This window comes from Oryctolagus cuniculus, chromosome 7 (genome assembly GCF_964237555.1).
Source record: "Oryctolagus cuniculus chromosome 7, mOryCun1.1, whole genome shotgun sequence".
NCBI classification, from domain to species: Eukaryota; Metazoa; Chordata; class Mammalia; order Lagomorpha; family Leporidae; genus Oryctolagus; species Oryctolagus cuniculus.
This window is the reverse complement of record NC_091438.1, coordinates 140,995,474-141,130,164: the sequence shown is the minus strand read 5'-3', so window position 1 is coordinate 141,130,164 and position 134,691 is coordinate 140,995,474. Positions and strand designations below refer to the sequence as shown.

Here is a 134,691-nt window from a genome sequence, read left to right as displayed (position 1 = left end):
GGCCCCACCACGTGGCTCCGCCGCCGCTGCCGCCAACGGGAGGGAGGGAGAGGTGGGTGGGGCGGGGCGGCCGCGGGAAGGGAAGGGAGGGGAGAGGGAAAGGTGGGGGAGGGTGGAAGAGAGGCCGGGCGCGACAAGAGAGAGTGCGGGCTTGGGGGCTGGCAGCCCTGAGCCCAATGCGGACTTGGCCGCTGGCTCGCTGTGTGACCTTGGACAAATCGCGTCACCTCTCTGGGCGTCCGTTTTCTCTTGAACAAAGTGAAGAAACAATACCCTTTTCCGTGTTGATGTGAAAAGGAAATGCGCTCCAGTGAGTAAAACGTGTAGCCCTTGTCTCCTGGAGACAGCTGGAGCACTGCTGGCACCCTGGGTCTGGCCAGGGGTTTCCACGTTTTCCTCTAGTGGCATGTGGGTGCCCAGCCTCCCTGCTGAATGCCCAGCCACGTTTTCTTCCCCACCTCTTTCCTTTTACTGGTGCGAATTGTCCCTGACTGCCTACCTACACCTTCCTGGGGGCCCGGGAGCCAGAGACGAGGGCTGCAGCTCTGTCTCAGATCCCACAGCCCAGGGCCCCGCTAGGCGCCCAAGCACTTGTCAGAGACGGGTGGTGGCCAGGTCTGCCCTGGGCGTGGCCAGCTCCCAACCCGGTTGCCTGGAGGGGGGAGTGGGCCACGGAGGGGGAGCAGAAGACTGCCTTCTCCAAACACCAGGCAGACCCCAGCCCCGCTCCTCCTCATCATCCCTGCCTGCTCCTCACTTCCTCTGATGACCTGGACTACTAGCGTCACCCCAGTGGGGAGCCCACGCCCCGCCTGCCCACCCAGCCTCCCTGTCCCACCTGCTGTCTTTAGCTGCCCTAAGCCCTGCTTTCCATCGAGGGGCTGTCCTGAAAACAATGAAACAACTGAAGTTCTGATGAGTGACGCTGAGAATAAGGGGGAGGTGATGTAGGCCCAAGGTCAGAGGGGACGCCTCCTCCAAGCGGTGGCCTTGATGCTGGGGGACAACAGGAGGGGAGGGGAGAGGCCGGGAGTTGAGAGAGTGGTCTGCAGGGGACACAGGCTGTTCCTTCTTCTGTCCGCTCTTGATTCAGAAGGCAGTACAGATGCGGAGGACAAGCCCACAGTTCTGGACCCACACAGCCTGGGTCCCAGGCCCAGCGCTGTCCCTTGCTTGCTGCTTGCATCACAGGCTCTCAAGTGCATCAATGTCTTCTCCCAGGACTGGCTACAGAATGTGTGGGGCTCAGTGCAAGATGAACATGCGTGGCTCCTGGTTAAGAAGTTAACATGGCAGGCAGGTGGCGCAGTGCTTGGGCGCCCGTTTGCCACGCCTGCATCTCAGAGTGCCCGCGTTCGAGTCCCGATGCCTCCGCTCCCGATTCCAGCTTCCTGCTGGTGGCTGAAGTGCTTGGGTCCCCACTGCTCCCATGGAGGGCCTCAATTGAGTTCCAGGCTCCTGATACTAACCTGGCCCTGTCCTGGCTGTTGTGGGCATTTGGGGAGTGAACCAGAAGATGGAAAAAAAAATCTCTGTTTCTCTGTCTCTCCACTAAGAAGTGAAAATAAATAAATAAATTTTTTTTAAAAAAAAAGAGGGTGACACAGCAGAACACAAAAGCGAGCACGGGGACAGCCCCATGGGACTGCGGGGCCACACGGGCCCATTTTTGCTTGCAGATAAGAGTGGGAACTTGCCCGTGCGGTGTTCGGGGAGTCACAGCTGTGTCCAGCCAGGTTCTGTGACTAGACAGGCGTCCAGCCTCCGTGACGCCGCGCGGCCGAGCAGCAGATGCGCCTTCTACTGGGAAGAGGGTCTGTTGCTTCATCAGACCCTCCAGAGCGGGCTGCCCACAGAATAAGAACCGCCCCCACGAAGTGGGGGGATCCCCACGAGGGGGGCCGGATGCAGCTGTTCTCTGACAGGTCCTCCTCCAGCTGGAGTCACTGCCAGTTCCCTTCGCGGGGCTAACACGCAGTTCTGTGATAGGAATGCTAGCCACCCTTTAGGAGTGCTTGGTCTGAGCCAGGAACTCGACACACATTATCTCATTTAATCTTTCCAGGAACAGTGGGTTCCCTGGGGCCCTGGCCAGCCCTGCCAGCTCCTGACTCTCCCATTTTGCCTGTGACACCCTGTTCCAAGGCCCGGGACCAGGGATGGCCTGTCTGACCTCAGCAGCACTGACCTCTATCCCCGAGTCCTTCCCAGGGACTGGGTCCTGGCCTGGATGAATCCGTGCACACACCAGGCTGTCTCACATTTCCATGCTTTAGGGCTACAATGTGTCTGCCATCCACGTTCTTAGCCTAGTGTCACTTCCTCCAGGAAGCCTTCCTTGACGCTGTGGGGGAGGTGCACTCCTGTTAGCTCACTCTCAGGCACTCTGGTGTAGCCTCTCCTAGGATCTGCTGTATCTGTGATTTGTCTCTGCTTCCCTCAACAGACTGTGAGCTTAATGAGGACAGTGACTGTGTCGCTAGAGCCCACAGGGCTTGGCTGGTGGTAGGAATCAGGAAATGTGTGGTGAACATATGAATGATGACACACTGACCACACTGACCACTCCCTTCTTTGCCCGGCATCCCTCGTACCCTCTTTATCGCCTGGAAGTCAGGATTCCAAGAGAAGAGGCATCTGGATTGCAGGAACAGATAGAATTACCTTTGGCAAGACATCGGGGTAGGGGCTAGGAGCCGGGGCTGGCATCAGGAGAGACGCGCAGCAGTCACCATGAGGGATGACTGAGCCCCGGGCCAGGGCAAGGCCGGGGGCCGAGGAGGCAGGATTCAGGAATAAAGGACAGCGGTGATTCAGAACGGACCCACGCTTCCTGCGTGACGAGGCAGAGCCACGGTCAGCCCTGGAGAGAGGCCAGGCGGGTCCTGCAGAAGCAGTGAGCTCCGTGGGGCACTGCCCTGCCCCAAGGCTGCTCAGCGTCTGACTCTCCCGCCATCAGGCCCTCTGCAGGCTGAAACACTGGAGATTTCCACAAAGTTCTCTCCTAAGAGAGCAGAATGTTGCACCTGATAGTTTCCCCCTCTTTCCAATTAGAGGACTGAACGCGCTGGCTAATCATAGCTTCTCGGATGTTTGCTGACACCAACCAATTCTTCACGTGAGCTGAGTGTCCAGCAATCCAATTCGGTTCTGACGCCAACTACTGGGAATCAGTGTAGACCCCCAGGTTAAGGGGTCAGTCCCACAAAACTGCCCCTACTCATTTTTTTAAGATTTTATTTATTTATTTGAGAGGTAGAGTTACAGACAGAGAGAGGGAGGTCTTTCATCTGCTGATTCACTCCCCAAATGTCCGCAATGGCCGGGGCTGGGCTAATCCAAAGCCACAAGCCAAGAGCCAGGAGCTTCTTCTGGGTCTCCCACATGAGTGCAGGGGCCCAAGCACTTCGGCCATCTTCCACTGCTTTCCCAGGCCATAGCAGAGAGCTGGGTTGGAAGTGGGGCAGCCGGGACTAGAACCAGGGCCCATATGGATGCTGGTGCCGCAGGCGGAGGCTTAGCCCACTACACCGTAACTCTGGCCCTGCCCTACTTCTGATGCCACCCCTACTCCTGTCTAACGGCTCTAACTTGGAGGTCCCACAACCCACTTCTCATATTTATTTTAAGATTTTACTTATTTACCCACTTGAAAGACAGAACATTGGGTGGGGGAGATGGAGAGCGACAAAGAGAGAGATTGATCTTCCATCTGTTGTTGGTTCACTCCCGAAATGCCTACAAAAGCAGGTCTGGGCCAGGCTGAAGCCAGGAGTCAGGAGCCAGGAACTCCATCAGAGTCTCCCATGTGGATAGCACGAGCCCAGGAACTTGGGGCATCTTCTGCTGCCTGCCCAGGTGCAATAGCAGGGAGCTGGATCAGAAGTGCAACAGCGGAGACTTGAACTGGTGCTTGATATAGGAGGCCAGCATCGCAGGCAGCGGCTCAACCCATGTGCCTCAATGCTGGTCTGATAATTTGCTAGAATGGCTCACAGAACTCAGCAAGATCCTTTACTTACTCTTTGTGGTCTATTTTATAGAGGATACAAATGAGCCACCAGAAGAAGAGCTACATGGGGTGTGGTGCAGAGGGCTCCAGGCCCAGGAGTTTCTGTCCAGTGCAGTTGGAGTCTGCCACTCTCCCTGCCTGCAGATGCCTCCAGCGACCTGAACATTCTTTAAATCTCATTTGCCAAGAGTTTTCAGAGGGGCCGGTGTTGTGGCACAGAGGATTAAGCTGCTGTCTGATATGCCAGCATCCCATATGGGTGTCAGTTCCTGTCCTGGCTGCTCTACTTCTGGTCCAGCTCCCTGCTAATAGCCTGGGAAAAGCAGTGAAAGATAGCCCAAGTGCTTGGAACCCTGCTGCCCACATGGGAGACTCGGATGGAATTCCAGGCTCCCGGCTTCTGCCTAGCCCAGCCCTGGCCGTTGTGACAATTTGGGGAGTGAACCAGTAGATGGAAGATCTTTCTCTCTCTCTCTGTAGCTCTGCCTTTCAAATAAATAAATAATCTTTTTAAAAAGGAAACTTAAATTCTCAAAAATATAAAAAGAGAGTTTTCAAAGAGCTCAATCCCCAGGCCATCCCCCACCCCACCCCCGACACCCTAGAGGTCCACAGATAGGCTGAAAGTGACCAGGCCCACGATGAGGTTATTGAAGGGAAATTCCAAGGTTTTAGGAGTGCTATTCCAGGAACCAGAGGCATAGACAAAATGTGTTTTTGTATTATACCACAATAGCTGAGATACACACACACACACACACACGGGAGGGAGGGAGGAAAGGAGGGAGAGGAAGAAAAAGAGAGAAAAATCTTGGATTCATCGGTTCACTCCCCAGATATCTGCAACAGGTGGGGCTAGGGCAGGCCAATGTCAGGAGCCAGGAATGCCATCTGGGTCTCCCACATTGGTGGCTGGAACCCAAGTACTTGGGCCATTTTCTGCTGCCTCCCAGGCACCTTAGCAGGAAGCTGAATTGGAAGTGGAGAAGGGACTTGAATATGGAATGCAGGCATCCCAAGCAGGGGCTTAACCCACTGGACCACAATGCCTGCCCTATGTCCACTCTTAGCTGAGAAAGCTGATGTTCAAAGAGATAAAATTGCTTGCCCAGGGTCACACAACCTGGAAGCAACAGTCAGGATTTGAACCCAGGCAGAACTACCGTACCTGTACCATTTCTCATGGTTTTCAAGCTTTTCTTTTGTAGCAGTAGCCACAGATCCTGTTCCTCAAAAAGAAGCATGCATTTCTGAATCAACTGGTCTGGTGGTGCGGGGAAGAGGAGGGAGAGAAAGGAAGAATTGGAAGGATGGAGAGGCTGAGTGCATTATCTGAGCCCCACGGCCGCCTGGGGGCAGAGCTGGGGGCAAGATCGCCAGATCACTTCTGTTCCACTGCTGAGCCAGGCGTTGAGCTGGGAGCTTGAGAGCCAAAGACGAACAGGACAGGTGCCCCTGAGGAACTCTGGGGTAAAGGCTGGGGTTAGCGCTCTGGCCAACAGTAGGGCATTGTCTACCTCTTCTTTAAAATAATGAACTGGGGCTGGTGCTGTGGCACAGTGGGGTAAGTCGTTGCCCGCAACATTGACATCCCATATTGGAGTGCTAGGTCAAGCCCTGGCTGCTCTGCTTCCGATCCAGCTCCCTGCTAATGCACCTGAGAAAGCGACTGAGGGTGGCCCACGTGGGTGGGCCCCTGCCACCCATGTGGGAGACCCAGATGGAGCTGCAGATTCCTGGCTTCCACCTGGTCCAGCCCTGGCCATTGTGGTTATTTGAGGAGTGAACCAGCGGATGGAAGATCTCTCTATCTCTCCCTTGCTCTCTCTAATTCTGCCTTTCAAATAAATTAAATCTTAAAAAAGTAAATAATTAACTGAAACTCAGAGAGAAACAGAGAGATATCTCCTATCTGCTGGTTCACTTCCCAAATGCCCTCAACAGGCAGGGCTGGGCGGGGCCAAAGCCAGGAGTCCAGAACGTCATGTGTCTCCCATGGGAATGGCGGAGACCTGACCCCCTGAGCCATCACCTGCTGCCTCCCAGGCTCAGCACTATCAGGAGAGGGCCCCCGAGTGAGAATCGATGGCTGTGTCCCTCCCTGCCTCACCCCTCATTTCCTTCAACCCGGTAGCTTCCTTCCTCCCTGGCCCCTGAAGTATCCTGAGCTCAAGGTTCTGTGGCCTACTGGAGCGGCAGAACACACCAAATGATAGCAACAGACAACACAGAGAGCTGCAATAGCACCCAGGAGGGATAGATGCAAAAGTGGGAAAGAGTGGGTAGCTTCGCCTGGGGCTGGGTCATGAGGCAGAATTTCCGAGAAGAGACAATACCTGAAATAAGAGTTACCAGATAGGCCGGCACCGCGGCTTACTAGGCTAAATCCTCCACCTTGTGGCGCCAGCATACCAGGTTCTAGTCCCGGTCGGGGCACCAGATTCTGTCCCAGTTGCCCCTCTTCCAGGCCAGCTCTCTGCTGTGGCCAGGGAGTGCAGTGGAGGATGGCCCAAGTGCTTGGGCCCTGCACCCCATGGGAGACCAGGAAAAGCACCTGGCTCCTGGCTTCGGATCAGCGCGGTGCGCCGGCCGCAGCACGCCGGCCGTGGTGCCCATTGGAGGGTGAACCAACGGCAAAAGGAAGACCTTTATCTGTCTCTCTCTCACTGTCCACTCTGCCTGTCAAAAAATAAAAATAAAAAATAAAGACAGAGAGAGAGAGAGAGAGAAGGAAGAGGTAGGTAGGAAGGAAAGGATCTCAGGCCAAGAGCAAATCTTAAAAGAGGGGAAAAGACCTCTGATAAGAAAGAGCGGATGGGGGCTAGAACCCGGTGTGTGCAGAGGGCAGAGATGAAGTCAGGGCACGCGGCAAAGCCGATGGAAGAGCGATGCTGCTTGTCCCGGCTCCGTGGTCTGGAGTCTTGAGCCTGGAATCTGCCAAGAGCCACGGGATCTCCGGCAGCCCCTGGAGGCCACTTGGGCGTTCAGTCCTGGCAGCCCTGGGGCTAGCTGAGCTGGGGACACCGCTAGATGGCAAGAGGCCCTCTCCAAGCAGCACCACAGTGCCTGTGGCCTTCATTACCCTGCACTGAGCTTGCCTAGGGGCCAACAGGGGACAGAAAGACAGATGGACTCAGCTCAGGCCCACCCTCTACAGGTCCCCAGTGCTCCCTGTGGCTTCGCAGCCCTTGTCATTTTCCATAAGTCTTCACCAGATGTCCCTTCTCAGCAAACAGTTCAGAGAATCCGGATTGCCTTCTTAGAGCTGGAGACGAACCTCATCTTAAAATCACAGGACAGGAGCAGGCGCTGTGGCACAGTGGTTAGGTTGTTGCTTGGGAGGCCCACCTCCCATATCTGAGTGCTTGGTTCGAGTCCTGGCTTTCTTTCTTTTTTAACATTTTATTTGGGACCAGCATCGTGGCACAGAAGGTTAATCCTCTGCCTGCGGCACCAGCATCCCATATGGGAGCCAGTTCTAGTCTTGGCTGCTCCACTTCCGATCCAGCTCTCTGCTATGGCCTAGGAAAGCAGTAGAGGATGGCCCAGGTGCTTGGGCCCCTGCAGGCACAGGGAGACCAGGAAAAAGCACCTGGCTCCTGGCTTCATATGGACACGGCTCTGGCATTTGAAGCCATTTGGAGAGTAAATCAACAGAAGGAAGACCTTTCTCTCTGCCTCTCCCTCTCACTGTCTGTGACTCTACCTTTCAAATAAATAAATTTTAAAAAAATCTAAAAAAAAAAAAGCATTTTATTTGTTGGGGCTGCTGTTGTGGCACAAAGGGTTAAGCTGCAGCCTGCACTGCCCACATCCAGCATTCATAAGGAATTCCAGTTCCGGCCGCTCCACTCCCATCCAGCTCCCTGCTACTGTACCTGGGAAAGCAGTGCAGGGTGACCCAAGTGCTTGGGCTCATGTACTCTTATGGGAGACCCAGATGAGTCCTGGGCTCCTGGCTTTGGCCTGGCTCAGACCTGGCTGTCACAGCCGTTTGGGGAATGAACCAGCAGATGGAAAATCTTCCCCTCTCTTCCTCCCCCTCTCTCTGTAAAGGCAGAGTGACATGGGAGGGGGCAGAGGCAGGGCCATCTTCTGCTGCCTTCCCAGGCACATTAGCAAGCCGGGACTCTAACTGTTGCTTCAACATTAGATGCCAGACCCCTGGTTCCACTTCTGGTCCGGCTTCCTGCTAACCTGAAACCTAGGAGACAGCAGATGATGGTCCAGGTACTTGGGTCCCTGCCACCCACCTGAGAGACCCAGATTGAGTTCTGGATTCCTAGCCTCGGCCTGGCTCAGCCCTGGTTGTTGTGGGCAACAGGGGAGTGAACCAGGAGATGGTAGGCTTCTTTCTTTCTCTATCTCTCTGCCTTCCAAATAAATCAAAATACATATATTTTTTTTAAAAAATACTGATAAAAAGAAATAAATACAAGAGAAACTCAATAAAGATAATAACATTAAAAAATCCTAGAGTAGCTGCAAAGGACCGTGGAGAACGTCTAAGGGACTGAGTCCCGCCTCTTCGTGTACAGCCACATGCATGGCATGAGGGCCTCACACCGCCCAATTCCAGCACAAGCTCTGGGGTGGGACCTGGAAATGCATACACTCTTAATACAGTCCCCAGCATTTTCACTAATCGTTACCACTGAAGACACAGGATCCACATGGTACATCTTCCCTGAGTGTCAGCTGTACTTGGTGCTCAATCATTTAAAACATTTATTAAGGGGCCGGCGCTGTGGCACAGTGGGTTAACGCCCTGGCCTGAAGTGTCGGCAACCCATATGGGCACCGGTTCTAGTCCCGGCTGCTCCTCTTCCGATCCAGCTCTCTGCTATGGCCTGGGAAAGCAATGGAAGATGGCCCAAGTCCTTGGGTCCCTGCACCCACATGGGAGACCCAGAAGAAGCTCATGGCTTTGGATCGGTATAGCTCTGGCCATTGCGGCCATCTGGGGAGTGAACCATCCAATGGAAGACTTCTCTCTCTGTCTACCTCTCTCTCTGTCTTTCAAATAAATAAAATAAATCTTAAAAAAATTTATTAATATAAAACAAACACATCTGTATTGTGAAGCAGCAGCAAACCCACCTACATTTAAACAGTTAACTTTAGGTGCCGGCACTGTGGTGCAGTGGGTTAAGCCGCAGCCTGCAGTGCCAGCACCCCACATGGGTGCCAGTTCAAGTTCCAGGGCTGCTCTGCTTCCAGTCCAGCTCCCTATTAACACACCTGGGAAAGCAGCAGAAGATGGCACGAGTCCTTGAGTCCCTGCACGCACATGGGAGACCCGGAAGAAGCCCCTGGCTCCTGGCTTCGGCCTGGCCCATTTCTGGCTGCTGTGGCCATTTGCGGGAGTGAACCAGTGAATGGAAGAGCTCTCTCTGTCCTTCTATCTCTTCCTCTCCTTCACCTCTCTCTCTCTCTCTCTCTTCTTCTCCCTCTGTAACTCTGCCTTTCAAATCATTTTTTAAAAAGGGTGTGGGGACTGTTCTAGACTAAGGGACATTAAAGAGACAGAATGGCCAAATGTATGAAACTCGATCGGTTCCAGATGGAAAAATAGCTATAAAAGACCTTCTTGGCAAATTCAAGTAGGATCATTAGATGGCATCATGGACTTGCTGTTCATGTTCTTAGGTGTGATGATGGCATGGTAGTTCGAAGGAAGGTGTTTTTATGAAATATTGGCTGGAATATTTAGGAGCATTTGCCAGGGGGCTGGCGCTGTGGCATAGTGGTTTAGGCTGCCGCCTGCAGCACTAGCATCCCATATGGGCTCCGGTTCCAGTTCCAGGGCTCTGCTTCTGATTCTGCTCTGTGCTTATGCGCCTGGGAAAACATCGGAGGATGGCCCAAGTGCTTGGACCCTTGAACCCATATGAAAGACCTGGAAGAAGCTCCTGGCTCCTGGCTTCGGCCTGGCCCAGCTCCAGCTATTTGGGGAGTAAACCAAGAGGATGAAAGATCTCTGTCTCTCCTTCTTTCTATAACTGCCTTTCAAATAAAAGAAATAAATCTTTATATATAAAACAAGAGTGTTTGCAAGTCAGAATTACGATGCCCACATCGTTCTTTCAGTGTCATTGGAAGTTGTATATGTATGCATGTATGAATGTGAGAAAAGTTAACTGACTTACTGAATCAGGTGGAATACAGATGTGCATCCTCTGTATAAGTCCTTTATCTGCTGATTCACTCCCCAAACAGCTGGGCCCATCCGAAGTTGAGAGCCATGAGTTTCTTCTGGGTCTTCCACACATGTGCAGGGGCCCAAGGACTTGGACCATTTTCCACTGTTTTCCCAGACCAAAGCTGAGAGCTGGATCAGAAGTGGAGCAGCAGCGTTTTAATCTTCCACTTTTTATATCTGACAAAAAGCTAAAAAAATTATTTCTATTTATTTGAAGAGAGAGAGAGAGAGCGTGCACCACTAGTTCATTTCCCCAGGCCTGCAACAGCTGGGATTGGGCCACGCTGAAGCCTGGAGCCAGGGACTCCATTCAGGTCCCTGCCATCCACATGGCAGGGACCCAAGCACTTCGTCATCCGTCTGTTGCCTCCAGGGGTGCACATTCCTAGGAAGCTGGGATCCAGAACACTGCTTGGACTGGCATCCAATAGGGGACATGAGTGTCCCAAGTGACATTTTAAGTGCTCTGCCAAATGTCTAGCCTAAAAACTTTCGAAATAAAAAGTTAGGGAGGAAATCATTCAAAGTAAGATTTCAAGATTAACTGTAGGATTCTTTCCTTCTACCCCAAGTTCAATGTCCTATTCCATCAATGACACCTACAGGGAAGTGTTAGAAAGCCTGATCTTTGGGGCTGGCACCATGGTTCACTTGGTTAATCCTCAGCCTGTGGCACCGGCATCCCATATGGGCACAGGTTCTAGTCCCAGTTGTTCCTCTTCCAGTCCAGCTCTCTGCTATGGCCTGGGAAAGCAGCAGAAAATGGCCCAAGTGCTTGGGCCCCTGCATCCGCAAGGGAGACAGGGGAGAAACTCCTGGATCCTGGAATTGGATCGGCGCAGCTCCAGCCATTGCAGCCATTTGGGAAGTGAACCAACGGAAGGAAGACCTTTCTCTCTGTCTCTTCCTCTCACTGTCTGTAACTCTACCTCTCAAATAAATAAATAAAATCTTAAAAATAAAAAAAAAAAACCTGATCTTTGCTTTCTTCTGCACCATTCTGCCTTGTTCCCCAGCCTGAGAGCCCCTCAAAGGAGGCTATGACGTCATCATCTGCACTCTTAGAGCTCAGCACACAGCCTGCCAGAGGGGTGACTCACAAATGCCTCGTGGATGAGCAAAAACGACCTTGCCAGGCACATGACCTTACACCAACTCCAGCTCTTGTCAGTTTCCCCTTCTGTAAACTGGGGTTGGACTTAGACGACCTAAGGCCCTGCAAGGTGCTTCCCACCTCCAGCCCTCAGGAGGCTGTACCTGGGGCTTTGAAGAGAAGTCGGGGCCTTTGTTTACATAAAGCCCCACAGTCCCACCAGGCAGAGGTGACCACAGTGGGGCAGCCGCTGCACTCTGGCCACATTCCCAAATTTGAGCTCAGCCAGGGCCTTTGGGAGAAGTGTTCTCCAGCTCACACAGAGCAGGTGGCTTCCTTGAGAGCCTAACGGGGTCACAGGGGAAGTCCACTTGGCTTTAAGCTGCCCTCTGGGCTATAGTCAAGGCCACGGCTAACACCAGTGCTCTCAACCTTGATTGCACATTGGGAAAAGCTACGGAAGATTTAAAAACTATTAATGCTCACCCCAGAGATGCTGATTTAATTGGCCTGGGCTCCAAACCTGAGCATCTGGATTCTTAAAGGATTAGAAGGCTCCGTAGGTGACTCTAACATGCATTTAAAGTTAAAAACCACCAAGGCCTGTCTTGCTGTGATGGGGTAAGAGACACAGGTGAGGGGCCGGTGCAGTGGTGCAGGGGGTTAAAGCCCTGGCCTGAAGTGCCAGCATCCTATATGGGCACTGGTTCTAGTCCCGGCTGCTCCACTTCTGGTCCAGCTCTCTGCTATGGCCTGGGAAAGCAGTGGAGGATGGCCCAAGTCCTTGGGCTCCTGCACCCATGTGGGAGACCCGGAAGCTCCTGGCTCCTGGCTTCAGATCGGCACAGCTCTGGCCATTGCAGCCATCTGGGGAGTGAACCAGCGGATGGAGGACCTCTGTCTCTACCTCTCTCTGTAACTCTGTCTTTCAAATACATAAAAAATAAATCTTATTTTTTAAAAAAAAGAGATCCAGGGGAGTTTATACTCTATCTTGGACAATTATCAGCTCGATCAGCTGTTTTTTTTTTTAAACGTTCAATGGGGCTTGGGGCCACCACCTGCAACACCAATATCCCCTGTGGGTGCCAGTTTGAGTCTCAGCTGCTCTACTTCTGACCCAGCTCTCAGCTACTGAGCCTGAGGAAACAGCAGACGATGGCCCAAGCACTTAGGCCCCTGTACTATGTGGGAGACCCAGATGAATCTCCTGGCACCTGGTTTTGACCTGACACAGCCCTGCCCATTGCAGCCATTTGAGAGTGAACCAGCAAGTGGAAGATCTTTCTGTCTCCTCTCTCTGTAACATAGGCTTTCAAATAAATAAATAGATAAACCTTTTTAAAAATGTTCATTTGGGGCCGGTGGTGTGGCATAGCGGGTAAAGCCGTCGCCTGCAGTGCCGGCATCCCATATGGGCACTAGTTCGAGACCCGACTGCTCCACTTCCAATCCAGCTCTCTGCTATGGCCTGGGAAAGCAGTAGAAGATGGTCCAAGTCCTTGGGCCGCTGCACCCGCATGGAGACCTGGAAGAAGCTCCTGGCTCCTGGCTTCAGATCGGCATAGCTCAGGCCATTGTGGCCAATTGGTGAGTGAATCAGCAGATGGAAGACCTCTCTCTCTACCTCTGCCTCTGTAACTCTGCCTTTCAAGTAAAATTTCTACTGCCATTTTCTACTGCTTTCCCAGGTGCATTAGCAGGGAGCTGGATTGAAAGTGGAGCAGCTGGGGCTGGCGCCGTGGCTCAATAGGCTAATCCTCTGCCTAGTGGCGCTGGCACACCGGGTTCTAGTCCCAGTCGGGGCACCGGATTCTGTCCCGGTTGCCCCTCTTCCAGGCCAGCTCTCTGCTGTGGCCCGGGAGTGCAGTAGAGGATGGCCCAAGTGCTTGGGCCCTGCACCCCATGGGAGACCAGGAGAAGCACCTGGCTCCTGGCTTCGGATCAGCGCGATGCGCTGGCCGCGGCGGCCATTGGAGGGTGAACCAACGGCGAAAGGAAGACCTTTCTCTCTGTCTCTCTCTCTCACTGTCCACTCTGCCTGTCAAAAAAAAAAAAAAAAGGTGGAGCAGTTGGGACTCAAATCAGCGCCCATATATGATGCTGGCAACTGCAGGTGGAGGCTTTATCCGCTATGCCACATTGCTACCCTCCCCCCCCCCCACCAGTGGTTTCTTAACCAGTATGCCAAAGGCTTGCCCCAGGATAGTTGTCAGTGATGACAACTCTCACGCCTGTGAAACAGCGGTTCTCAGACTTGCTAAAACGGATTGCTGAGCACAGCCCTGCCCCAGAGTTGCTGACTCTGGAAGGCTCTAGAATCTGCAATTCTGGTAAGTTCTCAGGTGATGCTGACGCTGCCGGCCTAGCGACCACGCTCGATCATCCTCACTCTAGAGCAGGGCCCCCCACTGCGCAGCTGGTTCTTTGAGCACATCGCATCTCTTGCCATCGAGTGCTGGCAGCATCCCTCTGATTTCTCGGCACGAACGTCCAGGTGGACGCAGGTGCACAGGTTGAGAGCCCCTGCTCTAGAGGAGCAGAGTCAAGTGAGGAAAGGAGTGGAAGCCGAGCTTCAGCTGAATCCAGATGCTCAGGTCTCGAGCCCGGACCAAAGGGGAGTTTGGTACGGTCCAGGGCTTGATGTGGGGAGACTGGGTGTCCAGCAGAACTCTCAGAGAAGGCCCGTCATGGTCTTGGGCTCAGACACAACTGGCCAGCGGACAGGCTCAGAATTCAGATTTGGCTTCATTTGGTCCCATTGGAACAGGGGCTGTCATCTTTCAGTTTGGCCCTCCCTTGGTCATGGGACATCAACTGTCAAGCCCAGAGTCCGTTAGAAAGAGCAATCTTGCCCTACCCCAAATGGCCTGACAGCCTTTCCCGAAGGGTGAACTGCCAGCAGCCCTAACTGCTCAGCGCTCTTTCCCTACCCGCGCTGCAGGCTCTAGGTTTGTCCGCGGGAAGCAAATACTCCGTAGTTTAGGTGAGAAGCAGCAGCTCTCACGAGAGCCTTAACCTGTCCTCTCCAGCCGTTTGGACCCAGCCTCTGAGTATTATTCTTGTCTTTTTAAACATGTATTTAGTTATTTTCTTGAAGGGAGAGACAAAAAGAAAGAAAAGAGATCTTGCACCTGCTGGTTTACTCCCTTAATGGCCAAATGGCCAGCGCTGGGCTAGGCAGAAGCAGGAGCCTGAACTCCATTCTGACCTCCCATGGCCGGGGCCGGGGCCCAAGGACTTGGCCATCTTCTGCTCCTTTCCAAGTTGCCTCAGCAGGGAGCTGGATTGGAATTGGAGCAGCCAGGATTCGAACCAGCGCTCTGATATGGGTTCCCGACATTGCAAGCAGTGGCTTAGCCTATATGCAGCAATACTGGCCACAATTTTTGTCTTCAAAACCAGCAACTATTTATGTTCACTTGGAATAGAAGAAGGTCTGGGGACCTGCAAGACTCCTCGTTGCATAACCAGGCCTATGAAGGTCTCGGGGGAGTAGCTTCTCTCACTTGGAAATGGGTCAGCCGTCCTTGCACAGCTAGGGGAGGAAGGTAAGGGAAGACAGCACCAACTTATGCTTTGATGGGTCAGTTTGTAAATAAACTGTTCAGGGCATTCGGACTAGATGGGATTAGGGCTACAGGCTGAGAGGAAAAACAATTATAACAAGGAGGCCAAGTGGAAACATGACCTGAAAATACACCTCCCTGACCATTCAGCCCACAAAAGCCATCCAGTGAAAATGAAATCTGGCTCTTTAAGTGCCAATGATATTAAGTGCTGGAGAGTGTGGAAGTCATAAAGAGAAATTAACTGAAAACCAGAGATGCCATTACTCATTCGGGAGCGCTCTCTCTCTCCCAAAGTGAAACTACAGTATGAACCCTCTGGGGATGTTTTAGTCTCAAATCTCTCTTCCCAGGGCTGAGGCTTCTAATCTTTTCAAATTCCAAGTGGTGCCATTTCTCAACGGCCCCTACCCAGTCTCTTGAAGGCGGCACTTGGGAGGCCTGAAGAGGCTGTAAGAGGGAAGTCCCTGCCATCTCCAGGGCCTCAGCTCTTCCCTGTCATTGCCAACTTCCCAAGGGATTGGTAGGCTCTTAAAAGCGCAGGGCCAGGGTTCAAGCCTTGTAGTTTTACCCCAAGTCAAGGAAGGTGAGGGCAGGCAGAAGTACTGTACTTGGGCAATCACCTGGGATAGGGTTGGAGCTTTTGTGCTGTCTTTAGCCAAGTCTTTCCTGCTTACGGGCAAAACCATACGTGTGGTAACTGCTCAGGCCGAAACCTGAGTCAGCTCTCTCTGGAGGTCTTACCGTGCGAGACCTGCAGTTAAAAAGACCAGTTCTTACTGAAGCTCCCAAATGTATTTGAGCATGGATCATTATACCCCGAAGTAGCTAACAACCTATGTGGGAGAGGGTTCTTTCGAACACACTTCAGGAAACCTCAGCCTGTAGGTCCAATACATGAAGCACAGGCGTGAATCCTGTGGCTTTACCCTTTGTGGCTCCCCCTCTCCAATCATTGAAGTTCTTCCGATTTCTGAAACGTGTGCCTGCTGTTTTCTTGGAACACACAGGTTTTTTGTCTACTCCGCAAGACCTACTCATTCTCCATGTCCCCATCTAAGCATAATCACATAATCTGTGAAACTTCAACTCTCCCAGGCACAATAAATCGCTTCCTCCTGCGTTTCCAGTGCACTTTATTCAAACTTCACTCACTGTATTAAAAGTAATTGGTTCCCAAGCTTTACCATCCCGCTGGTTCCTTTGTTAATGAGTTAAATAAATCTTTGGCATGTGCACTTAAAAAAAAAAAAAAAAAGTAATTCATTTGAGATGATCTTTTCTACCAGTCCTGTCCTTGGCAACAGCTCTCACGCCTGCCACACAATAAGGGTTGGAGTGTTTGTTGATGTCCCAAACTCAGGGAAACAGCCTCTAACTTATGAAGGTACAAAGGGCTCTTTTAAGATGAATACAACAGCTAGGGTTGGGCCCGGTCAAAGCCAGGAGCCAGGAACTCATCCTAGTCTCCCATGTGGGTGGCAGGGGCCCAAGCACCTGGGCCATCTGCTGATTTCCAAGGCGCATTAGCAGGGAGCTGGACGGGAAGAGGGGCAGCCAGGACTTGAACTGGCACTCTGATGTGGGATATCTGTATAGCTAGGAGCAACTTAACTCAGGCCACAGCACTGGCCCTTCAAAAAAAATTTTTTTGCATCAAAATAAACTCACCTTTTGTTTTAATTTTCTATTTAGTTTCTGAAGAACCCTTATAGATGATTCAGGTGAGTTGAAAGTATAAAACCAAACATGCTCAGAACAGGTTGGAACCGTGAAGACCTCTTTGTTCTTTTTTTTTTTTTTTTACAGGCAGAGTGGACAGAGAGAGACAGAGAGAAAGGTCTTCCTTTGCTGTTGGTTCACCCTCCAATGGCTGCTGCGGCCGGCGTACCACGCTGATCCGATGGCAGGAGCCAGGGACTTCTCCTGATTTCCCATATGGGTGCAGGGCCCAAGCACCTGGGCCATCCTCCACTGCACTCCCTGGCCACAGCAGAGAGCTGGCCTGGAAGAGGGGCAACTGGGACAGAATCCGGCGCCCCGACTGGGACTAGAACCCGGTGTGCCAGCGCCGCAAGGCGGAGGATTAGCCTAGTGAGCCGCGGCGCCGGCCAAGACCTCTTTGTTCTAACAGTAGACACAGAAAAAACATTCTACTTCCTTGTGACAGATGGGATTCATAATTTCTGTCTGTGTGCTTGGCAGTTACCTAGGCATCCAGGAGACAGTAACCTATTTAAGTGGTAGAAGGCACCTAGTAGCATATTTTTCCTTTTTTGGCAGAGAGAGATCCATCCCCACCCCTTTTAAAAGTTTGAGGGGCAATAGCAGAGTGTTCTCATATTGGCTCACTCCTCATACTGGGAGCCCAGAATTCAGCTGAGGTCTCCTACAGTGGTGGCAGAAACCCAATCACACAAACCATCATTACTGCCTCCCAGAGTCCACCAATAGGGAACTGGGGTCAAGAGCAGAGCTGGGCACTGAACTCATGCACCAACTAGACACAGGTCTCCCAACCAGCGCCCTGTCAAGTCAAACACCTGACTCAACAGCATTTCTCTTAACGTACTTGTGAGTGTAATAAAAGACATATAATAAAACCAATTTCATGTCATGGCCAAGTTCCATCCATTAATTTTTTTTTTTTTTGACAGGCAGAGTGGACAGTGAGAGAGAGAGACAGAGAGAAAGGTCTTCTTTTGACGTTGGTTCACCCTCCAATGGCCGCCGCGGCCAGCGCGCTGCGGCCGGTGCACTGCGCTGATCCGAAGCCAGGAGCCAGGTGCTTCTCCATGCGTGTGCAAGGCCCAAGGACCTGGGCCATCCTCCACTGCACTCCTGGGCCATAGCAGAGAGCTGGCCTGGAAGAGGGGCAACCGGGACAGAATCTGGCACCCTGACCGGGACTAGAACCCGGTGTGCTGGCGCTGCAAGGCGGAGGATTAGCCTATTGAGCCATGGTGCCGGCATTAATTTTCCATAAGTTGATTTTTTAAAAAAAGATTTATTTGAAAGGCAGAGTTAAAGACAGAGACAGAGAATCTTCCATCTTCTGGTTTACTCCCCAAATGGCCACAATGGCCAGGCCGAAGCCAGGAACCTGGAACTGCATCCAGGTCTCCCATGTGGGTAGAGGCTGAAACACTTGGGCCACCTTCCACCGCTTTCCCAGGCACATTAGCAGGCAGCTGGATCAGAAGTGGGACATTCATGTATGATGCCCACATTGTAGGTGGCAGCTGGCTCCCCACGAGTTGCTTTTTTTGTAGCATTCTGGCCAAGGTAATTTAATATACCCACTTTAAGAAATCTGAGCATAGGGCATCAAATAAATATTATCTTTGGCAGAAAAGTGCTTGTCAAGAGAAGCGTTGAAAAGACCTTGCCCGTTAAAAGATTGTGTGCAATCAAGAATCACGTTCTTTCACCTCTCTTCAGTGTTCTGCTTCCAGTAGGAAAAAAATATTTGTTACTAATAAATCATTATTCTGGGGCCAGAGCTGTGGTGAAGGTTAAGCCTCTGGCTTTAGTGCCGGCATCTGATATGGGCACTGGTTAGAGTCCTAGTTGCTCCACTTCCGATCCAACTCCCTGCTGATGTGCCTGGGAAAGCAGTGGAAAATGGCCCAGGTTTTTGGGCCCCGGCCCCCACGTGGGAGATCTGGATGAAGCTCCTGGCTCCTGGCTCCGGTCTGGCCCAGCTCCAGCCATTGCGGTCATTTGAGGAGTGAATCAGTGGATGAAGATCTCTATTTCTGCCTTTCAAATAAATAAAACTTTAAAACTAACTAACTATTCTCTGCTTGTCATTTTCAGGGGAGTAAACCTAGAAACACAGAAAAGCGGGACATCCTCAGTAAACAGCTTCTCCGAAGTTCAAATGGATTATATCCCATGGCCACACCACACTTTGCTCTGAAGACTCAGACAGCAATAAAGGCAATCCACATGGCTCTTGTAAAAAAGGCATCTATTTGGCTTTTAATACAAAATGACTCAGAGAAACACAGGAAGCAAATATCACACACGCCAGTTACTGAATTAAGACAAAACAAAACCCAATCAACAAATTTCAGTCACATTCCCTGTCTTCAGCCTGGATTAGAAAACAGGAAACTACAAACCAATCAATATTTGTCCCTTTGAAGAGATATTATTTAAAATATAAAAAAAGAGTGAAAAACAAACAAGAAAACCAGTCCCTGAAATCTGGCAGATGGTCTGGAGGCCACAAGGAGCCTCCTCAACCATCCTGGTGACATGGGACACAGTGGCTGCTGGAGGATGGCCACTGCTCCCTGCTTCTTGCTAGTAATGGTCATCCGGGGGCGGTGCCGGCCTGGGCACAACGTGGTGCCGCTCACGCAGACGGAGGACAAGCAGCCTCGGTGTCTTCCGCTCCGCATCTTCACTGGATCTCCCCCATGTACAGTCTCTTGTCACTGGATGCCGACAGAACTAAGGTAAAAGGAACAGAGAAGATAACTGGAAATTATGAAGGCTCAAGCAGACCTGGTGCTCAAGGGCTCTTGTGTCGAGAGTCAATTCTGGGACAGAAGAGCAATTGGATTCAGCTTGAACTCCCCTCCTACACAGCACCCACAGGAAACTGTAGCCTGGTTTTCAGTCCAAGTCTTCTGAAAATCATGAGGATGACAGTGCTGTGGGAAATATATTATCAGGCTCTAAGTCCTGATGCCCCTTGTCAGTCAGCCCCAGGAGAAAGAGCTCCCCAATCACACTGTAAGAGAGGAACTGCTGTCAGTTGTTTTGTAAATGTGCTTCTGCTTGTTATAATGAATATTTACACCCTCACTTGGGACACTTACCTTCTTAAATTCAAGGCTCATTGTTCCATTTAGATAGCCAATAAAATTTAAGTTGCAACTTATGTCTAAATCTTAAGAAATATTATTTTTTTCATCCAAATATACCACTGAGGCATAGACTTTAAGAAAATGCAAAAATCTGGAAATAAAAGGACTGGATCGATTTGAGATCAACAAAATGGAACATTGCTCTTACCCTCACCACTTAAGACAAAATGGCGAGCCTGTCACTGATACCCATGAAGACTGCGTGAAATGCCTATAAGCAGCTTTCCACTTCCACCTCTGTACTCCTGAGGCCCCTCTGTGGGAGACTGCCTCAGGACCCCTTCCCAGTTTTTAGGACAGACTTACTGATGGGCTCGTCGGGATGGAAAGCCACTTCATTGATGGAGCCAGCATGGCCAGGCAGCTTATACAGTATTCTCCTGCTCGTGGTATCCCACACATACACAAACCTGCAAGGGATCATAAACAGCAAGGATAACGTTTCCCAGAGTGAGGAGTACACACGGCCTTTTTATTTTTATTTTTTAAAGATTCATTCATTTATTTACTGGAAAATTCATTATTTATTTGAGAGACAGACAGAGACTGATCTTCCATACGCTAGTTCACTCCCCAAATACCTGCCACAACTGGTGGTAGGGGGAAGTCCAGGCCAAAGTCAGGAGCCAGGAATTCCATCTGAGTTCCTATGTGGGTAGCAGGAACCCAAGTACTTGGGCCATCATGCCCTGCATTCCCAGTAACTGGACTGGAAGTGGAGCAGCTGGGGCTTGAACTCCAATATGGGATGTGGGTGATTCAGGTCGGGGCTTAACCTGTTGTGCCACAATGTCAAACTCAAAGGCATGGCTTTTTAAGGGACACTTGAGCAAAAACTATTAATTTGCCCCATATTTACTTAACTGTGTTTTAGTCTTTTGAAACTAGGAATACAGAGTTTATAAGACATGGACCTTGAGCAACTGAGCAGAAAAACAAGAATAGTTAAAAATATAAGCATCATTGGTATGTCTAAACATACACATCTGAAATGGCAAAGACCATGGAGAGGAAAAAGAAACAGGTATTCTCGCAGACCCCACACAAAAACCTACTTCAAAGAGTATCTAGTGTAATTGGCTATAGTTCATCTCATAATCATCCAGGAACGTGTTAAACTCATTAGCCCAACTCATGGCATGCTGAGAATCTAGATTATACCTACAGCTAATTTCTTAGTATTGTATTCAAATTCTAGTACTGTATTTAAACAGAGCCCAGAGAAGGTACAGGAAGCCTTTACAATATACAAATAACCCAGTCACTTGCAGTGAATTCATAGGCAGAAAGAATACTGAATTCTAGGGATATTCTAGAATGGGAAGAGGCCAACCAAAATCAGCTAAACTCATTTTTTTTTTTTTTTTTGACAGGAAGAGTTAGACAGTGAGCAGTGAGAGAGAGACAGAGAGGAGAAAGGTCTTCCTTTTTCCGTTGGCTCACCCCCGCAAGTGGCCGCTATGGCCAGCGTGTTGTGGCCAGGGTGCTGCGGCGATCCGGAGCCAGGAGCCAGGCGTCTCCTCCTGGTCTCCCATGCGGGTGCAGGGCCCAAGGACTTGGGCCATCCTCCACTGCACTCCTGGGCCACAGCAGAGAGCTGGACTGGAAGAGGGGCAACTGGGACAGAACCGGCGCCCCAACCAGGACTAGAACCTGGGGTGCTGGAGCTGCAGGCGGAGGATTAGCCTGTTGAGCTGCAGCGCTGGCCCTAAACTCCTCATTTTATAGACAAGAAAACTAGGGTACAGTGACTTTTCAGATATGACATAGTTCATCAGTGGTAGAGTTAAAAAAAAAAAACTTCGTATGACTTTGAAATTTGCCTGAGTCATTTTAGCTAAAGGGTAAAAGTTAACACTTCCATGTGACTATGCCAAAGTATTCTACTGGTAAAGTAAGAGAGGTGGTAGGGGTGGGTTTTGGCTCAGCAGTTTAGTCACTCTTTGACCACCTGGAATGTCCGCATCCCACATTGAAGTGCCTGGGTTCGAGTTTTGGTTCTGTTCTCCATTCCAGATTCCTGCTAAAATGTACCCAGGGAGGCAGCAGATGATGGCTCAAGTCGTTGGCTCCCTGCCTCCCACGTGGGAGACCTGGATTGGGTTTGAGTCTCCTGGCTTCAGCTTGGCCCAACCTTGGGTGTTGTAGACATCTGGGGAATGAACCAGCATATGGAAGCTCTGTCTTTTAAATATGATAAATAAGTTTAAAAATTAAAAGGAGTGGTCATTTTCATGCAGCTATTAAAGTTTTTATGGAACTGGTATTGTGGCACAGCAGGTTAAGTTGTTGCTTGGAATGCTGCCATTCTATATCAATGCTGGTTCAAGGCCTCCATTTCTCCATTTCTTGTCGAGCTCCACTAATGTGCCTGGGAAAGCAACAGATGATGGCTCAAGTACTTGGGCCCTTGCTACCTATGTAGGAGACCCAGATGGAGTTCTGGCTTCAGCCTTGCCAGCCCTGGCTGTTGTGGTCATTTGGGGAGTGAACCATCAGATGGAAACTCTTTTTGTCTCTCCCTTTCTCTCTGTAACTCTTTCAAATAAACAAACAAATCTTCAAAAAATTATTTACATATTTATTCAATCAATAGCTCACCACTACACAATTATAAAATGGTGAGTTCTTACCCAAAATAACAATTTTGGTCCATATGCAAAAACTTTTTTTTAAGGCAGAGAGAGAACAAGAGAGCAAATGAGAAAATGAGCTCTGGAGTCCCAAGGACCTGACTCATGTCTCCGTGCAGCTACTTACTAAGTAACCTTAGACGTTACTATCTCCAAGATTCTTTCCTTAATAAAAATCATGTAGAAAATATCAATCTCATAGCTTTGGTGAGAAAAATAAGGTCATTTATGTAAAGTTTCTAGCACAGAGAATTAATGATAGCTATTGTTATTGTTAGGACATTTATATCAAAACAGAATCACATTAAGTCCATAGGCTCAATCAATCCTTCTTGGTCAAGACTGGACAACTTTTCCATAATCCTTGATAGGACTGTCAAGAGTTTCGAGTGTGAACAAGGAGATGATGTCTGAGTGGAAAGGAGAAATGTGCCAAATCCAGGCCAAGCTGAACAGCAGGTTTCTGAGGAGGAGAGGCAGGCTTCCCTGGCACTTCAGACTGCAGAACCCCAGATCTCCAAGCCCTCACCCTTGATGGATGTGACTTAGATGCTAAATTTAGAGGGGTTCCTTCTCCTCTCTTTACTTTGGTTGGCAACATTCAGCAGGAACTAGGGTCCTTACACAGCAGAACTGCTTGCTGAGTTGGGGCTAAGCGGTGAGGCAGCCTGTGAAACCTGGCCAGCCCAGCAGGGGGACAGAGTGGGGCAGGCATTCCTCAGACCAGAGTCATGCTTCCACACCTAAGTTTAAAGAAGTCGGGGAGGGACAAAGGCAAGAGGGGAAACTGCAAATCAGAAATCGTCAACTTCAGAAACAAACTGTTTTCAGAAAAAAAAAATGCTTATGTGAATATAATTTAAATAATTACATAGGAAAGATACACTATTTCTGCTGAAAATTATATGAAATACTTCAATGAATGCAAGTCTGTTTCTTAAGGTCTTCTGTTATTTGACAACTGAAAATCCCTTCAGCTTCCCTCTTCAAGGCAGCTCTCTAACCACCCGGACTGAAACCATCAATTTGGCAGAGCTTCACGTGGACTCTGTCTTCTCCCAGAAAATACCTGAATACTGTCTGGAAGAATAAAGGGGTGGGGGTTTTCTGAAATTTTCAAGTATGTTTAGCATATTTGCAAACAAGACAGAGGCAGACCACAGCAAAGCCTCTCTGTGGCAGTGCTAGGGCCCCAAAAGGCAGAAAGCCCTGGAGCATTCCAAAGGCCCTGGCTAGCTCAAGAAAGGCAGGAAGAGAATATCTAAAGAAGACAAGAATGGGTTTAAAAGGGTAAAGACATGTCTTAATGGGAGCCGAACCCACAATCCTCCATCAAAAGGTCTTATCATTCTTTTTACCACCTACAAGTGTGGCCCATCAATGTTGGCATTTAGACATCCCTGTTCAACCTGATTCCCTCCCAAGTAAGGGTCACTAAAGACAAACCAAATACAGCAGCGTCTGACAGATTCTCATTGTTTCTCATTCAGCATGTGATGCCTGAGTCAGTTTAAAATCACATTTAAGAAAACTCCAGTCTATTAATTCCGCAGATGACTGGAAAATGCCCAGAATCTGACCAGCAGCCATGAGCGAGGAATTTATTCCTGTAATATCCACTAAGTGCTTAGGATAGCTTAAGCAGTGGGGCTGGTGCTGTGGCACAGATTAATCCTCCACCTGTGGCGCCAGCTGCTCCTCTTCTGATCCACCTCTCTGCTGTGGTCTGGGAAAGCAATAGAAGATGGCCCAAGTGCTTGTGCCCCTGTACCCATGAGGGAGACCTGGAAGAAGCCCCTGGTTCCTGGCTTTGGATTGGCCCAGATCCGGTTGTTGCAGCCATTTGGGGAGTGAACCAGCGGATGGAAGACCTCTCTCTCTCTCCCTCTTACTGTCTGTAACTCTTTCTCTCAATTAAACAAATAAAATAAATTTGAAGAACAGCTCAAGCACTATTAAACACTGCCCTGGGTTCACAGAAATGACTGAGACCTACAGGTGTCCAGTATGTTGGACTCTAAGATGTAATTAATATAAATAAAGATTTGGTGTATGAAGTGTGACTACACCAAAGAGTAATTACTTATGCCTAAGAGGTAAGGGAGAGAGAAGGCTAGGGAAAGTTATAGATGTAACACAGAGGTGGTTTACTAGAGATGAGAGTTTGGATAATAGAGAAGAGGGGCTATGAGAAGCTGGCAGCGAGGATGCAGAAGGAAGTTAGCATAAGGAGAGTTCCCCGAGTGAAGCACTTGTGTGATGGCGGGGGATGTGTATTTGAATGAACTGAGCATGGCAGAAGATCAGACGAGGGAGACTAATTATGAGTCTGAATTTTACTTTGATGGTAAAGGGAATCCAATAGAATCAAAGAAATTGTTGATCCAGTAGGTCTAAAATGTTTTAAAAGAGGACAGACATGATGCTTGGCCAACATGGTTTTTAAAATCCCCTTTTCTGCATACAGTTCCCATCTCTGAGTACGCTATACCTCTGCTTCAGCTCTGAATACGCACCTCATGTATTAAACATGAGAAGACCTGCAAGCTACATCGTTCTTCACCTCACACACAGTGACCCTTACCTGTCAGCTGAGCCAGCTGCTATTTTGCTTCCATCAGGTGACCAAGAACATCTCAGAAGATTCTGTAATGATCAATAAACAGGAATCTACTAGATAGTCATGTACCAAACTTCTCTTTGCTAGATTAGAGAATCACTGAGACTAAATTTCTGAGGTAGTTTTATTCTCTCTACAAAAATGATCAGCAATTATACTCTGTGGTCCAAAACAGTACACTTTATTTTATATCACATAAAAATTAACTGTAGAAAATGCTTAATCAATTGCTAATTAGATTGGATCTGGCAATAAAATTTTGTTCTGCTCACAAATGGAGATGTTCCTTATCCTGATCCTCATTAAAAATTGTTTTTGGTTTACCTTGAAGAAAAATTAAAAAAAATCCAACCCAACAGATTTCATTTATAAAACTAAAGTAAATCTCAATGAGCTCTCAAAAGAAAAATCATCTCTACAAACAAATTAAATGTGAGGAAAAGCTGGTTTCAACATACCTGATCTCAGAATTGGAAGGTCTGAGAAAATTTTCTGGCTCTCAGAATCCAGGCCATGGAGCTTAGAGAGGGACACTCTCTCAAGGCTCTAACAGATGGTCACTGGGAGGCTGAGGGAGACCATCTGGGTAATAGTCATGGAGCCTGGATCTCATATGAAGTATTGATCTGTGAGAGTTATAAGTCTAAGGAATTATAAGGAACACAAGTCTAAGGGTGGAATTATTAAGTTTAAGGGTGGGGCCGGTGCTGTGGTGTAGCAGGCAAAGCCACTGCCTGTAATGACAGCATCACACACGTGCACTGGTTCAAGTACTGGCTGCTCCACTTCCAATCCAGCTCTCTACTATGGCCTGGGAAAGTGGCAGAGAGAGGCCCAAGTCCTTGGGCCCCTGCAACTGTGTGGGAGACCCAGAAGAAGCTTCTGGCTCCTAGCTTTGGACTGGCCCAGCTCCAGCCATTGCAGCCATTTGGGGAGTGAACCAGTGGGCGGGAAGACCGCTCTCTCTGCCTCTCTGTAACTTTCAAACAAATAAATACATCTTACCAAAAAAAAAAAAAAAAAAAAAAAAAAAAAAAAAAAGCCCAAAAGTGGACTACACTGAAAAGTCCTCACAACCTTCTACACCTCGCCTCTATGTGTTTCACTGCCAGCAAGATGTCCTCTGCTGAAGAACATTACTGGAACACAGCCGACTCTGAGCAGAGCTACTCCTCTCTGTATTTAGTATCACCTGAAATGTTTCTTAGAACCAAATGGACAATAAAACTGTTTTGTCATGCAGAACTCACCTTTTCAAAGTTGTGCACGTTTCCTTGAAATATCTTCACACACCTCTCTTTGGGGGCAAAAGGCCGGACGTCCCAGACCCGCACTACGAAACAAATCCAAACCACAAAACAACTGTCAGCCAGAGGACTCCTGAGAACCCACTGGGACAGTTTCATGCCAGTGACAGATGTGTTTCCTGACTGGAGAAGTTCCAACAGGAGGCGTGCTACCTGTTAAGGCTTTTTTCCTTTTGTAGGGGAATCAATGTATCCAAGTCCCATTAGCTGGGGTTAAGGACACAGAGGAAAGACAACAGGATAGGAAAGAGAAATGCTACATCTTTTTAAAAAGATTTATTTATTTAAAAGGCAGAGTGAAGGAGACAGAAGAGATCTATCTGCTGGTTAACTGCCCAAATGGCTGCAATGACCAATGCTGTGTCAGGCCAAAGACAGGAACCTGGGACTTTATCTGAGTCTCCTCCATGGGTAGCAGAGGTCCAAGTACCTGGACCATCTCCCCAGCTTTCCCAAGCACATCAGTAAGAAGCTGGATTGGAAGTAGAGAAGCTGAGACTTGAACCTGAGCTCTGATATAGGATCCTGGAATTAAAGGCAGAGGCTTAATGTACTGCACCACGGTGCTGGCCTATTTGTCTTTTCTTAGAAGCCCATTTTAAGGTTCAAATAAGACAATAAGGTTCTAAGAATTGGAGGTAATAAACAGAAAATTTCTTAATCATAATAAGAAAGTAAAGATGTTGATGCAATGAATTTGAGTACCCATGGAGTGTCTGGTACTCTTCTTTTAAACATTTTTTTTTACTTACTGTGATTTATTTGAAATGAGGGGGAGAGAGAGAGAGAGAGAGAGGGAGAGGGAGAGGGCGAGGGCGAGGGCGAATCTTTCATCTATAGGTTTACTCCCTAAATGCTCCCAACAGAGGGGGCCCAGCCAAGCAAAAGACAGAAGCCTGAACTCAATCAAGGTCTCCCACGAGGGTGGCAGGGACCAAACCACTGGAAGCATGACCTGCTGGCTCCCAGGGCATGCATCTAGCAGGAGGCTAGAATTCGCAGCCAGGATGTGAACTCAGGTACCCTGATAAGGAATGCAGGCATCCCAAGTGGTGTCTTAATCACTGGGCCGAATGTCCATTCCCAGGTACTGTTTTTGATAAGAAATGCCAGTGAATGCATTTTAGTTCCTGATAAGCCTGTGAATTTCTGTATCGGGGCATTTCCAAACTCTCCCAATATTAACTATGCAAGAACACTGCATAAAGTTCATGAAAAAATGGAATTAAAAGATAGTGCTTGGGCTTCTGCCACCCATGTGGGAGGCCAGGATGAAGTTTCTGGCTCCTGGCTCTGGTCTGGCCCAGCCCTGGCTATTGAGGTCATTTGGGAAGTGAAGCAGTGGATAGAAGATCTCTCCCTCCCTTTCTCTGTGTTGCTTTGCCTTTCAAATAAACAAAGAAGGAAAAAAACCTTAATAATAACAAATAGAGAATGGGCAAGAATATGTGTTTGTATAAATCTAGAACACTGAGATGTTTTAATGAGGACCTCTTCTCACTTCAGTATTATTAGGGAGGGAAGATACATTGGCAGAAAACACAATAGGTCTATTGATCCCCCAAGTTTGGTACTCTCTGAAAATGCTTGTGAAATGCCTTGAATGGACCACTGGATTCTCATCTTCCATATTAACTAATCACTAGAGTTTCTTGTAACCTGCATGGATTCACTGTGTATCAAGCTGAAATGGACCTTAAAAAGGCAAGTCTGGTCCTATAATTTCATCATTGTAGAAACTGATGCTCAGAGAGGAGAAACATTGTGTGCAAGTTACTATTCAGGGACTAGATGGCAGATCGGGGCCCAGAGTCCCAGATTCTTGACCATATAGTCTGTAATTTTTCCCTTTACAGTGTCTTCTCCTAACTGCCTAGTAGAATACGAGAGCCGTTCTTGACTTGTTCCTTGGACTCTTCCTTCATCCCAGTACACATTTCTAGCACTCAATGTTACTTTATTCACAGTGACAATGATTGGGCATTGGGAGAGCTTTCCTCTGCAAAGTTACCTGTATTGTCCATTGCATTGGACAAGAGATAAGAGCCTTCAGAACTTAAACTTAACCCAGTCACTGAATCTGCATGGCCTCTCATGGTGTAGGTTAGCTTGTTTTGGCGTAGGTCCCAGACCTGCAAAAACAAAAAGGTGCTCCTAGAAATCAAGCTGAAAAATAGTAAAGAAACATTATTACGCAAGAGTCAATGGCCTGGGAAATCTGGCTCTGGGCCACATATTACTTTACCACAAAATATAGGATTTCTGTTAAAAAGAAAAGAACTTGCATTTTCCTAAAAAAGTCAAAGTTACTATGTTTGCTTAAATGTCATATACTAAGATAAAGTTTAACAACAACAAAATTTATAGAGGTTCTTCAAGAAGTATTTTAAAAATTTATTTGGAAAGCACAGAAAGAGAGAGAGAGGCCAAAAGAGATATTCTATCTGCTTCTTCAGTCCCCAATTGCCTGCTAGGGCTAGGCTAGGACCCTCCATCAGGGTCTCCCATGAGGGTGGCAGGAACCCAAGGATTTTGGTTATCAGCTGTTGATTCTCAGGGGGGCATATCTGCAGGAAGTTAACAGTCAAGTAGAGCTGGGACTCAAACCCAGGTACTCTGAGAACCGGATGCGAGCACACCTAGTGATGTCTTAACCACTATGCAATGTACACCCCATGGAAGTTATTTCCAGATCACAACAAAATGTACTGGGCATTAGTGAAAAAATTAAATGTCATTTAAAACATTTAAACTGTGATTATCAGCCACCAGTTAATAGTGGCATAGCGGTTAAGACGCTTCCTGGGACTCATCTGATGTAGAAGTGCCTGGTTAGTGTCACGGCTCCCCTGTTTCAGATCCAGTTTCCTGCTAATGAGTGGCCTGAGAAGCAGCAGATGATGGTTTACGTACTTTGGTCCTTGCCACCTATGTGGGAGACTTAGTTTGAGTTCTGGGATCCTGGCTTTGGTCTGGCACAGCCTTGGTTGTTATGGCTATCTGGGGAGTGAATCAGCAGATGGAAAATCTTTTTCTGTCTCTTTCAAACAAAATTAAATCACATAAAAATTAAGAAATAAAAGGGAACTATCAGAACTACATAAAAACAAGTAACATTGTAATTTGAAAGCATCGCCATTACATGTAACAAAACAATATACAAAAACAGATGCTTAATTTTTATTTAACGTTATAATATGTACGCACATGCGCACGCACACACACATATAACATACATACAAACACATATAAATACAGTTTGGAAAAGTGTATTTACTTTAAAAAAATGCAGACTCACTATTGCCTGTATAGGCAAGGTAAGATAAACTGTTTAACTGGAAATAATCTAAATGTCAAATATAAAAACAGATGGTTTATTAAATTATAGTTCACAAGCACACTGGAGAGTTCTCTTACAGGAGACAGGATGGCATAGTGGAAACAATGGAGATTCAGGGTCAGAAGGAACTGGAGTTTATTGGGCCACTAAATCTTTCTAAGCCTGTTTGGGAAAACAGAGATTATAGTATCTACTTCTTTCGACTGCTGTAAAGATGTACAAATGAGAGTGCTCAGCATAGGACTGGCACATGGCAGGACTGCAATAATTGGTAGCTATTATTAAGCAGTTCCTAAAAAAAAAATCTCTGGAGCCTGAATGTAAAAATATTTACATAATAAGATATTAAGCAAAAAGGAAAATACAAAGCACTATATTTACATTTACTGCAACTATATAAAATAAATATTAAGACCGACAGAAATAGTCTGGATGTCACATGGAAAAAGAACAGCAATTGTGTTAAGGTCAATGGTTTTATACAAAATTTCTTCCAAATTTTATTTAACATTGCTATGTAGTCTTCATAGGAGAATAAAATTCTTGCTATTCCTTATAGCAAAGCACCTTCCCTCATTCAGAAATGAGTTAGGTATTGTACACTAGAGCAATACACAAGTCCACTTTCTCCATCAATAACTCATTCATGTGTGGAGCCGAACATACTTTATATACATTCATTTTGTGTCAGAATGTTTGCTGCCTCAGTAACCAGGAAAGCTTGAAATGGCTGACATTTTGTTCAAGCCACTATTCCTCCCTTTAGGGCAGGCACTGCCAAAGCCTTTAGCTTAGTAACAACCAGGAGAGAATGCACTATGCAACCTCTCACAGCACTTGTGTGCTATTTCCAGACTTTCCTCCTTGAGGCCTGCACAACTTGTTTGTGTAGGGTCAAAATATTTCCAAAGTTTGCCATGGAAAAGAGTATGGTACTAATCTAAGGAAACATGTTTGCAAACCTCCTAATCAGTCATTCATAGAACATTTGGGTATACATTAGTGGTAAATACTGCTGTAGGTGAAAAACAGAGTCCCTGCTCCACAGGAGCGTACAGTCGAGCAGGAAACACAGGCATGCAAACAAGTGAGAGAGGCTGCACCAGCAGCAGTGGAAGAGAGCAAAGAGGGACTGCCTGCCTCCCTTGTGGAACAGGGATGAGAGCAAGAAAAGGAAGCTTCCGGAGAGAATAAAGCACCTGAGCAGGAGCTGCACTACAGAAGACATACACAGTCGAGGGTATTTCCAGGTGAAGGTAATGTGCAAAAGTAGAGCCAAAATGGCAAAACTGCTGGACTGTAGGGAATTAGGCACAGAGAGCAGCTCACAAGATTTGTTTGTTTATTTTGGAAGGCACAGTTAGAGAGGCAGAGAGAGATAAAGAGAGAGAGTCTTCCATAAGCTGGTTCACTCCCCAAATGGTCACAATGGCTGGAGCTGCGCCAATCCAAAGCCAGGAGCCTGGAGCTTCTTTCAGGTCTCCCACGCAGGTGCAGGCGCCCAAGGACTTGGGTCATCTTCTGCTGCTTTCCTAGGCCATAGCAGAGAGCTGGATTGGAAGTGGAACAGCCAGGACCGGAGCCTGTATGGGATGCCGGCACTGCAGGCAGAGGCTTTACCAGCTATACCACAGCGCCAGCCCCTTCACGAAACATTCTGAAATCCTGGCTTGGTATCATTTCATAGGGGAACCAAAGGATTCAGAGTAGGGGAATGAGTTAGTCAGATTTGCATTCTGGAAAGATGCTTCTGAGCAAGATAATTCAAAGGATGAGAACAGAGCATAGGAAATCAGTGAAGACCTGCACTAGCCCTAAACCACTAGTTAACAAAAATTATCAAATAGCCGGTGCTCCTCTTCCAGGCCAGCTCTCTGCTGTGGCCCGGGAAGGCAGTGGAGGATGGCCCAAGTGCTTGGGCCCTGCACCCCATGGGAGACCAGGATAAGTATCTGGCTCCTGCCATCGGATCAGGGTGGTGCACCGGCCGCAGCGGCCATTGGAGGGTGAACCAACGGCAAAGGAAGACCTTCTCTCTGTCTCTCTCACTGTCCACTCTTCCTGTCAAAAAAAAAAAAAAAAAAAAAATCAAATAAACTACTACCCTGACCAGAGCTCAGGATGATAACATCAAAGGACAGCCAAACCTTCAAGCCCTCAAACATACCATCTTCTTTCTCATTTTTCTGACTCCTCGATCTTGTTACCAGGAAGAAAGTCCCAGGAGACTGTCAGGAACAGCATATTTGCTCACAAATATAAACAGAATTCATTCACCTCAGATTCTAAAAGGAGTTCCCATGCCCTGTTTGTTCCTCCTGTCTTCGAATAGCCAGTGCTATTTGAGAAGTAAACAAAAAATAGGCTCTTTGATGAGCAGCTCCAAATGCAATAGGGCAGTATAGTGATTTGCCAAGTGCTCAAGACAGGAAAGCCTGTAAATGCTTTATACTTGTTAACTGACACGGGCAACAAGACAGAGTGGAACGATTATTAGTCCTCTGGAGATACAGCTTTGATCCTGGCTCTACCACTGACTGATCAACAATGTAGTCTCAGCTAATTCAGTAAACCTCTTACAGGTTTTACTTTACTATCTATAAAATAAGATTAATGGACTAGATGTTTAAGGTCCCTTTCATGTCTGACATTCTGTAAGTCCATTTCTGATTCAAAAGGAGCCTCTCTTTTGTATATCTAAATAAATTCAGGAGGGCCTGAGGACAATGAAGAGTACCTTCTGGGGGCAGGTGTCTGGCCTAGTGGTTGAGGTACCTATTAGGATGCCTGTGTCCCACACAGGAGTATGTGGGTTTAGTCCCTGACTGCAGCTCTTGATTCTAGTCTCCTGCTAATCTGGACTTGGGAAGGCAGTGTTGATAACTTCAATAATTGGGTGGCTATTCACGTGGGAGATCTGGATTGAGTTACTGGCTTTGCTGCCCTAACTCCTTTTATTTATTTATTTTTTTTGACAGGCAGAGTTAGACAGTGAGAGAGAGAGAAAGGTCTTCCTTTACCGTTGGTTCACCCTCCAAATGGCTGCCACGGCTGGCACGCTGCACCCATTCAAAGCCAGGAGCCAGGTGCTTCCTCCTGGTCTCCCATGCGGGTACAGGGCCCAAGCACTTGGGCCATCCTCCACTGCCTTCCCGGGCCACAGCAGAGAGCTGGACTGGAAGAGGAGCAACCAGGACAGAATCCGGCGCCCCAACTGGGACTAGAACCCAGGGTGCCGGCGCCGCAGGCAGAGGATTAGCCATGTGAGCCGTGGGGCCGATCTGCTCCCCCAACTCTTAACAGCTCCCAGTTGTGGGCATATGAGTGAGCCACCAGAAGGGGGCCCTCTCTTTCTATTTGTATATTTGCCTCTCAAAAACCAACTAAACAACAAACTGTTCCTCTGTATTCAGGGACAATTTAATCTCCTAAAGCACAGTATTATTTTTTTTAAGATTTATTTTCTTTATTTAAAAGACGGTGTTAACAGAGAAAGGCAGAGACAGAGAGTGGTTTTCCATCTGCTGGTTGACTTCCCAAATGGTTGCAACAGCCACAGCTAGGTCAATCCAAAGCTAAGAGCCAGAAGCTTCCTCTGGGCCTTCCATGTGGGTGCAGGGGCCCAAGCACTTGGGCCATCCTCTGCTGCCGTTCCATGCGATGGATGGGAAGTGGAGCAGCTGGGACACAAGCTGGCACCCATATGGAATGCTGCTGTTGTAGACTGGGACTTTAACCGCTGCACCACAGCGCCAGCCCCTAAGCAGAATGTTTTTACATAGGGTTAAAAGACTATTTTCTTTTTTAAGATTTTTATTTATTTATTTGACAGAATTACAGACAATGAGAGAGAGAGAGAGACAAAGAAAGGTCTTCCCTCCATTGGTTCATTACCCAAATGGGCGCAACAGATGGAGACGTGCCGATCCGAAGCCAGGAGCCAGGTGCCTCCTCTAGGTCTCCCATGTGGATGCAGGGGCCCAAGCATCCGGGCTACCCTCCACTGCCTTCCCAGGCCACAGCAGAGAGCTGGACTAAAAGAGGAGCAATCTGAACTAGAACCAGTGCTCACATGGGATGCCGGTGCTGCCATGGAGGATTAACCCAGTGTGCCACGGCACTGGCCCCTAGAAGACTATCTTCTAATAAAATTCTAAAATTGCCTCATATCTCTCCAGCAAATTTTTTAGTTATACAGTAGCGAAAATGAAGACAAACACCTACAGGAACCTGGTTTCAAACACTGTACTAATTGATACTGCCCTACAGAAAACAATCTGGCAATCTGTATCCAAAACATGAAATATCCTGGTATTTGTTAACACATTAATTATCATCTAGGAACCTAAAAAAACAAAACAAAACAAAACAAAACAAAACAAAAAAAACAAAAACAAAACAAAAAAACAACAGAAAACTAATTCATGGAAACACATATTCATAGGAGCATAATTTCTTAAAAATAATTTATTTTTTGGGGCCAGCACTATGGCATAGTGGGTAAAGCTGCTGCCTGCAGTACCAGCATCCCGTATGGGTGCCAGTTCGAGTTCTGGCTGTTCTACTTCCAATCCAGCTCTCTGCTACGCCCTGGGAAAGCGGTAGAAAGATGGCCCAAGTCCTTGGGCCCCTGCACCCACATGGAAGATCTGGAGGAGGCTCCTGGCTCCTGACTTTGGATCAGTGCGGTTCTGGCTGTTGTAGACAATTGCGGAGTGAACCAGTGGATGGAAAACCTCTCTTTCTGTGTAATTCTGACTTTCAAATAAAATAAATATTTTTAAAAAATTTTATATTTTGAGGGGCAAGCACTGTGGCATGGTGGGAAAGGACGCCGCCTGCAGTGCCCACGTCCCATATGGGCACCGGTTCCAGTACCGGCTACTCTACTTCTGATCCAGCTCTCTGCTATAGCCTGGAAAGCAACAGAGGATGGCTCAAGTTCTTAGGCCCCTGCACCCATGTGGGAGAACTGGAGGAAGCTCTCGGCTCCTGGCTTTGGATGGGACCAGCTCTGGCTGCTGTGGCCATTTGGGGAGTGAATCAGCAGATGGAAGACTTCTTTCTCTCTTTCTGCCTCTGCCTCTCTGCAACTCTGCCTTTCAAATAAATAAATATATTTTTAAAGATAAATAAAAAAGACTTATTTATTTACTTGAAAGGCAGAGTTACACAGAGAGAGAAGAGACAGAGAGAGAGAGTCTTCCATCCACTGGTTCACTCCACAATTGTCCGCAACAGCCAGAGCTGTGCTGATCCAAAACCGGGAGCCAGGAGCCTCTTCTAGGTCTTCCCACGTGGGTACAGGGGCCCAAGGACTTGGGCCACCTTGTACTGCTTTCCCAGGCCATAGCAGAGAGCTGGATGGGAAGTGGAGTAACCAGGTCTTGAACCGGCACCCTCATAGGATGCTGGCACTTCAGGCCAGGGCTTTAACCAGCTGTGCCACAGCACCAGCCCCATAAATAAAGAGATACAAAGGTCAACTTTCCATCCACTGGTTCAGTCCCCAGATGCCTGCAACAGCTAGGGCTAGGCCAGGATGAAGCCAGGAACTCCACTGGGGTCTCTCATGTGGATGGCAGGGGCCCAAATACTTGGGCCATCATCCACTGCTTGCCTAGGTGTATTAGAAGGAAGCTGGACTGGAAGCAGAGCAGCCAGGACTCCAATATGCAATGCTGGCATCACAAGCTGTAGCCTAACCTGTTGTACTACAACAGGGGTCCTATAGCAGCATAATCTATAATATTAACACATATGAAAAGCCTAAATGTCCAGTAACTTGATGGTCACTTACATTATTAAATATTCTAATAATAATAAAACATAATGATAATGGTAGCTGACATATACAGAACACTTACTATGTGAATGCCACAGTGCTGGCATTATTATATCCTTAATTTAACAATATAACAATTATATGAGTTAGGTTATAAGAATACTTCAAAAAGTTTGCGGAAAAAAGAAATCAAAGTAAGTTTGGGGGCCAGTGTAGCGGCATGGCAGGTTAAACTGCAAACATGGTATCCCACGTGCGTGCCACTTTGTGTCCCAGCCGCTCCATCTCTGTTCCAGCTCTCTGCTAAGGATCCTGGGAAAGCAGCGGTAGATGGCCCAAATGCTTGGGCCCCTGAACCCACATGGCATGCCCAGATGAAGTTCCAGGCTTCTGGCTTTTGCCTGGCCAGCCCCAGACACTGTAGCCATTTGGGAGTGAAACTAGGAAATGTTTCTAACTCTTTCAGATAAATAATGAATAAATATTAAAAAAAAAAAAAAAAAAAAAAAGAGAAAGAAAAGGAACAAGAAGAAAGGAATTGAAGATAGTGAAGGCAGAAAAATCTTCAGAGAATTTCTTATAATTCTAATTCTAATTCTAATTCTAATTTCTTATAATTGGGCTGGTGCTGTGGCGTAGCAGGTAAAGCTGCCACCTGCATCCCATATGGGTGCCGGCTTCAGTTCCAATCCAGCTCTCTGGTATGGCTTAGGAAAGCAGAAGAAGGCTCACGTCCTTGTGCCCCTGCACCTGCGTGGGAGAACTGGAAGAAGCTCCTGGCTCCCGGCTTGGGACTGGCCCAGCTCTGGCTGCTGCAGCCATTTGGGGAATGAACCATAGGATGGAAGACTTTTCTCTTTGCAACTCTGTCTTTCAAATAAAAAAGCATGACTCTGGAAGCAAACTTGAGATTTTAAACTGAGGTTCCACCACTTATTAGCTGTGTAAGCTTAGATTAAGTTGTTATGCCTTTTCTAGCTCAGCTTCTTAAGCATGAAATAACACTAGTAGCATTTGACAAAGTTGTTGTGGAGCTTAAATGAATTAATGATGTAGAGCTGATCCATGATCTGACACAAGGTAAGCACTATGTGTTAGATGATGACAACAACATTGTTTTTATCATCACCACCATCTTCTTTTTGCAAGACATTTGGCTGTGAGGAGGAAGAGTCACCAAGCAACAGCAATCTCCATGTGGAACTGAAGGAAGATTCCTCCTTACCCTACCACCATAGTGAAATTCTGATAAGAAAGTAGAAAAGCAGGAGAGAAGACGCTGAAAATAGTTTGGGGAAACTGCTGGCATGAGGTCCTTGAGAAGTGAAGGTTGAAATCTTCCCACTTAATGAGACATGCCATCCATAGTAACAGCAAAGGAAGCAAGCAGGAATGGGAATACAGAACAATTGCCATGTAGAGACAACACAGGAAGCTTAGCATCGATCTAACAGTAATTACCTCAGTAATGCAAAGGGTAGGGCCACAGTTTTTGAGATCCTTTAGGGAACCAGTAAGCAAAGGCTTGAATTGTATAGTCCCAAAATACCCCTTCACATTTACTGGTACTTGCTATATCCAGGAACACTGCAGGTGGTCTAAGGATAGGCTCATTTAATCCCAACAACTCTATGAGGCAGAAGTTACTGTTATTATTATCACCTTCACTCTTCATGTGAGAAAACATAAGCTTAAAGTGAACAAGTTAAAGAACCCATTTGAAATCACAAAACTAGAAAACAGCAGAAGTGGGATTAGAACCCAAGTCAAATTAGTTGAAGGTTTAAGCTACACTGTACTGCCACACGGCCCACTGCCTCCTTCTCCAAAAGTATTACTTTCTCTCATTCTTACTAGAAGCTTAGAAAACTTAATTTAAATAGTGTCAAAAAGAAAAACACAGCAAGAGTGGAGGACACCCGTCCTTCCACTAGTCCTCCACCCAGGGGATGCATGCGGCACATGAACCGCCTGGTCCCTGACAGCATTTATATGGGCTGCAATGAAACCTTTGATTGAGGAAGACAATGAGGACCGAAGAGAAAGAAAGTTCTAAGTTATTATTGTAATTTTAGTTGGTATTAAGCACAAAGCTACCACAATCCCAAAAGTCTTCAAAGATTTGCTTCTGTAAGTGGATGCAGGTCAAAGTGAAATACAACACGAACATCACATACCTTGATATCATTGTCTATTCCACCAGAAATAATCTGATCACTTGTGTCATTGAAGGTCACAGCTAACACTTGGTATGTGTTCTGAAATGTCTGGATGGCTGCTTTCTTCCGGATATCCCAAAGCTAAAGCAGAGGAATAGGACAGTCTATCAGTAACATCTCCTTGAGAAGTAACTGCACAACATACTTGGTAGACATGAACACATCTAGAACAAGAACCTCATTCAGAAACTTTCTTGGATGTCCTAGCAACACATGGTAAAAAATGATCACAATTTTGCCAAATTATTTGAAGGCTGGTGGAATAAACTATTTTGGTTATATTTTCAGACTCCTTTGGTAATAAAGTTAGAATAAAATACTGTTAATCAACATGCCCTTGGAAGAAGTCCTCTATAAGTTTACTTCGTATATTCTTTAGGAGAAAGATATTAGACCACTGCCTAAAAAAAAAAAAAAAAAAAAAAAAAAAAAACCCACATATTTACTATTTGAAAGGCAGAGTTACAGTGAGAAAGGAGAGCAAGGGAGAGTGAGAGATCTTCCATTTACTTGTTTACTCCCCAAAATGGCTGAAGCTAGTACAGGCAGAAGCTAGGAGCCAGGAACTCTATCTGGGTGTCTCACATAGGTGGCAGGGGCAAAGCATTTGGCTCATCTTGTGCTGCTTTCCCAGGCACATTAGCTGGGACTGGATTGGAAGCTGAGCAGCCAAGACTTGAACTGGTTCTCATATGGGATGCTGGTGTCACAGGTGGTGGCTTAACCCACTGCATCACAGCTCTGACCCTACCTTGTTTTGTTTTTCAAAGATTTTATTTATTTATTTATTTTTAATTTGACAGGTAGAGTTATAGACAGTGAGAGAGAGACAGAGAAGAAGGTCTTCCTTCTGTTGGCTCATTCCCCAAATGGCCGCTATGGCCGGCGCTGTGCTGATCTGAAGCCAGGAGCCAGGTGCTTCTTCCCGGTCTCCCATGCGGGTACAGGGACCCAAGCACATGGGCCATCCTCCACTGCCTTCCCGGGCCACAGCAGAGAGCTGGACTGTAAGAGGAGCAACCAGGACAGAAGTTGGCGCCCCAACCGGGACTAGAACCTGGGGTGCCAGGGCCGCAGGCGGAGGATTAGCCTTGTGAGCCCCGGCGCTGGCCAGACCGCTCTCTCTTTGTATCCCTACCTTTCTATGTAACTGTCTTTCAAAATAGAAAAAAAAAAAAAAAAAAAAAAAAACTAAACGTTTTCATGTTTAGTTCTAGTCATAATTTCATAACTACATTCATAGTAGATGGTTTACTGTTAGTTATAATTAAAGTCAGTTAGTATCCTCTCCTATCCAAACAGTAATTTTTTAAAAGATCTATTTAATTATTTGAAAGACAGAGTTACAAAAATGGTGAGAAACAGAGAGATCTTCTATCTGCTGGTTCACTTCTCAAATGACCATAGCAGCTGGGACTGGTCTGGGTCAAAGCTAGGAGTTCAGAACTCCATCCAGGTCTCGCACATTGGTCACAGGAGCCCAAATACTTGGGCCATCTTCAGCGGCTTTCCCAGGCGCATTAGCAGGGAGGTGGATCTAAAATAGAGCACCTGGGACTCAAAACAGCACTCCAAAATGAGATATCACTGTCACAACTCTGGCCCCCTAAACAGTAATTTTATTAAATCATTCAGTAAATGTTTGTTGGCTCACCTCTCTGTCTCATCATGAAGGAAAAAACACTAAGATACAGTTCTAGCTCAGAGAGGAAATTGAGAACTGTTAACGAGAGGCAGAACAAAATATTTTTATATAGATTTTTAAAAGTTATGTTATTGGGGGCCGATATTGTGACGCAGTGGATTAAGTCCCCACCTGCAATGCCAGCATCCCATATGAGCACTGGTTCGAGTCCCAGCCTCTCTTTTTCTTCCAATCCAGCTCTCTGCTATGGTCTGGGAAAGCAGTGGAAGAGGACCCAAGTGCTTGGGCTCCTGCATCCGTGTGGCAGACCCGGAAGAAGCTCCTGACTCCTGGCTTCGGATCTGCCCAGTTCTGGCCACTGCGCCATTTGGGGAGTGAACCAGTGGTTGGAAGACTTTCTGTCTTTTCCTCACTCTGTAACTTTGCCTCTCAAATAAATAAATAAATGGCACACTTGCACACTGCTGGTAATAATGCCCCCTGGAGGTTTATGTTGTGTAAAACGGTCTGCCGGGGATCTGGGTTTGTCTTGAAACCCTGCAGCTAAAATTTTTATTGCATGTCTTGATTTATCTTACTGCAGAGTGGAGACTCAGACCTAAATTACTTAGACAGGAATCCTAGCTTTGTCACTTAGTAACCTGGAAAAGTGTACTCCATGTGACTTAGTTTTCTCCTCTATGAAATGGCTCTAAGCATACATGCAGAGCCAATCTACAAAGACTGGGAGAGTTTTTTTTACTTGTTCTAGGTGATAAAAGAATCACTAGTTGATAACTAAAATAATGGAACAAGACTTCAGTAGTTATGCAGGACAAACAACACAGTCTTCACAAAACTAGTTTAAAAAGTCACTAAACTGGGGCCAACACTGTGGCATAGAAGGTTAAGCCTTTGCCTGAGGAGCTGGTGTCCCATATGGGTCCCTGCACCCATGTGGGCAACCCGGAAGAAGCTATTGGCTCCTGACTTCAGCTGGGCCCAGTTCTAGCCCTTTTGGCCATTCGGGGAGTTAACCAGTGGATGGAAGACCTCTGTCTCTTCTTTTCTCTATGAGGAACTCTGCCTCTCAAAAAATAAATAAATCTTAAAAAAAAAAAAAAAAGTCGCAAAACAAACCAACAATGACAACTACAATGGCTCTGGTGTTGGGGCATAGTGGTTTGTTTTGTTTTGTTTTTTTGACAGGCAGAGTGGACAGTGAGAGAGAGAGACAGAGAGAAAGGTCTTCCTTTGCCGTTGGTTCACCCTCCAATGGCCGCCGCGGCCGGCGCACCGTGCTGATTCAATGGCAGGAGCCAGGTACTTATCCTGGTCTCCCATGGGGTGCAGGGCCCAAGTACTTGGGCCATCCTCCACTGTACTCCCTGGCCACAGCAGAGAGCTGGCCTGGAAGAGGGGCAACCAGGACAGAATCCAGCGCCCCGACCAGGACTAGAATCTGGTGTGCCGGTGCCGCAAGGCGGAGGATTAGCCTAGTGAGCCGCGGTGCCGGCCTGCATAGTGGGTTTTGTAAAACCACTGTCTGTGACAATGCCATCCCTTATAGTTGCTGGGTGGAGTCCCGGCTGCTCTACTTCAATCCAGCTCCCTACTAATGGCCTGGGAAAGGAGCAGAAGAAGGTCCAATTGCTTGGGCTCCTGTGCCCACCCACGTGGGAGACCCAGATGAAGCTCCTGGCTTCGGCCTGGCCTTGTCCCAGCTGGGACCGAAGCCAGGAGCCTAGAACTCCATCTGGGTCTCCCACATGGGGGCCCAAGCACATGGGTCATCTTCCACTGCTTTTCCAGGCACATTAACAGGGAGCTGGATTGGAAGTGGAGCAGCCAGGACTCAAACTGGTGCTTATATAGGATGCTGGCATCAGACAGTGGCTTTATCTACTATGTGACACCCCAACCCACTATGCCACAGATCCAGTCCCAACTCCTGGCTTCTTCTCCAGCTCTAGCTATTGAGGGCATTTGGGGAGTGAACTAGTAGGCAGAAATTCACTCTGTCTCAAGAAATCTACAGTAAGGGGGCAGCGCTGTGGTATAGCAGGTAAAGCCACCACCTGCAGTGTCAGCATCCCATATGGGGCCAGTTTGTGTCCTGGCTACTCCACTTCCAATTCAGCTCCCTGTAATTAGCCTGGGAAAAGCAAGAGAAGATGGTCCAACCGTTTGGGCCCCTGTCACCAATTTGGGACATCAAATGAAGCTCCTGGCTTCAGCCTGGTCTAGCCCTGGCCTTGGTGGACATCTGGGGAGTGAACCAGCAGATGGAAGATGTCTCTCCCCGCTTCTCATAACTCTTTCAAAATAAATAAATAAATCTTTAAAACCTATTTCATTCATGGAAATGTGAGCTAAGAGCTAAAAAGGTCAAGGCTGGCACTCAAATAGTCCAAAAGGAGTGATTTACTTTTCTCCTCCAGACCCAGCATTTTCTTCCTTGTCCCCGAAACTCTCTGGCTGTAGAATTAAGTCCAAACCTCTTAGCTTGGAATTCAAGTCCTTGATAACTTGGCTCCCACATATTTATAAGCCCTACTACAATCTACAAAGACATACCTCTGCTCAGGTTAAACCAATCTTAGTCTTTACCCGAAAAGTTAACGATAACTACTTGAAATTTGGTTAAAATAATTTAGAATTTTAGTTCAAGATAATCAGCATTTTTTTAAAGGATCTATTTATTTGAAAGTCAGAGTTATACACACACACACACACACAGAGTGAGAGAGTGAGAGAGTGAGAGAGAGTGAGAGAGAGAGAGAGAGAGAGAGAAGCCTTCCATCTGATGGTTCACTTCCCAACTGGCTGCAACGGCTGGAGCTGTGCCAATCCAAAGCCAGGAGCCAGGAGCCTCTTCTGGGTCTCCCACACGGGTGCAGGGACCCAAGGACTTGGGCCATCTTCCACTGCTTTCCCAGGCCACAGCAGAGAGCTGGATTGGAAGTGGAGCAACTGAATCTTGAACCCACACCCATATGGGATGCCAGCACTTCAGGCCAGGGTGTTAAACTGCTGCGCCACAGCATCGGCCCTGATAATCAACATTTTTAATAGATTATTTTATTTTGAAATAATCACAAAATTACAAAAAAGGTAGAAGTAAACTGAAATCACTTAAGTTACTGAGGGTCCAGTGTTAACGGTGCAGCAGGTTACCCATATCGGAATGCTGATTTGAGTCCTAGCTGCTCAGTTTCCAATCCGGTTCCCTGCTAATGTGCCTGAAAAAGCAGTGGAAGATGGTCTTGGGCTCCTATCTTTGGCACAGACCAGCCCCAGCTTCTGGGGCCATCTGAGGAGTTACCAGCAGATGGAATCTCTGTCTGCTTTTTGAATAAAGAAATACATCTTTAAAAAAAGAAAAAAAAAAAAAGATTTAAGTTGCTGACCTAATACCTCATGAGTCCTAAATATGTTAGTGTTTTTCCTACCAAGATATTCTCCTAGATAATCTAAATATAACCATGAGAAATGAGAAATGAACACTGATACATTAAAGACCTCTATAACCCTACCTTTCAAATAAATAAATACATCTTAAAACATCAACAAAAAAACCATCCTTAAGGTAGACTCTTCAAAGCCAAGCATCATGGGGGCCTCAGGTTGATTAGGCACAAAAGAACTATTCAGGAGGCTGGCGCTGTGGCGCAGTAGGTTAATCCTCTGCCTGCAGCACCAGCATCCCATATAGGCGCCGGTTCTACTCCCGGCTGCCCCTCTTCCAGTCTAGCTCTCTGCTATGGCCTGGGAAAGCAGTAGAAGATGGCTCAAGTCCTTGCGCCCCTGCACCCACGTGGGAGACCAGGAAGAAACACCTGGCTCCTGGCTCCTGGCTTCGGATCAGCGCAGCGTGTCGGCCATAGCAGCCACCTGGGGGGTGAACCAACAGAAAAAGGAAGACCTTTCTCTCTCTAACTCTGCCTGTCAAAAAAGAAAAAAAGAAAAAAAAAAAAAAAAGGAAACCCAAGGTAAAGGGCACATTCTGGCCCCTCTGAAACTGAAACACATGTAATACCTACCTTAACTGTACCATCGTCACTCCCAGTGCAGACAAGCTGGGGGCCTCTCCTGGCTGGGTAACAGGAATTCACAAAGGAAGTATGTCCTTTCAGCCTTTTAACTCTCTCGCCTGTTTCACTATCCCACACTGCCACAGTTTTATCTGTGGATGCTGAGAAGAGCATACTAGAAAGAAGAACAAGAAAGAAGTGAAAACAAAGAATAACAGATCTACCTTTCCCACTTGCTAAAATGTGCCAAATTCTTTGAGACAACAGCCCTGTTGTGCTCGACCACTTTGCATTCGATGCTGGGATGCCTTTCCTATCTAGCAGAATCCTACTTATGCTCTAGAGCAGATAAGGTCTACCTTATTGCTAGATAGGCAGCTAGAAACGAGCCTTACGTGTGAGAGGGGCCTGAGGAAACCCGGCATCTACAGAAGCCCACTTCAGAAGCAGCCCAGCATCTACGAAGTTCTGCCCAGAATCTGATAAACGTCCAGGTGGTCCCAGCCCTTCCGGCATGGGAAAGCTCTCTCCTCAGCACAAAATGGGTTACCTGGCCAGATAACACTGAGCAATAAAACCATTACAAAACCATTCCATCCTTCCTCCAATGCAGGCACCCCAGAGAAGTCCCCTGGCCCAGCACCAGCAAGACTCCTCCTGAATGATAAGAAACTTGGGAAAGAATTTTATTATACTCAGCAAACCCTTTGTACTGGAGAAGGGGTAGGGAATGAAGATAGAGTCCCTTAAAAACTGGGAGTCTAAACAAAGACCCTGCACTTGGCTCTCTGCTCTCCACTGAGCCACCCACCTGGCCTGCCAGGTGTATTCTCTCCATTCAACCATGTAACCTCGCTTTCCCCCAGTCTCAGTGACCGGACACTCTCTCTGTCCTTTGTGACCTTGTGACTTTGTTCTCTGTCTCACACCTGAATTCTTTCTTGTGCGAAGACAAAAATCCCATGACTTCTCTCTGGTGATGTTTCGAAGTTCAAAAATTTCTTTCTGTGAGTTTCCATGACAAATTATAAAACTAATACAGCATTTTCTCAATCTTTTTCTTCTTTTTTACACATAAGATATCCTTTTTTTTTTTTTTTTTTTTTTTTTTGACAGGCAGAGTGGACAGTGAGAGAGAGAGACAGAGAGAAAGGTCTTCCTTTGCCGTTGGTTCACCCTCCAATGGCCGCTGCGGCCGGCGCACCGCGCTGATCCGATGGCAGGAGCCAGGAGCCAGGTGCTTTTCCTGGTCTCCCATGGGGTGCAGGGCCCAAGCACTTGGGCCATCCTCCACTGCACTCCCTGGCCACAGCAGAGAGCTGGCCTGGAAGAGGGGCAACCGGGGCAGAATCCGGCGCCCCGACCGGGACTAGAACCCGGTGTGCCGGCGCCGCAAGGCGGAGGATCAGCCTAGTGAGCCGCGGCGCCGGCAAGATATCCTCTTATTAGGAAATGTTGTCACTCCCAAAGTTTAATTTTCTCTCTAAGGATGTTTTCTAGGCTATAACTGATTTTATCTTTTTTAAAAGATTATTTTCCTGTTTATTACTTATCTGAAAGGCAAAGAGACAGGGAGAGACAGGGACAGGGACTTTCCATCCATTGATTTACTTCCCAAATGCCCAAAACAGCAGAGGCTGGGTCAAGCCAAACCCAGGACTGCAATCAGGGGTCTTCCACATGGGTGGCAGCAACCCAAGTACTTGAATCATTACCTACTGCCTCTCTGGGTGCATATCAGCAGAAAGCTGGAATAGAGAGTAGAGCTGGGACTAGAACCCAGATGTGGGATATAGTTGCTCCAAGCAGAATATTTACTGCTGTTCCAAATGCCCACCTCTATGGTTGATTTCATGGGGCTTTCTTACCTTAAAATGTATATAATACTATATACCAGCTGATGGAATACCCTCAAATTTTAGAAATCAAATTTCAGAGACATAAAATGATGAAAGTTTACCAAAATACTTAAAAATGGCATTAACTTTGCAAAAACCAACCTTTTTTTATTATCTTTAGACATGCTATAATAATACAATCATTAAAACTTGCAGGTTTTGGGGGGGAAGATTTAGTTATTTATTGATCTGAAAGTCAAAGTTACAGAGAGGGAGAAATAGAGATCTTTCATCAGCTGGTTCACTCCCCAGGGTGGCTGCAAAAGCTAGGGCTGGTCCAGGATGAGGCCAGGAGCCAAGGGCTTCATCTGGGTTTCCCATGTGGGTAGTAGGGGCTCAAATAATTTGGCCATCATCCAATGCTTTCTTTCTTTTTTCTTTTTAAAGATTTATTTTATTTATTTGAAAGTCAGAGCCACACGGCCGCAACTGCCGCAGGTGTGTCAATCTGAAGCCAGGAGCCAGGAGCTTCTTCTGGATCTCCCACACAGATGCAGGGGCCCAAGGACTTGGGCCATCTTCTACTGCTCTCCCAGGCCACAGCAGAGAGCTGGATCGGAAGTGGAGCAGCCGGGTCTCCAACCAGCGCCCATATTCAGCCAGGGCTTTAACCTGCTGGGCCACAGTGCCGGCCCCCATCCACTGCTTTCCTGAGGCCATTAGCAGGGGTTGGATTGGAAGTGGAGCAGCTGGGACATGAACCAGTGCCCACAGGGGATGCTGGCATCTCAGATGGTGACATAACCCACTATGCAAGACCCCAAATAATGTTTATTTTAAGAGATATTAGGGCCGGCGCTGCGGCTCACTAGGCTAATCCTCCGCCTAGTGGCGCCGGCACACCAGGTTCTTGTCCCGGTCGGGGCGCCGGATTCTGTCCCGGTTGCCCCTCTTCCAGGCCAGCTCTCTGCTGTGGCCAGGGAGTACAGTGGAGGATGGCCCAAGTGCTTGGGCCCTGCACCCCATGGGAGACCAGGAAAAGCACCTGGCTCCTGGCTCCTGCCATCGGATCAGCGCGGTGCGCCGGCCGCAGCGTGCCGGCCGCGGCAGCCATTGGAGGGTGAACCAACGGGAAAAGGAAGACCTTTCTCTCTGTCTCTCTCTGACTGTCCACTCTGCCTGTCAAAAAACAAAACAAAACAAAACAAAACAAACAAAAAAGAGATATTAGGTGGGGTCAGGCACTGTGGTGCATCAAGTAAAGCCTGTAGTGCTGACATCCCATATGGGTGCTGATTTGAGTCCGGTTGCTCTACTTCCAAACCAGCTCTCTGCTTTGGCCTGGGAAAGCAGCAGAAGATGGCCCAAGTCCTTGGGCCCCTGCATCCACATGGGAGATCCAGAAGAAGCTCTAGGCTCCTGGCTTCAGATCGGCCCAGCTCCAGTCATTGTGGCCATTTGGAGAGTGAACCAGTGGATGGAAGACCTCTCTCTCAGCCTCTGCCTCTCTGTAACTTTGCCTTTTCAAATAAATAAATAAATAAATAAATCTTAACTACAAACCAGACTGTACATAGTTCTAACAAATATGTGAAAACTAAATAGTTTTGAATAGAAAAAAAGGCTTTCAAAATCTATAATATATAGGGTGAGCATTTGAGGCAGCAGTTAAAATGCCTCTTTTTTTTTTTTTTTTTTTTTGATAGGCAGAGTGGACAGTGAGAGAGAGAGACACAGAAACAAAGGTCTTCCTTTTGCCGTTGGTTCACCCTCCAATGGCCGCCGCTGCAGCCGGCGCACCGCGCTGATCCGATGGCAGGAGCCAGGATCCAGGTGCTTTTCCTGGTCTCCCATGGGGTGCAGGGCCCAAGCACCTGGGCCATCCTCCACTGCACTCCCTGGCCATAGCAGAGAGCTGGCCTGGAAGAGGGGCAACCGGGACAGAATCCGGCGCCCTGACCGGGACTAGAACCCGGTGTGCCGGCGCCGCAAGGTGGAGGATTAGCCTATTGAGCCACGGCGCCGGCCCTAAAATGCCTCTTGAGATGCCTGTATCCCATATCAGAGTGCCTGAATTCTAGCCTCAGCTCCAATTCCAGCTTCCTGCTAATGCATTCCCTAGGAAGCAGCAGATGATGGATCAAGTAGTTGGTTCCTGCCACCTACATGGGAGACTTGCACTGAGTTCCAGGTTCTTGGCTTCACCTTGCTCCAGCCCCCAGCTGCTGCAGGCATTTGGGGAGTGAACCAGTGGACAGAAAATCTCTGTCCTTTTACCTCTAAAATAAAATAAAATAAAAATAAACGAACATGAATGTCTTTGGAGTGATATGAATATAAACTATTTTTCATCTTTCTGTTTTTGGTTTCTCAAATATTTTTATCACATTTGTAATTTAAATAGTTTATTTTTACATGTCTACAAACATTACAGTTTGTTGTCTTTTTTTTTTTTTTTAAGATTTATTTTATTCATTTTAAAGGCAGAGTTACAGAGAGACAGAGGGAAAGATAGAGAGCTCTTCCATCCACTAGTTCACTCCCTAAATATCTGCAAAGCAAGGAGCCAGAAGCTTCCTCCTAGTCTCCCAAGTGGGTGCAGGGGCCCAAGAACTTGGACCATCCTCTGCTGCTCTCCCAGGCATATCAGAGAGCTGGATCAGAAGTGCTGCAGCTGGGACATGAACCAGCGCCCATATGGGATGCTGGCCCCCCAGGCAGTAGCTTTACTTACTATGCCACAGTGCCAGCTCCTGCTTTATGTCTTAAAAACAAGAGCTAAGTTTATGTGGCTGTGGATATGTCAGATGACAAAGATGATGTAATCATACACAGACAACAAACACCTCATGTGGGGTGACAGTAATAAGAACAAAGCAGCTACCCAAAATGTAGTGGTTTGACAGCAGAGTTGCTTGAGGAAGAAATTCAAGGATGAAAGGTGAAAAGGTGCTAAGAATTAGTATGAGAAGTAGCTGTCATTCCATTACACAGGACACTCACCTGCCGTCTGTGTTATAATGCAGCTCCATCACTGCTCCACTGTGTCCCTTCAGTGTGGCATAGTTATCACAGTCACCATAGACATTCCACAACACTGTTAGGGAGAAAGGGCTTCTGTGAGCACTAATACGGGAAAAGAAAATTCATTACTGGTTGTAGAAAGTGTACTCAGGAATTTACCAGAGCAATGGTTCTCAAAGTATACTTCCTTGGAACAGTTTTGGTTTTACCAAGTAGACCAATTTTCCTGACAAAATAAAAATAATGACAATATTTTTATAATTCATAAAGTTAAAAAAAGATAAGCAAAATTTTTGAAAATCCTGAACTTTTTTTAACACACTATTTTAAAACTTGGCATTCATTACTATTTCTTTCCTCTAAAATTTTTTTGTTTTGATAGGCAGAGATAGACAGTAAGAGACAGAGAGAAGGGTCTTCCTTCCATTGGTTCACCCCCCCAAATGCCCACCACGGCCGGCGCACTGCGCCGATCCAAAGCCAGGAGCCAGGTGCTTCTCCCTGGTCTCCCATGTGGCTGCAGGGCCCAAGCACTTGGGCCATCCTCCACTGCCTTCCTGGGCCACAGCAGAGAGCTGGACTGGAAGAGAAGCAACTGGGACAGAATCTGGTGCCCCAACTGGGACTAGAATCCAGGGTGCTGGCGCCGTAGGTGGAGGATTAGCCCTGTGAGCCGCGGCGCTGGCCTTTCCTGTAAATTTTAAGCAGACTGTAAAATACGGTACTATGGAAAATCAAGTAAACTACAACTTGAAGATCTCACAGGAATGCCTTTATAATACATTCCACTCATTCCACGTGTACTAAGCACCTACTATATTCCAGGTGCTAGAATAAATAAGTAGACATAGATCCTACCCTCAGGAGCTTGGTCTAGCAAGGAGTGAAGTTTTGTAAGCATCATTAAGGATTACCTATCTGCAATGGAGGCACTTAAACACAATAACTTTTTTTTTTGCTGATGAAACCGTTCCTATTTTGTCTGATGAAATTAAGCATATTAATAATTCATGAATGTTCTGTAAAAATCCCTAAGCCTTCCAGATGCTTGACTCCTAGTAAGTTTAAGGACCACAATTAGAACATCCAAATCAAAGTGAACAGTAAAGATAGGTATTATCTACCTTAAGACACAGAGTTAACAGAAAAGAGTCAAAGAACTCATTTCATCTCATAATTGGGTAAATGAGGCCAGAAGAAACAAAAAGTGAAATAATAATTGTGTTATCTTTTCTTGTTTTTTTTTTTTCCCCCATGATGCCTCCAAAATGACTTTTTCTACTTATTTCTTAAATATGGCTAATCCTTACAAGTAGCTGAGAACTTGGTAGCAGATCCTAATGATGTACAAGTGCATTACTTAAGTGAGTTACCACTTTAGGATCCCCTCCTTCCTTCCTACATATGCTATGATTCTGGGTATGGATCAAGAGGGTCTCATGCTTTGGGAGAAGTAATTTCTCTTAACTCCTTTTAATCTCTTAAGCCCAGATAGCTTGCCTTACTGAATCCACTCAAGACTTACCTCCATGAGAAAGTATTTTCAAATTAGAGTAACTCACTTTCCAACTAGTAAACTTTTCGTATTTGGTAAACTCATTCCTTTTATCTGTATCACACAAACTGAATTCTACATCCAGGAACATTCAGCCTTTTCATGCCCCAATTTTAGAATGCGGGACTGAACCAGCAGATAAAGACCTTCCTCTCTCTCGTTCTCTCTTTTTAACGATTAGATTTTTTAAAAAGATTTATTTCTTTATTTGAAAGTCAGTTACACAGAGAGAGGAGAGGCAGAGAGAGAGAGAGAGAGAGAGTCTTCCATCTGTTGGTTCACTCCCTAGATGGCTGCAACGGCTGGAGTTGTGCCTATCTCTGAAGCCAGGAGCCAGGAGCCTCCTCCAGTTCTCCCACATGGGTGCAGAGGCCCAAGGAATTGGGCCATCTTGTACTGCTTTCCCATGCCATAGCAAAGAGCTGGATTGGGGGTGGAGCAGCCGGGACTTGAACTAGTGCCCATATGGGATGCTGGCGCTTCAGGCTAGGGCGTTAACCTGCTGTGCCACAGTACCTGCCCCTCCTTCTCTCTGTCTGTAACTCAACCTCTCAAATAAATGAAATATTTAAAAATTTTTTCTTTATTTATTTGAAAGGCAGAATGACAGAGGGAGAGGCATAGATCTTCCATTTCTGATTCACTGTTCAAATGGTTGCAACAGCCAAGTCTGGGCCAGGGCTGAAGCCAGGAGCTCTGTCTGGATCTCCCAATGGGTGGCAGGGGCCTAAGTACTTGGTTCATCTTCCACTGCTTTTCCATGTACAGTAACAGGGAGGTTTTTTTTTTTTTTTTTTTTTTTTTTTGACAGGCAGAGTGGACAGTGAGAGAGAGAGACAGAGAGAAAGGTCTTCCTTTTGCCGTTGGTTTACCCTCCAATGGCCACCGTGGCCAGCGTGCTGCAGCCGGCGCACCGCGCTGATCTGAAGCCAGGAACCAGGTGCTTCTACTGGTCTCCCATGCAGGTGCAGGGCCCAAGCACTTGGGCCATCCTCCACTGCACTCCCGGGCCACAGCAGAGAGCTGGCCTGGAAAAGGGGCAACCGGGAAAGAATCTGGCGCCCCGATCGGGACTAGAACCTGGTGTGCCGGCGCGCAAGGTGGAGGATTAGCCTAGTGAGCTGCGGCGCTGGCTGTAACAGGGAGTTGTATTGGAAGTGGGGCAGCTGGGACTTGAATCGGCACTCTTATCGGATATTGATGTTGCAGGCAGTGACCTAACCCACTGCTCCACAATGTCAGCTCTGACTAATTTTCTGTGGCACCCAATGTTAAAAAAAAATAAAATAAAATAAAAATTAAAACAAAACGCACTATTTGGCAGACAGCAATTACTCCAGATTCCAAAACCATGCCTTACATATCAGTCGGTCAAATCCTGCAGATGCAAGGGTGGATCCATTGGGATGAAACTTGCAGCAGTACACCTCTCCTTCATGTCCTGAGAGCAGCATGATTGGGGCTTGAAGGGAGGAACACCTTGGAGGCCCCTAAACAAAAGAAGTACAAGAAAACTATTGTATACAGGCAGAGGGGGCTGCAAAATTAGGGGATAGGCCATGGAGGAAAAACACCAGGGTAACAGTGACTGAACAGGTTTTATTATTTAGAGAATGGCAGCTTTGCTCTCATGCCTCCAATATGACACTCTCCTCAACTTCCAAGTATCTCTCCCTCATCCTGCTCTTGTTCCAGTCAACTTCTGATTGCTCAGATCTTAAACTCATATTGGCCTTGGGATTTTTATACTTGCAATTGCCTCTGGCATGAATTCATGCTCCTTAGATCTGGCTCCTTTCAAATATTTCCTCTTTCAAAAATCTTTCCATGATAACTCAAATTTAAGTAGCATCCCACCTTCTACCTAAAATTCATGAATTCCACTGCATTCTAGTACAATAATTAGCTTTAAGTGAAGTTATCTTCCCCATGTATTTGCTCGTATATTTGTCTTTCCCCTCAGAGAAATGAAGCTTGATGAGTATAGGGATCCTGCCTATGTGTCTTGACACTGTTTTCTCAGTCTCTGGATCATTTAATGAATGACTAGACTGATCTTCCCAACAATCTGAGGGTACAGATTATTAGGCAAAGTCGTATTTATTTATTTATTTATTCTTACACATTGTGCAACCTACATCAGTGCTCACAGTCCACATACAAGGAAGCTGGGCAATGGTTCGAGGCTGCCATTTACTCTGGCATGGGTACACTATGAGAGGCCCACAGAGAAGGGCCCACCATAAATCCATTACCATGCTCCAAAGTAGTATTTATTTACCTTATTTTATTTGGAAGGCAGAAAGGTATATACACAGAGATGGGGGGGCAAAACTCCCATTCACAGGTTCATTTCCCATATGCCTGTAAGTTGGTAACTCAATCCAGGTCTCCCACATGTGTGGCAGGAGGCTGGATTGAAAACGTTGAGTACAGACACCCCTATGTGGGATGTGGGCATCCCAAGTGTCACAAAGCTGGCCACCTGTGTGTTTTTTAAATTTTTAATTTATTTGAGAAACAGAGCTCATTCTCTTCTGCTGGTTCACTCCCCAAAGGATTGCAACAGTTGGGGCAGGCCAGGCCAAAACCAGGAGCCTGGAACTCAAGTTAGGTCTCCCATGGGGGTTGCAGCGTCCCAACTATTGAGCCATCACTTGGTGCCTCCCAAGATGCGCATGAAGATGGTATTGTAGTGTCAAAATCAAAATGGAGTGAGATGGCTAAAAGCTAACTGCAGATCTCTTGCTTCTGTACATGTTAGCTTTGCCTGCTAACGGCTAAGGGTGTATCTTGTGAAACTATGTGGGCCCAAATTCCCAGGAACTAGGTTGACAGAAATGTGTCCTTCACTGTTATCTTACAACCACATCTTGGATTTGTTACCAGGTTTGTTATTGCTAACTGTTATCTTACAACCATATTCTGGTTTTCTTTTTATTGTTCACTGTATACCAGAGGTTCGGTTGGAAATTGTGAGCCCTAGTGGACAGAATACTATAAAAAGCTGTGTAACCACTGTTGGGGGCCGTACTCTGGTAAGGAGTGTCAGACCCAATAGGTTACCGGTCCCGATTGGTTACCTTGCCTCTCACTTTCAATAAAATTCCTGTGTGACTGTCACTGGCTTTTCTAATATTCTGTTTTAGCTGATGAGTGGATGCAACAGTATCAGGAATGCAACTCGGAGTCAAACCCAATGGAAGCAATGGATCCTAAGCAGCACTTTCATTCCTATGCCAAGTGCCAGCCCCTGGACTTTGGTTTTTACTCTGAATGAATTGGAAAGCCACTGGAAAGTTTTCGGCAGAGGGCAAAGTGATCTGACATTTAGAAGAACAACTCTGGCTGCTGGATTGTTAACAGACTGTCCCTAAGACGGCAGAAACAGGAAGCCCAATGAGGACCACACAACAGTCATGCCAGACCAGGAGACAGGGATGGAGGCCGTCAAAGTGGTAACAATACCGGATATATTTTGCGGCAGATGCCACAAGGATTTGGTTTAAGAGTTGAGAGGCCAATATCACGAGCAAAGCGGGAGAGGTGTGCTCCCTGTCTCTATCTTACAAGAAATGGAGTGAAGGGCATGGATTCCGAGTTCAACATCTAGATAAGAGTTTGTTTTCCCGTCTGCAAAATGGGGTAACAGTTCCTAACCCACAGGCAGTTACAAAGATTAACGGAGATTTCCTATACAAGGCATCGGTACAGGGATCCTTGAATGTTCGCTATCACCCAGCTGTTGTTAGTAACATTACCGCAGAGAAACAAGGGCTAAGTAGCTTGCCCAGTATCCCGATCCGAGTCAGCATCATCTACTTCCCGCCCTCATTCATTCGTCCACCCACTCTACCAACTTCTTCGTGGATGCAGGACGCCCAAGATGGGCCCGGTCTCAGCGGTGGGCCCAAGATTAACCCCAATTCCATCGCTCCCTCCCAGGGCAGACGAGACGAACAAACGGACCTCAAACGAGGAAACGTGTGGGGCACCCGCAGGGCTCCGGGCGCTCTTACAACGTTTAGCTCCCTGAACTCTACGTAGAGCCCCCTGTCCCCCCAGTGCCGGACCGCCCAGTGCAGCGCTCGGAGGGAGCAGGAAGATGAACTGCGGGCCCGACGCCGCGTGCCACCGCACTTACCGCTTGCAGCAAAGCTCCCGGCGTTGCTTGCTGCTGCCCTGTTCCGGGGCCCGATCCCGCCGCTCCCAGCAGCAACTCATGGCGCTGCCGCTTGACTGGGACCAGCGGCAACTCTGGGCCTTTTCGTTTCTGCTGTTCTATCATGGCGGCAGACGCTTTCCTCAGAGCCGCCACTGACCACACCGACAGCTCTAGGCGCCGTGCGATTGGTTCCGATTTTGTCCTTCCTCCAGGACTTCCTGTTTGAATGAACCAATCGGCTTCCAGCATTCCCCGCTGCAACGCCCTCTGAATAGTCTCTTGTTATTGGTCATAGCCTTCTGACGCCACGGGAGCGTGATCTCAGGATTGGTGGGTGGAGCTGGCGTCCCGCCTAGGCGCGCTGTGTCTTGTGGGTGGGAACTGGCTGACTGGGTTTGGCGTTTCGCGCGATGCCGCGGCTGGGAGACCTGAAGCTGACGCTAAGTGAGTATGAGGTAGCTGAGGGGTAGCTGATGGCTCTAAACTGGAGCCGACGCCACAGCCTTGCGGCCTGAGCCTGCCTTTCAGCCGAAGGTGTTGCTAGCAAAGGGCGGGGGGCGGGCCTCGAATTCTCAGCTTTGGTAAATATTCCCTTTACCGCGCAGAAGTGGAGCTTTGGAGTCCCTGACGGCAGGTCGCAGACGGCGCCGGATGCCTGGGACCCTGCACCGCTGCCTTGATCGGCAGGCGCCTGCTGCGGCCAGCCCTGGGTCAGGCGTTCTTAGGGGGGTAAGGCTCGTATCCCCGCCGCCGCCAGTGCCTGTGTGGCCGAGGAGGCTGACGTGTGTGTGTGCCTCTGATTCTGCAGTCTTTTACTAGGGCCTGCTCCATGCCCCGCGAGAGGCAGTGGCGACGGACATGTCCGGCTCCTTCTCCAGATCGTGGTCTTGTTGAAGAAATTTGACATATAATACCTGTGAACCTGGGCCTCGCGGTTGTCCGGCTTAGCATTCTCTCTGCCTAGCGTTGAACCTAACGCAGTCCCCGATCTCAGGGCTTCTCAGTGTGGTGGGGATAACAGATACCACACAACGACCTCCCTGATAAACGGAAGTGCTAGGGGAGAAGTCTGATGCTGCGAGTGCCTGAAATGAAAAGGCTTTTCTGAGCAAAACGTGCCTGTGCTGCTGTCTACAGGCAAGGAGTGTAGCTGGGTAGAGAGAGGAAGGCAGAGCACTTTATTTGGAGCAACAAGTGCAGAGGTTCTGTGTCGTTTGGAAGGAAAGTGACAAGGGCACAAAGAGCCAGTGTGCTGCTACGGAGGAAGTGAAGGGGAGTACGGTACAGGGTGAAGCTGGAGGCTGTAGAGGCTGTGCAGGAATCTGTCCTTGTTCCTTTCAGACGGGGCTGGGAAATCGCTGAGGATCCTTTCTGGGGAGCAGGGCCTGGCGGAGGAGTGGCAGAGGTGGCTTGATCCCTCAGGCTTCGTGGTGTGAGCAGATTGGGATGGGAGGGACCCTAGTGGATGCAGAAAGGTCACTTACGAGGATGTACAGAGATGCCGGTCAGAGATGTCGTCAAGGAGAACTGAGGGAGCCGGGCATCTGCGGAGAATTGGGCAGATTAATCTAGAGCTCGAGGTAGGGCTTGGTGGTGGGTTGAATTCAGGAAGGAGAAAGAAAGGAATCAGAGGGGAGTCCTAGGTTTCCGGCTTGTATATTTGAATACGAGAAGATGACTCGAGTCCAATTTTTGGTCTTGATATGTTTGGTTTTTTGGTGTTTGGTGGTCACTCCTAACATCCAGGAGGCAGTTTGAAATACAGCTTAGGTGTGCAGAAATACAAATTTGGGAATACTTGCTATATATGTGATCATTGCAATATAGATATTGGTAAGGTCATTCAAGTTGGAACTATGAGTAGTAGTTCTAACATTTAATGGCAAAGAACAGGTAGAAAAATGAAGAGCTAGAGAGGTAGACTGGTAGAATGTCTCAGAAGCAAAGAAATGGTCTGTGATGCGAACTCTTGGAATTTAAATAACAGGAAGATTGACAAGCGTCTGTTGGGTTTCTCGTCATGGTACTCCTATCAAGAATTATTTTGTTGGTGTGATGGGACCAGAAGGCAGACATGACTCAAGGATTCAGGCAAGGAAATGGAAGCAGTGACCCAAGACAGGATTTTTTAATATATATGATTGCAAAGAGAAGGGGAAGATGTAATAGCTGATGGGGATGAGGGTTTAACAAGGATCCAATTGAGAAGACACTGAAGAAATTGAATATATGAGTACAAGAGTGAAATTGGGTCATCAATGAGAATGTGGGAATGGATGGGATCCGAAGTACAGGTTGAGTGGTCAGCTTGAGGAAGATGGACATTAGGGGAGGAAGGAAATGAGGACTGGAAGTATACAGAGTATTGTATGATTGGTGTTGGCAAAGTGAGCTCCTATCTCATGGCTTTTATTTTCTGTCTTGAAAGGTGGGATCATATGTTTAGAATGAGAGGGGGTCAGAGACTTGAGAAAGCCGTTGTGGAGTCTAGGAGAATGAGTTTACTAGAGGAATGTAGGATTTCCAGGCAAAGGTTATTTGAGGTTGGAGATCTCATTTTTTCAGCAGCATATCAGCTGTTTAGTGTATGCAGGGAGAAAAGCTATCCTGGTATATCGTGGCTTGCTCAACAAACATTCCAACCTCTAGTGTCTTCTCTCACTGAAGAACCTGGAAAGCTGAAAACTATTTCCTAGAGTACTTTGCACCTATGATTAGAATTTAATTTGCAACTAAATTAAATGAGAGAAAGAAAGTAGGAGACATTTGGTGACTTTCTGCAGTGATACCTATAACTTTCTTATTGTGGTAAAGGTAGTGGTATTTTTTTCAAAGATTTAATTTTATTTATTTGAAAAGCAGATTTACAAAGAGAGAGAAGTAGAGACAAAGATCTTCCATCCACTGGTTCACTCCTCAAATGGCTGCAACCAGGCTGAAGGTAGAAGCCTGCAACTCCATCCAGGTCTCCTGTGCAGTAGCATGGGCCCAAGTCATCTTCCACTGTTTTCCCAGGTGCATTAGCAGGAAGTGGATCAGAAATGGAGCAGCTAGGACTCAAAACTAGTGCTTAAATGGGATTCTGGCCCCACAGGAGGCAGCTTAACCTGCTGTGCCTGCTGGTTGGTAGTGGTATTTGTAGTTTAGATGCTGTTTTTGAGTTCTGCCAAAGCTTGTTACTGTAGTGCTTCCAATAATTTTGGAATCCTAGATACTACCACAGTGCTTTGTACTTGGTCATCATTATCTGTGCTAGACTAGGAAGTCTTTGAGGACAGGAACTCTGTTGAGAAGGGTGGTTTAGTGGCATGTGTGTGTGGCCTTGGAATGGCCTAAGATTTGTCTCTAGCAATGTAGCTTTGGACAAATTACTTCATTTTTGTTAATCAGAGTTAACTGCTTTGTAGATTTGTTTTAAGGATTGAAAGGTTTATAAAGTAGTTAATGTAGGACCTTACATATAAATATCAATGACTGTTGTACTGAGTTGATGGGTTAACTGTTTAAGATAAAATTAGGGGCCGGTGCTGTGGCATAGCGGTAAAGCCGCCACCTGCAGTGCCAGCATCCCATATGGGCACCGGTTCAAGACCTGGCTGCTCCACTCCCGATTCAGTTCTCTGCTATGGCCTGGAATGCAGTAGAAGAAGGTTCAAGTCCTTGGACTCTTGCACCCGCATGGGAGACCTGGAAGAAGCTCCTGGCTTCGTATTGGTCCAGCTCTGGCTGTTGCGGCCAATTGAGGAGTGAACCAGCAGATGGAAGACTCTCTCTCTTTCTCTCTCTTTGTAGCTTTTTTTTTTTTTTTTTGACAGGCAGAGTGGACAGTGAGAGAGAGAGACAGAGAGAAAGGTCTTCCTTTGCCGTTGGTTTACCCTCCAATGGCCGGCGCGCTGCGGCCGGCGCACCGCACTGATCCGATGGCAGGAGCCAGGTACTTATCCTGGTGCTTCATGGGGTGCAGGGCCCAAGGACTTGGGCCATCCTCCACTGCACTCCCTGGCCACAGCAGAGAACTGGCCTGGAAGAGGAGCAACCAGGACAGAATCTGGTGCCCCGACCGGGAATAGAACCCGGTGTGCCGGCGCCTCAAGGCGGAGGATTAGCCTTGTGAGCCGCGGCGCCGGCCTCTTTGTAGCTCTTTCAAATAAATAAATCTTAAAAAAGATAAAATTAAATACTTTTTTAAAAAAATTATTTGAAAGGCATAATTACAGAGAGAGGTTCTTCCATCTGCTAGTTTTTTTTTTTTTTTTTTTTGGACAGGCAGAGTGGACAGTGAGAGAGAGAGACAAAGGTCTTCCTTTACCGTTGGTTCATCCTCCAATGGCCGTGCACCGTGCTGATCCGAAGCCAGGAGCCAGGTGCTTCTCCTGGTCTCCCATGCAGGTGCAGGGCCCAAGGACTTGGGCCATCCTCCACTGCCTTCCTGGGCCACAGCAGAGAGCTGGCCTGGAAGAGGGGCAACCGGGACAGAATCCGGTGCCCCGACCGGGACTAGATCCTGGGGTGGCGGCGCCGCAGGCGGAGGATTAGCCTATTGAGCCACAGCGCTGGCCCATCCATCTGCTAGTTTACTCTCCAAATAACCGCAATGGCTGGGGCTGGGCCAGGCCCAAGCTAGGAGCCAGCAGCTTCATCTGGGTCTCCCACGTGGATGCAGGTGCCCAGGCACTTGAGTCATCTTCTGCTGTTTTCGCAGGCACATCCGTAGGGAACTGGATTAGAAGTGGAACAGCCAGGACTGGAACAGGCCCCTATTTGGGATGCTGACATTGCAGGCAGTGGCTTAACCCACTACACCACGCTGGCCCCAAAATTAAATACTCTTAAGTATTTTAGTAGACAGTTATAAATTTTCATGTTCTTTATACTACTAAGCACTGGACATTTGGAGAAGACGTATGATTACAGACATGACAAGAATGTGTTCAAAGAATTTCACAATCTGCAAAGGGAGGGGTAAATATTCACAAATATGATTTAGACCCCACCTCCGACATTCATAAGTGGTAGGGACCCCAGTGCCTGAATCATCATCTACTACTTCCCAGGGTGTGCATCAGGATGAAATGAAGAACAGAGCTAGGACTTGAACCCTGACATTCTGACTGGACTATATATATCTCAATGTCTTTAAAAAAATTTTACAGAAAAATGTTTCACCTCTACCCTCTTCCCAATGAAATTTTACATAGAGGCTTACTGGGTAATGTAGAGAAAAGCACAGTACTCTGTTAGGCACTCTTTCAGTAATTCCCACTTGCTTTGCCATCATGACCCACCCCAAATCTGGCAAGGTAAGTGAGAATTAGTAGTAATCAACCTTTGCCTAATTTTACAGAGAAGCTCCTTCCAGCTGCACTCAGTGGGACTTTCCTTAACTCTGATTTCTTTCGGGGTTCTTCTTTCCCCATCTTTCACTCATTTCTGGTTGGTTGGCTTATAGCCAACTTCTTTGGTCTTCTTGAACCCTGTGGTGACCCAGGTTTCAGAGTTTAGTTTTAAAAAATAAACTTGAATTAATTAAGGAGTCTTTGAATAATTACTGTAGAACCCGAGATTTCTTCAGCACATAATTTGAAAAGTTTTAAAATCCTGTTTTTAAAAATGACAGCTGGAGAACAGCTGGGAAGATGCCCATGAAGGTGATGGTGGAAGATGTCTTGGATTTCAGAAGGTTTCTGGATTAGTGTGAGAACCAGGAGCTCCAGGCTCCTGGAAGAATTGCTGCAACCTGAGTGTATAGTCAGCTTCTAGTTTTATGTTTGCTCCATATGACATGAATAATGCAAAGTATCTTGGAGAGAGGATGCCACCTGCTATAAAATCTGCAACTTTTGAGCTTGGAAGAATTTGACTTAGTAGAACAAAGAAGCACAGATTTCCCTGGGACCTGTATAACCATCAGTGGTCCTAGACAGTCCAGCTAATCATCAAAGCCCTTAGATGCAACGAGAAGATGAGACTTTGCAGTCATCTCTCAAGCATATACTTCAGTAATAGCTGAAAATTTTGTAGCCTTTATTGAGCTTCCTGTAGTAGAAAGGGCTGTGAAAGGTATCTTTGAGCAAGAATGGCAGACTGACCCCACCATGAGAATGATGTTGCCCAAAAAGCCAACTGCAGGGCCCTAGATGTTTGACAAATTTATTTCCTTATCAGAGGCCAGCCCCAGTTCTTCCAATCCCTAACAAACAGCAGTTAACCAAACTGACTAATTATGTGGTTTTCCTTGAAAACTGATTTATCATTCTTAGTTCAAGATCCACCTCAGAATCCTGTATACTGACACATAGATAAATGTATAATTTTTATTTTCAATTTATTGGCTAGATGAAGCACCTCAGTGTATTATATATATTTTGTCCTCAAACATACTGAGTAGTTGTCAAAACAGTTTCATTTTGTAATATTCAGTAATTTGGATAGAGCCCATCAGTATAATGCAGTTTGTTCATGTTTCCTAGTGACTCCAAATAAGCATTCTGCTTCATATAGAACAGTGGTTACCAATGGTCTTTTCTCTACCCCAGTGCACCCCACAATCCTGTCTGTACCACTGGCTGATAGTTGTTGTGACTGATTAAGGTTTGAGGCGAACCATTCCTGCAGGCAGTGGATAGCTAGGGATTTTGATTCACTCTTTTTGTTGAATATATTTTTATTTTCTCCCTGCCTCTTGAGAATGATTAATGTGGAATACAGAAAAATAGAACAAATAAACTTTCCCTTGATAGCCTTTGGTTTTTTCCCCAATATTGTGAGTACATGCTTTGCTGGCAGCGGGAAGGCTTGCCATGAAAATTTAACTTATGGGAGACACTCGTGGAGAGTATAAAGTTGTAACACCTCCTTTGGAAGAAAGGAAGAGTGTGGGATGCACTGTGTGAGGAAGGAAGCACTGAGATAAGTAACACCCTTTGTGGAACTCTGCTGCACTGTTGGTTGCTTATTTTTACCCATTGGCTCAAGTTCTGCCATTTGGAGAAACAGTGAACAAGTCTTTCATTCTTCCTGTGACAGCTCTGAATATTTGAAGTTCTTTATGGTATCATCAAGTTAAAACACTCCTTAGTTCTATTATTCTGTATTTGTTCAATAAATATAGAATGAAATTACTTAAAGCATATTATTTATTCAGACGTCAGAGTGACAGTGAGAGGGAGACAAAGAGAGATCTTCCATCTGCTGGTTCACTCCCCAAATGCCTGCAATAGCAAGGGCTAGGCCAGGCTGAAGCCAGGAGCCAGGAATTCCTTCTGGTTCTCCCATGTGAGTGGTAGGGGCCCAAGTACTTGGGGAAATTTGCTGCTTTCGCAGGCGCATTGGCATTGGAAGTATATTGAAAATGGAACAGCCAGGACTGAAACCTGCACTCTTAATAATTAGACGCATTGTGTAGCTAATAATTAATAATTATTAAGCATATTATTATAAGCTAATAATTAGTAGCTCTAATAATTAAAACATATTGTGTAGCAAAGCTGTCCCCTGTTTAATTCTTAAATAAAAATGGCGAACGTTTACCTTACTGAAGTTATATACCTGTTATTGTTATATTTCAGACTTTCCCTCAAACGTGTACACCCATTTCTTTCTTGAAGAATTGCATAGGGCCGGTGCCGCGGCTCAATAGGCTAATCCTCCGCCTTGCGGCGCCGGCACACCGGGTTCTAGTCCCAGTCGGGGCACTGGATTCTGTCCCGGTTGCTCCTCTTCCAGGCCAGCTCTTTGCTGTGGCCAGGGAGTGCAGTGGAGGATGGCCCAAGTGCTTGAGCCCTGCTCGCGCATGGGAGACCAGGAAAAGCACCTGGCTCCTGGCTTTGGATCAACGTGATGCGCTGGCCGCAGCGCACCAGCTGCGGCGGCCATTGGATGGTGAACCAACGGCAAAAGGAAGACCTTTCTCTCTCTCTCTCTCTCTCACTGTCCACTCTGCCTGTCAAAAAAAAAAAAAAAAAAAAAAAGAATTGCATAGGGCTTCTCATGCTATTGTTCTACAGGTAGAGTGAACAGGAGGGCTTTAAATTTAGCTTTTTACACACTAAACTTCAGTAGAAGTCTGAAAGGGACCACATATGTTCACTTCTGCTTTCATTGCTCTTTCCATGGTCTTTGTGGGAGAGGAACAGATGACAGACTAAGATATCTGAGCTCAGTTTAGATGTCCCAGCTGTATCTGTGGATTCTGTATTTTACAACCTGTGTACCAAGTGTTGGAGGAGTAGGAAAATCATTGATTTCAGATTAACTCCTGTTATGGTATGGTCCCTGAAGGATGCAGGGCAGAGGGAGTGGGAGTCAGGATTGAACTAGAATGAAACATTTTGAATTAAGTTGTTTATCAGCCAGTTCTCAGGAACTGGCAAATTTGCCTCTATTCTCTATATGTGCTGTTTGTGAAGTAATAAACACCTCTGGCTGACTGAAGCCAAAAGGCGAGTTTATTTTAAGGATGCAAGGTTATCTTATGGAGGACAGAGGCATTCCTGGGCCTTGGGTTTGAAAGTCTGACAAGAATTTCTTTGTTTCAAGTGACACAGTCTACTTACTGAATGGTTACTTTAAATCAGGAAGATTGTGTTTTTTTTTTTTTAATGAAATATTTTCATATATTTTTGGATCCTTTTTTAAAAGATTTATTTATTGATTTAAAAGATAAAGTTACAAAGAGAGGGAGGAAGGGAGAGAGAGAGATCTTTCCATCCATTGGTTCACTCCCAAATGGCTGCAACAGTTGGGGCATGGCCAGGCTGAAGTCAGGAGCCTGGAGCTTCTTCTGGGTCTCCCAGCTGGGTTGTAGTGGCCCAAGGACTTGGGCCATCTTCCGCTGCTTTCCCAGGCACATTATCAGGGAGCTGGATTAGAAATAGAGCATCCAGGACTCAAACCGGTGTCCATGTGTGATGCCGGGGTTACAGGTGGCAGGCAGCTTTACCCCCTATGCCACAATGCTGGCCCAGGAAGATTTTCTAAAAGTGCAACACAAATATCTCAAAGTGAGAGGGCATGCTGGGAGTTGAGGAGAGAGGTAAGTATTTGCCTATGAAAACTCAAGAAAAGTAGAGTTTTAGATGTCCAGCATAATTGGGAGAAAAAAAGAACTGATGATAGTGACACTAAATTTATCTTTAGCAGTGAGTTTTCCAGCAGTGAAAAGGAGTTTAAGAGCCACTAGATTGATGGTTCATCTCTTTGAAACCAGAAGTCTGAGGGGCTGATGTGGCGTAGTGGGTAAAGCCACTTCTGGTGATGTCAGCACCCCAGATTGGTGCTGGTTTGAGTCCCGGCTGCTCTACTTTCAATCCAGCTCCCTGCCAATGACCTGGGAAAAACAGCAAAAGGTGGCCCAAGTAATTGGGCCCCTGACACCTACATGGGAGATCCAGATGAAGCTCCTGGTTCCTAGGTTTGACCTGGCCACACCCCAGCTGTTGTGATTATCTGGGGATTAAACCAGTGGATGAAAGAACTCTCTCTCTCCCTTTCTCTTTGTAACTCTGACTTTCAAAAGAATAAATAAATTAGAAAAACAAACAGGAGGCTGAGCAAAAGTATGTCCAAGGTCCTTTCTGACACAGACCTTTTTTTTTTTTTTTTTTTTGACAGGCAGAGTTAGACAGTGAGAGAGAGAGAGAGAAAGGTCTTCTTTCTGTTGGTTCCCCCCCCAAATGGCCACTACAGCCAGTGTGCTGCGCCGATCCGAAGCCAGAGACAGGTGCTTCCTTCTGGTCTCCTATGCAGGTGCAGGGCCCAAGCACTTGGGTCATGCTCTACTGCCTTCTCGAGCCACAGCAGAGAGCTGGCCTAGAAGAGGAGCAACCGGGACAGAATCTGGTACCCCAGAACTCGGGGTGCTGGCGCCGTAGGCGGAGGATTAGCCTAGTGAGCCGCGGCGCCGGCCAACTTCAGACTTTTTTTTTTTTTTTTTTTTGACAGGTAGAGTGGACAGTGAGAGAGAGAGAGACAGAGAGAAAGGTCTTCCTTTTTTTTTTTTTTTAACTTTTATTTAATGAATATAAATTCCAAAGTACGGCTTATGGATTACAATGGCTTCCCCCCATAACGTCCCTCCCACCCGCAACCCTCCCCTTTCCCATTCCCTCTCCCCTTCCATTCACATGAGGATTCATTTTCAATTCTCTTTATATACAGACAATCAGTTTAGCATACATTAAGTAAAGATTTCAACAGTTTGCTCCCACACAGAAACATAAAGTGAAAAATAATAGATGATTTTTTAAATGATGATGAAATCAGATCAGACCTATTGTCATGTTTAATCCCAGCGAGAGTCAAGTTGGGAATTGCTAATTTCTTCTTTTTTTTTTTTAACAGAAGATCAGTTTAGTATGCATTAAGTAAAGATTTCAACAGTTTGCACCCCCATAGAAACACAAAGTGAAATATACTGTTTGAGTACTCGTTATAGCATTAAGCCTCAATGTACAGCACATTAAGGACAGAGATCCTACATGAGGAGTAAGTGCACAGTGACTCCTGTTGTTGACTTTACAAATTGACACTCCTGTTTATGGCATCAGTAATCTCCCTATGCACCAGTCATGAGTTTCCAAGGCTATGGAAGCCCCTTGAGTTCTCCAACTCTTATCTTGTTTAGACAAGGTCATAGTCAAAGTGGAGGTTCTCTCCTCCCTTCAAGAAAGGTACCTCCTTCTTTGAAGACCTGTTCTTTCCACTGGGATCTCACTCACAGAGATCTTTCATTTAGGGTTTTGTTTTTTGTTGTTTTTTTTTTTTTTTTGCCAGAGTGTCTTGGCTTTCCATGCCTGAAATACTCTCATGGGCTTTTCAGCCAGATCGGAATGCCTTTAGGGCTGATTCTGAGGCCAGAGTGCTGTTTAGGACATCCGCCATTCTATGAGTCTGCTGAGTATCTCGCTTCCCATGTTGGATCACTCTCCCCGAGAAAGGTCTTCCTTTTACCATTGGTCCCCCCCCCCCCCTTGGCCGTTGTGACTGGCGCACTGCGCTGATCCGAAGCCAGGAGCCAGCTGCTTCCTTCTGGTCTCCCATGCGGGTGCAGGGCCCAAGGACCTGGGCCATCCTCCACTGCCTTCCCAGGCCACAGCAGAGAGCTGGACTGGAAGAGGGGCAACTGGGACAGAATCCGGCGCCCTGACCGCCCTGACCGGGACTAGAACCCCAGGGTGCCAGCGCCGCAGGCGGGAGATTAGCCTATTGAGCCGCGTCACCGGCCCAACTACAGACTTCTAAGCCTTGCTTCTTAGGCAACCTCAGCATTGCCTGGAGCTTATTGAAAATACATACTCTGGGGTATCATCTCAGACCTACTGATTTTTCATCTGCATCTTAATGTAATTGATAAATCATTAAATAAATTTGGTGCATCCAACAGTGGATTATTATGTAGGCATTAAAAAAAAGTTTGAGTTCCTGTAATGTATTAAAACAGCTGTAAATGGTTTATAATTTAGAGAAACAACTTAATTCCAAGTGTTTCATTTTTTTCTCTAAATTTACATTTACATTTAGAGAAAAAAGCACTTTGGGGACAGGTATTGTAGTGTGGCAGGTTAAGCTCACTCTCGAGACACCCACATCCCATCTTAGGGAGAGACACTGGCACAGATCAGAGGGTGTTTAAGACTGCCAAAGTTTATTAGGGAGAGACACTGATCCACATCCCATCATAAAGAACCTGGTTCAGTCCTGTCACCTCCACTTCTGATTTAGCTTCCTGCTAATGCATCCTGGGAGGCAGCAGATAATGGCTCAAATGCTTTGACCCCTGCCACACATGTGGAAGACCCAGATAGCACTCCTGGTTGCTGACTGCTACCTGGCTCAGCCCTAGTTGTGGGCATTTGGGATGTGACCCAGGAAGATTTCTCTCTCTCTTTCTCTCTCTGTCTCTGTCTCTCTCCCCGTTCTTGGTCACTCTGCTTTTCAAGTAGATGAAAATAAGTAGTTTTTTAAAGATTTATTTATTTATGGTGGCCGGTGCTGTGGCATAACAGACAAAGCTGCTGATTGCAGTGTCAGCAAGCCATATGGGTGCCAGTTCAAGTCCTGGCTGCTGCTCTTCCGATCCAGTTCTCTGCTATGGCCTGGGAAAGCAGGAGAAAATGGCCCAAGTCCTTGGGCTCCTGCACCTGTGTGGGAAACCCGGAGGACGCTCCTGACTCCTGGCTTCGGATTGGTGCAGCTGTAGCTGCAGCCGTTGCGGTCGTCTGGGGATTGAACCAGTGGTTGAAAGACCTCTCTCTGCCTCTGCCTCTCTGTAACTCTGCCTTTCAAAGAAATTAATAAACAAATATTTAAAAAACAGATTTATTTATTTGAGAAGCAGAGTTATAGACAGAGAGAGGGAGAGACAGAGAGAGGACTTCCATCTGCTGGTTCACTCCCCAGATGACCTCAGTGCCTGGAGCCAGGCCGATCAGAAGTGGAGAGCCATAAGCTTCTTCTGGATCTTCCATGTGGGTACAGGGACCCAAGCACTTGAACCATCTTCTGCTGCTTTCCGAGGCCATAAGCAGAGGGTTAGATCACAAGAGGAGCAGCCAGGACTCCAACTGGTGCCCACATGGGATGCCCGCGCTACAGAGGGAGACTTAACCTACTGTGCCACAGTGTGGCTCTGAAAATAAATTTTTTTTTTTTAAGATTTTTATTATATTTATTTGACAGAGTTACAGAGAAAGGTAGAGACACAGAGAGGTCTTCCATCCACTGGTTCACTCCCCAGATGACTGCAAAGGCCGGAGCTATGCTGATCAGGAGCCAGGAGCTTTTTCCGGTCTCCCACAGAGGTGTAGGGGCCCAAGAACTTGGGCCATCTTTTACTGCTATCCCAAGCCATAGCAGAGAGCTGGATTGGAAGAGGAGCAGCTGGGACTAGAACCGGTGCCCATATGGGATGCCAGCGCTTCAGGCCAGGGTGTTAACCTGCTGCGCCACAGCACCGGCCCCGAAAATAAATATTTTTTAAAAAATCACTTTTACATATTAAAAAGTGATGGAGGGGTTGGCACTGTGGCATAGCGTGTAAAGCCTCCTGCTGCAGTGCTGGTTCCATATGGGTGCTGGTTTGAGCCCTGGCTGCTCCACTTTGATCCAGCTCTCTACTGTGGCCTTGGAAAACAGTAGAAAATGGCCTAAGTCCTTGAGCCCCTGCACCCGCATGGGAGACCTGGAGGAAGCTCCTAGCTTCGGATTGGCACAGTTCTGGCTCTTGTGGCCAATTAGGGAGTAAACCGGCAGATGGAAGACCCCTCTCTCTCTGCCTCTTGTCTCTGTGTAACTCTGACTTTCAAATAAATAAATCTTTTTAAAAATCTGATGTAATATAAAACAAATTTAATTATGGATAATTATTTTCTTTTTATTAATGTATTATTAAACTTTTACAATAAGCATATGTGTTATAATTAGGAAAAACAGTAAAATCTGTTTTTTAAGATTTATTTATTTTACTTGAAAAGTCAGATTACAGAGAGGCAGAGGATGAGAGAGAGAGAGCGAAGTCTTCCATCCGCTGATTCACTCCCCAAATGGCCGCAACAGCCAGAGCTGAGCTGATCCAAAGCCAGGAGCCAGGAACTTCTCCTGGGTCTCCCACGTGTGTGGGGGGGCCCAAGGACTTGGGCCATCCTCCACTGCCTTCCCAGGCCATAGTAGAGAGCTGGACTGAAAGTGGAGCAGCCAGGACTCAAACTGGTGCCCATATGGGATGCTGGCACTGCAGGTGGTGGCATTACCCACTATGCCACAGCACCAGCCCCCTGTTTTTCTCTCTTTTTTGAAGTTAATTTGGATTTAATGCCTATCATAGTCATTAAGAGAATGGATTCTGGGGCCAGAGTTTAACTCCACCATTCGCTGGATTTTTGCCATAGGCTTAGTAATTTGACTTCTGGAAACTTGTGTTTTTTCGTCTCTAAATTATGATAATAAAAGAACCTATGTCTTGGAGTTTGAGGATTAAATGAGATAGTGCATGTCTGGTGTTTTAGCAAAATGGCATGAGTAAGTGCTTGATAAATGTTAGCCCTATTACTATTACATTTTTTAGAGATCTAGTCACTCGTACCCTCCTGCTCCATTTTAGGCTTCCCTTGGAAAAGAATAACAACAGTAATAATAACAAAACAAAGCTGAAAGCAAACCAACAAAACCGGTAGTCTAATGGCCTTGGATAAATAGCAAACTGATTAGAAATGTGATCTAGGTTTCTAAAACTCCTTACAATTTGGATAGACAAAAGAGATCTGGATAAAAGTACATGTGTTAAATCTGTAGAGATTGGTTGCTGGCTTTCTGCACGTTCATATCTTTAATGTAGGTGTCTCTAATTGGTGTCTGTTTTCTTTCATTGTGACAGGACATTTGAATTAGCTCTAGCAGAAGAGAAATGGAGGAGCCGTAGAACATTAAGAATGAATTCAGGGAGGCCTGAGACCATGGAAAACTTGCCTGCTCTCTACACTATTTTCCAAGGAGAGGTATGTTCTGTGCTTCGAAATTCTGCCATTTTTATTGAGAATAAGTCAGGGATGAAAAGCAGGTGAGTGTGATGTGTGTGTCCACTTCCAGTTATTTTAAGCAATATATTTTAAGTATAGGGAAGGCTGGGGGACATCTGACTAGCACATGAACCTCTAAGCTTCAGACATTCAACTGTGTACTTGACATCTTCATTTGGATGCCTCATAGCTTTGTAAATTTATGTTTTAAATTGAATTTTTTGTTTTCTCACCAAATCTGTTTTTCTGCTAGTCTTTTTCATCTCAGCAAATGAAGCTGCTTTCCATTCAGGTCCTAAAGCTAGAAATCTGGACATCATCCTCGATTTCTAATTGATTTTCCTTTCCTCTGCAGTCCACCCTCCAAGTCCTAATTGTATCTCTGGTCTGTATACTTGTTTATCCCCTCGGCATCCTATTAGTTCAAGCTGTCCATCTCTTGCCTGGCCCTTACTTGTATTCCTGTTTCTATTGTAGCCCATCTCCAATATGTTGTACATGTTGCAGGCGGAATAACATTTTAAAAACACATTGGAGTTACTACTTTCTTTTTTTTTTTTTTTTTTTTCAAAAGATTTTATTTATTTATTTGGAAGTCAGAGTTACAATAAGAGAAGGAGAGGCAGAGAGAGAGAGAGAGAGAGAGAGAGATGTCTTTCATCCGCTGGTTCACTCCCCAGTTGACCACAATTGGTTCACTCCCCAACTGGCTCTGGCTGGAGCTGCGCTGATCCAAAGCCAGGAGCCAGGAGTTTCTTCTGGGTCTGCCATGTGGGTGCAGGGGCCCAAGGACTTGGGCCATCATCTCTGCTTCCCCAGGCCATGGCAGAGAGCTGGATTAGAAGTGAAGCAGCCGGGACTTGAACCGGGGCTCATATGGGATGCCGGAACTGCAGGCGGTGGCTTTACCTGTTGTGCCAAAGCACTGGCCCTGGACATCTTTCTCACAGCTCTTGAGAAATTTCCCATTATACTTGAATACAAGCAAACCTATTTTCATGGCCTTTCTGTAACTCGGCCTTTGCCTACTGTGACAGTGTTGTTCTACCCTGTGCATACTCCCAGCCACTCTGGCCTCCTCACAAACCTGAGCATTCTACACTTGCTTTCTTTTCAGGACATTTAGAAATAATGTTTATCTTAGTCTATGTGTGCTGCTGCAACAAAATACCTGAGACTAGGTAATTTATGAAGAAGAAAAATTTATTTCTTCCATTTTTGAAGGCTGGGAAGTCCAAGATAAAGGTGCGAGCAGATTTAGTGTTTGGTGAGTGCTTTTCTTTGTTTTGAAGATGATTTTTTTTTAAAAGTTGTTTGAAAAGCAGAGAGACAGACACAGAGAGTGGATGCTCCTGTCCATTCCCCAAATCATGCCACTGCTGGATGGGGCTGAAATGAGAACGCTGGAGCCCAATCCAGATCTCCCTCATAGGGGGCAACCTCTTGAACCATCACCACTGCCTCCCAGGGTCCACATTAGCAGAAAACTAGGGTTACTAGCCAGAGCCAGGCATCAAACTTAGGTACTCCAACATGGGATGTGACTCTCCCAGCTGGTAAATGACTGCCTCTCAAACCATTTTATAAAGCAGTAATCAATTCACAGGGGCAGAACCCTCATAGCTAATCAGCTTCTAGAGGTCCTACCTCTTACCACCGTTGTATGCGTATGGTTTGAATGTTGGGTCTCTCCAAAATTCATGTGGAAGGGACGGCATTGTGACATAACAGGTTGAGCCACTGCCTGCAATGCTAGCATCCCATATAGATGCCAGTTTGAGTCCTGGCTGCTCTAGTTCTGATCCAGCTCCCTGCTGAAGTGCCTAGGAAGGCAGCAGAAGATGGCCCCTGCATCCACGTGGGAGACCCAGATGAAGCTTTTTGCTCCTGGCTTCAGTCTGGTCCATCCCCGGCCATTGCTCTTTCTGTAACTTTGCCTTTCAGATAAATAAAATAAATCTTTAAAAAAAAAAAAAAAGCGCTGCATGGTTGGGCTGTTTTTTAAAAAATAAAATTCATGTGGATACCTAATCCCCATAATGGAACCTCTTAGGAAATCATTATGTTAGGAGAGCTCTGCCCTTCTAAGACACTTTCTATTCTGACACCTAGAACTTGAACTTCCCAGCATTCAGAACTGTGAGAAATAAATTTCTATTGTTATAAATTACTCAGCATGTGTTATTTCATTTTACTAGCAGGAATGGACCAGGGTACTGTTTTTTGTAACTACCCATTTTCCTAACAACTTACCTTCATCCTTCAAATCTCAGCCCTAATGTCTCCTCAGAGATCTTTTATCCATCATCAATAAATAGATTCATCCTGTATTTAACTGTGTGCTTTTTTTTTTATTTGACAGGTAGTTATAGACAGTGAGAGAGAGAGACAGAGAGAAAGGTCTTCCTTCCTTTGATTCACTCCCCAAATGGCCACCATGGCTGGCTCTGTGCCGATCCAAAGCCAGGAGCCAGGTGCCTCCTCCTAGTCTCTCATGCGGGTGCAGGGGCCCAAGCACATGAGCCATCCTCCACTGCCTTCCCGGGCCACAGCAGAGAGCTGGACCAGAAAAGAAGCAACCAGGACTAGAACCTGGCGCCCATATGGGATGCTGGCATCGCAGGCGGAGGATTAACCAAGTGAGCCATGGCGCCAGCCCCAGCTGTGTACTTTTTAAATGTCTACCTTCCTCGTAAGACACTATGCATCATGGGAGCAGAGTGCTCTCTGTTTTGTTGTGTATCTCTATCTCATTCCCAGGTAGATGGTTAGAAAATAGTAGGTGCTTGATACATTTTGGGTAACTGAATGAATGGTCAATCTTTGGGAGAGTAGGTGTATTTGTTTAGATAGCAAGGGCTTCCAAACTAGGCAGAACCTTTTTTCTAGACTCAACCCTTTTATATACATGATAAATTGGAAATAGCCAACTATTTTCAGAGTATTCTACCAGTGAATTTTTTTTTTTTAAGATTTATTTATTTGAGAGGCAGAGTTACAGAGAGGCAGAGGCAGAGAGAGAGGTCTCCATCCACTGGTTCATTCCCCAAATGACCACAATAGCCGAAGCTATGCCGATCCGAAGCCAGGAGCTTCTTCTGGGTCTCCCACATGGGTGCAGGGGCCCAAGGACTTGGGCCATCTTCTTCTGCTTTCCCAGGCCATAGTAGAGAACTGGATTGGAAGTAGAGAAGCCAGGACTCAAACCGGTGCCCATATGGGATGCCAGCACTGCAGTGGCTTTACCCACAATGCCACAGCACTGGCCCCAGTGAATATTTATTGAGGGCCTAGTATATATAAAGAAGACCAGTGACATTAAAATTATAAGGCTAATGTACGTTAGCTTTTCTGAACTTTCTGTGTTACTGAATCTCCAAAAAAATAATTGGTAACCTCACTTAATGGATAAAGACACTGTTCTCCGAAGTTAATTACCCATGGGGCTGGTGTTATGGAGCAGCAGATTCAGCCATTGCTGTGACTCCGACATCTCATATCAGAGTGCCAGTTAAACTTCTTTTATTTTTAATATTTTATTTATTTGAAAGACAAGAGTTACAGAGAGAGGTAGAGACAGAGAGGTCTTCCATCTGCTGGTTCATTCCCCTGATGGCCGCAACAGCCAGAGCTTTGCTGATCCGAAGCCAGGAGCCAGGAGCTTCCTCCGGATCCCCACGTGGTACAGGGGCCCAAGGACTTGGGTCATCTTCTACTGCTATCCCAGACAATAGCAGAGAGCTGGATCGGAAGAGGAGCAGCCGGGACTAGAACCGGCGCCCATATGGGATACTGGTGCTTCAGGCCAGGGCTTTAACCAGCACTGCAGCACGGCAGCACCGGCCCCACCAGTTAGACTTCTAACTGATCTGTTTCCAGGGGAAGATGGCCCAAGTATTCCTCCTGCCATCCATTTGGGAGACCAGGGTGGAGTTCCAGGCTCCTGGCTTTGGCCTGGCCCAACTCTGGCTGTTACTGCCATTTGGGGACTGAAGAAGTGGATGGAAGATCTTCCTCTCTCTGTCTTTCCTTCACTTTTTCTGCTATTCTGCCTTTCCAATAGCTAACTACCTAAGTAAATCTTTTTTAGGAAAAGAAGATCATCACCCAGTGATTAAGGGCAAAGCTGGAATTCTGTTTATTTTATTTTATTATTTTTTAAAGATTTTATTTATTTGAGAGTAGAGTTTCAGAGCGAGAGACAGAGAGAAAGGTCTTCTATCTGCTGGTTCACTTCCCAAATAGCCACAACAGCTGGAGCTCAGCTGATCGAAAGCCAGGAGCCAGGAGTTTCTTCCGGGTCTCCCACTTGGGTGTAAGGGCCCAAGCGCTTGGGCCATCTTATACTGCTTTCCCATTCCATAGTAGAGAACTGGATTGGAAGTGGAACAGCCAGGACATGAACCAGCACCCATATGGGATGCTGGCACCACAGGCTGAGTCCTAGCCCACGATGCCACAGTGCCAGCCCCTGGAATTCTAAATCAGTCCTCTTTCAAGTTTACTTTTTTCTAAACTGCTGTTGGGATTGTCCAATTGTCCATAAATGTATTGGCGGGGGGGGGGGGGAGGCAACATTGTGGCATAGTGGGTAAAGCCTCTGCCTGCATTGTGGCATCCCATATGGGCGCCGGTTTGAATCCCAGCAGCTCCACTTCTGATCCAGCTCTCTGCTATGGCTTGGGAAAGCAGTAGAAGATGGCCCAAGTCCTTGGGCTCCTGCACCCACGTGGGAGACCCGGAAGAAACTCCTGGCTCCTGGCTTCGGATCAGCGCATCTCCAGCTGTTGTAGCTATCTGGGGAGTGAACCAGTGGATAGAAGACCTCTCTCTCTCTGTTGCTCCTTCTCTCTCTTTGTAAGTCTGACTTTCAAATAAATAAATCTTTTTTAAAAATAAGTAAATGTATGGAGGAATGAAAAAACTCATTAGAGAATTCTTTTTAGTTAATTGAGATATGGGAGGAAAACACGGGAAATCTGATAGTTGCATAGTTAGTTGTTTGTACAGCTCTATTATAACATTCATCTATTTTTACATATATATTACTTTCTTTTCTTCACCAGATTGTGAATTACTGGAGAATAGAGGCCATGGTTGTCTCATATGTCTTGGTGACTACTTCAAATTCATTTTAAGATAGGCTGCTCATCTCTTAGTTAAAAAAAAAATATTCTCACTTTATTTGAAAGGCAGAGCAAAAGATCTTCTTATATTTGCTGGTTTACCACCTGTATGTCCACAACAGCCAAGGCTAGGACAGGCTGAAGCCAGGAGCCAGGGACTCTTGTCTGGGTCTCCCATATGGGTGACAGGGACGCAATTACTTGAGCCATCATCTGCTGCCTCCCAGAATTTAGCAGGAAGATGAATCCAAAGTGTAAGAGCTGGGTCTTAAACCAAGCACTCTCACTCAGGATGTGGGCATCCCAAGCCATGACTTAAACACTGTGCAAAATGCTTAACCTTAATTGGTTTTTATTTCACAGCACCTGATGTGACATTTTGCATATAGGAAGTGCTCAGTAAATACTGGAATAAGGTTGAACCCAAGCCTTGTAGAACCAGTTGTTCTTGAAGAAACTAGTGATACAGCCCATCTCCTAGCAGATCTTCTCTTGGCAGGCCAAACAGCTTTGTGGGGCCCAATGACTGAATGAGAAGCCAGTGTTCAGTTAAGCATGATAAGGAGTACTAGCATAGCATCAGTAGGTGTTGGGATCTTTTTTTAAAAAAATTTATATATTTATTTGAGAGGTAGAGTTACAGAGAAAGAAAGTTCTTCCATCTGTTGATTTACTCCCCAAATTGTCTCAACTGCCGGAATTGGGCTGATCCAGAGCCAGCAGCCAGGAGCGAGGAGCTTCTGCTGGAGCGCTGCAGGTGTTGGGATTAAGCTTAGCCTTGACGTAGCCAAAAAAAAAAAAAAAAAAAATGCTGCTAAGAGGAGATTCAAATTGGTAAGGTAGAAATAGCATTGGAATAAAAGTTAAAACATTTTTTTTCTGCCCCTGCTGTGCTACTTTCTAACTTTGTGACTTTGGACAAGTAACTTATGTCTTTGAGCCACAAATTCATCGTTTACATTATAAGATAATGAGTTTCAAGGCTAGTGCCACCTCTAATCCTGAAGATGGGAAATTTATTTTACCCAAGGCTTGAATTCAGTTGAGATAATTACTGAATTTTCTCCCCTGAGCCATTAGGCTAATTATTTTTGGAACACCAGGCAGACTGTATGATCATCTATGGCAGGTGCTATCCTGTTAATTTCAACTCTGACTGCACCCTAGGAGACACAGTGATGCAAACACCTGGTATTAGAAATAAGCAAGAATGCCTTTTCCTAACTGAATAATTGAGTGCATCCATTCTGAAGCACATTAATCTTTCCTTTTGGGAAAGACCAAATTAAGGCCTGTTGTAACACCTCTGAAGACCATAATGTGACACTGGAGCCTCTGGACTGAAAAGTGAGGTCATCTTAATTTAAAGCAGCAAGGTGATTTGGACTCCAACTTCCAGATGTTACTTTTAAGTTGATTAGATAATTTTGCTTTGTAATAGTGTTACTCATTATGAAACTCCTCAGCCCTTTTTGTAGAAACTTGAAACAAAAGCCAGACAAAGTACATTGGGGCAGAAGAAAGAAATTTGCTTTTACTTATTTTTAAGTTTTTTGAGAGGTAGAGAAAGTGACACATAGATAGGAAGAGAGCATGTACTCTTCCATCCATTGGTTTCCCCTTCAAATGCCTACAGTGGCTGTGGCTGAAGCTGGGAACCAGATTCAGTCCAGGTCTCCCATGTGGTGGGTGGCAGGAACCCAGTTACTTGAGTCATTAGTACTGCCTTTCAGGGTCTGCATTAGTATGAAGTAGAGACAGGAGCCAGAACTGGGAAGCAAACCCAGGTACTCTGATAACAGAGATGTGGGTATCTTGCCAGGCATCTTGACTGCTAGATAAATGCCTGCCCCTGCTTTTACTTTAATTAAAAATGAAAAGGCTTACCTTCTTTATCTATATAGCCCTCCACACAGAACCGATTGTTTTGTGAGCTTGCATAAGCACATTTTTCCTGGTCTTCACTTTACTTATTTGAAAGATGATGTGGGCTGGTGACGTGGCTCACTTGGTTAATCCTCTGCCTGTGGCGCCAGCATCCCATATGGGCGCCGGGTTCTAGTCCTGGTTGCTCCTCTTCCGGTCCAGCTCTCTGCTGTGGCCCGGGAGTGCAGAGGAGGATGGCCCAGGTGCTTGGGCCCTGCACCCGCATGGGAGACCAGGAGGAAGCACCTGGCTCCTGGCTTGGGATTGGCGCAGAGCCGGCCATGGTGGCCATTTGGAGGGTGAACCAATGGAAGGAAGACCTTTCTGTCCTCTCTTACTGTCTATAACTCTACCTGTCAAAAAAAAGAAAGAAAGAAAGAAAGAAAGAAAGAAAGAAAGAAAGAAAGAAAGAAAGAAAGATAGATGATGTGATTGGACCAACAAATCTCTAAATTCCTCTCCCCAGTTCCACCTTGCCTTGTTTTTTATTACCTGTATCATTGTGCTGTGTCTTTGGGACTGTCTAGTTCTTCTAGCATATCTTATGCATTAGTCCTATGATTTGAACGTGGCTTGTCCCTGAAGGGTTCATGTGTTGACACTTGGTCCTCAGTGTGACATTGTTAAGAGGTGGTAGACCCCATAAGAGGTGGAGCCTAGAGAAAGGTTGGGGCACTGCTCTTGTAAAGAATTATTGTAGTTCTCATGGGACCCTGGTTAGTTCTCAAGAGAATGTTGCTTTAAGAGAACAAGACTGGCTCTTCCTCCGTCTGTACTACTTGCTGTCTCACCATGTGATCACTCTGCATGCACACTCCCCTTTGTGGTACCATCTGCCATTAAGCCCTCACCAGAGGCTGAAACAGTTGGGGTACCTGATCTTGGACTTTTTGCCTTCAAAACTGTTTGTTAAATGAACCTCTTTCTTTATAAATATCCAGCTTCAGGTATTGTCCTAGTAACAGAAAATGAAGGAATAGAGTCTGCAAAACAGGACTTTAGATCTTTGGCTTTATAGCCCATTCTTTATCACTGTGTTGTAGAGACAGCTTGGCTCAAGGGCTCTGTCTCAGTATCTTCATTTTTCTACACTGAAGTGAGTAATGTTGATGTCTGGTAAGTGGGAAGTAGAAATCAAGGACGCAGGTTCTGTCCCTAGCTTGTATCGAAGTTAATTGTGTACCTTTCTTCTAGTCACCGATCTTGTTGTGCTTCAGTGTCTTGGGCTGCACATTTTTAAAAAGCTACACTTCATTGAATGTTCATTGTGTGCCAGATACCAGTGCCAACTATATGTACATGATTTGTTATTCGCAGCAACAAAATGAGAACAAATGGGAACTTAGGCTCCAAAGGCAAGTTGTGTTCAAAATCCCACAGGTAGGAAATGGCAGAGCTGCATCACACACTCCAAAGCCTGGATTCTTTCCACATCTCAACTTTTCTGCCTTATCTGCAGCCTAGGGACCTAATTATATATACTTCCTAGGATTGTGGTTAGGAGCAGATGGAATATCAGATGTCATGTTACTTTTGGCCATTTAGAATTTTGTAGCTAAACAAAACCCGTGAGCAGTTCTAGTGTAGCTAAAACTCTGGGTTCACATCCCAGCTCTGCTACTTACTAGCTTTGCCACTTGGGTCACTTACTTAATCTCCGTGCATCATTTTGTCCTCTGCTGAATGAATGGGTGATGATACCAACTATCGAAGATTATCCAGAACATCTGAAATAGTGCTGTGTATCACGTCTGTGTTAATGAATAGCAGTACAGCAGGGATCGTTTTATTCTGTCCTCTAATTTTAGTTTTAAGCTGAAGTAGTGATAGTCCAAGATGAAACAGCTAGTTAAAGGCACTGAAAATAGTTTATATGTTTGAGATTATATACTATTTTGGGCATATTGAATATAGTGATAAATGCATTATGTAGTGATGACATTAATCCCAATTCAAAGGTGGGGTGGTATGGACTAGACTGTAGAAGTGGGGGGTGGAGATAGAGCTTGGGATAATGATTTTCTGGCAAGAATTCTAGGCCTTTGATCACTAACACTTATTGGTTTCCTATTATATAGAACTAGCAAGCCTCCAACTTTCCATCTTAGATCATCTCTGCAAAAGTCTTAGGAATAACTGTTTCTAGGGGTCCATCTCTTCTTTTTAAAGTATAGCTCTTTTCCTGACTTAATTACTTGTCTCTTTTTCTATTTATTAAATTTATTTGAAAGGCAGAGAAAAAGAGAGATTTCCCATCTATGGATTCATTCCCCACATGCCTGCAACACCCGGATGTGGGCCAGACAGAAGCCAGGAACTTAACCCAGATCTCCCTCAGGGTAGCAGGAATCCAAGTGTTTGCGTCTCCTTCTGCCTCCCAGGGTGCACATTACCAGAAAGGTAGAATTGGCAGTGGAGCCATTACTTGAACCCAGATATTCTGGTGTGGGATGTGGACAGCCCAAGTAGTGTCTTAACAGCAAGGCCAAATATCCGCCCCCTGAGTGCAGCTTTTCAGGTTCCGTCAGATGTCTGTGTATCAGCTTTTCTTTAATTATCTTAATAAAACTCAAGACTCAGATTTGTTTTAAAATATAACAAGCTGTATGGTCTGATTTGATTTGAAGTCTAGGGGAAAGAGATTCCTTATGTGATCTGTCTCAAACTATCAGAGTTCTCATTATTGAAGTGGGAAAACTCAGTCCTAGCTAATATAAATTTATTACTTGGTTTTCTGCCGTTCCTTTTGTTCATAAAATTCCTTTGATTTCAGTGGGTATAAGGTTGATTTGGCCTTTCCTCAGTTACCCTCATACCATGTGACATCCTTTAATCTCACCCCAGTTTTTACTGTGTACACACATAGTTGTTAGTCTGAACTTCAAAAGAACAGAAAGAATGTTTGACAGAACATCACTTTTAGGCAGTGTATACTAGATTCCAAGTGCAAATTCAGAGCGAGTAGATTAAGTGCTACAGATGAAAGATTCTCATTTATGTGACATTGGTTTTTTTCTATCTCTATAGGTTGCTATGGTGACAGACTATGGAGCCTTTATCAAAATCCCAGGCTGTCGGAAGCAAGGTAGGAGCCTATAACTTGCAATTAAGCTCTTTCATTCCACTCTCTCCACTGTAACCCTGGACATATATGATTACACATTGTACCTTTTTTAGAAAGTAGTTATTTTGATTGTTGTTTTGTTTATATTGCAGAGATATGAATACAAACAAGAATTGACAATTCATTTTTAGCAGATTTTTTTTTTTTTTTGAAGATTACTTATTTACTTGAGAGACGTAGTTACAGAGAGAAGGAGAGACAGAGAGAGAGGACTTCATTTGCTGGTTCACTCCTCCAAATGGCTTCAATAGGCAGAGTGGAGCTGAGCTGATCCAAAGCCAGGAGCTAGGAGCTTCTTCTCAGTCTCCCATGCAGGTGCAGGGACCCAAACACCTGAGCCATCTTCTGCTGCTTTCCCAGGTCATCAGCAAGGAGCTGGATTGGAAGTGGAGCAGCTGGAACTTGAATAGGCACCCATATGGGATGCCAGTGCCACAGGCAGAAGCTTAACCTACTATGCCAGAGTGCCAATCCCTTTAACAGCTCTTACTTCAAAAGGGTGATGCTCTCTGACTTGGGGAAGAAAGATAGAGTATAGCTAATTGAGTTCATTTCTAGAACCAACTCCTCTAGACTTCAGCTATTACCTTCAGCAAGTCTCTTGACATCTTTGGATATAGGATTTGAGGGAGGGCAAGCTACTTCTCTGAGGCTGAGTTGTAGTATGTGGAATGGGAGTACTATTATAACCAATACAAATATTGTATATATAATGCTTTGAATTTTATTCATAAATAGGCATCTGTTAAATATTTTTGGACAGTCTCTTTCATGTCTTTCATCTTCTCAAAACAGTTGTAATAAGTATAAAAGGCCACAAACTGATGGCCTGCCAGGTAGAACCACAGCCAGGACTAGAACCCAAGCCTTTTGATTCCTAACTGAGCGGGCTTTCTCCTATTTCAAGCTGCTAGTGGACCCAAAGACTCAACTCACTAAAACAAGTTAAAGATTTTAGCATACAAAATGCAACCATGGTGGGGAGAGGTGGCATTGTGGCACAGTGGGTTAAGCCACTACTTGTGATGCTGACATCCCACATGAGTGCTGGTTCGAGTACCTGCTGTTCCACTTCCCATCCAGCTCCCTGCTGACACACCTGGGAAAGGAGTAGAAGATGACTTGGGCTTCTGAACCCAGGTGGGAGACCTGGGTTGAGTTGAACTAGCAGATGGAAAAACACTCTTAGTCGTGTGTTCTCTGTCTCTCCCTCTATAGTGCTCTTGTATTCTCTTTGTCTTTCTCTCTCTGTAAATCTGCCTTTCAAATAAATAAATAAATGCAACCATGAGAGTACTATAAGAAAATTTAGAGAAATATTTCATTACATAAAAAACTTAGGTTGATGTTGTGGCATAGTGGGTAAAGCCACCACTTGCAAGGCAAGCATCCCATATGCATGCCAGTTCAAGTCCGGGCTGCTCCATTTCTGATCCAGCTCCCTTCTAATGGCCTGGGAAAAGGAGTGCAAATGATCCAAGTGCTTGGGCCCCTGCCACCCATATGGGAGACCTGGATGAAGTTCCTGGCTCCTGGCTTCAGCCTGCTCAACCCTGGCTATTGTGGGCACTTGGCGAGTGAGCCAGTGGATAGAAGGCCTCTCTGTCTCTCTCTTTCTGTAACTCTGATTTTCAAATCAACAAATAAATCTTTTTTAAAAAAATCAAGCACCTAGTTGTAAAAATCATGATAAGCAAAGTTAAATTTGGAAAAAATTTGCAGTACATATGATAAAGGGCTAATAAAAATGGTGGGAGAAGAGGGAAAGGGGCCAAGGATATGAAAAAAACAACTCATAGGAGAAAAATTTCTTCTCAGTATTGGTTAAAAAGTAAGTTTGAACTGTGATTCTCCTATAGAATGGAATACTTTTCACTCAGCAATAAAATGGAATGAGAATGAAGTGGTAATACATGCAGCAACCTGCATCAATTTCCAGATAATTGTGCTGAATGAAAAGAAGCCAACCCCAAGAAATTCTGTACTTGTGTGACTATTTATGTAACACTTTTCCACTGAAATTGCCTTATTGGCATATAATTTACATTCCATACATGATACCCACTTAAAGTGTAGAGTTTTATGGTTTTTAGTATATTCACAGAATTCTAGAATCATCACTACAATCTAATTTGAGAACATTGTCAAAATGAAACATTGTTGGCCCAAAAAGAAACCTTGTCCCTTTGGGAGTCACTCCAAATTCTATTTCCTAGCTTTAGGCAGCCACCAGTTTGTTCATATGTTTGCCTGTTATGAACATGTCTTATAAATGGAATCATAGTGCTTTCAAGGTTTATTTGTAGCATGTACTTGATTCCTTTTTTTTTTTTTTCTTTTTCTTAAAGGCAGAGGGACAGAGAGAAGGACAGATAGAAATAGCTTCCATCTGCTGGTTCATTCCCATGTGTGTGCGTGCATGCAGGTGTGTACACACACACACACACACAATAGAATACAAATAAAATGGGACATTTGAAAAGATCTAATAGATTGTACCTGTGATTTTTTTTCTCACACAAGAAAAATTCTCTGATTCTCCTGGTGAATTCTCTGATGTCCAACAATTCAGTTTAATTCTGATCCTAATTTCTTGGGAGTTAGTGCTAGGATTCCACAGATTTAAGGGCTCAATTTCCTAAGACTGACTTCACTTCAGATGTTAGTTCCAAGTATTGAATTCCAGGTTACTCACACTTTTGTCTGACAAGTCTACCGTTTTGGGCATTCCCTCCCCATCCCCTCAACCTTCCAGGCACTCAGATTTGATCACTTGATAGAACAGCTCACAGAACTCAGGAAAATGATATACTAGTAATTTATTTTAAAGGATACAAGTGAGCAATCAGATAAGGATATACACAAATATATTACATATATAATATGTATAATTTTTTTGTTTTTTTAATTTGAAAGAGGGAGACAGAGCTTCTCTCTGCTGATTTGCTCCAAACATCAACAATGGCCAGGACTGGGCCAGGCTAAAGCTAGGAGCCAAGAACTCAATCTAGATCTTCCACTGGGTGATAGGGATCCAACCACTTCTGCCCTCATCACCTTCTGCCTTCCAAGGTGTGCATTGGCAGGAAGCTGGAAGTGAAAGCTGGAGCTGGGCATCAAGCCCAGGAACTCCAAATAGGGATGTGGGCTTCTTTCCTGGGTCTCAACTACTAGACAGAGTGCCTGTCCTAAGTATGTATGTTTCTTCTATGATCATATTATGTCTGTTTTGATGGTATACTGTAGTTTTATGAAATATCACCATTGAAGAAAACTAGGCAGAGGGTACATATGAAGGATCTCTGTATTGTTTCTTTTGAATGCATATGAATCTGTAGTTATCTCAAATATTTTCAAAACGGATTTGAAACACTTATCTTTGAGATGAACAAGTCTTTAAAAAGATTGCTATTAATACCTAGTGCTAGAAATGGGCACTTTTATTCACTCTTAGGAACATAAATTATCACAGACTTTGGTAATGACTATCAACATTCAAAAATTGTTTTTCGGGGCCAGTGCTGTCGCTTAGCGAGTAAGGCTGCCACCTACAGTGCCAGCATCCCATATGGGCACTGATTTGAGTCCCTATGAGTCCCGGCTGCTCTGCTTCCAGTCCAGCTCTGCTATGACCTGGGAAAGCAGTGGAAGATGACCCAAGTCCTTGGGCCCCTGCGCCTGCATAGGAGACCCAGAAGAAGCTCCTGGCTCCTGGCTCCTGGCTCCTGGCTCCTGGCTCCTGGCTCCTGGCTCCTGGCTTTGGATTGGCTCAACTCCAGCCATGTGGCCACTGGGGAGTGAACCAGCAGTTGGAAGACCTCTCTCTCTCTCTCTCTGCCTCTGTAACTCTGCCTTTCAAATAATAAATAAATCTTTACAAAAAATTGTTTTTCAATGTATTCACTAATTTAAGTTTTATTTGAGAGAGAGAAAAACACAAATAAAGAAAGCCCCATCTACTGGTTTACAGCCTAAATGATCATAATGACCCTGGGCTGAGGCCAAAGCTGGGAGCTGTGAACTCAATCCTGGTCTCCCTCATCTGTGGCAGGAACCCAATTAATTGAGCTATATTGGTGCTTCTCAAAATTTGCATTAGCAGAAAACTGGAATTAGCAGAATTGGGTATGGAAGCCAGGCACTCTGATGAGAGATGTGGATGTTTTAATCACTAGACCAAACACTCACTCCTGTGTTTTATTTGAGAGAGACAGAAAAAGAGCAAGAGCTTCCATCTACTGGTTACTCCTCAGATGTCCAGGACTGGGCCCGACCAAAGCCAGGAGCCGGCAACACAAGCCAAGTCACCCATGTGCATGACAGGAACCCAGTTACTTGAGCCATCATTGCTATCTTCCAGCTGGAGTCAAACCAGGTATTCTGATTGTCCAAGCCCTTGGGCCCCTGCACCCATGTGGGAGACCCAGAAGAAGCTCCTGGCTTTGGATCGGCTCAGCTCTATAAGGCATGCACCTCTTTGTGTCTGAAGACAAACTTTCTTGTTATTGTACTTGCCATGGCTGCCAGTGTCTAAAAGTACCATTTTTACCTGGACATTTATGTGACACTTTGGGGACTGTGGGGATTATGAGCCTGCTACCTCCCAGCAATCAGTCTTCACCTCAGTTGTGTTTACACCCTGTCAGGTAATGCCTCTGATGTGTGACTGACAGCTTGCAAGTGAATCTGTCAGTCTGACAGCTGTGCTTAGAGAAGCCTCAGAGGATGAACTCAGGGAGCCAAATAATTAGGCTGAAACTGAGTTCTAATCTTGGGATTTCCTGCAGGTTTATTGGATAACTTGAGCAATTGACTTTCTTACAGTGTACCTTATTTCCTTTGTCCCGAAGGGGGGTATTATTAAGTCTCACCCTGAAAAGGCTGAGCTATGAAATAACTCAGGTCTGATCAGATCTTAATATCTTTGAGTCAGGAAGGTAGACTATAATTTGAATAATAAAAAATTTGAAGTAATTTCCAAAGCTTTTATTCTCAATTCTTTAAGCACTACTGAGTTGAAGACCCACTCCTATTCAGATTTAAACTAGATTTTGGGCCTAGCAGTTAAACTGCTGGTTAGGATACTGGCAGTACTTGGATTTGATTCCCTCTTCTGGCTCCCAAGTCCTGCTAGTGTAGACCCTGGGAGGCAGTGATGGTAACTCATGTAATTGGGTTCTTGCCACCCACACGGGAGACCTGGTTAGCATTCCAGCTCCCAGCTTTGGCCTAGGCCCAGCCTTGGCCTTTGCAGGCATTTGGTAAGTGAATATGCAAATGGGAGCTCTGTTTCTCTCTCTCAAATAAATTAAAACACAATAAAAACCATTTTCTTTCCCCTCTCAGAGTTGTCCAAAAGAACTTTCTGTTATGATGGTAGTGTTCTGTATCTGTTCTGACTTATTTTCTGACACTAATCAATTCTACAGTTGGGTATACAGTAACTCAATTCTGACATTATCTACCTTGAGTTAGCATCAGATCCTACAAGTTAAAAGAGTTGGTTCCACAGGATTGCCTCCACTTCAGATTCCAAGTGCATGTCCTGGGCCACCTGTATTTCTAATCAACCAGATGTAAATTGGGGTTCCTGTATCCCCTTCATCAAGTTTGATAATTTGCTAGAATGGCTCACAACTCAGGAAAATGCTTTACTTAACTTTGCAGGTTTATTGTAAATGATACAACTGAGAAAGAGCCAAATAATGGAAGCAGTGCATAGGGCAAGGTATGGGAAGAGTGAGATGGAGAGTGTGCTCTTTCTGGACATCCTCCCAGGACTAGGGTTTGTTCACCAAACCAGAAGCTAAGTCTCTAGCTTGTACCTTTCCCCTTCCAGGAGTGGGGAGGTTGGTGGGGGAACAGACAGTTCCAACCCTTTAATCACTTTGTTTTGACCCACTCCATTCTGAGATTCTCTAGGGGTCACCCTCTGTCATCTGCCACCATATTAGCATAAAGACTAGAGTGATCAAAATGGGATTTTTTTTTTTAAAGATGTATTTATTTATTTGAAAGTCAGTGTTACACAGAGAGAGAAGGAGGCAAAGAGAGAGAGGTCTTCCATCCACTGGTTCATTCCCCAGATAGCCTCAATGGCTTCACCGATTCGAAGCCAGGAGCTTCCTCTGATCTCCCATGCCATCTTCTACTGCTTTCCCAGGCCATAGCAGAGAGCTGGATCGAAAGTGGGGCAGCCCAGACTTGAACCAGCACCCATATGGGATGCCAGCACTGCAGGCAGCAGTTTTACCTGCTACGCCACAGTGCTGGCTCCTAAAATGGGTTTCTTGTGAATGGCAAAGGACATTCCTGTTCATGAGGAAATTCCAGAGGTTTTAGGGATTCTTTGCCAGGAATAAAGAATAAATATACCTTTATAACATATCAGTGCTATCTAATATAGTAATGACTTTTAAATTTCATTTAGTGGGGCCGGCGCTGTGGCGCAGTGGGTTAAAGCCCTGGCCTGAAGCGCCAGCATCCCAGATGGGTGCCGAATCTAGAGAGGCAGATCTTCCATCCACTGGTTCACTCCCCAGATGGCCACAATGTCCAGGGACAAGCCAGGCTGAAGCCAGGAGCTTCAGCTGAGTCTCCCATGTGGGTGGCAGGAGCCCAAGCACTTGAGCCATCTTCCACTGCTTTTCCCAGGCCAACAGAGAGCTAGATCAGAAGTAGAGCAGCCAGGACACAAACCTGCACCCATATGGGATGACGGTGTCACCAGCACTTTGTGAGTCTTTCATAGAGCTGATATAAAGATCTAATGAATGGGGCCGGCGCCGCGGCTCACTAGGCTAATCCTCCGCCTAGCGGCGCCGGCACACCGGGTTCTAGTCCCGGTCGGGGCGCCGGATTCTGTCCCGGTTGCCCCTCTTCCAGGCCAGCTCTCTGCTGTGGCCAGGGAGTGCAGTGGAGGATGGCCCAGGTGCTTGGGCCCTGCACCCCATGGGAGACCAGGATAAGCACCTGGCTCCTGGCTCCTGCCATCGGATCAGCGCGGTGCGCCGGCCGCGGCGGCCATTGGAGGGTGAACCAACAGCAAAGGAAGACCTTTCTCTCTTTCTCTCTCTCTCACTGTCCACTCTGCCTGTCAAAAAAAAATTAAAAAAAAAAAATAGAAAAAAAAGATCTAATGAATGGATGGATAGACCCAGCATAGAGTCAAGGGGCCTCAACTTTTATTTGGTGTTTTCTACTATAAATACTTTATGCAACTCTTAGTAGTATGTGCATATAACAATAAAGTACCTCTCTCTCTCCCTCTGTTCTCTCCCGAAGGCGCCACCCCTCCCCCTGCCCCTCACCTTTCAACCTAAGTAAATATGAACAAAATAAAACAAAATAAATAGGCAAGCATTATGGTGCAACTGGTTAAGCCACCTCTTGGAACCCCACATCTCATATGGGTTTGCTGGTTTGAGATCCAACTGCTATGCTTCTGATGCAGTTTCCTACTAATGTGCCTGGGAAGCAGTGGATGATGGCTCAAGTGATTTGATTTTTTTGCCACTCACATGGGAGATTTGAATGGAGTTCCTAGCTCTTGGACTAGACCTGGCTGTTGTAGCTGTTTAGATAGTGAACCAGCAGATGGAAGACCGTTCTCTCTCTCTCTGCTTTTGAAATAAATAAAGTACCTCTGAAGAGTTCAGACTGCCTTCTTTATTTTTTTAAAGATTTATTTTATTTGAAGGGCAGAGTTACAAGGTAGTGGGGGCAGGGGGAATCTTCCATCTGCTGGTTCACTCCCCAGATGGCCACATTGCTCAGGGCTGAGCCAGGCAGAAGCCAGGACCCTGGAACTCCCATCCAGGTTTCCCACGTGATTAGCAGAGACCCAGGTATTTGGGCCATCTGCTGCTTTCTCAGGCACATTATCAGGATTGGAGGTGGAGAAGCCAGGACTTGAACCAGCATTCAAATGGGATGCCAGTGTTACAGGCCATGGCTTAACCCATTGCGCCTCAGTGGTGGCCCCCAGAGTGCCTTCTACAAATGAATCTAGTTATGAATTCACATATAGATTATGGGATTAACCATATTTAAAAATATGCCAAAGGGCTGGTGCTGTGGCACAGCGGATTAACACCCTGGCCTGAAGTGCCAGCATCTTATATGGGTACCGGTTCTAGTCCTAGATGCTCTTCTTCCGATCCAGCTCTCTGCTATGGCCTGGGAAAGCAGTAGAAGATGGCCCAAGTCCTTGGACCCCTGCACCTGCATAGGAGACCCAGAAGAAGCTCTTGGCTCCTGGCTCCTGGCTTTGGATTGGTTCAGTTGTGGCCATTGCAGCCTTTTTGGGAGTGAACCAGCAGATGGAAGATTTCGCTCTCTGTAACTGTCTTTCAAATAAAAATAAATCTTAAAAAAAAATAGGCCAAGTTATTACTTTTAAAGCTATGACTGAGAAATTGAGACCACTTAAGACTTCAACAATTAACCTGAATGTGATTTCAGAGATAGAGAATTAAGCTAGAATAATGGATTCTTTTATGAGAATTGACAGCTCATTAAACCTTCATGGGATGGAAAAGTATATCAAAACACTTATTTCCTTTTTGTTAATTCCATGTTGAAGCAGTTTCTGATCACTAATCTAATTTTTCAGGCATTTAATATGGGGGCAGCAGGTAGTCCAGATGAGGACTGAGAAACTTCCAGGTATAAGAAAAATATACCCCATATATTAGCATTTCATCTAAATACCTAAGACAAGCTGAATATAAAAGAAGGAATTTATTTTGGCTCATGATTTTGGAGGTTCATATAGTCCAAGGTCAGGTGATTGGTTTGTGTTCATTATGAAACATATAATTAAAAAAAAAAAAGATTTATTGGAAAGGCAGAGAGAGAGAGAGAGATCTCCTGACTACCCAAGTGCCCTCAACATCCAGAGCTGGCCATGCTGAAGGCAGGAACTCAATCTGGTTCTTCCACATGGGTGGCCAAAGCCCAGCTACTTGACCTATTACATGCTACCTGCCAGGGTGAACATTAACAGGAAGCTATAACTGGGAGCAGCGCCAGGAATTGAACCCAAGCACTTCAGTGTGGGATATGAGAGTCTCAAGTGGTGTCTTTTAGCTACTATGCCAAATACCTACCCCTTCCCCATCTTGTAAAATACTTTGCATAAACATTTGATGACACTATCATTCAGATATATCACATAATCATTTTATGTTTTTTCTAATTTTTCCTGTTAAGCTTCTAGAAATGACATATTTATCCAGGAGAGAGGTGACTGGACCAAAAAAATATCATACTTAGGGATTTGGTGGGTGAACAACAAGTTGCTGATGCCATTGTTTCTTTGTTGATACTTCACTAAATCTTCCGTTTTAGGGAAGAAAAATAATGTCCTCTCAAGTATAAGGGTCAATATTAGTTTCCTTCACAATTTCCTTTAGCCATAGACAAGAGGTGTGAATTTTAATAATTCAACTATAATTGCAGGCCAAAATGTGTCAAAGTAAAAGACTTTTATTTTCATTAGGGGTTATGAATTTCCTCTTTAAACTTCCCAGTTAGGCTAGTCTTCTCATTTCATTATCATGGAGGGAAAATCAAATGTATAAGTTTTACTAAGCTTGGAGGTTATGTGTTGGTCTGTAAAAACCTGGGGGAGACGGTGTTGTGCTGCAACAGGTTTATCTGCCGCTTGTGACACCAGCATCCCATATGGGAGCACTGGTTCCAGTTCTGGCTGTTTGACTTCTGATCCATTTCTCTGCTGGTGGGCTGGGAGTGGAAGATGTCCCAAGTGCTGGGCCCCTGCTACTCATGTGGGAGACCCAGATAGAGCTCCAGGCGTCTGGTTTCAGCCTGGTTGTGCCCTGGTGAGTGAACAGTGGATGAAAGATCTCTTTCTCTTTATCTCTTTGTCTGACACTTGGCCTTTCAAGCAAACAAACTGATAAATAAATCTTAAAAAAGAAACAAACATTGGAGGCCAGTCTAGTGGTGCAACAAGTTGCCACTTGCAATGCCAGCATTCTATTTCAGAGTGCTGGTTTGGATTTTAGCTGCTCTACTTCCACTCAAGATTTCTGATAATATGTCTGAGAGAGCGGTGGAAGATGACGTAAGAACTTGGGGCCCTGCCACCCATATTGAAGACCCAGGTGGAACTCTGGGCTGCTGGTTTTGGCCTGTACCAGCCTCAGCTGATGTATCCATTTGGGGAGTGAACCAATGGATGGAAGATATCTCTCTCACTGTCTGCCTTTCAAATAAATGAGTAAATTTTTAAAAAGGGAGGGGGGCAAAACGACTTGAGGCCAGTGTTGTGGTATAGTGGGTTAAGCTACTGCTTATGATACCTGCTTCCCATATCAGAGTGTCAATTTGAGACCTGGCTGCTGTGGTTCTGATCCAGCTCCCTGCTAATATACCTGATAAGGCAGCAGATGGTGGCCCGAGGTACTTGGAGCTCTGCCACCTATATGGGAGACTATGATGGAGTTCCTGACTCTTGGCTTCAGTCTGGCCCAGCCCTAGCTGTTGAAGCCATTTGGGGAGTGAATCAGTAAATGGGAAATCTTTTTGTTTCTACCTCTGTTTCTGATGCTCTGCCTTTCAAATGAATAATTTAAAAAAAAATTTAAATGTAGCTTTTGTAGTATATAAAACATTTTGGAAGCCCCAGAGTTACTCAGATAGGTAGGCTATCACCCTCCAGAATTCGATGATGTAGTAATAGAGATCCAGAAAGCATGGATAGAGAAAGCGAGGTTTCCAGAAGGAGCTCCAACTAGAAAGGGCAAATACTTTGGGTTTCACACACATATGGACACCTGAATACACGTGGTGTGTGTATGAGTGTGTGTGTGAGAGAGTGAGCAAGTGATAATAAAGATGAAATAATCTCATAGGCAACTTTAAGGGGGTAGTTTTTAGATATAATTCCTGGTTTATCATCATTAAAATAGTTTATTCTCATTTTCTTAAGACTATAATAATAGAATAATTACTTATTTTTAACAATGTTTTTAAAAGATTTATTTATTTATTTATTTGAAAGAGTTACAGAGAGGCAGAGGCAGAGAGTCTTCCGTTTGCTGTTTCACTCCCCAGATGGCCACAATGGCTGGAGCTGAGGTGATCCAAAGCCAAGAGCCAGGAGCTTCTTCTGGGTCCCCCACGTAGGTGTACAGGGGTCCAAGGACTTGGACCATCTTCCACTGCTTTCCCAGGCCATAGCAGAGAGCTAGATTGGAAGTGGAGCAGCTGGAACTTAAACTGGCTTTACCCACTATGCCACAGCGCCAGCCCCCAAATTTTAAAAAACATATTTATTTATTTGAAAGGCAGAGTTACAGAGAAGCAGAGGCAGAAAGAGAGAAAGGTCTTCCATTCTCTGGTTCACTCCCCAAATGGCTTCAACAATCGGAGCTGGGCCAGTCTGAAATCAGGAGCCTGGAGCTCCTTCCTTGTCTCCCATGGGCTACAGGAGTCCAAGCACTTGGGCCACCCTCTGCTGCTTTCCCAGGAGTATTAGCATGGAGCTAGGTTGGAATTGCAGCACCTGGGATTCGAACTGGCACCTGTATGGGATGCCAGCACTGCAGGCAGAGGTGTAAAGCTCTATGCCACAGAGCTGGCCCCCATAATTGAGTTTGTTGAATATTAGTTTGTTCCTAAAATTTCTTGCCTTAAAAATACATTGAGTTTTTTTTTTTTTTTTTTTTTAAGGCTTACTCATTTATTTGAAAGTTAGAGTTATATAGAGAGGGAGACAGAGAGAGAGAGAGAGAGCTTCCATCCACTAGTTCACTCGCCAGATGGCTGCAATGACTGGGACTAGGTCAGGCCCAAGCCAGGAGCCTGGAGCTTCTTCCAGGTCTCCCATGTGGGTAGCAGGAGCCAAAGCACTCGGGTCGTCTCCCGCTGTTTTTTTCCAGGCCATTAGTAAGGCGATGGATTGGGAGTGGAGCAGCTGAGACATGAACCGGTGCCCACATGAGATGCCAGCATTGCAAGTGGCGGCTTTATCCACTACACCACAATGCCAGTTCCATTGAGTATTTTGATGTAGATCAGCCTTCCTGAAGCATGTAGGCTTTCCCATGTATAAGATTATTTTCAAAGGACAGATTCCCAGAAACAACTGTTGGTCAAGTTGATTATTAGATAATTAATCCAAGGGGCAGAAATATAGTTGAGAAATACTTAGACCTACCTTACTGGGAGTCTCAGGGATAAATATACCTTCAACCCTGTCTGTATCAGGTGTTCAGATGACACCCTGAGGGCTTTGTCTTTTGTTTACCAGGTCTCCTTTGCTTCCATCGGGCAAACTCGCCATCTGGTGGTGAAGGTGTGCAGTGACAGTTTTTTTGTAGTTTATAATTCTGATGAAAGGCGTCACAAAATGATTGAGTTAGCTGGTTTCTTTTGTCTCATTGAACCAATTAACTGTTGCCAAGGAGATGAAGTACCTCGATTGACTAAGCCTGTATCATTCATTTATAATTAGGGGTTAGGTCGGCTCCAAGCAAATCACAAGAACTGACCAGATTATTTTAGAGTGTAAGATAGGTGGGCCTCAAGAGGAAGGGACCTGGGACTGACAGTAAAAGAACATCTTAAATATTTTATTATATATTATTAAGTGATTTTGTGTAATTTAAAATTTATATATATTAAATCAACATTTTTACCATTTTTTTATAGCCATTGCTAAGTGACTTTCCAAAGTTTGTTGTGGCTTAAGTAATATTATTACTTTTGCCAATATTGAGTTTTGTTGTTTTCTAAAAATACTTTGTTCATATTTCCTGTTTTCACTTAACATCTATCATTATGTTCTATAACTATATTTTAAATGTCTACTCATTCTTCATTTAACTGATTGTCATAGTTTGCCAACCTCTTTTTCAGTTATTGGTCATTTAGATTGTGTTATACTTCTTTTTTTAATCCTTATAAGTAATAATACTGCAGGTATTGTATATACATGGATTTTTTGTCACAGTTGAGTTTTTTCCTTTGGAAACAATTCCAGTGATGATGTTTTTGCATCAAAGATAGAAACGTTATGCCTTGGCTTTCAAAAAATTTTACCAATTTGTATTTCTGCCAGTATTATATGATGTAGTTATTTTGTCAGATTTTTACTAGCCATAAGTATTATTTGAAAACATGTTTGCTGGTTGATTACATTTTAAAACATTCTGAACTTGTTTTAATTTGCAATATTAAATTAACAAATATTTTTCAGTGAAAAATTCACTTCTCCATTGAATTCTCCTATTTGTCTTCTTATCTAGCCATTTACAATATACATGCCACTCATGCCCTTTTTTAAATTTTATTTCTCCTTGTGCCCAGGTCTGGTCCATCGAACTCACATGTCATCCTGTCGGGTGGATAAACCCTCTGAGATAGTAGATGTCGGAGACAAAGTGTGGGTGAAGCTTATTGGTCGAGAGGTAAAGTTCTGTGTAGCTTTGATATAGTTACAAGATAAAACACTGGGATTTGGCCGGCGCCGCGGCTCACTAGGCTAATCCTCCGCCTAGCGGCGCCAGCACACCGGGTTCTAGTCCCGGTCGGGGCGCCGGATTCTGTCCCGGTTGCCCCTCTTCCAGGCCAGCTCTCTGTTGTGGCCCGGGAGTGCAGTGGAGGATGGCCCAGGTGCTTGGGCCCTGCACCCCATGGGAGACCAGGAAAAGCACCTGGCTCCTGGCTCCTGCCATCGGATCAGCGCGGTGCGCCGGCCGCAGCGCGCCGGCCGCGGCGGCCATTGGAGGGTGAACCAACGGCAAAGGAAGACCTTTCTCTCTGTCTCTCTCTCTCACTGTCCACTCTGCCTGTCAAAAAAAAAAAAAAAAAAAAAAAAAACACTGGGATTTTCTTGGTTTTATGATAGTGGGTGTGTAGGTGTTGTTGATTATGGCTGACAATTTTTTTTAAGACTTATTTATTTTGCTTGAAAGTCAGAAGTCAGAGTTACACAGAGAGAGAAGGAGAGGCAGAGAGAGAGAGAGAAGGAGAGGCAGAGAGAGAGAGAGAGGTCTTCCATCTGCTGGTTCACTCCCCAATTGGTCGTAATGGCCAGAGCTGCGGCAGTCTGAAGCCAGGAGCCAAGAGCTTCTTCCAGGTCTCTCACGCAGATGTAGGGGCCCAACGACTTGGACCATGTTCTACAGCTTTCCCAGGCCATAGCAGAGAGCTGGATCAGAAGTGGAACAGCCGGGTCTCGAACTGGCACCCATATGGGATGCCAGTACTGCAGGTAGTGGCTTTACCCGCTACGCCACAGTGCTGGTCCCATAGCTGAAAATTTTATTTTTAGAATCTTGACACTATAATCTGTCTTGTATATAAACCTTTTGCCTGTCCTACAAACTCAGAGGGAATGGTGTGAACTACAGAAACATAGTGCAGTAAGTACGTGTTTGTAAAACTTCCTTCCCTAAAGTTTACCCATATGATGGGTAGGGAGGATAAAAAAGAAGAAAAGAACCAAAAAGAGAGAAGGAAGCTTAATCTGTGATACTTGTCTTTATCACAGACTTCAAAGACTGCCTGCCAGGTAGTCTTCAGTTTGTGCTAAAACAAAAAAGGATACAGAGAGTTTAATGTCTGCCTGCAGTGCTGGCATCCCATATGAGCACGATTTAGTCCCGGCTGCTCCACTTCTGATCCAGCTTCCTACTGATGTGCCTGGAAAAACAGCACAAGATGGCTTAAGTGCTTGGGCCCCCACACCCATGTGAGAGACCAGGAAGAAGCTCCTGGCTCCTAGCTTCAGCCTGGCTCAGCCCAGCCATTGCTGTCATTTGGGGAGTGAACCAGCGGATGGAAGATCAGTTGATCTCGCTCTCTAACTCTGCCTTGCAAATAAATAAAATCAATCTTTTAAAAAAAGGGGGGGGGGTGGTTGACCAGACATAAATGATCCCAACTATTATGGAGCTTATATAAAATATGGGCGGGGGCCGGCACCACGGCTCACTAGGCTAATCCTCCACCTTGCGGCGCCGGCACCCCGGGTTCTAGTCCTGGTCAGGGCACCGGATTCTGTCCCGGTTGCTCCTCTTCCAGTCCAGCTCTCTGCTGTGGCCCGGGAAGGCAGTGGAGGATGGCCCAAGTGCTTGGGCCCTGCACCCCATGGGAGACCAGGAGGAAGCAGCTGGCTCCTGGCTTTAGATCGGCACAGCATGCCGGCTGTAGCAGCCATTTGGGGGCTGAACCAATGGAAAAGGAAGACCTTTCTCTCTGTCTCTCTCACTAACTCTGCTTGTCAAAAAAAAAAAGAATGGAGGAGACAAATTTCTTAGAAGACAAAAATATTGATAAAATACTTTTTATCAATTGTAAATTATAATAAGTGTTGTGTTGGGTTCAAACAGTATTGGCAGTAGATTTAGATAAAATTGTTTGGAAGGGGCTTTCTGAGCAGATGATGTATGGGCAGAGACCCAAAGGAAGAGGAAGTAGCTACCCAAAGTGAAGAGTTAGGATTACAACATTTCAGGCAGAGAGAATAGCTGATGCAGAGACCTTGAAGTGCAGAGGAGCTCCATGTGCTGCAGGAAGTAAAAGAAAGCTAACATGACTAACATGTCTTTGTGCTTAGAGGAGTGGTCCAAAAGAAATCTAGTCTCCAGGAATGTTCTAAAGCACATCTTAGGCTTATGGATTTCAGAACTGATTACTATGATGAATTTACCTGGAAGAAACAGTTTTTATTTTATTTTATTTATTTATTTTTTAAGATTATTTATTTGAAAGTCAGAGTTACACAGAGAGTAGGAGAGGCAGAGACAGAGAGAGAGAGGCCTTCCATCTGTTGTTTCTCTTTCCAGCTGACTGCAATGGCTGGAGCTGTGCCGATCCAGAGCCAGGAGCTTCTTTCAGGTCTCCCAAGCGGGCGCAGGTGCCCAAGGACTTGGGCCATCTTCTACTGCTTTCCCAGGCTATAGCAGAGAGCTGGATCTAAAGTGGAGCAGCCAGGTCTCAAACCAGCACCCATATGGAATGCCAGCACTGCAGCCGGTGGCTTTACCCACTATGCCACAGCACCGACCCCCGGTTTTTATTTTATGCCCATTTACCTGCACAGGCCTTGAATTTCTTTTGCAATTTTTATTTATTTTCATTTTATTTGGACTACAGAGAGACAGAGACAGAATTGTTGGTTCACTCTTCAAATGCCCGCAAGAGCCAGGGCTGAGCCAGGTCAAAGCCAGGAGTCTAGAACTCAATCTAGGTCTCCTACATGGGTGATAGGGAACCTAGTACCTACTGTCTGCAAAATTGCACATCAGCAGGAAGCTGGATTGGAAGAGAAGTAGCTGGAACTCAAACAAGTCACTCCAATATGGATGCAGGTGTCCCAGTCACTTAACCACTGAGCCAAGTGTCTGCCCCTAAGGCCTTACATTTCTGAGCTGTCATTTCCCGTCTTTCTCCCAGAGGAACAGAAATGAGATGAAGACCATTTCCTAACTTCTTCTACATTAGGTCTGCTTATTATGCTTCTTTGTTTCCTGAGGGACTCAACATTTGTTATGAAGATGGAAGTTTTAATTCTTAAATAATTCTAGATTTGGCAGTCTTAATGATACAGTTTTTGGTGATTTTGCTTTTGTCTTTTTCAGATGAAAAATGATAGAATAAAAGTATCCCTCTCCATGAAAGTTGTCAACCAAGGAACTGGGAAAGACCTGGATCCCAACAACGTTATCATTGAGTAGGTAGAAAGTTCGGATGAGCTAAAATCCTTCTACCTTCCAAAGCATACAGTGTTGTAGTAAGTCAGACTGGGCTGGGAACTCCTCCATATAGACTTTGTGACATTGATAGGTTATACAGCCTCTGTGATCTGTAGTTTTTAGGGATATGAAAGTTATCCTTATATGTAGTTAGTCGTTACTGCATAGTTCTAAAACACAAAATGCTAACAAGCAAAGGTCCTGGCATAGGGGTACTGCATCAAAGGTTTTGTTTCCTTCCACTTAATCTTTCTGTTTCTTCCCTTTTACCAGTTAGCCGATAATTGTTCATGGAGTACAGATGGTCCCTGACTTTTGATGGTTTGATTTAGAATTTTTTGACTTTATGATGGTGCAGAAGCATACCCATACAGCCATTCTGTTTCCACTTTCAGTGTACCATTACATAGGTTACATGAGATATTCATCGCTTTATTATAAAAAAAAAGCTGTTAAATAATTTTGCCCAGCTGTAGGCTAATGTGTTCTGAGCACATTTAAGGCAGACTAAGCTAAGTAACAATGTTTAGTAGGTTAGGTGTATTACATACATTTTTATCTTAGGATATTTGTAACTGACAATAGGTTTATTGAGGCATAAGCCCATTGTAAGTTAAGCAGCACCTTTGCTGTTAGTTCCCTCTCTTCTAGTGATTTCTGCATTAGAGCTACAAAAAGGTAGCTACAAAATGAGAGTAGCAATTTCAGTGGAGTTTAGATTCCCTCATCTTGGCATACACTGAATTCTGAATGCAGCATCTTATTTAAATTGACTCTCTGACCTTTCACTTAGAAATGGAAGATTTTCCTTTTTTTTTAATTGCATCTTCATTTGATGATTTTTTTTTTAAGATTTTTTTATTTATTTGAAAGTCAGAGTTACACAGAGAGAGGAGAGGCAGAGAGAGAGAGGTCTTCCATTTGATGGTTCACTCCCCAATTGGCCGCAACAGCTAAAGCTGTGCTGATCCGAAACCAGGAGCCAGGAGCTTCTGGTGGGTCTCCCATGTGGGTGCAGGGTCCCAAGGACTTGGGCCATCTTCTGCTTTCCCAGGCCACAGCAGAGAGCTTGATCAGAAGTGGAGCAGCCAGGTCTTGAACTGGCACCCATATGAAATGCCGGCGCTTCAGGCCAGGGTGTTAACCCACTGCGCCACAGCACCGGCCCTGAAATGGAAGGTATTTTATTCATGTAAGATAGTGGTATTTGTTTGTAGGGAAATGCTTATATGTATAGCTATGAAAAAACTCACTTTGAATATGAAGGAATTTATTGAAAAGGAAGGGAAATGCTATTTATTGAATACATACTATGTACCAGGCATTATGCAAAACAATTTAGCTACATTAGGGCTTACATTTCTTATAACCTGTGAAGTGAGTGTTTATCTCCATTTTACTTCACATTCCTGCTTTCTAGCTTGGTGCTAGCTAATAAGTAACTTGCTTGTGGTTATGTAATAAATCATAGTGGGTCAGATGTTGAAAGCTAGAACTCTCTGACTTTAAAGCTACCCTTTTCACAATGTAATGCTTCCAGTTGTTGCATGTGACAGAGTTTTTCATATTTCTGTAGTTTAATCTCTAAATATTGACATGTTTGTAGGGCTGCTTATTGACAAAACACTTTTTAGTTACAGTAGGAATCCTTTATATCTCAGAGCTCAGAAATGTTATTTAAGTCTGACATTTGTTGATTGCATTATAATAAATAGCTTCTGCTCTGGAATCCTGTTCTGCACAGACTCATTAAAAAGTGATGAATTTCCCAAAGCTACCCTTCCAGTGGTAAAATATGAAGCAAGTGAGATAAAAGAGCTAACTGTTTCTCAGAGAAAGGGCGGGGAGAGGATCAAGGGCACTGTATGTATCTCTGTGTTTAGGCTATTTCTAATGACAGTCACATGGCTGAAACAGTAACTGTTATAAACTGGGTCTGTAGCTGCATTCAGGAAAAAACTTGGCTTAGTGAAACAATTATTGGTTTTAGGGTTAGATTTGAATCAGAAAGAGTCCTAGTTCTGCTTCAGAAAAGCATATAACCTTGACCAGATTACTTAGTCTCTGAACCTCAGCTTCATCATTATAAAATGGAGATATTAGCTTAGCAGTTGTGATGCCTGCATTGCACATCAGAGTGCCGGTTTTGGTTTTCCTTTTATTTTTATTTTTTTAGTTTATTAATTAATTTGAAAAGCAGAGGGACACAGAGAGAGAGAGTGAGCAATTGATTTTCTATCCACTGGTTCAATCCCCAAATGTCCACAACAGATGGAGCTATGCCATGCTTAAACCAGGAGCCTGGCACTCTATCGGATCTTCCACTTGGGCCATCTTCCACTGCTTTCCCAGGTGCATTAGCAGGGAGCTGGATTGGAAGTGGAGCTGCCTGTACTTGAGATTGGTGTGCTTATTGGATGCCTGTGTTGCAGGTGGCAACTTAACCTGCTGCATCAAAACGCTGGCCTCCCATTTTGGTTTCTACCTTCAGCTCCCAATTCCAGCTTTTCCACTGGTGCAGACCCTGGGAGGCAGCAGGTGATGGCTCAAGTGGTTGATTCCTTACTACCTAGATGGGAAATCTGTATTGAATTCTCAGCTCCTGGATCTAACCTTGGCCTTTGTGGGCATTTGAGAATTGGAATAATGTGTGGGAGCTCTGTTTCTCCAATAGAATCTGTAAAATAAAAAAATAGAATGAAGTCATGACGCATATCTTAGAGATGATGGAATGGGGACTGGCACTGTGGTGTAGTGGGCTAAGCCTCCACCTGTGGTGCCGGCATCCCATATGGGCGCCAGTTCAAGTCCTGGCTGCTTCACTTCCTATCCAGCTCTCTGCTATGGCCTGGAAAAGCAGTAGAAGATGGCCCAATGTGGGAAACCTAGAAGGAGCTCCTGGCTCCGGGCTTCAAATTGGCTCAGTTCTAGCCATTGCAGCCATTTAGGGAATGAACCAGCAGATGGAAGACTTCTCACTCTCTGCCTCTGCTTTTCTGTAACTCTGCCTTTCAAATAAGTAAATAAATAAATCTTTTTTTTAAATGATAGAATTATTTAAGAAAAAAATAATTTTAATAAGGAGTCAGCTTAGTAGCTAGTCTGTAGAAGATTATATAGGCAGTTACTTGTGGTTACTGTTTTAAATGACTCTTTGTTTTTCTGGTAATATCGGAGGTCATCATACCTTCACTTTTTTTGTTTGTTTTGTTTTTTACTAAAGATTTGTTTATTTGAAAGATAAGGAAATAGAGAGAGAGAAAGATCTTCCATCTAGTAGTTTACTCCCTAGATGGCCGCGATGACCAGTAGTGGGCCAGGCCAAAGCCTCTGCCTTTTGTTCTTTTTAAAGATTTTGTTTTCTTTGTTTCAAAGGCCAGAGTGGCAGTGAGAAAGAGGGAGAGAGATTCATTCACTGGTTCAGTCCCCAATGGCTGCAACATCCAGGGCCAGGCCAAAGCCAGGAGCTCAGAGCCCCATCTGGGGCTCCAGTGTGTGTGATGGGGCCCAAACACGTGGGCCATCTTCCACTGCCTTCCCAGGCTGTTTAGCAGGGAGCCAGATCAGATGTCAGGCAGCTGGGACTTGAACTGGCATTCACAATATGGAATGCCACTCTTGCATTAAAGTGTCAGCTTTAACCCACTGTGCCACAACACCAGCCCCTCTGCATACGTTTTGGTTATTTTGAAGATTTATTTATTTATTTGAACGCGTTACATAGAGAGAGGAGAGGCAGAGAGAGAGAGAGAGAGAGGTCTTCCATTCGATGGTTCACTCCCCAATTAGCTGCAACTGCCAGATCTACACCAGTCTGAAGCCAGGAGCCAGGAGCTTCTTCTGAGTCTCCCATGCAGGTGCAGGGGCCCAAGGACTTGGGCCATCTTCTACTACTTTCCTAGGCCATAGCAGAGAGCTGGATTGGAAGTGGAACAGCTGCGACTAGAACTGGCACCTAAATGGGATGCCAGTGCTTCAGGCCAGGGTGTTAACCTGCTGTGCCACAGTGCTGGCCCCTCTGTGTGAGTTTTGAAGAGTCAAATCCTACTCAGCCCATAACAAGGAGAAAAATTAGAGGAAGGCAGTAGTTAGTACTTTAGGTAAAACATGATCAGGCCTAAACTAGCCTGCTAGCAATAAAGACAAGACAGGGAGGCATGTGGGTGAGTGATTTTTGAATGATTGTTAGGTGGGAAGTATGATTTATTTTGTAGTATGTTAGAATCCACAGAGTATTGGCTTTGATGACAACAGAATTTGTTTAAGCTGCACTTATATAAGGCACTGAAAACTCAGCTCTACAAATAAGGACACCTGAATGCCATTTTGTGTGTGTGTGCGTGACTTTCCTGCTATAGGTTTGTTATGCAAGTATTTTTTTAATAGGACCCTATCCCATAACTCATGCCAGACAATGGGCTTCTTGTCCTTTGAGTAAGATTCTTCTAGAGCAGAAACCAAGAATGTTGAGCAAACATTTAGGTAGCTGCTGGTAAAACATATGGCTGTTTAAGTATATGAGCCACATGCTTGGGCTTTGTAGACTTACAGATATGAAGAATACTTCCCATCACTGCTTTCTCTTGGGCAACAGTGTGAACAGTGTGTTCCTGGAGAGCCTACCTGAGATGCAAAGAGTGAAACAAAATAAATTAAACAGAATGAAATGCTGAGAAGGTAGGACGCTGAGGAAGCAGAGTATTAACAGAGTAGTTAATTAACTCTTCCTTGTGATAGCAGGGAACAGTTCATAGAGCAGGCAGTGTTGAGCCAAACTTTGAAGAGGTTCAGAATTCAGTGAATGGGACAGATTCTGGAGTATGCTTGTCCCCTTGAGCCTGCATGTCTCATGAAACTGTTGGCTAAAATATGTGAAGTGATTAACTTTGTTCTGCTTTTGAATAGCTATTCTGCATTTCTCTAGGTAGTGTGACAGGTTTGGCAGAATATTTCTCTACTTTTGCTGGACTATAGAGGTGTAGTGAATGGTTTGAAAGTCTTAGGTATTAAACATTTTCTGAGTACCCTGCAGGTACTGTGTGTTATAGTAAAGGCAAAAACTAGAAGTCATGACAGCTGGAGCACTGACACTCGGCTGGCAGGAGTGTACGTTGTTGAAGATACTATAGAAGACTGTTGGGCAGTGCTACTAAAGCTGATTCCCTGAAACCCAGCAATTCTGCTCCTCTCTGGAACCAGGCATTTCCTAATAGAAATCCACATACCAGTCTATGGACTAGAAAGTTCATAAAGACACACTTTTTTTTTTTAAAGATTTATTTATTTTATTTGAAAGGCAGAGTTATGCAGAGGGAGAGAGAGAAAGGTCTCACTCCCCAGATGGCTGCAACGGCTGGAGCTGTGCCAATCTGAAGCCAGGAACTTCTTCCGGGTTTCCCACATGGGTGCAGGGTCCCAAGGATTTGGGCCATCTTTCACTGCTTTCCCAGGCCGTAGCAGAGCTGGATCAGAAATAGAGAAGTTAGGACTCGAACCAGTGCCCATAAGGGATGCTGGCACTGCAGGCAGCTGCTTTACAGGCTATGCCACAACACTGGCCTCAAAAGTACTCTTACAGAAATTACTCAAATGCCCATTGACATTAGACTATCATACAGCAATGAGAATGATCGCTAATTACATACACAGGGATGGGTCTCACAAGCAAACGAAGCCCGACACAGAAGTGTCCAAGTCTTTGACTCTGTTTACTGTATATGGTTTACAAAAATAGGTAAAATGGGGCCAGTGCATTGGCACAATTGGTTAAAAAGTTGCTGCTTGCAGTGCTGGTATCCCATATGGGCACTGGTTCAAATCCTAGCTGCTCTACTTCTGATCCAGCTTCCTGCTAATGTGCCTGGGAAAACAGCAGCGGATGGCCCAGGTACTTGGGCCCCTGCCACCCATGTGGGAGGTCCAGAAGAAGCTCCTGGCACCTGGCTTCGACCTGGCCCAGCCCCGGCTGTTGGTGTCCACTTAGGGAGTGAACCAGTGATGGAAGATCTTTCTCTCTCCTTCTCTCTCTGTAACTCTGTCTTTCAAATAAATAAATGGATCTTAAAAAAATAAATAAATAAGTGAAACAAATCTATACTAATGAGAAACCAGAACTGGGGTAACACTGTGGCGTAGTACGCTAAGCCTCCTCCTGTGGCGCCAAACATCCCACATGGGCACTGGTTCAGGTCCTGGCTGCTCCACTTCTGTACTTCTGATCCAGCTCTCTGCTATGGCCTGGGAAAGCAGTGGAAGATGGCTCTAGTGCTTGGGCCCCTGCACCCATGTGGGAGACCCAAAGGGAGCTCCTGGCTTCTGGCTTTGAATCAACTCAGCTCCAGCTATTATGGCCATTTGGGGAATGAACCAGTGGATGGAAGACCTTTCTCTCTGTCTCTCCCTCTCTCTGTCTAACTCTGCCTCTCAAATAAGTCTTTTTTTTTAAAAAAAAAAAAAAAAAAGAGAGAGAGAGAGAGAGAGAAGAAACCAGAATCGCATTTACCCTCAGGGGGAGCCTGGTGGCTAGAAATGAGCACGAGACTAGCTTCTGAGGCACTGGCGCCAATGCTGTGTTTTCATCCGAGTACTGGTGAAAATGAGCAAACTGTATACTTCGGAAAAAACTATATGCATATTCAACTAAGGTCAGAATTCTGGAATTTTATAAAAATGCCATGGTGTTGTGATCAAAGAGATTAATTCTGGCTGAGGTGCTCAGGGAAAAAGAGCGAAAGGAGGAGAAGTGATGCCTGAGCTGAGTTCTGGAAGTGCTCACGTAATAAAGTATTAAGGTGGGAGCAAGGAGGCAAAGCAGAGCGCTTTGGAGAGAGGGAGCTGCCTGAGCAAAATCACTGAACCATCTGGGAAAGTGAAATAGTCTTGTTTGGATACAACATATTGTGTAAGTAAAGATGAGACTGGAAAAGTAGGTTAGTTAGAGACATGCGGTGAAAGTCCTTGAATGCTGAAGTAGGTAATTTAGGCTTGATTTTCTAGAAAGCCTTTGGTACACTTTTAAACCATGAGTAACCTGGTAAGGGTTATAGGGTGTTTATCATGGTGGGTAATTATAGCTTCATCCTCTGTGCATTAGTGAGATGAGGCCTAGTCTGATTCATGATTGTTAATTCAAAGCCTTGTCCTAAATTTTTAAAACTGGCTATTTCACATCATTACTTTCACTGCCTGTCTCGTTCTGCACAACACTTTTCCTTTCCCTTCTTTTTCTCTTCTCCCTGCCAAAAATAAAATCCAAGTCCGACATACCTGGTAATATCTTTGGGTGCATCTGTTCGGAGAGCCAGCAGTCAGTGTGTTTTTCATAACAGGCAAGAAGAGAGGCGGAGGCGGTCCTTCCAGGACTACACTGGGCAGAAGATCACCCTTGAGGCTGTTCTGAACACTACCTGCAAGAAGTGTGGCTGTAAAGGTAAGAGGAACCCTCTGCAATTTCCATCGTTCTGTCCTTGTAGATGGACCCTTTACTGAGTGAAGGAGACAGCCCAGTGTTCATTTAGCTCACCCTGTTTTTGAGCCAAATGATAACCTCACCTGCCTATGCTATTGTTTCTGCCAGACCTATATCTGAGTTCATGGCTTGATGCTTTTTCTGTTTACTTTTCTGAATACTGGCCCTGCTGGATTCTGTATCACCACTCCCTGCTCTGCAACTGATGTCTTCCCTGGGCAAAGTACTTTTATACAAGGCCAGGAGGGATCAGAGTATTGAATTATGATTAGTACTCTAAACTTTTTTATCTCCAAGGATGGTTACTATTATGCAAAAGTCAGGCAACTTGAAAGTAGGTTCCTTAAGGATCCAGGTTAAACCCTTTGTTTCTTAGCTTTATCTGTTTTACTTCAGAGTTCTGAAAACAGTATCCTTTTAGTAATGAAGAATAGAAGATAGTCACTTGTTTTTAGCTCTCTTTCCTCAGGTTTCCTCTAGTCTTACTCAAATATTAAAAAGCTCTTTCAGCCTGACTTCCTTTGTTGGAGCTATAGTGAGAAGGATTGCCAGCTTCTCATTTTCACAGTGCCCTCAATTTGTCACCCCTTGTCCCTAGCCTTCCTTCTATCCTGCTCTGTTGATTTTTCTACAACAGTAAGTAACAGACTTGTACCTTCATTAAGTTGTGGAGTTTAAAGCCCCTTTATGGCATTAACATAGAAGGTGAAAGGGAAAAACGGAATTGAAAGAGTACCTTCTCAGGGGAACTGTGAGAGCATTCTAGACATTTGGAAAACTTTTACTGTATCCCTTTCCAGGCAACATCCAGCTTATGGACCCAGAAGTGCGTTGCTATTTGATTATCTCGTATAATTCCTCTGAGCCCTGAGACAGGATGTGCCACAAGCACAAACAAAACCAGCTATGTAGAGCATAGCATCTCTTAAACGACCCCTTACTAGCATTGTAGGCTCAGGGAAGGTAGAGTCTCTTACCTTGTGTCCATGAGGCAGAGAATAATGAGAGGTGCATTTTGTCCTAGTCAATAAAAGGCAGTTGGTTTTACTACAGCAGAGCGCAGGGCAGGGAGGCATGATACCTGGGGTGAAGTACAGCTCGGCTGATCTCTCTGTAACCTTGAACTGCTTGTCAACTCTGGGCAATCATATCTCCTGTACATGCAGGATGTTGGATTCGAGGAACTCCAAGGGCCCTGCCAGACCTCACTGTCTGGATGTTCAGTGCCCTAGGTGACTGTGCCTCTCTGTGTGTTTGGATGTATGTGCCCACTTCCTGTCAGCTATCTTCCTTTATGACTTGGCCTGGCACTCTGCTCCATCTGCTAAGCACCCTGCTTTCTGGATAAGCCTTTGATTGTCAAGAATAAGTTTCAAAATTGATGTTTAAAATTTAATGGGCCCTAGTGCTAATGGAAGGCAGCACAAGCCTCATATCCTCTACCATTTTTTTTTTTTGGTTTGTAGAAATTTATTGATATTTCAAAGATGTTTCTTCTTCTATCCCATTCTCCCATTTCTAAGCATTTCTAAGGCAGCACTTGTGTCTCACAGCTGCAATCCCAGCTGCTAGTCTAGCTCTGAGGGAGGGAGTGGTGTGATTTGGAGGTGATGGATTATCTTCTGTGGTTCAAACAGCTGTCCTGAGTGAATTTACTAATATGTTCTGAACCAGTGAGCCCCTTTTACATATGTCTGGGATTGACTATTGACTATTGAGGGGAGAGACTATTTCCTTGCTTTCTACTTTGTTCTACTCTTCTGCAGGTCACTTTGCAAAAGATTGTTTCATGCAGCCAGGTGGGACCAGGTACTCTCTGATACCTGACGAGGAAGAGGAGAAGGAAGAGGCAAAGTCGGAAGAATTTGAGAAGCCTGACCCCACAAAGAATTCTTCTAGAAAAAGAAAGAAAGTGAGTGTCATCTTGCTTTTATTTATAATTTTTTAGAAAGTTTTATTGATTTATTTGAAGGCAGCATTACAGAGAGAGCTCTGCCCATACATATAAATGCAAAATTATGGTCATATAGGTATAGTTTATGCCCTACTGTTTTGGTTTTACTTAAAGGATTTTCTGTTTCCTCAAAAACTTGAGTTAAAAACAATTTAATCCACCCTATGGGTGTATGATTATTTAATTGCTGGATATTTTTTATGACTTTGAACTTGACTTTTTGGCTACAATCTCTTTTTGTTTACTTTGGATACATTTATTTGAAAGAAGTAAGATGGCTGAGTTCAAGATTTAAGCCTCACTAATGTATTGTACCAGATTGCTCTCGAGAAAGTACTTATCTGTCGCCCTAGTTGCAACACTGCCTGCCTGACTGAGTTCTGTCTCCTGTGTGTTAGTTAGAGCGGAGCAATTCATAAAACAGGCATATTTGCATAGTCACACAATAGATGTAGTGAACAATGCATCTGTGGCATGCAGTGCAGTGAGGAAATAAAAGAGCTGTGCTACAGTTTTTTTTTAAAGATTTGTTTATTTGAAATAGAGGCAGAGGCGGAGAGAGAGACAGAGAGAGAGGTGAGAGAGGTCTTCCATCCGCTGGTTCACTCCCCAGATGGCTGCAACAGCTGGAGCTGCGCCGATCTGACAGGAGCCAGTACCCTCCTCTAGGTCTCCTTCACGGGTGCAGGGATCCAAGGACATGAGCCATCTTCCACTGCTTTCCCAAGCCACAGCAGAGAGCGGAATCTGAAGTGGAACAGCTGGGACTTGAACCGACACCCGTATGGGATGCCGGCACAGCAGGTAGCGGCTTTACCTGCTACGCCACAGTGCCAGCTCCTGTGCTATAGTTTTGTCAGGAATTAGTTGTTTTTCTATCATGTGGGATTTTTCTGATTGTGGCCAGTTACTGAGTTTTGTTTTAAGTCTTTTACAAATTTTAATTGAGTGGTCCTTTTTTGCCAAGGGTTGCAAATCTAGGAATACAAAAACTATTATGAGATACTTGTCCTCAATGAGCATTATTTACAAATTAAAAAAAAGCTCAGTGTAGACAGATGGTAGATACAAAGCTCTGAAACGTACATTCCTAATGTTGTCTGGTGTGACTGCCATTCTCTTTCATCCCTCCTTGCTAAACACACATGTGCCCCTCTACCACAAATATAGTCACTAACATCAAAACCCTGCTTCTATCCTTATATCTTTTTTCCTAAAGATTTATTTGTTTGTTTGTTTATCTGAAAGAGTTACAGAGAAGGAGAGGCAGAGAGAGAGAGAGAGAATCTTCCATCCACTGGTTCACTCCCCAGATGGCCACAACTTTTGGAGCTGAGCCCATCTGAAGCCAGGAGCTTCTTCTGGCTTCTTCTTCCCATCTGATGTATGATTTTCAAGTATTTTCTCCTGTCCCATGGATTATGTATTAATCTTTTGATAATTAGTGTCCTTTATTTCCCCTCCAAATTTACATTTTTAAAAAACTGTAGCAAACAACATAAAATTTACTATCTTGACTATTTTTTAATTGTACAATTCAGAAGTGTTAAGTATATTCACATGATTTGTGTTCTTTACACAAAAAATTATAATTGTGATGACATTCAGCTTACCCACTTTTTTCTTATTGCCTGTGCTATTTTGGTGTCCTATTTAAGAAATCAGTGCTAAATCCAGTGTCATGTACACTTTCCTCTTTTGTTTTCTTCTAAGATTTTTTATACTTAGCTCTTTGATCCATTTTGAGTTATTTTTTTGTATATGGTGTTTTATAAGGGTTCACATTTTCTTGCATGGGGATATTCAGGTTTCCCAAACCATCTGTTAAAAAGACTGTCCTTTCTCCCTTTGGATGGTGTTGGCACCCTCGTCAACAATCATTTGACCATATGAGTGTTTGTTTATAGGTTTTCTCTTCTGTTCCTTTGGTTGTATATGTCTGTCCTTATGCCAGTACTGCACTGTTTTGATTACTGTATCTCTACCCAACTTTTCTTTTTACAGGTTGTTTTGTTTGTTTTTACTATCTGTATTCTTAAAGACTCTATATGAATTTTAGGATGGATTTTTGTTTCTGCAACAAATGTCATTGAGATTTTGAGAGATAGAATCTATAGATTATTTTAGGTAATATGCACATCTTAACTATATTGTCATCCAACCTATGAAAACAGGCTGTCTTTCCATTTGTAACATTAATAGCAGTATTTTATAGATTTCAGTAGACTGATTTTTCATCTTTTTTCAATTTTATTCATAAGTTTTATATTCTTTTTGATACTATCACAAATTCAATTGTTTTCTTAATTTCGTTTGTGGATTGCTTGTTGTTAGGGGATAGAAACTCAGATGATTTGCATGTTGGTTTGTATCCTGCATCTTTGCTAAAATTTATTCATTAGTTTATTTGTGTGTGAAGTGTTTTACATAAGTCATGTCATATGCAGACAGAAATACTCTTGCTGCTTTGGTACAGCTAAATTTTAACATTTTATCATATTTTCCAAGGATTATTCTTTGTCTTTTAACCTTTTAGGAGGTAAATGGTATTTGTCAGGTTCCTAAAGTGGCTATATGAATGATATCTCAGCTTTTGTGAGTCTTTGGTTGAGTCCGGGTTTTTTTTTTTTTTTTTTTTTTTTTTTTTTTTTTTTGCATTAATGACTTGACTTAGTACAACTAATTATTGCTGTCTTGCTAAAGCTGCTTTGAGATACATATTTCAGTTCACCAGAAAAACTATAGGTTCTGCTGGGTATGAGGCTCTCTATGACCACTTTACCACCATTGACTGCCCTTCACTTAGTAGAAGAATGGTTGACAAATGATGGCAGTAATAATCATCATACCTTATTACTCTTTATAGTACTTTTGTATATATGAACTTTTAACTCATGAGTCTTCTTTGATTAAAAAGTGTTCCAGCGGGGCTGGCACTGTGCCTGGTAAAGTTGCTGATGGCAGCGCTGGCATCCCATATGGGTGCTGATTCAAGTCCTGGCTGCTCCACTTACAATCCAGCTCCCTGCTAATGTGCATAGGAATGCAGCAGAAGATGGCCCAAGTATTTGGTCCCCTGCACTCACGTAGGAGACCTAGAAGAAGCTCCTGGCTTCACCCTGGGCATTGCAACCACTTGGGGAGTAAACCAGAGGATAGAAGATTCTCTCTCTCCTTCTCTCTCTGCCTCTGCCTCTGCCTCTCTATAACTCTGCCTTTCAAATAAGTAAACCTTAAAAAAAAAAAAAAAAAGCTTCAGAGAGTTGAGAAGGTTAAAGCTTCCCTCTTGATGCCCATTGTTGCTACTGAAGCATCCTTTTGCACCATTGTCCTTTACCCCATTATTAATCCTTCAGCACTTACGCCTCACATTTATGCAGTATTGTTTATAAAATACCTTCCTACTGTTATTTCTTTTTGTCCTTTTTCAGTCCTATGAGGTAGTTAGAGCAGGTATTATTACCATTTTAATTATGAAGAAATAGGGATCCAAAGAAATTGGCTGACTCCCCTAAAGTCACATGAATGTAAGACATAGCACTGAAATAAGAACCCAGATCTTTGGATGGGCATTGTGGTGCAGAAGGTTAAACTGCCACCTGCGATGCCAGATCCCGTATCAAAGCACTGGTTCAAGTCCTGGCTGCTTTGCTTCTGCTCCAGCTCCCTGCTAATGTGCCTGGGAAAGCAACAGAAGGTGACCCAAGTACTTGGACCCCCTGCCACCTGCATAGACGACCCAAATGAAGTTCCTGGCTCCTGGCTTCAACCTGGCCCAGCCCCAAGCTTCACAGCCATTGGGGATTGAACTAGCAGATGAAAGAGTTATCTTTTTCTATCTCTCTTTTCCTCTCTAACTAACTCTGCCTTTCAAATAAGTAAATTAAAAAAAAAAAAAAAAGAACTCAGATCTTGGAGTGGGTGTTGTGACACAACAGATTAAGCTGCTGCTTGGAATACCTGCACCCCATATTTGAGTGCCTAGTATTGAGTCCTGCCTCTGCTTCTGTCTTGGGTTCCCGCCATCCATATGGGAGACTGGATGGGGTTTCTGGCTTCTGGCTACTGGCTTTAGATTGGCCCAGCCTATGCTGTTGCAGGCATTTGGGGAGTGAACCAGTGGATGGAAGATATTCAGATATTCATTCTCTCTCTCTCTCTCTCTCTCTCTCTCTCTCTCTCTCTCTCTGTAACACACACATCACATCTTCCTTTTTCTCTGTAACTATGCCTTTCAAATATTTATGAATTTTTTAAAGATGTAATTATTTATTTCAGAGGCAGAGTTAGAGAGAGAGATAGAGGTCTTCCATTCGCTGGTTCACTTCCCAAACAACTGGACCCTAGCTGACCCAAAGCCAGGAGCCAGGAGCTTTTTCTGGGTCTCCCTTGTGGGTGCAGGGCCCAGGCACTTGGGCCACCTTCTAATGCTTTCCCAGCCACTAGTAGGGAGCTGGATTGAAAGTGGAGCAACCAGGACTTGAACCAGTGCCCATGTGGGATGCTGGAGTCACAGGCGGAGACTTAACCTATTACGCCATAGCGCTGGCCCCTGTTTCTGAATATTAAGAGGAAGCATGTGCCCTGGGGAACAGACTGCTCATGGGTTACAGTGAAGTTTAGCTATAGGACAGATCTTCAGAAAGTTCACAGAAAATGCTTATTTTGAAAAAACTATGCATGCATGGGTGGGCCTTATGGCAGAGTGGGTAAAACCTCCACTTGAGGCACCCACATCCCATAGCAGAGTGCCTGGTTCAGGTCCTGACTACTCCAAGCTTCCCATCTAGCTTCTTCCTGATACACCAGGGAGACAGCAGATGATGGCTCAGGTGCTTGGGGTTCCTGCCACCTACATAGGAAACCCAGTTGGGTGTTAGTTTGCATGTTCCCCAAAGGCCATGTGTTAAATGTTAAAAGCTTGTCCCCAAAGTCTTATGTGAGTGGTTAGTGGATTAAGGGTAGAAATGTAATTCAGTTATGGGGTTTGGAGGCCAGGCCTTTGAGAAGTGATGAGCTGGATTAGGCTGTTAGGGTGGGACCCTGGCAATAGGATAATGGTGGCATTGTCAGGAAACTATATAGAAATAGATATAGACAAGTATGCACCTTCTCTGCTTCCTAGCTTGCCATGTGATTGTTCCTTACCCTCTTCTGAACTTTCCAGATAACCAAACAAATGGAGCCACCTGATCCTGGATGTTGAAATTCCAAAACTATAAACCTTCCTTCATAAGTAGCCTGACAGATTTGTGTTACAGTAATGAAAATCTGACTAATACACCAGGCCTTTCTCACAAGGTATCATTTGAGTGGGAGATTGGTGGCTTCAGCTGGAAGGACAGGGGTAGAGATGATGAGGAAGCATTTGAAGTGTGAATATGTTTTGAACTTGAGATAATTTGTTGAGGGACTGAATATGAGATAGGAAAGCAGGTGAAGATGGCACCAAGATTTTTGGATGGAATAACTGGAAGGTTTGAGTTGAGGAGAAGAAATATAGAAGCAAGTGTAGGAGTGGGAAGCAAACAGGAGTTTAGTTTGAGTTTCTGACTATGAAGATGAGAAAGAAGCTAGAAGGAGACTCGTTTTGGGAGTGGGTAGGACACAGGAATTGAGATGTCTATCAGATTTCCAAATATAGAGTAAACATTGGATATATAGGTTGAAGTTCAAGGGAGAGGCCTGGGTAGAGATACAAATTTGGGATCATTACAAAGGATGGTATTTGTATTCACAAAATATTATGATATTACCTGGAGAGGGATTTAAGGACTGAGCCTCAGAGTGCTCAGCACTTAGAGGTTATGGAGATGAGGATGAGCCGGCAAAGAAGACCGGAAAGGAACAGCGCAGGAAATTGACTGAGAAGTGAGAGAATGTGATGAAAATTAGGTAAGGAGTATGTGCATTTAGACTGTTTCATCAAGAAAATGAGACCCAAGTATTTGGCCATCAAGAGCCATTGATGACTTTGATAAGAACTCTTTCGATAGTGGGCTGGCAACCTGAGGACAGCATTCATGAGGTTGGGTTTTTTCTTTCTCTCTAATGGAAACTCTGATGGCATGCTTAATTGTTGTTGAGGATGAGCCAGTAAAGAGGAATAAAGTGATACAGGAGACAGTGCAATCTCCGGAATGATGTCTTTGAGTTGCAGAGAAGGGATAGGATTCTGTGTATAGCAAATTAGTAGTAATGTAGGACAGTTCACCACTTCCTGAAAGACCTTTCATGTCTTTACTTTGTGCTGTCTTCCCTCTGGCTTACAGGCCCTCACTTCCCTTCTCCCACCAGTACCACCATCACCACCACCACTTCCCCACCTGCCAAACCATGTTCATGCTTTGAAGCACAGCATATTACACAGCCTTCATAGTGCCATCCTCAGAGTCCGTGGACTCAAATCGGTTTATTTCCCAGGTGTTACGGCATACTGTTGTTTTTTTTGTTTTTTGGTTTTTGGTTTTTTTTTTTTTTTTTTTTTTTTTACAGGCAGAGTTAGACAGTGAGAGAGAAAGACAGAGAGAAAGGTCTTCCTTCCATTGGTTCACCCCCCAAATGGCCACTATGGCCAGCGCACTGTGCCGATCCGAAGCCAGGAGCCAGGTGCTTCCTCCTGGTCTCCCATGAGGGTGCAGGGCCCAAGCACTTGGGCCATCCTCCACTGCCTTCCCGGGCCACAGCAGAGAGCTGGACTGGAAGAGGAGCAACTGAGACAGAATCCAGCGCCCCAACTGGGACCAGAACCCAGGGTGCCGGCACTGCAGGCGGAGGATTAACCTAGTGAGCTGCAGCGCTGGCCAATGGCATACTGTTTGTACTACTTGTGCTACATTACTTAGCATGGCTTACCTAGTATTTTAGTCTTTCTCTCTGCCTAGATACTTTGTTCCTTTAATTCATGATCCCTGATTTCTAACCTCATTTAACCATTTTTTAGCCATTGTTATTATTATTATTATTATTTTAAGATTTATCTATTTGAGAGGCAGTTACAGAGAGAAGGGGAGACAGAGAGGTCTTCTATCCACTGGTTCACTCCCCAAATAGCCACAATAGCCAAAGCTGGGCCAATCCAAAGCCAGGATCTAGGAGCTTCTTCCAGGTCTTCCACATGGGTGCAGGGGCCCACTTGGGCCATCTTCCACTGCTTTCCCAGGTCTTCAGCAGAGAGCTGGATCAGAAGTGGTGCAGCCGGGACTCGAGCTGACATCCATATGGGATGCTGGCACTGTAGATGGCAGCTTAACCTACTATGCCATGGCACTAGCCTCTAACCATTATTATGAGACAAATTAATGGATATTCCTGGATGTTGGAAGGTACTCAGTAAATGTGTGTTGGGTGCATGTACTGTATAGCTGTTAGAGGTTATTCTTTCCCTTGTTTGATGAAATTGGCTCATGTTTGGCGGCGATGGTGTCAGGCTCCACTGCTGAGTGTTTACTTTGCAACTCCCTCCCCACAGCACCTGCATATTGCTTTCCTCTAGTAGGCACTAAAGTCTAAGTGTTTCCCTCATCTTCTGAGCAACACTGCATGTTATTGTGGCTCTTTAAAGTACTTTGTGTTAGTAAATATCAGTAAATATTGTGAATTGATTGAAAAACCTTTTTTTTCCTTCTGATCCTTGCTTTTTCCTTTCTAAACTATGATACACTGGTATGTTGTAGGCAGAGTCTATCCATGAATCACCTTCCATCCTATATCCCAAAATTTATCCTATTTATTCTATTTATCCTATATCCCAAAATTTATTTATTTGGTAATCAAATCATCTCTTGAGAATTAGTCATTTCTCAAAAATAAATGCTTGCTTGGAACCAATGTTGTGGTACAGTGAGTTAAGCTGCTGCTTGTAAAGCTGGTGTCCTGTATCTGAGTGCCACTTTGTATCCTGGCTACTCCATTTGTGATCCAGCTCCCTGCTGATGTGCCTAGAAGGGAGCAGAAAATGTCCTAAGTACTTGGGCTCTTGCCACTCATGCAGGAAACCCAGATGGAGTTCCTGGCTCCTGGCTTTGACCTGGCCCAGCCCTGACTGTTGTGGACATTTGAGGAGTGAACCAGTGGATGGAAGATCTCTATGTATCTGTCTCTCCCTCTCTGTCACCTTGCCTTTCAAATAAATAAATCTGAAAAGAAAGAAAAAGGGGTGGGAGGATTGGGGAAGGGAAGGGAGAGCAATGAAACATACCAACTTGATTGACTTGTGGCTAAATTAGCACCTATTTGTTGGGAGGTGTTGTTAGGTACCAACTTGATGTGGTTATGGGGCTGGTGTTGTGGCACAGTGGGTTGGGCTTCTACCTTTGATGCTGACATCACATGTGGGCTCCAGTTTGGGTCCTGGCTGCTCCACTTCTGATGGTGGCCAGGGAAAGAGAGGGAGAGGGGCAGCAGAGGATGGTGCAGGTGCTTAGGCTCCTGCTGTCCAGGGAGGAGACCCAGATGGAGTTCCTGGTTCCTGGCTTCAGCCTGGCCCAGCCCCAGCCCTGCGGCCATTTGGGGAGTGAACCAGCAGATAGGACGGTCTCTCTCTCTCTCTCTCTCTCTCTCTCTCTTCCTTTTTTCTCCCTCTCTCTGTAACTCTGCTTTTCATTAGAAATTAATTCATTTAAGCAAATAAATAAATCCTGAAAGAAAATAAATTGATAGGACTAAAAGAACATCTTTGGGACCCACCGTGAATCAAATCCAGATTCTATCACTTGGACAAGTCCCTTCAGTTCAGTCAACTTCTCTGAGGTTATACTTTTCTTTTCTGAAAATACATGGATAGTTATCCCCAATTTGTAGATTCGTTGTTGAAGGTTAGATGAGATATGTATGCAAAGGGCCCAGCATCCAGGTGATTAAGTACTCAATAAGTGCTCGCTTCTTCAGGTTTTTTTTTTTTTTCCTTTTTTAAAAAAAGTTTATTTATTTATGTTAGGAAAAGAGTTGCAGATTGGTGCCTCCTCACACGGGGCACCAAAATGTTGGGAAAAGAGTTGCAGAATAGAGAGGAGCCAGTGTACGAATTTACAGCCAGACTGAATTTATTCAGAGAAAATAAATCCGTCGAGTTTGGTGACCAACTGCCCACGTGCGCACTGATGGAACACATGCAGAAGGCCCGACCCCAGGGGCCAGGGCTTTTTATATTTTGGGAGGGCTGGGATGGGGGTGGGGTAGGGGCAGCAGGTGGAGGGGAATTCCTGGAACTGGTCTTTCAGGTGTTCAGAGCAACTGGTCTTTCAGGTGGCTGTAAGAGGTGGGGTATGGAGGCAATAGAGTTTGAGACCCAATTGAGTTTCAAGGGCAAGGGATACATTCCAAAGTTTATCTCTTTTGGGCAATGAGGGAGAATGGCTGAGGCTTATATCCTTGTTCCATCAATTTATTAGGAAGTCAGAGAGAGAGAGAGGTTTTCCATCTGCTAGTTCACTCTCCACATATGCCTACTGAGCCAGGCCAAACTCAGAAGCCAGACACTTCATCTAGTCTCAAGCAGTTGGGCCATTAAATCTATCTGCTGCCTCCCAGGCACATCAGGCAGGAAGGTGAATCAAAATTGGATGTGGTAATTTTATCTCAGTCACTCAGCAGTATGGAATATGGGCATCCCAAGCAGCATCTTAATCTGCTGTACCATAACGCCTGTCCCTTCCTTTCTCAGTTTTTGTGTTTGTTTTGTTTTTCTGTCATACTTGGATGCTGCTGTCAGAACTGTAGAGAAAATAAGGGGATTAGCTGCTCAAACAAGAGTGTGTGCCTTTGAAGAGTAGTTACAGAGATAATTGAGCACCAACTTCCTCTCAGTGCTCCCTCCTAGCTTGCCATGAGCTCACACCTCTGAGTCTTTTTTCACCCTTTTCCTCTTTCTCTTCTCATGTGAGTACAGTCAAGGATCCAGAAAATTCTGGTTTTTGGTCTTTCTAGACCCCAGCTTCCAATTGAAATGACTATTCTTTTGTTCTCTCTCTCCTCTGTATTTTTTTAAAGATTTATTTATTTATTTATAATTCAGAATTACAGAGAGAGAGAGAGATCTTTCATCCGCTGGTTCACTCCCCAGATGGCTACAACAGCCAGAGCTGGGCCAGGCCAAAGCCAGGAGGAGCCAGGAGCTTCTTCCAGGTCTCCCACATGGGTTCAGGGGCCCAAGCACTTGGGCCATCCTCCACTGCTTTCCCAGGTGCATTAACAGAGAGCTGGTTTGGAAGTGGAGCAGTCAGGATGGACTCACTGGCGCCCATTTGGGATGCTATCGCTACAGATGGTGGCTTAACCCCAGTGCTGGCCCCATTCTTTTGTTCTCTAGCCCAGGGCTAGACACACCTGAAAATGACACCACCTGGGGCAGGGTTGGACTGTCTTTGTTCAGGCTGCAAAAACCCTTTCACATTGAGATGGAGGTCTACAAGGCCATCACCCAGGTCTGCCTTGCTAGCTAGAGCTCACATTTCAGCATGCCAGTTTTCTAGTGCTTATTTTTCTTTCTAAGTCTATCTAAGAGAGTGAAAGGAATGCGGTGCCAGACTCTGTATAGCGTTCTTGTTGCCTTAGCCTTTGTCAATTCACTTCACTTCTCTCTGAATTGCACTTAAAAAAAAGTTACCATTTCTCCACTTATCAGTTTTATTATTATTTGAAAGATAGAAGCTCCCATCCACTGACTCATTCCCCAAATACCTGGAGCCAGGATAGCAGTCACTTGAGCCCTCATCACAGCTTCCTCCCAGGTTGATTAGCAGAAAACTAGCTATGAACCAGAGCCAGGAATCAAAGCCAGGTACTCAGATATGAGACATGGGCATCTTAATTGCTAGGCTAATCACCTACCCCAAGTTGCATTTTTTTCATCTGTAAAATGAGAGTAATTCATGAGTTTTGGCTCTGACATATTATGAGACGAGGGATGCAAAAAGTTTGATAAGTGCTGTTTAGATAAGACAGTATTATTATCTTCCTTATCCAGGCTGGGCTAGGCTTGGAAGGAATTGGTGCCAAACTCTACATTTATTTTCCAGGACACTGTATTACATAAGGTAAAGCCTATGATACCCTGTGATGGACTTCAGTGGTCTTGCCAGCCAGGAAGGTGCAATGCTACAAGCCAAACCATTGATTTGTCAGCTCTTGGCTCCTCCCCACCATGGCTGCTACAGTACTATAATACCATAATGTGGGTCTGGGAAGCTTTGTTTGCTACTACTCCATTGAAGATGCCAAGAAAGAATTTAGGTTTAATCTCTTTTGAAAACATTGACTCATCTGCTGTAGATACTTGGCCAAACTGTTAGAACACCCTGAAATGAAAGAAAAATACTCCTAGATACCATTGAGTGCCTGTGCTGTATCATCACAGTTAGTACTTATTAATCCTCATAGCATCCTTTGAAATAGGTTCTTTATTTTCAGGTAACTGAAAAGAAAATAGGTTCAAAAAGTTAAGTCCCTTGTTCTAAGTCACATAAACAAGTGACAGAGCTGGAATTTTCTTTCTGTCTTATTCCAAAATTGTTGTCCCGACCACCTTCCACAGGGCCTCCCATCACTGTACAGGAAGAGGGATCATATGCTACATAGGAAAACTCTGGAGATTCCCATTGACACCAACTATATGCAGATCCCTCTGCCTTGTGATCTGGGGCAAGTGGCTTTCATGGTCTGCAGGCCGTAGGTACTATCATTAAATCATCACGGCCATGTGACTAAGGTGCTATTCTTATCTGTTTTCCATTCGAGGAGACGAGGCCTCTGTGGGGTGAGATGACTTGCCCAAGGTTACAGAACAGTAAGTGGTACAGCCAGAACTGAAGTCTAGGTCCGTCTACCACCTGCCTCGGAGTTCTTTCCACCATTTCTCAAAGACAGCTGACAAGAGGAACAAGTGCAGGAGCCTCAGTTCTTTCCCCTTCTCTCATAATCTCTCCCTCTTTTAGAAACCTTACCAAGGCAATACAGGTCTTTGAAACTCCAGGAAAAAGGTTTATGAAGAGCTTAAAAATTGCCTGGCCTGCTCCATGTAAGTCAGGGAAACTGCTTCCTGGCCTTTGTGTAGTGTTGTATTCTTACTTTCAGCACGGTGTGGCGGGTGTAGCATTGGGAAAGTTCTTTCTGAGCTTTGTTCTTTATCAGTATGATATCTTCAGGGTACTGTAAATATTAGAGATGATAAACATTCAAGGGTAGCAAGTAGAGGCTCTTAACTGACAGTGGCTCTTTTCCCTGGCAACAAGGTCTAATAGAAACCAGTCTGGGAGTCAGGAGTCCCAAGTCTCTCACTCTCTGGTTCTGTGACCTTGGGTATGTGAGTCATTGTCTCTAGATGGAACAGGTAATCTCTAGGGACTGCTTTCAACTTTTATGTCCTGCTTTTTACTAATGGCAGTAATAGATACTCGGTTTTTTGTTTTTAATATTAATTTATTTGAAAGGGAGAGGACGAAGAAAAGAAAGATCTCTCATCTGTTGATTCACACCCCAAATGCCAACAAAAGCTGGGGCTAGGCCATGCCAAAGCTGGGAGCCAGGGATTCTTTCCAGATCTCCCATGTGGATGGCAGGGACACAACCACCTGAGCTGCCATCTGCCACCTCCCAGGTGCATTAGTAGGAAACTGAATCAGAAGCATGGAGTAACCTGAACCAGGCACTCCAGCATAGGATACAGATAGCTTAATCTGCTTTGCCACAATGCCCACGCTGTTTTTTTTTTTTTAGATCAAACTGAACATATTATATGAAAAAGACTTAATGAACTAGAAATTTTTATTCTCTACCTCTTCCTCTATTCAGTTCATTCCCAAGTTAACACTTGTTACTAGTTTGTGCCCTTCCCAGTGTTTTCTGTATTAAGTGTATATAGGTATGTATAAATACATATATATCACATGATGTGCACATATGAGGGTACTTCAAAAAATTTTTTGAAAATGAAATTAACGGGCCAGCATTGTGGTATAATAGATTAAGCTGCTGCCTGCAATGCTGGCATCCCATATGGGGGCTGATTCATGTGCTGGCTGCTCTACTTTTGATTCAGCTCCCTGCTTGTGGCTTAGGAAAGCAGCAGAAGATGGCCCAGATCCTTGGGCCCCTGTCACCCATGTGGAAAACCCAGATGAATCACCTGGCTCTTGGCTTCGGTGTGGCCCAGCCCAGTCATTGCAGCCATTTGGGGAGTGAACCAATGGATGGAAGATCACGCTTTCTCTCTCTGTCTCTAATTCTGCCTTTCAAATAATAAAATCTTTTTTTTAAAGATTTATTTATTTATTTGAAAGAGTTACACAGAGAGAGAAGGAGAGGCAGAGAGAGAAAGAGGTCTTCATCCGATGGTTCACTCCCAGATGGCCTCAACAGTCGGAGCTGCGCCGATCCAAAGCCAGGAGCCAGGAGCTTCCTCCAGGTCTCCCACCTGGCCATTCCCACTGCTCTCCCAGGCCACAGCAGAGAGCTGGATGGGAAGTGCAGCATATGGGACTGGAACCGGTGCCCATGTGGGATGCTGCACTGCAAGTGGTGGCCTTACCAGCTACACCACAGTGCTGACCCTTCAAATAATAAAATCTTTTTAAAAAATCAAATTAAAAGATACTTATTTTGATATAAAAATGTGAAATTCATGCATAGTTTCTTAATAATCATTTTCCATGAGCTTTTTTTTTTTTTTTTTTTTTTTTTTTAGATTTATTTATTTGAGAGGCAGAGTTATAAGCAGAGAGAAAGGTGTTTCATCAGTTGGTTCACTCCCTAGATGGGAGCTGGGTCAATCCGATGCCAGGAGCTTCCTCTGGGTCTCCCACTTGGGTGCAGGGGCCCAAGCACTTGAGCCATCTCCTACTGCTTTTCCAGTCCATAAGCAGAGAGCTGGATCGGAAGAGATGCAGCCAGGCCACGATTCAGCACCCATATGGGATACCGGCACCACAGGCCCCTCCATGAGCTTTTTAAAGACCCCTTGTGTGTGTGTGTGTAAATACTCATTGTACAGCAGAGTTGTATAGCAGGCAAGGCCTCTACTTGCAATGTCATCATCCCATGTGGGTGCTAGTTTGTGTCCTGGCTGCTTCATGCCTGATCCAGCTCCCTGCTAATGGCCTGGGAAAGCCACAGAAGATGGCCCAACTACTTGGGCTCCTACCACCCATGTGGGAGACTTGGATGAAGCTCTTGGTTCCTAACTTTAGTCTGGTACAGAGCTGGCTGTTGCAGCCATCTGAGAAGAACCAGCGGATGGAAGATGTCTCTCTCTCTCTGTAACTGATTTTTCAAATAAATAAATAAATCTTTAAACCACACACACACACGTCATATACATTGGAATCTATAATACATGATGTCTTTTTCACTTGAAAGGGCAGAAAAGCAGTAATCTTCCATCCACTGGTTCACTCCCCAAATGCCTGCAATAGCCAAGGCTGGGCCAGGTTGAAGTCGGTAGCCCAGAACTCCATCAACTTAATCAAGACCCAAGTACTTGAGCCCTTACCACTGCATTCCAGGGTATACATTAGCAGGAAACTGAATTGAAAGCCGAGCAGCTGAGACTTGAACAACCCAGACACTGATATGGAATGTAGGCATCCCAAGTAGCATCCTAACCACTGTGCCAAACACCCACACCCTCTGGTTAGTTCTTAAATATTTACTTTATTGCTTTTAATTAATGTCTCATAATGTACTAAGTGGCCTATTGGTTGGCTATATGCTATTATTTTTAAAAGCAGATATACCCACACAGTGTTGAATTTTTAAATTTTCTTTTCAGGAAAAGAAGAAAAAGAAACATAGAGACAGGAAGTCATCTGACTCTGACAGCTCAGACTCTGAGAGTGATGCAGGCAAGAGGGCCAGGCACACACCCAAAGACAGCAAGGCAGCAAAGAAGAAGAAAAAGAAGAAGAAGCACAAGAAGAAGCATAAGGAGTGAGACTGGGAAGAGCAGAGGGGGTGGCTGAGAGAATAAGGAACCAGGAGCCTAGTGCCAGTGAGCCCTGGGTCCTGAGAAACTTAATGTGGCCTCCCACCCCGCTGACTCTGCTCCCGTGGGAGATGGCTTTCCTCGTGTAGCAGGCAGGTTTGGGAGTTAAGAGTTCAAAAGCAGCTGCCTAGATGAGTTACTGTTTCCTTATCACACCCAGTTCCTCTGCAGTGACCCCTGCATCTACCCATTCATTCACACAACTTCCTCATTCACTGGGAGGTCCTGCCACCCTCCCCAGCTGCCACTGCCAGAGCTGGATTCCTAGGGGTCTTGGCTAAATCCACAGGGCCTGCTGTGGAGGTGAGTCTGGCTGTAGTTGGACACAAGAGCGATTGGCCCCTTCCTCCTGTTGGTCTGTGTTGGGCCAGTTGGTGGGTGGTCTCTGCCACATCCGGCACAGGGGCAGGAGACTGGCAGCAGGAGGGAGAACATGGTAAGAAGTGGTGCTCACTTTCCCAGTCCCCCAACACCGTTCTCCTGTGCTGGAAGTGACAGCCAGTGGCCACCGTCAGAAAGCAGCCATCCAGTGTGCCTGAGCTCGTGTGTGACATTCCAGCAGAACACTGAACCAGACATCTGAAGCCAAGATCATTGCTCTACTTTGTATTTGCTACCGTGTGAGTCAGTCGGTTCCACTTCAGATCTCTGCTTAAATTCCTGGCACTAAATGGAAGTGTGTTTGGTTTTAAACTTACTGAAAGTTCTTATACCTGTAATCCTCTTCCTAGGTAACTTACAGGCTTAAAGTCATTGAGCCTGCATTCATTGACAGGAAAATACTTAATATGTTACCTTAGACCTTGGAGAGGCCAGCTGAGGTACAGAGCCAGAGGCACTAGCAGGTCACAGCCTTCTTAGGAGATCACTTATAAGCCCTCCTTTAAGGATCAGGTGACCTCTTTGCACAGTCGAGGAGAGAACCAGTAAGAATTGGTAACCATGACAACCAGCCTGGCACATAGGCAAGAGCCCAGAAGTCATCTTAGGCAGTGGGCATCTCTCCCACCACCGTGGCACAGTGTGGACCCTGTGTCCTGAGAAAGGGAGGGGCCACAAGAAGAGCCAGTGCAGGCTGGGCCCGAGGTGACAGGTCAGCAGTCACACCTGGGGAAGCCTCGCACTGCCTGGACTAGAGCTCATCTGACCGTGAGGAGGGTCAGTGTGAAACAGGTGTAGCTACAGCTGTCCTGTTACTCAGCTGACAACCGTCTGAGACCGTCCACGTCAGGCTCTAGTCTAATGCTTTCCCTTAGTGACCTTCAGGCAGCCTCACACAAAAGGAAACTGAGACTTCTAGCATCATATCACCAAAGGAACAGACAACTGGGTGGCCTTAGCTCTGCTTTATTGACCTCAGAGCACCCTTCGGTTGCAGTTAAAAAAGAAGCCACATACACAATGAGAACTGGAACTGGATCCAGGCTGATGCCACCTGACCCTGGGAGAATTCCCCAACTAAGGCAGATTTATACAAAACACGAGAGGAAAAAAATGAGGCAATGTGGTGCTGAGTTGAGGGGTAGCCGGCTGGCAGAGGAGCAGTCAGTGACGGCGCGGGCGGGTCATGCCTCTTTCTCGTAAGTGCGTGTGCTAACTGCACTGCCGTGGGTGAGCGTCTGGAAGGAAAGACAGAGTTAGATGGGGGCGGGCAGAGCAAGGAAAGCTGTCAGGAGCACCCTTCACTTTACCCACTATAGTAATCGTCAATTCAGTACTACATGCCAGGCACTTGACACATATTCGTTAGAATTCCTCTTTTAGAAATTTGGAAAAATGAGCTTTGAGGGAGGAAGTAATTTGGTTAAGATCCTGGAGTGTTTCTCTTTCCCCTACACCATTCAGCTTCCTTCCTCCTTTGTGCAGGCACATAGCAGACAAATAGGTGAGTAAAAATGGCCTAAGACGCTTGGGAAAAGGCCTTGCTAGGCTACCAACTTTCCATTCCCTTCCTGTTTTGGGATAGTGCCTGGGCAGAGCCCCGAGCTTCCACCATCCGGCCTGGTTTAAGAGCCAAGGCTATGTCCTCACCATGGTGCAGTTGCCCAGTGAGGATTTGTGTTTCTCATCACCAAAGCTAAGCACCTCATTCTTATTTAAGAGTCAGTGCAGGTTACACTCACCCAAGAAGAATATGCTATGGAAATGCCAAGGTGAGAACTTGATGCCGTACAGTTAGAAGGCAGAGACCAGGTTATGGGAAGAGTTCAATCAAGGCTGTGTTTTCCAAGTCCCCAAGTTTGTCCCAAAACAGACTGCACTGGGAGGAGGTGGGACTGCAATGGAGGGGAGAGGCTTATGCTGTTTAGACAAGGGCCTACCCTTACGTGTGACCGTGCAGTCCTAGGGAGAAAGAAATGCTGTGATGATGGCTGGCGCCGTGGCTCACTAGGCTAATCCTCTGCCTTGTGGCACTGGCACACCGGGTTCTAGTCCCGGTCGGGGCGCCAGATTCTGTCCTGGTTGCCCCTCTTCCAGGCCAGCTCTCTGCTATGGCCCAGGAGTGCAGTGGAGGATGGCCCAAGTGCTTGGGCCCTGCACCCCATGGGAGATGGATCAGCGCGATGTGCCGGCTGCGGCAGCCATTGGAGGGTGAAGCAACGGCAAAAGGAAGACCTTTCTCTGTCTCTCTCTCTCTCACTGTCCACTCTGTCAAAAATTTAAAAAAAAAAGAAAAAATGCTGTGATGGGAGATGGGAGCTTCCTCTAAGCATCTGGGATCATATTTGGCCCTGCTCTCTGCCTCTTTCTGGGGCAAAACAAGGTGGAAACAGAAGGAAGGGACAAAAGATATGGAGTACCTGCTGTACTCCTCCCACCTCAGCTCTGTGCTGTGCACGTATGGTCTCTGTAGCTCCCAGAGTCCTACAGGTTGGTGTTACTGATACTGAGTATACAGCAGCACTTGGAAAATTTGCTTGTCTTAAGTCATACAGCCTATATGATGAGATTTGAACCTAGGCCCGTGTTGAACCCAAAGCCACCACAAAAAATTCCCACATCTACTGTTCGCCCTCTTCCCCCACCTCTTTTCCCAGCCTCTGGGCACCCAGGGAAAGGCCTTAGCTTTTTAAAGCAGGCTTGGGTAAAGGGGCAGTAGTAACCAATTGGGTGAGGGTTAAAGTTGCCCATCTTACCAGGATGAGTTTCCCATCACTGAGCTCCCGCACGAGCGTTGTCTCCTGGCCATCCCACTTCTGCAGGTGGACAAGTTTGCCTCCATCCAGTGTCACAAGGGACTGTGGAGAGAGGGTGGGAGCCTGAGCAGCGAGCTGAGCCAGGACCGAGGTGCAGAATGGGTCAGGACACTGAGGACACAACCTCTGACCCAAACTAGTGAGGATGCGGGAAGCAGAGCTCAGGCAGCCCACCTCCAGCCTGTCTTCACGGGATGTCCAGTTCACCTCCAGCCTCTGCCCCGCTGCTTCCTGGTTGGGGGAGGGACTGTCATACATTGTGTGAGTAGGGAGATGCAAGGAGTTCAGTGGCGCTAGACAGCCTGGTCCTGAGATGGGCAGGAGTCTGCAAGGTGAGGTGATCCACAAAATGTCTAAAAGACCCCTAGTGATGGAAAGTATTGAGGAATTAGACTGCTCTCCCCTTCTTGCTCCCATCATGTGACTTCTACAGCTACGGGCAAAAATGGCAAGAACCTAGGACTGGGTGTCCTTGCAGTGATCTCAGCCCTGGGTCAAATGCTCACGTCATCCTCCGGCTGCTGCTGGCATGCATCAGCTAGCTCTCATTTGGCAGCTCTCCCAGGTCTCATGAGGAATTTGGGGGGCGCTAGGCCAGACCAAGGAACCCTGACTGAGCAGGTTCAGTAGGAGAATCTGGGAAGGCTCTGTGTGCTTGAGGATGCTCATCTCAGTACTTTCCTAATCTCCACCTTATTCCTCATCCTCATCCCCCCGGTCTTTTTGCCCACTTGGAACAGATTATTTTTTGCCTAGACATCCCAGGTGACTGCTGTTACATCTTACCTTGAGAATTGGGCAAGTTTGGGAAGGTAGGGGAATGTGGTAAGGTAACTTCCTTTGTCAAAGGGAGGCTGCCACTCATGGATACCATCCCTAGCTCTGCTGCCTGCCTCCTGTGTGATCACAGACGACTTCAGCTCCTCTCCTTTGTGAGAAGACCAGACCCCACACTGTCCTTCCTAAGGGCAACTGTGAGGAAGAGAGAACAGCAGAGGGGCTGAAACAGGGTCATGATAGAGAGGATTCTATAGGGACATCCTGTAGAAGTCAAAGCACCTCAGTTCTCGTCCATGGCCCAGTGCTGGGAGCCTGAGGCACGATGCCAAGATAGGGCCACCACAGGGTGACAGAGCCCTGAATCTGTGGGTAGATGTTCACTACCCCGAGCCTAGGAAAATGAGCAAAGACCCAGACCCACACTGCAAATGCCCCATCCCAGAACATCCTGCCTGTCATCGGAATCATTGGAAATAGTTCATCAGGGTCAACAGCAAAGCCTGAGAACTGAGGTTGCAGAAGGCACACATCTGAGTAGGTCTCAGCTGCTTATTCCTGGCTGCCTCTTTGGTGTGGGAAGCAAGGCTGACCTCACACAGTGAAGGCCCTGATTTCTCCTGGGTATTGTTCCTAAAGCACTCAAAATCACAGCTGTGGCCACATAACTGCCCCATCTATGGAAGAAAGAAACCCAGAGGTACTCCATGCCTTGTACAAGTCACCCAGCTGGAGCTGGGGTAGACATGGGGGTCAGAAGAGCATCCTAGCTCTGCTGCCCACTCCCAGAGGCAGCTGGCAGGTGTTTCCCAGCAAAAGAAAACAAGAGGATAGAATAAATGTGTATTTAGCACCTGGAACTTTGGTAGCCTGCACCTCAGGGTGCAATGTCAGGGAGTCAAGATGACCAGCCTGTTTTCCTTCAGGGCCTCAGCACCCTCCACTCCCCATGCCACATTCCCTGACTCACCTTGACCTTCCTGTCATCTGCTGTTGTCTCATCGAACTCCACCCCAATCTGAAAGCTGATCTCAGTGTTCTTGAAGGTGCTGTGTGTTTTCAGGGTGATGATGTCTCCATTCTTTTCGATGATTGTGGTAGGCTTGGTCATGTTGGCCACTTGCCTGGTAGCAAAACCCACACCTGAGGACAAGGGGCAGGTTACACTTAATAGCGGCAATGTACAAGCTCTGAATAATTTCTAGGCACAGGTGTTGAGAAGAGGGAAAAGGGTAATCCCTTGCTTCAAAGCCTTTGGCCATTTTTAAAATTCAGTCTTCCCCTTAGCTCTGTGGTGAATAGACTACTGATCCCATTAAATGAGAAACTTTAGAAACAGTATACCATAGCCACTCGGTCAGAACTGGGGTTAGTGTAAGCTGCTGCTAAGTGCCTTCTCTCTGGGGAGATTCTGTACATGGGTGATCTCGTTCACTTCTTCCTGTCCCCTTGAAGAGTGATACTCTTATCCCCTCTTTACAGATGGAAATACTGAGTTAGAGCTAAAGCTCAGGGTCCCAAATCTGGGTTGGAAGCCCAGATTGGGGGCTGGTGGTGTGGTACAGTGGGTTGAGCTGCTGCCTGCAATGCCAGCATCCCATACTGGAGTGCTAGTTCCAGTCTTGGTTGCTCTACTTCAATCCAGCTCCCTGCTCATGTGCCTGGGAAAGCAGCAGATGATGGCCCAAGTCTTTGGGCCCCAGCCATCCACAAGGAAGACAGAGATGGAGTTCCAGGCTCCTGGCTTCGGGCTGGTCTGGTCCCAGTCATTGTGGCCACTTAAGTGAACCAGCAGATGGGAGATCTCTTTCTCTGTCACTCTGCCTTTCAAATAAATTTCAACAAACAACAACAGAAAAGCCTCCAGCGCTCACATCATTGTTCAGCTGCACCACCTCTCAAGATTGTCTTAGGTTGTCTTCCAGGGCACCTGAGCAGCTCTCAAGTCAGGCGCTACCGAAACAAGAGACAGACTTTGCCTTCCAAAGCCTCAGAAACAAGACTTTTCCACCTTTGGAAGTTTTTACTCTGAAACATTAATGCTTTTGTCCTCCATATATGACAAGGCATTTTCAAAGCCTCTTACCTATGATCTAGGAGGCGGATTTAAAGGGAGTATATCCCATTATGTGCATACATGTAAGAGAGGCCTAAAGTAATAGCAACAAGACTCAAGTCCAGGTCCCCTGATTCCTACTGTAAGATCCTATAAGGGGCCAGCGCAGTAGGTAAAGTCGCTATCTGCAGTGCTGGCATCCCATGTGGGTGCCAGTTCAAGTCCTTGGCTGCCCCACTTCCAATCTAGCTCCCAGCTAACAGCCTGGGAAAGCAGTGGAAGATGGCCAAAGTACTTGGGCTCCTGTACCCAGGTGGGAGACCCAGAAACAAACAAAAAACTCTATAGGAACTCTGTTGACCCAAGCATGGCTTCCCTGGATGCTGGGCAAAGCCCGGGTGTCCTACAAGCAGTGAAGAACAAAGTACTTTTAGGCTAAGGCTTGACTCCTCCATGAGGTTATCCTAGGATCTGTCCTTTTGTCTCCAACCTCCCATCACAACTTCGCTGTCCCTCCGTCCCCAGAGCCTATGCTGGCTGGCTTCTATGAGGCAGGAGGGCAGCCCAGTATGGTGAGGTGGTATGCATCAAGTCTCCAAACATGGCAACCCAGTGCCAGCTGACACCTAGGTATGTTTAAAAAAAAGATTTGTTTGAAAAGCAGAGTGACAGAGCTCCCATCTGTTGATTCACTCCCCAAGTGGCAGCAACAGTTGGAGCTGGGCTAGGCTGAAGCCAGTAGCCTTCCCAGGTGCATTCATTAGCAGAGAGCTGGATTGAGAGTGGAGCAGCCAGGACTCAGAATCAAAGCTCTGATAGGGGATGCTGATGTCAAAGCAGCGATTTAACCCACTGTGCCACAATGCCATCCTGCACCTAGGTAGTTTGCATGAGCCCACGAGTTGCTTTGCTTAATGCTTAGGACAATGCTATAGGGTAGCTTTTATTATCCCCAATTTATAAATGAGGCCCAGTGAAGTATCTTGGCTGAGTTGAAAACAGTCACTGATTAACCTGGATTTGAACCTAGGCTCCAAAACTTGGGTCATTTTGCCCAGCACATTCTTGGTTCAGGCACTCAGACCACCAGTTGTTTGTGGTCACTGGTACCACACTTTTGCTCCCTGAGAACCCTTGGTCTGTCTGCAATGAGAGAGATGGGCTGCCTAGCCAGTGAGGGACCTGGCCTTGCCAGCTGGTGTCAAAGTGACCCAGGCTGGTCAATCCCCAGCACAGAGCAGGGTCTTGTCACTGCACCTGGAGCTCTGTTTGCTTAGGACCTGCCCAGAGGTGTGGAGTGTTTGAGGAGGAAAATCACTATGGGATGAGTGTGGGAAAGTAAGAACTGGGCAGAATTTAGGAGACTTGGGAAGAGCCGGGTTCTCCTTAGAAATGAAGCCAAAGCCATTTACCGAGAGCTGAGGGTCTTTTCTCTGCAATGAGGAAAAGCAGGCTGAAGAGAGTCTCAGCCCTCACGTAAGAAACTGCCCAGGAACAGGTCTCCAGGGATACCTGCTCCTGGCTGAAGCTGAACAGGGTAGTAAGGCTGGTGTAACTCAATTCAGAGATTCAGCTCTTTGGCCCTAATATGTGCTTCGCGGGAAGAAACAAAACCTGGGCCCTCCGGCTTCCCCAACAGCTGCCGGGGGCCCCTGCTTCTCTGAGAATGCAGTCTTCCTGGAGTCACTGGCACAGAGCCCAGGAAGGTGCAGGGGCAGCTCTGGCCTCAGGAGCTGTATTTGGAGGCCCTGTTCCGGGAGTGAGTGAGGAGCAGAGGTGTAAGGTATAGGAAGTGGGCTTCCCTACCCCTTTGCAGCCCTCCTGCCATGGGAGGAAATCATGGACCTAGCTCAGCCATGAGCACCATTCCAGTTGTCCCTATTCCAGCCTGCTGGACTAGATTAGTCTCATAGCTGGGAATTGTAGAGAAAGGGTGACATGCTGTAAGCCCAAACCAGGACAGGAAGACCTGACAGCCGCTAATCCCTTCCCCTGCGTCCTACTCACAATGCCCGTAGGGTAGTGGGAAGAGCTCTGGGTTGTGGATCTAGAAATCTTGGGTCTTCCTAACAGCTTAGCTGTGGAATTGGTAGGAGATCCTCCTCCGTCTGGATCTCGGTTTCCCTTTCTGTTAAGCTAAGCAAGCTATAGCCATGTCCACGGTTCTTGCCTGTAAGAATCTTTGGGTCTTTATTCTTCATCCCAACACCACACAGCAAGCCAAAGCCTCCTGGACCAACACTCCTCACCCTCTGCTGCACCCTAGAAGGCGATGGCTTTCTCCACCCTGTCCCCCACACTGCATTGGTTCAGCGTCAGATTGTAGAAAAGGCCCTAGCTGGTGATGGGCCTCTTCCCACACTCTCCCACGCTCTCCCACGGCTCTCACAGTGACCAAGGCCTGCGTACATACCTCTGCAGGACAAGGTCAGACTGGCCGGTGAGAAAAGAGGGCCTCCAGCGAGAATCCTCTTACCCAACCCCACATGGAGAGGCAGGGGTTGTTGCTAGCTGAGCAGATCCCGGCCTCACCTCTTCCCCTTATCCGATTCAACAATGCACCTTTTCCCCAACTCAAGCTCCCTCCTACCGGGTATCTCCTATCTCTACAGGCCATAGTACACTCTGTCAGCCCCATTGCTTTTCTAGGTTCAGTCGCCTGACATTTCCAGACCACCCATGCTCCTGGTTTTCTCGCCTCCCCAGCCTCCCACCTGCCGGTCTTCCTCGAAAGCACCGCCCTGCCCCCACATCTACAGGCACAGCTGCCTCTCCTTCCTGTGTCTCCCTACCTGGAAAGCCCTCTCCCAGGGTGGGACCAGGAAAACCTCCTCCCGGGGGCCCCTCATTCCCCGGCCCGGGCTGCCAACCCCGCGTTCCTCTACTCTCCGACCTTAATCAAGGCAGGATGCCGGGGCGCACAGGGCAGCAGCCACGCAGGAGCGCTGTGCCGGGCTCGTCCTCCCAACCCAGCATCCTGAGCCCCGCTGGTCACTCACCGATTGACTTCATGTAGTCATCGAAATTCTTGCTGTCCACCAGCTTCCAGGTTCCCACGAAGGCGTCCACCATGGTGAAAGTGAGCGAGGCTGAGAAGCTGTGAGACAGCAGGCGTGCAAAGACTCCCGGAGCAGCGGCTCCCTAGCCGAGCTACCGCTTTAAATAGCCCTTGCATCACATGATGAGACGTGGCCCACGCCCCCCAGTGGCTCCCGAAATAGGAAGCCCCGGGCTGGCGCTCACCCGCGAGGGGCTGGCCGCCCCTCCCCCAGCCCGCCAAGGAGGGAGGGGACAAACCCGTGGCACCTCGCTTGCCTGCGTCAGCGCGGGTGCCTGGCTTCTGACTCCCTGCCCCAGGCTCTCAGGACTTGCGCCCTTCCCTGTCTTCGGCGCTCTTGGGAATCCGAGAAGGAAACCCCTGGAGCGGGTGCGGCGAGCCGGGACGCGCGGCGAGCCGGGACGCACGCCGCGCTAGGGCGCACGCCGCGGACCTCCTCCACCCCACAGTTCCACAACGAGCCTGAGCTTGGAGTCCGAGCAGAGATGAGAATGGGGGAGAAAGGAAATTCGCCCTTGGGTTGGTACTCCCTGGGGAAAGCTCTGGTTGACCCTTGTGACACAGATATCTGTCCTTTTACGAGGAAGGAGCCTGAGACTCAGGGCAGCCGACAAGGTCACAAGAATACCTAGGAGAGGGGGAATTGCAAACCTGGGCTAGCAGGCTCCCACTGCCTGGTGGCAGGGAAGTCGGCGGAGGCAACATCTGCGGCCGAGCTTCCCTGAGTCCTCGCCTGCTCCGGGTGAAAGTATGACCCTTACCTGGCGCGGCGCCCGCACCGCGCCCGCTCTGCACCTGCTTGCCCCGGCAGGTGCCTTTCACCTGGAGCCCAACTCCCCACCCAGCCCTGCCAGCATTCCAAGATTTTCTGATCTCTGAGCTTTTGTGCAAGTTGTTCTCCTCACCCTCTTTCTGAAATGCTGTCAATTCCATCAGCCCGAGGCCCCTTCCCCCACCCTGTGGGACTCCACCGCCTGCCTTCTGCACTCTGCACTCCTGCAAGTCAGCCTACACTACCCTTATCTTTTTTTCTCGAAGATTTATCTGAAAGGCAGAGAGAGGGAATGACGGACAGAGATCTTCCATCTGCTGGTTTACTCCCCAAATGGCCACAAGGACAGGGCTGGGCCAGCACAAAGCCAGGAGCCTGGAATTCCAGCCAGGTCTGCCACGTGGGTGGGTGGGAGTGAGGCTCCTACCGAATACAGACAATGCAGGTGGTGGCTCAACCCCACGCCCCACAACCTCGGGGCAGGACTCACCTCCCTTAAAGAGCCTGTGCCAGTGTTTGACACTTGACAATTTACAGAACAGTAAGACCTATGGTAGTGTTAATGTGTATTGATCCTTATTTCACACCCCAAAGGGCCTTAAGAACATTGTGTCCTTGAACTTTTAAAACAAAATCCCTGGAGCAGGCGTTACGGTGCAGCAGGTTAAACTGCTTTAAACCCCTGCCTGGGTTCACAGCATTCCATGTCAGCACTGGATGCAGCCCCAGCTGCTCCGCTTCAGATCCAGCTCTCTGGGAAAGGAGCAGAAAATGGCCCAAGGACTTGGGCCCCTGCCATGTGGGAGACCAGGATGGAGTTCCTGGCTTCAACCTGGCCCAGCCTCTGGCATTGTGGCCATTTGGGGAGTGACCAGTGAATGGAAAATCTCCCCCCCCCCCCATCTCTGTAACTCTGTCTTTAAAAACACAAAAACTGCCGGCGCCTCGGCTCACTAGGCTAATCCTCTGCCTTGTGGCGCTGGCACACCGGGTTCTAGTCCCGGTCGGGGCGCCGGATTCTGTCCCGGTTGCCCCTCTTCCAGGCCAGCTCTCTGCTATGGCCCGGGAGTGCAGTGGAGGATGGCCCAAGTGCTTGGGCCCTGCACCCCATGGGAGACCAGGAGAAGTACCTGGCTCCTGCCATCGGATCAGCGCAGTGCGCTGGCCGCAGCGGCCGTTGGAGGGTGAACCAACGGCAAAAGGAAGACCTTTCTCTCTGTCTCTCTCTCTCACTGTCCACTCTGCCTGTCCAAAAAAAAACAAAAACAAAACAAAAACAAAACAAAACAAAACAAAACAAAACAAAAGACACCCCCCCCCCCCCCATAGTTAGGGGATGGGAGGGGCATTTTTGCCAGAGACTGTGCAGTGTGAATGAATTTCTGACAGAGCCGGCCCTGGACCTGAGGCCACAAGGAAGCTGAGCTGCACCGAGTGTGGGCTGTCCAGGGTAAGTGTGCGGGAGCTGGCACGGGAGCCCTGGGGCCTGACCAGCCCTGCCACACGTACAAGCTGGTCCTGCCTTCCTGCCTCTCTGGGCCTCTATTTCTCCAGGCGGAAGTCCCTGCCCCTGCTCTTCTGGGAAGGAGGCTGAGGAGGAGGAGCCCTCTTTCTCTTGAAAGTCTTGAAAAAAAAAAAAAAGAGAGAGAGAGAGATTTTATTTATTTATTTATTTGAAAAAGTCACACAGAGAGAAGAAGAGACGGAAATCATCTATCCACTGACTACTCCTGGCTGGGCCAGGCCGAAGCCAGGAGTCAGGAACTTCTTCCGGCTCTGCCATGCGGGTGCAGAGGCCCAAGCATGCAGACCATCTTCTGCTGCTTTCCCAAGTGCAACAGCAAGGAGCTGGATCAGAAGTGGAGCAGCCAGGTCTCGAACCGGTGTCACAGGTGGCAGCTTTACCAGCTAAGCCACAGTGTAGACCCTCTCCTGAATGTTTTGGTTCCTTTGAATAATCCAGTGGCCAGAGGACCAAGAGGCCAATTTCTGCCAGAGCTACTGGCACAGGCTTCAAGACTGGACATGGAGCCCTGGTGATCTCACTGCGGGAGCAAGTGCCAGGAGTCGGGGGAGTGGGGTGGTTTCTGACTCAGGGTCACGGCCTTTAGACACAGGACCACCTCCTGAAGGACTGGGCTGCTGGAGACCTGGGGCCCGGAGCTGTGTGGTCCCTGGGAGGAGGCGGAGTGTGGCGGCTGGGCTGACAGCTGCTGGCAGGTGAGGCTGCGGCCCCATCCCGATTCCACTGGATATCAGCTGGGTTCACTTGGGGCGATTCACTCAAGCCACTCTGGGGTCAGTTTCATCTCTGAGAGGGAGACGTCTGGGGACCGGATGAGAGAATACATTTAAAACGGTGCCAGGTTTGACTCAATCATTGCTCGTTCACTGCTTCCGCCACGCTCCCACTGCCCTCGCTGTGATCTGCAGAACACATGAAGACTGAATGTGCGCTCCATCCCTCCCAGCTGAGTCACCAGGCAGGTTGCTTTAGTTCTCTGCTGATAAGGGTTTGACACTGCAGCTGGGGTGGGGGTGGGAGGCACGGGGGGAGCTGTGAGGTCTTCAGGATGGGGGGGTATGATATCACAATGTGCATTTCTGGGCTTTCATCCATGGCTCCTGGCTCATAGCTCCTTCCCCAAGGAGGGCCATAGAAGCTAGAAGTCCCTTCTCCATCGGCAGGTCATAGGAGCTCTTTCTTTGCCCTTGCACCTTGGAGCTGACCCTGAAGGAATTCTCGGACTTACCTTTGACCGATAGTAGATCACAAGGCCCTCTTCATTCCGGAGAGGACTGGCCTCAGAGCCTGGAGAGCAGAACCTTGCACTGAGAGGTCAAGAAGCGTGCTGAAGCAAACAGCCGCACTGGGCTTCCCCACCCAGTCTATTGGCAGTTAAGTCCCTGCAATGAAGTTTCCATAAAAACCCGCAGGGCTGGGTCCAGGAGTTTCCAGAGGCTCCTGGCGGGTGGCAGGGCTGGGAGCTCCCCGCTCCCTCCCCGCTCCTCTGCTCCTCCGCTGTGCCTCCTCCCGTGCATCTCTTCGTCTGCGCCCTCTGTAGTAGCTTTCACAAGAAGCCAGGGAGGGTGCTTCTCGGAGTTCTGTGAGCGACTCAAGCAAATCAGTTGACTCTGAAAGTTGGGGGGAAGGGCAGTGCTAGCAGGAACCCCAGTTTATAGTGAAACAGCCTGGGGCTGGGGACAGGTGGCAGGAGTGAGAGGCCCGCTTGGGGGGCCGAGCTGTCGCCCCGTGGAATGCGACCCTGCCTCTGGGTGGACCGGGTCAGAATGAACCGAGTCAGAGCACAGCCAGCGGGTGTGTGCAGTGCGCACCTGATGGCTTGCTTGCTGGTGGGGAGAAACCCTCCCACGTCTGGAGGTCCCAGAAGGCGTCTGCGTTTGCTGTGGTGTCAGAGCAGAGGGGAGGGGAAGCAGTTTTCTCCTGTGGGGTGCACTGCCCGATATCCTTCTGTTCCTCCTCTTGGGCCATGTCCAAGCTAAGCAGTATGGAGCTCTGAGAATCTAGACAGACCTCGGACTGACCACCTCTGCTGCGCTTCCCCTCCTCTGCCCCCCCCACCTCACTGCCAAGGTTGACTCCTAAGCGGCACCCCACCTCCTCTCCGCCTGATTTTTATCCTTTCCCTTCTAAGTGTGTGCAGTTCTCTCCTTATCCCTCTCAGTACCTGCACCTTCCCTGCCCTCTTATGCCCACTCCACTTGGGACCTGCGGATGTGAGATCTGTCCTCTTGTCCTGCTCTCTGTCCTTGACCTTGGCAGATCCAGATGTGGGTATTAACAACTGGCAGGCAGCAGGACCACTGCCTGCCAAAGTGCAGCATCTACCCAGCCCTCGTCCTGTAGTGATGTCAGTGTTCCGTGTTTCCATGGCAATGGCTGGCAGGGAAGATGCAGAAGAGGAGAGATGAGGAACCAGGAGCCAGCCAATGAGAGGGCCCGGCCGCACCGGGTGATCCATGAGGCCATGGGGAGGGGGAAGAGGGAGCCTCCTCAGCATCTTCGGCTGTTTCCTGGCCCCTCCCTGCCATCTGCGCTCCTGGCACAGGGAGAAAAAGCCTGAAGGTAGAGGCCACGCAGCCTGAGCGGGAGGCTCTGCTGATGGACGTGCGCGTTCAGGGCCTGAGTCTGTGGGCGCTGACCACCACCCCACCCCGCGCCCCGCCCTCCTTTCCAGCCCGATACCCCCCGCCAAGATAATTTTTTTCCTCTGCCTGCCATGGAACCATCTTAGGTCTGTTTTTTTTTTTTAACACTGAAAATGTGAGCAGTTTATTATAATTTATTTAGCCCTCTAGGAAGTACGCAGCCATCAGCAGCTCCAGTGCCGTTGGGCATTTGGGCTCAGCGGTGGAGCTGTCAGTGTAGGGCAGGTGTAGGTGAGACACGCGCGGGCTTCCGGGTGCACCTGTGAAGGGATCGCCCCAAAACCGACCTCACTGGCTTTAGCTGTTCCTGATGTTAGTGAGTGTTCTCTCTTTTTTTACACCAAATACAAGGCCATGAGAGGACAGCAACCTGACCTTCCTGGCCTCATAGGGTTGCCCCTCTCCATCCACTGTGTTCTCACAGAGTTCTACTTTGCTTCCACAGGAACTTTAGAAGTTTCTCAACAGCCCTGCAGCCGGTCCCGGGAACTGCCACAGCCCCTCCTCAGGGCCGCTACCTACCCCACCCCCACCCCGGGCGGCCTACCTGTACATACACACACACACACACACACACACACACCCCTGCGTCTTAGGTCCTAGGCTGCACTTCTTTGTGCACGGCCCGCTCTCCCGGTGCTCGGGGGGGAGGGTTCTGAGGCTGTGTCTGCAGAGGGCTGGTTCCAGGTCCCAGGCCTGCCGCTCCCCAGCAAGAAAACTAGGCCAGTCTTCTTCCGCCTCTCAGTCTCCTTTCTCCGTGAATGGAGAAAGGCGACCAGCTGCGCAGAGTTGTGGCCAGCGTTGCGGCATAGCGGGTTAAGCCACCGCGTGCAACACCAGCGTGCCGCATCCAGCTTCCTGCTACTGTGCCTGGGAAGGCAGCAGAAGGTGGCCTGGCCTGCACCTGCCAGGGGCAGCCATTTGGAGAGTGAACCAGCGGATC

At 46.3% G+C, this 134,691-nt stretch overlaps 3 protein-coding genes, 1 non-coding gene and 1 pseudogene across 7 annotated transcripts; 2 read left to right on the top strand and 3 right to left on the bottom strand.

The window, feature by feature from the left end:
• Positions 1-18,832: 18,832 nt before the first annotated feature.
• On the bottom strand, positions 18,833-54,088 carry SNRNP40 (small nuclear ribonucleoprotein U5 subunit 40). The gene is made up of 10 exons (XM_002716061.5): positions 53,880-54,088; positions 51,096-51,225; positions 48,160-48,253; positions 43,328-43,493; positions 37,619-37,741; positions 28,328-28,448; positions 26,260-26,342; positions 24,974-25,035; positions 20,063-20,166; positions 18,833-19,337 (listed from the first exon to the last, which is right to left on the bottom strand). Exons 1-10 carry the CDS (start codon positions 54,021-54,023, stop codon positions 19,288-19,290), a joined length of 1,077 nt encoding a protein of 358 aa, XP_002716107.1. The 5' UTR covers positions 54,024-54,088; the 3' UTR covers positions 18,833-19,287.
• LOC127493844 (small nucleolar RNA SNORA42/SNORA80 family) lies at positions 51,859-51,995 on the bottom strand. Its single transcript, XR_007924382.1, has one exon. It is a non-coding gene; the product is annotated as a small nucleolar RNA SNORA42/SNORA80 family (small nucleolar RNA).
• A 116-nt stretch (positions 54,089-54,204) lies between the features above and the next one.
• On the top strand, positions 54,205-120,389 carry ZCCHC17 (zinc finger CCHC-type containing 17). Of its 4 annotated transcripts, XM_070078870.1 has the most exons (10): positions 54,205-54,344; positions 68,272-68,392; positions 78,493-78,550; positions 91,928-92,028; positions 95,206-95,297; positions 102,648-102,748; positions 104,554-104,699; positions 119,506-119,663; positions 119,879-120,021; positions 120,181-120,389. In XM_070078870.1, the coding sequence occupies exons 2-9, from the start codon at positions 68,327-68,329 to the stop codon at positions 119,997-119,999; spliced, it is 843 nt and encodes a 280-aa protein (XP_069934971.1). In that variant the 5' UTR covers positions 54,205-54,344; positions 68,272-68,326; the 3' UTR covers positions 120,000-120,021; positions 120,181-120,389. The 4 variants fall into 4 exon arrangements, with proteins under 4 accessions (XP_069934971.1, XP_069934970.1, XP_008264038.3 ...); XM_070078869.1 differs by having other exon boundaries at positions 119,879-120,389; XM_070078871.1 differs by having other exon boundaries at positions 54,319-54,629; positions 119,879-120,389.
• On the top strand, positions 59,523-60,268 carry LOC138850693 (COP9 signalosome complex subunit 8 pseudogene; annotated as a pseudogene).
• A 660-nt stretch (positions 120,390-121,049) lies between the features above and the next one.
• Positions 121,050-129,506, bottom strand: FABP3 (fatty acid binding protein 3). The gene is made up of 4 exons (XM_002716060.3): positions 128,748-129,506; positions 124,663-124,835; positions 122,856-122,957; positions 121,050-121,337 (listed from the first exon to the last, which is right to left on the bottom strand). Exons 1-4 carry the CDS (start codon positions 128,818-128,820, stop codon positions 121,284-121,286), a joined length of 402 nt encoding a protein of 133 aa, XP_002716106.1. The 5' UTR covers positions 128,821-129,506; the 3' UTR covers positions 121,050-121,283.
• Positions 129,507-134,691: the final 5,185 nt, after the last annotated feature.

What these genes read in the sequence shown, in the direction of transcription:
- SNRNP40 (XM_002716061.5), bottom strand. Translation starts at nt 54,023, where the DNA reads ATGATAGAACAGCAGAAACGAAAAGGCCCAGAGTTGCCGCTGGTCCCA. An exon ending in CAATGCAATGGACAATACAG is followed by an intron (nt 26,343 to 28,327) that starts GTAACTTTGCAG and finishes TTTGTTTCGTAG; the next exon opens with TGCGGGTCTGGGACGTCCGG. An exon ending in CCATCCCGACGAGCCCATCA is followed by an intron (nt 19,338 to 20,062) that starts GTAAGTCTGTCC and finishes CTTTTACCTTAG; the next exon opens with TTCTGTCGGCATCCAGTGAC.
- FABP3 (XM_002716060.3), bottom strand. Translation starts at nt 128,820, where the DNA reads ATGGTGGACGCCTTCGTGGGAACCTGGAAGCTGGTGGACAGCAAGAAT. An exon ending in CAGATGACAGGAAGGTCAAG is followed by an intron (nt 122,958 to 124,662) that starts GTGAGTCAGGGA and finishes CTCTCTCCACAG; the next exon opens with TCCCTTGTGACACTGGATGG. An exon ending in GTGATGGGAAACTCATCCTG is followed by an intron (nt 121,338 to 122,855) that starts GTAAGATGGGCA and finishes CTTTCCTTCCAG; the next exon opens with ACGCTCACCCACGGCAGTGC.
- ZCCHC17 (XM_070078870.1), top strand. Translation starts at nt 68,327, where the DNA reads ATGAATTCAGGGAGGCCTGAGACCATGGAAAACTTGCCTGCTCTCTAC. An exon ending in CTTCTAGAAAAAGAAAGAAA is followed by an intron (nt 104,700 to 119,505) that starts GTGAGTGTCATC and finishes TTTTCTTTTCAG; the next exon opens with GAAAAGAAGAAAAAGAAACA. An exon ending in CACAAGAAGAAGCATAAGGA is followed by an intron (nt 119,664 to 119,878) that starts GTGAGACTGGGA and finishes TATCACACCCAG; the next exon opens with TTCCTCTGCAGTGACCCCTG.